The 144,179-nt window shown below is 37.4% G+C and overlaps 1 protein-coding gene across 3 annotated transcripts; it reads left to right on the top strand.

Moving 5' to 3' along the window:
- Positions 1 to 47,323: 47,323 nt before the first annotated feature.
- Positions 47,324 to 123,756, top strand: LNPK (lunapark, ER junction formation factor). Of its 3 annotated transcripts, XM_086718937.1 has the most exons (14): positions 47,786 to 47,917; positions 54,778 to 54,866; positions 56,439 to 56,480; positions 57,501 to 57,688; positions 69,274 to 69,332; positions 77,842 to 77,882; positions 85,287 to 85,370; positions 85,452 to 85,503; positions 100,864 to 101,076; positions 111,770 to 111,875; positions 113,170 to 113,240; positions 114,387 to 114,557; positions 116,120 to 116,202; positions 122,736 to 122,877. In XM_086718937.1, the coding sequence occupies exons 2-14, from the start codon at positions 54,840 to 54,842 to the stop codon at positions 122,742 to 122,744; spliced, it is 1,146 nt and encodes a 381-aa protein (XP_086575063.1). In that variant the 5' UTR covers positions 47,786 to 47,917; positions 54,778 to 54,839; the 3' UTR covers positions 122,745 to 122,877. The 3 variants fall into 3 exon arrangements, with proteins under 3 accessions (XP_086575062.1, XP_086575063.1, XP_025790739.1); XM_086718936.1 differs by lacking the exons at positions 47,786 to 47,917; positions 116,120 to 116,202 and adding an exon at positions 47,324 to 47,580 and having other exon boundaries at positions 122,736 to 123,756; XM_025934954.2 differs by lacking the exon at positions 116,120 to 116,202 and having other exon boundaries at positions 122,736 to 123,756.
- The last annotated feature ends 20,423 nt before the right edge of the window (positions 123,757 to 144,179 follow it).

The raw sequence follows: 144,179 nt of genomic DNA, 5'->3' as shown, positions 1-144,179 counted from the left end.
AAGTCTGTGATTCCCTTTTTTTTCTAAACTCAAATAGCGCACATTCAGTCTTTAAGAATTGGTTGAAAGTTTAGCGGTTTTCTTCTTCTTTTTTTTTTTTTTAAATTTTTTTAACGTTTATTTATTTTTGAGACAGAGAGAGACAGAGCATGAACGGGGGAGGGGCAGAGAGAGAGGGAGACGCAGAATCAGAAGCAGGCTCCAGGCTCTGAGCCATCAGCCCAGAGCCCGACGCGGGGCTCGAACTCACGGACCGCGAGATCGTGACCTGAGCTGAAGTCGGACGCTTAACCGACTGAGCCACCCAGGCGCCCCTTAGCGGTTTTCTTCTTACCTACCTTAATGGTGGCCATTCCTTACTGCCATGCTGTAACAAAGGTAAAAATTCATGTGTTCGCTTTTTTCTTGGAGGGGTTTGCCACTCTTTGGAATTTAATTCACTTAGTTGCCTTGTGTGCTCAGGTTTCTAATGGATTCAAGAAATACGATTTTGTAGATTTTCTGTTTTTCTCGTTCTTAGGATGGGAACAATGTTCTCTTTTTTTTTTTCCAATTTTTTAAAAACGTTTATTTATTTTTGAGACAGAGAGAGACAGAGCATGAACAGGGGAGGGGCAGAGAGAGAGGGAGACACAGAATCTGAAACAGGCTCCAGGCTCTGAGCTGTCAGCACAGAGCCCGATGCGGGGCTCGAACTCACGGACCGTGAGATCATGACCTGAGCCGAAGTCGGACACTTAACCGACCAAGCCACCCAGGCGCCCCTGGAATGATGTTCTCTTGAAGCTTTCTAGATCCTAAGCAGACGTGGAACTCTGGGGGTACCTGGCTGGCTCAGTCGGTAGAGCACACACCTCTTGATCTTGGGGTTGTAAGTTCGAGCCCCACAACTGGTGTAGAGATTACTGAAAAATAAAATCTTAAGGGGTGCCTGGGTGGCTCAGTCAGTTAAGTGTCCGACTTAGCTCAGGTTGTGACCTCACAATTCATGAGTTCGAGCACCACATCTGGCTTCACGCTGGCAGTGTGGAGCCTGCGTGGGATTCTCTCTCTCTCTCTCTCTCTGCTCCTCTCTCTCTCTCTCTCCCAAAATATATAAAGAAGAGGCCCCTGGGTGACTCAGTCATTTGAGCATCCAACTTCGGCTCAGGTCATGATCTCATGGTTTGTGAGTTCGAGCCCCACATCTGCCTTGCTGCTGTCAGTGCAGAGCTTGCTTCAGATCCTCTGTCTCCCTCTCTCCCTCTGCCCCTCCTCCACTCATGCTCTCTCTCTATCAATAATAAATAAACATTAAAAATTTTTGAAAATAAATAAATAAACTATTGGGGTGCTTGGAGAGCTCAGTTGGTTAAATGTCCAACTCTTGGTTTCAGCTCAGGTCATGATCTCAAAGTTCATGAGATCAAGCCCCATGTCCTGCTCCACGCTGACAGCACGGAGCCTGCTTGGGATTCTCTCTCCCTGTCTCTCTGCCCCTCCCCTATGCACACTCTCACTCTCCAAATAAACCTAAAAATAAATAAACTCTTTAAAAAAGGATTTTTAGGGGCGCCTGGGTGGCTCAGTCGGTTAAGCGTCCGACTTCGGCTCAGGTCACCATCTCGCGGTCCGTGAGTTCGAGCCCCGCGTTGGGCACTGGGCTGATGGCTCAGAGCCTGGAGCCTGCTTCCGATTCTGTGTCTCCCTCTCTCTCTGCCCCTCCCCTGTTCATGCTCTGTCTCTCTCTGTCCCAAAAATAAATAAACGTTAAAAAAAAATTAAAAAAAAAAAGGATTTTTAAAAAATCTCAGAGATTGAGGGCTCAGTTCCAGATTATTGCCATAGAGGGAATATTGCAATAAAGTGAGTCAAATGAATTTTTGTGTTTCCTAATGCATATAAAACTTACACATTTTACACTATACTGTAGTCTAGTAAGTATGAAATAGCATTATGTCTAAAAAATAATGTACGTACCTTAATTAAAAATATTTTGTTGCTAAAAATACCATCACTTGAACTTTTAGTGAATTGTAATCTTTTTGCTGGTGGTGGAGGGTCTTGTCTCAATGCCCCATGCAGGGTTTGATCTCACAAACCGCGAGATCATGATCTGAGCTGAGATCAAGGTGCTGGTTGCTGAAGGTTGGGGCGGCTGTGGCACTTAGAAAAAGAAAACAATGAAGTTTCCTCCATTGATTGACTCTTTCTTTTGTGAATGATTTCTCTGTAGCATGTGATGCTGCTTGATAGCATTTTGCCTGCAGTGGAATTTCTTTCAAAATTCGAGTCAATCCTCTCAAACCCTGCTGCTGCTTTATCAACTAAGTTTATATAATATTCCAAATCCTTTGTTGTCATTTCCACGATCTTTATGGCATCTTCACCCGGAGTAGCTTCCATCTCAAGAAACCGCTTTCTTTTCTCATCCATAAGAGCAATTCCTCATCTGTTTAAGTTTTATCATGAGATTGCAACAATTCTGTCACATCTTTAGGCTCCACTTATTCCTTTTTTTAAAGATTTTGTTTTTTTTGTTTTTAAAAAAAAATTTTTTTTTAACGTTTTATTTATTTTTGAGACAGAGAGAGACAGAGCATGAACGGGGGAGGGGCAGAGAGAGAGGGAGACACAGAATCGGAAGCAGGCTCCAGGCTCCGAGCCATCAGCCCAGAGCCCCACGCGGGGCTTGAACTCACGGACCGTGAGATTGTGACCTGAGCTGAAGTCGGCCGCTTAACTGACTGAGCCACCCAGGCGCCCCTAAAGATTTTGTTTTTAAGTAATCTCTACACCCGGTGTGGGGTTCGAACCTATAACCCCAAGAACAAGAATTGCATGCTCTACCACCTGAGCTAGTCAGGTTCCCCCACGTTCCACTTCTAATACTAGTTTTCTTGTTATTTCGACCACATCTGCAGCTACTTTCGTCACTGAAGTCTTGAACCCCTTAAAGTCGTTCACGAAGGCTGGAATTACTTCTTCCAAACTCTTGTTAATGTTAATATTTTGACCTCCTCCCATGAATCACGAGTGTTCTAATGGCATGTAGAATGATAAATCCTTTCCACAAGGTTTTCAATTTACTTTGCCCAGATTCATCAGAGGAATCACTATCTACGGCAGCTGTAACCTATAAAATGTATATCTTAAATAATAAGACTTGAAAGTCAAAATTACTCCTTGATCCCTGGGCTGCAGAAAGGATGCTGTGTTAGCAGGCATGGAAACAACATTAATCCCATTGTACGTCTCCATCAGAGCTCTTGGGCGACCAGGTGCATTGCCCATGTGCAGTCATATTTTGAAGGGAATCTTTTTTTCTGAGCACTAGGTCTGAACAGTGGGCTGAAAATGATCAGTAAGCCATGTTGTAAACAGATGTGCTGTCATCCATAGGCTTTGTTGTTCCATTAGGCACAGGCAGAGTTGGTTGAGCATAATTCTTAAGGGCTCTGGGATTTTTGGAATGGTCAGTGAGCATTGGCTTCAACGTAAAGTCACCAGCTACCTTAGGCCCTAACAAAGAGTCAGCCTGCCCTTTGAGGCTTTGAAACCAGGCCTTGACTTCTCCTCTGTAGCTATGAAAGTCTTAGATGGCCTTTTCTTCCAATCTAAGGCTGTTTCATCTACACTGAGAATCTCTTGGTTAGTGTAGCCACCTTCATTCATGATCTTAGCTAGATCTTCTGGATAACTTTTTGCTATAGCTTTCACATCAGCATCACTGCTTCTCCTTGTACTTTTATGTTACAAAGGCAGCTTCTTTCCTCAAAGCTCATGAACCCACCTCTGTTAGCTTCCAACTTTTCTTCTGCAGCTTCCTCCCCTCTCTCGGCCTTCACAGAATGGAAGAGCATTAGGGCCTTGCTCTGGATTGGGCTTTGGCTTAAAGGAATGTCATGGCTGGTTCGATCTTCCATCCAGACCACTAAAACCTTCTCCATATCAGCAATAAGGCTGTTTCACTTTATCATTCGTGTGTTCACCGTGCACTTTTAACTTCCTTCAAGGACTTTTCCTTTGCATCCACAACTTGGCGAACAGTTGTGGCACAAGAGGCTTAGCTTTCAGCCTAGGTCAGCTTTTGACATGCCTTCATCACTAAGCTTAATAATGTCTAGCTTTTTATTTATTTAGAGAAAGAGCAAGCACACAAGTGGGGGAGGGGCAGAGATTATAAGAAATAAATAAATAAGTAAATACATAAATAACTATATTACAGACATTTTCAAGAAGGAGAGACAGAATCCCAAGCAGGTTCTCCAGTGTCAGCACGGAGCCCAACACAGGGCTCAAACCCATGAACCACGAGATCATGACTTTGAGCCTAAATCAAGAGTCTGATTAGCCACCCAGGTGGCTCTCTAGCTTTTGATTTAAAGTGAGAGATGTATGATTTGTCCTTTCATTTGAACACTTGGAAACCACTGTAGGGTTATTAATTGGCTTAATTTCAATATTGTTTTGTCCCAGGGAATAGGAAGGCTTGAGGAGAGGGAGAGAGAGTGGGGAATGGTTGGTCAGTGGAACAGTCAAATACACCAAACTTTTATTGATTTGGTTCACTGCCTTGTATGGGTGTGGTTCGTGGCACCCCAAAACAATTGCACTACTCACATCAAGGATCCCTGATCACAGATCACCATAATAAATATAATAATAATGGAAAAGTTTGAAATATCGCTAGAACTACCAAAATGTGACACATTTTGTGAGCAAATGCTTGTGACACAAAGTGAGCAAATGCTCTTGGAAAAATGGCACCAATAGACTTGCTGAATGCAGGGTTGCCACAAAACTTCAATTTGTAAAAAACCACAAATTCGTGAAGGGCAAAAAAGTAAAGCATAATAAAATGAGATATGCCTGTATTTTATTTTATTTTATTTTATTTTATTTTATTTTATTTATTAAAAAAATTTTTTTTTCAATGTTTATTTATTTTTGGGACAGAGAGAGACAGAGCATGAACGGGGGAGGGGCAGAGAGAGAGGGAGACACAGAATTGGAAACAGGCTCCAGGCTCGAACTCCCGGACCGCAAGATTGTGACCTGGCTGAAGTTGGACGCTTAACCGACTGCGCCACCCAGGCGCCCCGAGATATGCCTGTATTTTAAAAACTCCTTGTGGGGCACCCGGCTGGCTCAGTCAGTAGAGCGTGCAACTCTTGATCTCAGGGTTGTAAATTTGAACTCCACATTGGGTGTAGACATCACTTAAAAATAAAAAAATACATAAATAACTATATTACAGACATTTTCAAAAATTCAAAAGTATCTCTTCATGGTCTAGTGTGAGCTTTTTTATTTGGGACGGGATCCTAAGAGATTCAGTGGGGTCAAAGGTTATGCATATTTTACATTTTGACAGAAAATGTCAAACTGTCATTCAAAAAAATCTGTAACAGTTACATTCCCATCAAACACTGCATGAGTAGTACCAAAAATCTTAACCTAACTTGAAGATTTGAGGCATTTACTTTAAAGAAAGTGACAAAGCTATAAAGTGTCCAGTTTGATCCACTGAAAGACATTCTCACTGTAAAAGTCAATTGGCCCATTCAAAAGAGCATTTCATAGGAAGAAGTAAACATTGGTCTTTAGTTCTTTTAGTCCAGTATTTATAGCTGAAGCTGTTTCTATTCAAATGCAATTCACCAAAATTTAGTGCTTAACCACATGAACAACACTTCTCATTTCTATTAGCTTCCTATCCTTGTACATCAGTGACTTTCTTTCTTTCTTTCTTTCGATTCAAAGGAAGCAAATTTATTTTAAATAGGATGCACATATATAGATCAGTGTCTTCCAAGCATAGACTCCTTTTAAAGAGCATCAGTGACTTTAGTAATGGCTCTGATGATTTCTGTCATTAGCAAAGAATGTGCTTAACTCTTGGCATTAAAGTAAATGTGGCTACATGACATTCTATAGCTTCCGGTTAAAACAAAACAAAACAAAACAAAACAAAGCAAAGCAAGAAAGAAAAACATCAAACAGATTTGCTTAAATTCCCATATTTCTGATTATTCTAAATTCTATTCAATATTTATATTTAGATTTTGCCATATGTATGTGTATTCTATGTACTCAGAGGATTAAAAATTAGATATGGTTCCTTTTTCTAAGAACTTCCATGCATACAAAATATGTTTTAGAGGAATCTTTCCATCTATTCATCCATCCATCCATCCATTCATCCACTTATTCATTCAGTAAAAATTTGTCTCTAGTGTCCACTCTGTTGTAGTATTGCATTCAGAACTCAAAGTTGAATAAAAGATGGTCTCTGTATTCAATGAAGGACAATCCTGCAGGAGAAACAGATAATGCTCACGAGGGGGTTAGAGCAAGCTTTCCAAGAAAGGTGGCATTATAGATGTCTGAAGGATATGTAGGATTTCAATAGGTTGTGTAGGAGAAGGTTCACTCCAGGTCAAGTGAATATGAAATACGCTGGGCAAAGGCAAGCAGGTGCAAAAGTGCACTGGAGAATAGGTTGGAGGGGGAGGTTGAGCGATACAGCAGATGCTGAAATTCAATTTAGAAAAACATTAGCTAGGATCAGTAAGGAGAAAGGGTATCGTTATGGGTAAAAATGGTTAGAGAAGATTTTGTGGAGAAGGAGGAGGCACTTAAATACAACTTTGAAGGATGAGGAGGATTTGATAGGCAGATTGTAGGTGTGAAAAAGTACTAGAGGCAGAGAGAACAGTACAAGCATAGATTTGTGTCCTTAGGGGGCAAAGGAATGGATCTATGTTGGAAATAAGAAGTGTTTAACATTGTATCACCTGCTTTCCTGCATTAGGGTTTTCACGTAGGCTATTTTCTCTTCTTTCTATCTCTTCTTTCTATCTTCTTTGCCTGTAACAGAATGCTTTTGTAGTCATTAACAAAAAACCCAAGTTAGGTGGACCAGGGGTTTAGTCCTTAATTCACAGTCCCATCAGGGCTTCATTTCACTGTGATTATCTGGGTTCTTCTCTCTCCTATATGTTGGCTTTATTTTCAAGCTGGCTTTTGTCCTCGTAGAGAGATGGCTGCCACTAGCAGGGAGGCTTTCCCTGATCTCCCTGACTAAATTAGAGCCTTCCTGTTCTAGCTCAAAGTACCCTACAATTTTCCTTCACAACACTTATCACCTTTAAATTATACACTTACTTGTTCTTGGTCTCTCCACTAAACTCTCAGCCATGTGAGAGCAGGGACCGTGAGTATTTCTCCACACAGGTCCCTAGATGGCACATAACAGGCATTCTGTGAAAATGTGTGAAATGAATGAATGGATTCATCTCAACTGCTATTCAATAAGGAGAAATCTTACTTTGATCAGTTTCAAAATTACTCTTGTGCCTGGGGAGAGGGAACATAAAAGTGAATACTAAGCTCAGAGCTGTGGTAACAATGTGACCCAAAACTGATAAGTCCGGTGCACAACAGAGTAGCTACTCCAGGAATTACATGGATTAAAAGACTCACTGTTATTTTAAATGACACTGTCAAATGCTAGTTTTGCATAAAAAGTCTTGCCATTTGTAAAAATATGCATTCCCACTTTTTTTTAATATTACCAAGGTTATATCTCACAGCAGAGCAAAATTTAAAAAATGCACTTAAACACAGACCAGGACGATCTTGCTTTTCTTATAATAAATTATCTGCATCAGAAACGCACAATCATGGAACCGAAGCTATAAAGAGGTTTTTATATGGGCTAAAGAAATGATTATAAGCCAGTAGAACTGTTGTCATTCAAAATACACATTTTGACTCCTGGTTGTTTCAAAATTTATTTTCGTATTAATTTTGGCACAGTTTTCAAATAGAGGGATTTAAGAAGAATCAAGTTTATCACTTTGAAATATTTATGTCATGAAATGTGGGTATAGTCTATCTCATCAACCTAAGCATTCTGGTTAAAGATGTTCAGAAAATCCACCTGTAGAGCATTCATTAAATTTGGTCAAATTATTTGGACAGCCTTAATGTAATTACTTTCTGTGCTTTTGGTGGGAAAAAAAGTCTCATTGTCTTGTTGTCGGATTGGCTCTGAAGTGTTTTAGTGAGTATACTAACTGGTTATTGATTTCATCACTTTTTAAAAAAAAAGATTTTATGTGGAAGTAATCTCTACACCCACCATGGGGCTCGAACTTACAACCCCAAGATCAAGAGTCGCGTGTTCCACTGACAGAGCCAGCCAGGTGCCCCTGATTTTATTACTTTTTAAAATAAACATATTTTTGCATTGTTGTGCAGAAACAACCAAAGTATCATATGTTTAGGTTCCTGCTAGAATATGTGAAGAACTATATTTAATTTTATTTCATAGTCTTTTATCCAGTTTTAAGTTACTTGAATTTACAGAGCCTGAAATTTTCAGTTCAGTATACTGCTACGGAAATTAAAGATTTAAGGAATATTTGTTCCATAGGGAATCTGAAATCAGCATTTGGCAGGATGGATGTGGGCTAATCTATTTAGTGTAATAACTTCACTTTATTAAGCAATCTCTGAGGGTAAGCGTTCATTTGGGAAAATAAATCATTGATTCAAACGACACTATCTTTCTGCCTTTCACCCATTGTTTGCCCTTACTATTTTCTATATTATAAATAGTACTGATTAAAAGTTATGAAGAATCTCATTATATGAAAAAAAAAGAATCTCATTATATGAAGAAATAAAGACAATACGTACAATTTAAGAAATAGAAATCTCGGGCCCTTACTTTATAACAAGGCATGTTTTCTGGATTGTTCGAGACACAGGTAAAGCACGAGATGGGTTTTTGCATGGCTTAAAGATCTGTTGGCACTTTTTAGTGGGTCATCGTTATGTTTCAGTCTTCTTCTGTTCTGCTTATGAAAACTTTATAGACGTGTTTGAAATCATTACACCCTGCACAAAACCAAAACAAGAAATTGTCTTTTCATTAAAATGTTGCATTTTTAGAGAGGCCCCTGGCCGTTTCCCAAATCTAGGTTGGGTTATTAATATCCCATTAAGAGAGCCAGCTTAGCCCAGTGAGCTAAAAACGGACATCAGGACATCTGTGTCCTACTGTTATTTAAACGATAACTTTGGATAACTGCCCAAGATTTTTGTGCCCCAGTTCTCCATCCATAAAATGCTTTGCAGTAGGTGTTCAGTGTTAGTTAAGTGAATGAATGAACTAGAAGTAACCAACACTGACATGGTGCTCACCACATGCTGGGGACTTTACATGCAATGTGACACCGAAGCTGTATGAAGTAGATGCTGTTATGAACTCTATAGAGGAGAAGGTGAAGCTTAATTAACTTGCCCCAAATCATACAGCTAGCAATGTGTGAAATTTGAACCCAGGCCACTTCAACTCCATGTTCTTAACATGCTGTGGCTCTACAAGGAGAAAGTCAACTAAAAGCAACTAACGACGCTCCGGCTGTCCTTTGCCTGGTGAACTTGTGTCTGTACTTTGTCGGGTTAGCACCATGTGACGAAGGAATTCAGCAGGGCTGGAATCTTTCATCGCGTGGCGTCAGCAATTCTGGGTGCAGGAGAACTCTTTTACCTTTTGTGTCTTGAAGATTGCATAACTGAGGTCCTTCTAAACAAAAGAGACGGAGTAACTGACGTCAAAATATATACTGCCCTTTGACCCCCTTGGGGGTGAGTCAGGGGCGTAGAGCTAAGTATTACTGCCATCTCTTTCAGAAATCTAAACATAACGTCCTCAAAAAGAAATTTGATATCCGGTAGAACAAGTGGCCAGTAGATGCCTTAGACCCAGATGGCAGTGGTTGGGGGTCTGGAAGAAGAGGCCCCACCACAGTTTATAAAAGCCACAGAGTATCCTAATTAATATTTAGAAAGTGTATACGGGGACATTGAGGTTGAGTTTATACGACTCTGAAAACCTTCATTTCATTTTGAAAACAGCCAGGGCCACATAGTGACCTGACTATGCGACGTTTGAGATGAGATTCTATGTTCTTCCCCGTGGTTTAGAAATACATTCCATATTTTGGAAACGTATTGGAATCTGATTTATGTAGTGAACAAATTCTAGGGCATAAACTGAATATTGTATAAAGCTGACGTTAAGTGAGAGCGACTCTAGTTACATTGTGGGTGTCGGGGGTGTGCCGAGGCAGAGCTAACCCTGTGTGTCTTAAACAAAATTGGAGACGCTGCCTCACATGTGAAAGGTCAAGGGGAACTCACAACCCAGATCGGGTGCAAGCGACCGATATCATAACCAAACAGCTTTATGCCTCCCCTTATATATTTAAAAAACATCTTTCGAAAAATGCAGTTTGGCTGAGAGGAGGAGAATGGAGAGTCTACCCTAGTCAACAAGGAGGAGTGAATAGGCATAGAGCAAAGGAGGGCACTGTGAAAAAAAAAAAAAACACCAAAAGAAATGAGATTTCTGAGTGTTTTCTTAACCAGAATCACTTATCTAAAAGAGATTAATGCTTCACAAACTCTCAAAAGTACTTATCAAAACACAGAAGACATTTTAAGTGCTCCCTCTGCCAAAAAACCCCAACCCCAAACACCTCCCCCCTCCCACCACCACACCCCTCCCGCCCCAGACTATTAAGCCTGTGATACAAGCCAGTAGGCAGCAAAATACTCCGTTAATTTTGGAAGCCTACCATATGTCATTGTAACACAACAGAATGCTGTTTTAATGGCCCTCTTAACATACCCTGTGGTGTCTGAGTATTGGATGACACAGTATCTTTCTGGTTTAATTGTGCATTTCCTTGCTTCCTTTGATTTCTGTCTGTCAAAACAGAAATGTTTTAATTTTGGTGCATATAAATATAAAAAAGTTTAATAGTTAATAACGGAACAATATAGTGTGCTCGAAGCATTTTAAAAACTCAAAGCAAAGCACACATAAAACATTTTTAAAATTTTCAGTAGGAACCTCTAAAAACAGTTTTCTGTGTTAATAATTTACCTTCCAAATTAGATTCAGGGAGAGACACTTTAAGGTGGTTTTTCAATCCATGTACAATGCATAATTATTAAAATGGATGTAAAAAAACGGAGGTAACTAGCTCTGAAGAAATTATGTAAAAAAACCCAGTAAATAGTATTAAATTGTTAACTTATAAAACTGAGTACCATACATGTTCAATGTGCATTTATGATATCTCAGCACGATTACTTGCTTTTACTTCAAGTATTTTTCCTTGTAGAAAATACCTTAAGAGTTGCATTTTAATCATTTGAAATACATTTATATGCATTCAAGATATTACGTTTTTGGAAACAAAATCTATTAGAAACACCTGAATGTTTGATAACACATCACTGTAATTATTTGGAAAAACAATAACAAAGGGAGAAAATTGCTCAGTATACTCTAAGGCAATATTAATAATAATGCAGTCAAGAGTGGGGACAAAGGACAAACATCTTACTCATAACGCTGCAGAGGTAAAAATCAGCTTTCCTTCTCTCCACGCGTCCTCTTATATCCGTGTTAAACTTAAAGGAAACTCCTCTTTTTAAAGAATTGAAGGATAATGAAATACCTATTATGATTAATGTAATACTCTGGGTAAGAAAACAATTGCCACACGTATAGAACTCTCAGTTGTGGGGCATACATTTCAAGGAAATAGAATATAATAAGATGACTTTAATAGGAAGACTAAGTCAAACGATTGTATTGCTTTGTGCTTCAGAAGGCACTCGCGTCTTGCAGAGGCGTAGGGCCCTCTATGGAAGCATGAGTAATCACTGCCTGTGACTACAAAGAATTCTAGTTATTTGGGTCCCGCCAGATAGGAGCTCACCGTGTGTGCTGCGATTCTCCTTTGACTTTATATAAATAGCACCCTAAGTGAAATGGTTTTCATAGCTTTTCTTCATGGTCTTTTTGCAGTCCAATAGACTTTCATGCTAGAGATTTTCTTCAAAACTAAAAGTCACAAAAGACTTGCAGTAACTTACGTTCTATTTGTTAATTTACTTCTGATTTAATATACTACATTATTAACTAATATTATAAAATGCAATATATAACATAATAATATATACTATATTATTAAGGCAGATGTAAATTCTATCTATCCATCATCTATCGTTCATATATTAGGTAAAATCAACGTAAAATTACATTTATATTCTGCACGACTGCATAGATCCCCCAACTTAAGAACAAAGTTTAATTGGGAGATCAGTGAGGGGAGCATATCCTTTTGAAATTTAAAACTTTGGTAACTATGTACATGTCTTACTATTCTAAAAATACGAAAACAAAATAATTAACATTTTACAAGGGCGAAATGGGGGCAATGCCATTCTATTATTTTACCACAGGTAAGATGGCTCATTTTTAAAAGTATCTTGCAGAGTCAGAATGATAATTTTACTCAATTCTCTCTCCTTGCCTTTTTATGGTAATACTATTTGACTTGCAGCTATTACAGTGTGGCTATGTCTAAAAAAATACTAGAGTCATAAAAATCATCCACCTTATAAGAACATTATGACTACGCTTAGAGAATCCTGCAAAAGTCCTTCAATGTTTTGGAAAAACCTGTATCATGTAAGAAAAAGCATTATTATGTTGAGTTTAGGAAAATGTACTTACGAGCCTAGTTTCACAGCGGTTCCTGTAAGGAAGCTGACATTTCGCACATTAGAACATGTAGAAAACAGGTGCATGGTTGCAGGGGACTTCATTTTCCCAACTGACCTAATAAGACCACATGTATCCACTTATGTGTTACTCATGGGAAGACACAGGACATGTATATTATTGTTGATTTTAACTCAGGAGAGTTTAGGACAAAAGCTAGAACCCAATAGTCTGGTGTTTCTGTGGAATTATGAAGGCAAATAATACTAAATACTCGATTTTTGTGCCAGAAGTTGAGATTTGGAAACTGATAACGTGTCATCAGTGCTTTGAATCGACCACCTGGTAGCCTAAGTAATAGAAGCCACGTCGTTCTCATTTGGTTACATATCCAAATTTTTTAGTGGTTTTTAATAAAAGTATTTTATATACCCCGCTGGGGTAACTTTTTAAAGTAACTCCCTATCCTCCTAGAGCCTTTCTTGCTTCCAAATGTTTACTCGAGTATATATCATAGCAATAGTTCATTTTTATTGGGTGCTTACCACGTGCAAAACCTTTTATATGAGTTATCCCAATTAAACCTCACCCAAATCCTTCTAATGTAGGCATTATTATTATTTGTGCTTTACCAATAATGAAACTGAGGCTCAGAGAAGTTGAGAAACTTGTCCAGGAATCTGTTCATAAATGTCAGATATGGGATTTATTTAGGTCTGTCTGACTGTAAAACCTGACCTCTCTTTACTACACCATCACCAGACTCAAGACCTTAAATTCATAATCAGTTACTTAGGCAGTATTTTGTTAAAAACACGTACACTTATTCAAGAATAAACATTTCTAAACGCTTGGACAAACTGTCCTTAATTCTTCGCATCAACTAATGTGCCACCTACTTCTTTTGAGGATTAGTTTTGTTCCTGTACATGAAGAATGCAGTTTTATTATCTATCATTCTTTTTCTTTTTTACAGATTGGATTCTAATTTGTACCGTGGTGTTCCAGGTATTTCAAAGTGACGAACATCATAAAGTCTTTTACGTTTCTAGCTTCTGCTGATTTTTGTGGAAGTCATTGTCTTTCTATCATCACAGAAGAGCCCCAATTTTATTTTTATACCTCTCTGTGGGCAAAGAACTGACTGTCAGGAAATGCTTCCATTTAGAAGATACCACTCATTTAAAAAAAATTGAAATCTGAGTTTGTTTTCATAATAAGTGATCAGCAATGCAGAGAAACTGCTTCTGATGAAGAAAGTAAATAAAGACAATAAAACACCAGCTAAGGTTTATGGCCATCATAATTTGCCTTATTTTACATGCCCTGGGCATGTCCCCTTATAATTTCTACTGAATTGTGTTGCACCCATCTGCTGTTTTGTCGCTATTCTATGGTTTCGTGCGTTCCTCTTTCGTCATTCACCTACTTTATAATTTCACCAGAACAGGACCCCATCTTCTAGTTTTTTGGTTTTGTTTTGCTTTTTAGATATGACCTTGAAGATCTCAGTGCTATGAATCAATCAGCACTCAATAAATGCCTACTGAAAGAAAGCTGAAATAATCATTTCTGTGTGACGGGAACAATTAACACCATTAACTAAGAAATAAGCGCGCCTTATTTATTTATGTATTTATTTATAAAAATTTTATTTTTAAGTAATCTCTACATCCCACGTGGGGCTCAAACTCACAACCCCAAGACCAAGAGTTGCATGCTCTACTGACTGAGCCAGCCAGGTGCCCTGAGCTTTATTTACTTTTGAGTCAGAGTAACAAGATGGAATTAAATACCTTTTTATAATTCTACAGTCAGAGTGTACTTTAAAGTATGTGCCTCTTCGAGAGCTAGCACCAAAGGATTAAGCTCTCAACAAACTTCGTTTTTCATGGAAAAATCACAAGGAAGAAAAATGTGCATTAAATTTTATAAAGGCAAAGCCTTAGGCTGTGGGTGGTGAGTATCTCACGGCTCTCAGTTGCAGGCTTTTTAAAATGGAAATGGAAAGAGCATAGAAACCTTATTGTCTTTTGGCCCAAGAGCATCACACTTTTCCTGAGAAGCTGCTGGGATTTTGGTTTGCCGGCATGTTACCCAGGCTACTAGTCCTTCATTAGGAATCCAAGAACATTGGTTTTGCTACGTAGTTTGTCTCTCTGTATTAAATTTATTTGTAATTATTTGCCAAGTATTATGGACGCATAATAGTTATTTGGATCTGGACAATCTGGATAAACCTTTCCCATGAAAGGAAACTAGAGCATAGAAAGAGTGGTGCACCCAGAGTTTTTTCTACTTACACCTGATGTTTTCCCTTCTTGAGCATGGTTTTGGGGTACAAGGCAGACACCAGCCACAGCTAGCAATAGAACTTACCTCTGAAGACCTCCGAGAAGATTCGTGGGTTCTCTTGGTACATGTCTGATGTATAATTTAGGCATTTTTGTTTGTTTGTTCGTTTTGGCCAATGATTGAAGTAAGGTCTCACGGGAAGGACCCAGGATATTCCTGACTCCATAGCTTGTTCCCTCCCCCCCTCCCCCCCCAACAAAGTGCTTGCTGAATTTCTCGAAGCCGGGACGGCAATCAGACCCATAAAAATGAAGTTCATTAATGAAAACTAATTGAAAATTAATTCACCACGACTCCGGGGACGAGCTCGCATTTAGAATGTTGTGTTGTTAGCGAGTGAGTCTCTGATCATCAGAGCATGGCAAAATACTTCAGAATGACACATAGGTTAATGAGGTGGTGAAGCATCAAGAAGAACAAAGTCTTGTAATGTTAAAATAGCCGCCACACTTAAAACGGTGCCTTGCCCCTCCCTCCTCACTTCCCTTTCTGCCTCGTTCTGCCTTCTCGCTTCACTGTCACTAGACAGAGCACATGCCACGTTGTTATTCCTTCCCCCCGGCAAATCTTTCCTAGGGAAGAAATTCCGCAATGATCTCCAAGTTTGGATTACTAAATATGAATTTTGCAAATGTCGACTTATCTAGTCTCTAAAACGTAGAGTCCATTTCCTCATTTTTAAAATGTTTGCTATGAAAAATATCAAACGTATACCAAAGAGAGAATGCCATAATGAAACCCTCCCCCCCCCCCCCCCCCCCGCAACTTCAACAGTTATCTACCAGAAACCTGTTTTCCACCATGTTTTAGTAAACTTGAGAGAGCAAACATTGAGACAGAGTATTTTCTTGCTCACGGAAGAGATGTTGTGTCTCAACGGGCTTGCTTTTCTTCTTTCTTTCTCATTCATTCAAAACACGTTTATTAAAGGTATTGTATGTACCAGGTGGAACTAAGAGATATGGGACATTTATTTAAAATGAAGTTCACCTGTATCTTTAAAGATTCCACCTCTATCTCTTCTGAGGGATCATCTAGGAATCCTCTTGAAGCATCTTTACAGGCAGGTAGCTTCTAATTTTATGTGTATATTTATGGATTTTTCTTTTTTAGGTCTCAGCTATCATTGACATTTTACTGCGTCCTTTGGTCACTTCAAGTGGGATTGTTCTCCACAAAAACACTTATTTTCATTTTGCTCTTAGCACAATTCATAGTTATGCTGGTATTAAAAGTATTGGGAAAGTGGTATGTGAGGGGCACCTGGCTGGCTCAGTGGTAGAGCGTGCAGCTCTTGACCTTGGGGTTGTGAGTTCGATCCCCTACGTTTAAGTAGAGATTACTTGAAAAAATAAAAGAAAATCTTTTTTAGGAAGCGGTAGGTGAAAGAATCTGATGAATCACTGCCTTTCCTCTCTATAGTATTATTATTTTTGACAGTGAGAAATTAAGGGAAGAATTTCAGAGAGAAATTTTTTTTGTCCATTTGGTTGTTACCAGGATCAATTCGTATTTCTTTTATCATCAGTCCTTTTAGCAAATCTCATCTCTCAACTTGCCTAAAGTTTATTATTCGAGTATTATAGCTTCAATCTCAATCCAAAGAAGATAATAAATACAATCTCTTTGTTATATCTTATAGAAAGTTTTTAAGAAAGCTCTTCAAAACTATCGAACTATTCTGGAAATCTTTAGTACATTCTTTCAAGGTGTGGAATTTAAACCTGCCTTCACCGTAAAGCAAGGCTCTCTTAAGATCCCTTCTTTTTTTCACACGCTCCTATGTCTGTGAGTTTAATATCTCACTTCTCACAAGTCATTTCAGAACAATTCTGCGTTAGTATCTTCTTCAAAAAAATTTTTTTAAAGACATTTCCTTCCATATCACGTTATTCTGATTTGCCAGCCAAACTATTTAGGTTATATTTATGGTATGGCTGTACTGGTGTGTTTTGAAATAGGAAATTTTAAAACGGAAAAAAGGAAACCTGACAGAGTAAAAAGTTAGACAGCCTATGAAAACGCCAAGCGCTGCCCCAGGTGGCGTAAGAGATTGGTGTTGGGCTGTAACTGTGATTTTATTTCTTTGATTGCTAAGAAGAGTTCTCATGTAACTCAGTTTCTAAAAGAAGATTTGATGTGATACTCAACCCCCAAGCCTTATTAGTACCCAGTGGGGTTATGGAGACATGCAAAAGACACATGAATTATCTTACTTTTGAGTATGTCTATTAAATTGATCTGATCTGTTCGGTCAGATCTTTTCCTCCTCTGACTGTATTTCTTCCGCATCGACAGTTATTGATTTGAAGAAATATGACGTAGTCCTTTCTTGCCCCGCTCTGGGCTATACAAGTAAACTATGCTTTGTAAGAGGCAGCGCGATGATAACACGGTGACGGGGATTGGGGAACAGGAAAGAAAACGGACTTTAGTTGAAGAGATGCATTAAGAGAGAGGAGCCCAAGATTGGATGCAAGAAACGGCACATAAAGTTGTCTTCTCTTTCACAAAAATGCGAGCTTCTACGCAGCACAAGCACCAAATGAAACATTTGTACACGTTTCTTGAAATTCTGCACCCGTCTTTATTTTCAAGAGGTCATACCCATTATCTGTGTGTCAAGTTTCTTGGCAGTGACCAATGAGGGGAAGTTAGGATATGAGCAAAGGATTTGAATAGCAGTATCAAAGATGATATGGCTGTTGTCCTTTATTAACAACCAGTCAGTTAAGTATCTCTAATTTTCCTTAGATAACGAACAATGGAACTGATAGCTGAAATTGGATCTTGTAAAATTTTTTTAATTGTAAAAAAAAACAAAACAAAAAACACACCAAACCAAAACAACAACGAAAGAAAGAATCTTTGCCTTAATTTGAGTTTGAGCATTTCAAAGCTGGTATTTGCAAACTCAGAAAAAAGAGCCTTTCATTAATCCATGATTTTGGAAACAGTTACTCTAGCCCACAACCACATACAAATACAAAAATCCTAATGGGACTATTTTCTTACTAAGCCTGTAACAGTTTACATTCACCTAATGGCCTGGGGTTATGAGCAAACTACTCAATTAGAGAATTTAGGCTGGTTGCCCACATATTTTAGAGCAAATTATCCTTTCACAAATGCAGAACCCCCTATATAAAACGCCTAACCAGTATTTCCTGTAAAAAAATACTATTCCCTAAATTCCCACCTTGAACCTACTAAGAATTTCTCTTTTTGCTAGGGCAAAGATTTTATGGAAATATTTGTTTTTATATCACATACCTTACTGTTGGTCTTCCTGTGGGCTTGTGTTTTGACCTTAAAGCAGCTGAGAAATTATAATCAAGACACTTCTAAATAAGATATTTCTTTTCTGAGTACTTTTGCTAAGTACTTAAGCTAAGAACCTTAAGTTGGAAGGCATAGAGTCCTGCCAATTCTTTGATAACAGATCTTCTGCTTGGGGGGTTAAATGAATTTCATGGTTATCCTTAACACTTACTATTTCTTCTTAGGCCTCTTTCATTTAAAAGGGGGTCGGTGCTTCCAATCTATAAACACCCATTAAAAGTTCTCCACCCTTTTATACTTGGCTGCTGGTCTTAATTGTCTGCAGATGGGTGGGTCACTGCATTTTTATTTCAAAGGTAGAGATTTGCAAAATGTAAACGAGCCTATTAAAAGTTCTAAATCAGAACTCTCAACATCCATTAAAGGGATCCGTGTGTAAATGGCGATAGAACTCAATCTGAACGTGTCTTTTTGCAACAAACATTTTCACCCACATGGAAACGAAATCGTCTATCACCGCCAATACCTTGCACATGTACTCGATGTAAAACGCTGCGTTGTCAGAGAGGTATTCAAAAATTTCATGCAAAACTTGGAACTGAGGAAAATACGTGTTTGCAAAACATTATTTTTTGTCATGATAGTTGTCAGAGAAGAGATGCCACATAACTTACCCTACAGTATCCAACCTATACTGGGTTGAAAAGAAACAAAAGCATTTTGTTTTTTACATTTTACACAACCGAATTCAAATTCAGCACAATACGGACCTGTAGTACTAACAAACATATTCGAACGTATTTAATATAAAATCTTAAAACGTGACTATTTTTGGCTCACCTACTAACTCATTATCTTCTATCCTGATAAAATTCCTTTTTAGAAAACAAACCTCAGTTCGCAGTGTTGCTTGTGACTGAGAACTGAAACCCGAGACGGTTGCTCTTGGCACTGTGGTGTTCTGGCTTATCTTGCCCAAGGGACTGACAGTTTATCTCAGATTCTACAGTTTCTTCCATCCTTCTTTCACTAGCATTTCCCCTCGGTCTTGCTTTTCATTAGCCCACCCTGATGGCTGGCCACTTCTAATCTATAAATTAAACAGAAGGAAAACACAAAAGCGTGCTTTCTTTTATCTCTGGAAATCAAACGCACCACAAACTCAATTTAGCTTGATTTCTCCGGGTCTAAAATAAAATGTCCCGAGTAGCACCCAACGTTTGCTAGAATATCTGCACTTAAAAACCAGCCTTAGATATGCTTCGTCTTGTGATGTAGAGTGGCAGTGGAATTGCTCTGGAATAGTTTAGTCACTTGGGCTCTGCTCTCCGTAATCTGTACCCAGTAGTCAAATCCAGGTTCAGCATCTGACAACTATATTTCCTTCATCCTTTCTCTAAATGCGAGGGACAATTTAATTTTAGGGGAATGGCGTTTTCCCTAAACTCCAGTTTTAATATGCTGATTATAGTGACAATATTTAAAAGTCGGTCCAGTCTTTGAGATTGCATTCTCTTTTTTTACTTAATTTTTCTGTGTGACAGAAGGGAAGCAGAGGTTGGGTATCTAAATAGAAACAAACACAGAAAAACCCAATTTAAGCTACTCTCTTTTAGCTTGCAAAAATACATTTACAAGCTCTCAACAAAATTTTACTTTTAAAAGCCATTTTAATATTTGTTATCTTTTTCTGAGTAAAATAAGCTGATGCTTTTACATGTGGATCTTATTATGTGAAAAGCTGTCTAAGCCTGCTATTGAACATAATCATATGAATTACGAACTGTGACTTTATTTCTTTTATAATCTTTGTAGTTCTTGCCATTACTTTTACATGCCTATGTCTGGCATTATGTAGCTTTGAAACTATGCCAAAAATATTTATTGTCGTATATCTGGCATTCTCATACTCTGTGGCCGAGTTTGGTTTCCAAGCTGGGCAAAACTTATTAGCAGATACAGTTCTTGGCGTTTGTTTGAAAAAAAAAAAAATCATATGTAATTTTAGTACCCTCCTGAAATACAACCTTTTGCACTCTTTGAAACATGTATGGAGTTGGCATTCCAATGCTTGAACTATCTCTTTTTCCAACTATGAGTAATTTTTCTGTTATGAAAACTATATAAAATAGAGCAAAACAATAACAACAAGAGAAACAGAAAAGAATGAATTTAACTGAAAACCAGAACCGTTGGAAAAAATCATATGGATGGTCTGTGTAAAATATTTCTGTAGCATGCGAATCCCAGGGAATGGGGGCTGGGTCCCCATGATAGAATGCAGTGTTGGTACTTCGTGGTTACATGAGCTAATAAGAATGATGAAAAGCAAAATATGTATGAATACGTCTTTTACTAAGCTCTTTGCAGCTTGACTAGTAAATTCTTTAAAGAAGTGTTATGAGGATATTCAGTTCCTGCACTTGTTTAACGTGCTTAGCCTCGCACAGTGCTCTTCGTGTAGTTCATTCTCAATATATTTTTTGTGTAGAGTGAGCCATTAGCGTTATTAAAGATGTTTTTAAGGTATTATTAAGATGTTAAAGGATATTTCTAAAAGAAGGTAAAACCATGACTCGCACAAATCTAAAATGTTCATTTTAGAGACCAAATATTTTATTTAATGCATTAATTAGGGAAACAGTAGAATGTTACAAAGAGAATTCAAAGAACTACATACGTGTGGGAATATGGGAAGTTAAAATACATTTACAAATAGATGCCAAACTGATCTATACAGAGAGCAATAATCAATTGCCTTCTACTGGAGGTAATTTGTCTGCCTTTCTATGGACAAAAATCATTTGTATTATCTATTTTCTTTAATTTACAGAGTAATAAATAATAATACTTGCACCATGCATTTTAAATGGCGAAGATGCTATGATTGAAATGTAATATAAATTATTCTGTGTTAATATGTTCATTAATCTTTTTCAGTCAAAAATTTTTTGAGTGCCTATTATGTAGCATTGTATTTGATGCTGAGGATATAAAGGTAATCCAAAACTGCCCTCAGAGGTCTATCGTTCAGTGTGAGAGACAGACATTGATCAAATAAGCACAATAATGAATTTACAATTGTAACTGATCAGAACTACAAAGCTGACTGAGACAAGTCTACGGGACTCCTGGAGGGTAAAATTCATAGAATGGTAATCTCAATGTAAGTTATTTTTACTTTAAGTAGCATCGACATTTCCTGATTTTTGTGTTTATCAAAGGTGATACTTTATTTTTTTTATTTATTTATTTTTTTTTAATTTTTTTTTTCAACGTTTATTTATTTTTGGGACAGAGAAAGACAGAGCATGAACGGGGGAGGGTCAGAGAGAGAGGGAGACACAGAATCGGAAACAGGCTCCAGGCTCTGAGCCATCAGCCCAGAGCCTGACGCGGGGCTCGAACTCACGGACCGCGAGATCGTGACCTGGCTGAAGTCGGACGCTTAACCGACTGCGCCACCCAGGCGCCCCTCAAAGGTGATACTTTAAATTAGAAACCTATTTTTAAAAACTGCTGAGTCAACTACAATTTCTTACAAAGCTAGTAATTCTGCAATACATAAATAAGTCTAATATTGACATACTTTGATATTATTTTTTAATGTTTATTTATTTATTTTTAATGTTTGTATTTATTTTTGAGACAGAGAGAGACAGAGCATGAGCAGGGGAGGGGCAGAGAGAGAGAGGGAGACACAGAATCCGAAGCAGGCTCCAGGCTCTGAGCTGTCAGCGCAGAGCCCGACGCAGGGCTCGAACTCATGGACCATGAGATCATGACCTGAGCCAAAGTTGGATGCTCAACCGACTGAGCCACCCAGGCCCCCCTAATGTTTATTTTTTGAGAGAGAGTGAGAAGGGGGGCAGAAAGAGAGGGGGACAGAAGATCTGAAGTGGGCTCTGTACTGACACTCGAATCCACGAACCATGAGATCATGATCTGAGCCAAAGTCAGACATTTAACCGACTGAGCCACCCAGGCACTCTGCCAATTGTTCCTTCTAAAGTCCTCTCTTCAGTTCCCCCAGTATGCTTGTCCAAAACAGTTATTTGTGATATATCTAGCCCACAGAAAGATGTCACTCTTCAGTGTTTTAGTTAACCATCCTGTGTTCTGAAATGCTGTTTCTGTTGGTTTCCCCAGGGCTGAGTATCGCTGAGCACATTTGTTGTCCATTGACTCTATTCACTTAAATGTACTCCCTTTATGTTCAAAGATCCAATTAGAAGATCGCTCTTACGAAGCTTACTGTGGCAATATAGAGTTAAGATACAAAAGCATTCACTTTTTTTTTTAAGCTTATTTATTTTGAGAAAGAGAGAGAGAGAGAGAGAGATGAGGGCAGGGGAGGGGCAGAGAGAGATCGTGGGAGGGAATCCCAAGTAGGCTCCCCCCTGTCAACACGGAGCCCTAAGTGGGGCTCGATTGCACCAAATGTGAGATCATGACCTGAGCCAAAATCAAGAGCGGGCTGCTTAACAGACTGAACCACCCAGGCACCTCCAAATGCATTCATTTTGTGAACAGGCTGTAGATATCCCCATCACAAAAGCTAAATTTATATATGTGAATGTGACCCTAGCAAAACAAGAAAAATACACACTTTAGTTTGTTTTTCCGTAGTAGTAGGGATAGGTACGATCTAAACCATTCATAGTTGTCCAAATACTCCTTTTGATCTTACATTTGAAGCTACTAAAAATGATCCAGCACCTTTAATTTTTTTTTCAACGTTTATTTTATTTTTGGGACAGAGAGAGACAGAGCATGAACGGGGGAGGGGCAGAGAGAGAGGGAGACACAGAATGGGAAGCAGGCTCCAGGCTCCGAGCCATCAGCCCAGAGCCCGACGCGGGGCTCGAACTCACGGACCGCGAGATCGTGACCTGGCTGAAGTCAGGCGCTTAACCGACTGCGCCACCCAGGCGCCCCAATCCAGCACCTTTAAACCTTCACCTTGTGTCTTTTATCAGGTTTCCTAGAAGCAGGCCATCAGATGAGGGTTCATATGCAAGTGACTTATTACGAAAGTACTCCTGGGGGAACCAAGTAAGGGGATGTGGAAAGCAGGACAGGGAAGAGAACACAGCCAAGCAAGAATGAATGTCAGTCCAACTCACAGGGTAGCTTTACTTGTGCCTGCGTGGGCGCTCTGGAATGAAGCCATGCCTCAGAATTGTCTTGACCAGAGGGTAAAGGAGAGGGTCTTTCATACTCCTGCACCTATCAGTCCCTCTTGGGTGAAGCTGGGTGGGGGGAAGTAAATTCCTAGGCACTTTCCAGTGTTGGTACAGTGAGATCCAGTTTCCCCAGGGCATCTTCCAAAAAGTAGCCCATTCTTCGCTGTTCGAAGCAGAAACACACAAAGAGGTAAAAAGGGATCTGCAGATATTGGGAAGAAACGTTGATAGTGTTTGCAACACTCTATCTGGTCCCCTAAAATCTATTCTCTTCTATGGAAGAGAATATGGAAGCCCATAGAAGGCTACCTACAAGGTACATTAGGCTACATTTCCCAGCCTTCTTTGTCAAGTGTGGCCCTGCAGCTGTGTTCTCTTCAATAAACAGTGTGAGTGATGTGTGCCGCTTCTGAGCCGAGGTTAGCTCCACCCATATTGTCCTTCTCCTCCCTGCTGCCTGGAACTCAGAGTGACTCAGCTTATACTATAAAGATAATGACAGTGACCTAAGGTCTGATGATGGAAGATGGTAGAAGGACTGGGGTCTCTGAATGACTTCACGGAGCCGAAGTTGTTGGTGACCCAAAGCAGTCATACTGGACTGCTAGGTAAGAAGCAAACCTCTTCCGGGGCACCTGGGTGGCTCAGTCGGTTAAGCGTCTGACTTCAGCTCAGGTCACGATCTCGCGGTCCGCGAGTTCCAGCCCCGTGTCGGGCTCTGTGCTGACAGCTCAAAACCTGGAGCCTGCTTCTGATTCTGTGTCTCCCTCTCTCTCTGCCCCTCCCCTGTGCATGCTCTGTCTCTCTCTGTCTCAAAAATAAATAAACGTTAAAAAAAAAAAGAAGTAAACCTCTTTTTCTAAAATTTTTTTTTTTCAATGTTTATTTATTTTTGGGACAGAGAGAGACAGAGCATGAACGGGGGAGGGTCAGAGAGAGAGGGAGACACAGAATCGGAAACAGGCTCCAGGCTCTGAGCCATCAGCCCAGAGCCCGACGCGGGGCTCGAACTCACAGACCGCGAGATCGTGACCTGGCTGAAGTCGGACGCTTAACCGACTGCGCCACCCAGGCGCCCCAATAAACCTCTTTTTCAAACCACTTAGCTATTGTTGGGTCGCTAGCACAGCAGTCTGATCTTTCTCTAATTACTAGAGGAGACTTTTTTCTTATCAAAATGTTATATTATAGATCCATTTTCAATTACTCTTGATTTCTTCTATGAGAGTACATATTATAAGAGAGAAGGAGATTTGCCTATCTTTTTCTTGCTGGCAAAAAATACTCAAAAAATAGTTACCTAGTGAATAAGTAAAAGTGTAGTTATTTTGTCCTACAATAATTAAAATTTATAAACACACATCACAATTAAGGAGCTTATTATAATACTAAGTTAGGAGTGATGAAGAACAAATGGGAAGAGTTTAATGAAACATAATCCAAATGATTGATGAGCTAAAATGTTGCCATTCAAATGGATAGAAAATAAATTATATAATTTAAAGACAAGGCTGAAGGGCACCTAGGTAAGTGTCTTTTCACACAGAAAAGGTGATTATGTAGAGGTCACTGACCAACTGTTTTCCATGTCTGCAGAGGGAAAACTAGCAGAAAAGAGCTTAAACTGACTTGACAGAAATAGTGATTAAACATTAGAAAAGGCTCCAGAGTAATATTGTGGAATCTCTGTCCCTGGTGAATTTTAAGGACAAACCATCTGTCTTAGACGTTTCAGGCAGAGCCTTGCAGGAAGAGAGAGGTCTGGATTAAATGACTCCTTGATCTGGCTCCCTTTCAATTCCAGAAGTCTGTGCCACTATACAGGGCATCAGAGGATCTGACAGTGACATCTTTCACTCCAGTGACCAGCGGATTGATTAATAGGCATCCCCTATCTATAACTTGAGAGAGTTATTTCTCTGGGTGAGGCTTATGGGGTGGGTGGGAAATAGGGAGAAGACAGACTAATTTTCCAAAGTAATGATATTTAAGAACTCTAGATAGAACTCTAAGATACTAATTTCCGTATGATCAATACAAACTGGGAGAGTCCCGAGATTTTTGACACATTTCAAGCGCTAGGTATTATTGAGTAAAAATCACTTTTATAGCAATGATGGAAAGATAATTTAATGTTGACTTTGAAATGACACAGAACAGAGAGAAACAATTGATATCCATTTACAATATTTATTTATTTATTTATTTATTTATTTATTTATTTATTTATGTTTATTTAGTTTTGACAGAGAGAGAGAGAGAGAGAGAGAGAGACAGAGCATGAACGGGGGAGGGTCAGAGACAGGGGGAGACACAGAATCAGAATCAGACTCCAGGCTCTGAGCTGTCAGCACAGAGCCCGACGCGGGGCTGGAACTCACGAACTGTAGATCGTGACCTGAGCCGAAGTTGGATGCTTAACCAACTGAGCCACCCAGGCGCCCCTACAGTATTTATTTACTTTGGTATCAGAACACTAGCAACAATGTAAACATGCTATTTATGAACGCTGCCTTAAACTTATACTGTATTTGGGGTGCCTGGCTGGCTCAGTTGGTAGAGCATGTGACTCTTGATCGCAGGCTTGCGAGTTTGAGCCCCATGTTGGGTGTAGAGATTACTTAAAAATAAACACTTTTTTCTTTAATGCTTTTTTTTTTTTTTTTTAATTTTTTTTTTCAACGTTTATTTATTTTTGGGACAGACAGAGACAGAGCATGAGCGGGGGAGGGGCAGAGAGAGAGGGAGACACAGAATCGGAAACAGGCTCCAGGCTCTGAGCCATCAGCCCAGAGCCTGACGCGGGGCTCGAACTCACGGACCGCGAGATCGTGACCTGGCTGAAGTTGGACGCTTAACCGACTGCGCCACCCAGGCGCCCCAATGCTTATTTATTTTTGAGAGGGAGAGAGAGGTGGAAGGAGAGGCAGAGAGAGGGGGGAAACAGAGAATCTGAAGAGGACGCTGCGTTGACAGCAGAGAGCCCAATGCTGGACTCGAACTCATGACCATGAGATCATGACCTGAGCTGAAGTTGGATACTTAACCGGCTGAGCCACCCAGGTGCCCCTTAAAAATAAAATCTTAAAAAAAAATTTATACCGTATTTATAGTACTTATCAATAATCATATAAGAAAGTCCCTAACGATAAGCTTTCATTAGGAAATATTTTCTTAGTCTTCGGAGTTTGTTTATTCATTATTGGATAATATGGCAGCTATTGTTGTATTGTTTTATTTTTATGTATTTATTTATTTTTTATTAATATGAAATCTATTGTCAAGTTGGTTTCCATACAACACCCAGTGCTCATCCCAACAGATGCCCTCCTCAGTACCCATCACCCACTGGCAGCTATTGTTTTAAAGAAAAAACATTTTTTTCATTAAGGTATATATGTTTTGCATTTTGACACTGAGTTATAAAAAACAATTAAAATTAAGGATTTATATATTATGGGGATTTCCAACCTTACTAATAGAAAATTTTAGTGAAAATTTCCATGTTTGCTGTAAATTCAAACATAAACTTTTGAATTCTTGCAGAAAAGGTAGAAAAACCCTGCTTTTATATTCTAAGATGTTGTAGTGATTTATTATTTATTTGTTTGCTTATATATCTATTTATTTATTAAGTTAGTTAAATGGTAGACAGTATAAAGTTACAACCCAAAGGGAGGGGTTTTTTTCACTGAGGGGGGGAAATCTAATCAAATTTAGAAGGAAACATTGACTACTCTTTATGTAATGAATCTTTTTAAAAAAATATTTACTTATTTATTTATTTTTGAGACAGAGAGAGAGAGAGAGAGAGAGAGAGAGCAAGCCGAGGAGGAATAGAGAGAGAGGGAGACACAGAATCCAAAGCAGGCTCCAGGCTCTGAGCTGTCAGCACAGAGCCTGACGCGGGGCTTGAACTCACAAACTACAAGATCATGACCTGAGCCAAAGTCAGACACTGAACCGATTGAGCCACCCAGGTGCCCCCATGTAGTTAATCTTGAAAGTAAATGTTGTTCTTGAACACATGAAGTGATGTTCACCCTCCCTCATAATTAGAAAAATGTAAAAATACAATGAGATACCATTTTTTCAAACCTACCATACTGTCAAAAATAAAAATGTGATCATACATTGCTTTGTCTAGAGTGAGGAAAGAAGCACATTTCTGGTGGAAATGTCATTCAGTACAATCTCCATGGAGAGTAATGGGAAATATCTATTGAAAATTATAGTTGCACATATCCTTTAACCCAAAGGTTCCACCTCTAGAAATTCTTTTTTTTGCAGATGTATATCGACACACAAAGAAATGGCACATGCACAAGGTTAGAGACTGCTATGTTGTTTATAATTGTACAAGGTCAGAAACAACCTCAATGTCCATTAATAGAAGATTATTTGAAGAACGCTACGTCCTTGCAATTGAACGCAGCCACTAACACCGCTGAGAATTAATTCTTAAGACACATGCAGAATAGCATATAGAATGAACTACTCTTTGTGCCAGAAAAGAAGAGAAAGAAATGTATCCATACATTCACAAAATATATCTGAAAAGCTACCCAAGAACTGCTAACCGTGGTTGCCTCCGGGGAGAGGAACTATAAGTCCTGAGGCCAGGGTGAGAGAGAGACTTTTCTATAGTCTTTTTGTAACATTTGAATTTTGTATCATATACATGTATTACCCATTCAAAAATAAACAAAATAGGGGTCTTGCTGACTCGGTCGGAGAAGCATGTGACTCTTGATCTCAGGGTCATGAGTTTGAGCTCCATATCAGGTGCAGAGATTACTTAAGTTAATAAAACTTTAAAAAAACAAAGTTAGGGTGCCTGGGTGGCGTCGGACTTTTGATTTCGGCTCAGGTCATGATTTCACAGTTCATGACTGCAGAGACTGTCTGGGATTCTCTCTCTCCCTCTCTCTCTGCCCCTCCCTCGCTTGTGCATACACTCCTCTCTCTGAAAAGAAATAAATAAACATTAAAAAAATAAACAAGGGGCACCTGGGTGGCTCAGTCGGTTAAGCGTTGGACTTCAGCTCAGGTCGTGATCTCATGGCTTGTGAGTTCAAGGCCCGTGTCGGGCTCTGTGCTGACAGCTCAGAGCCTGGAGCCTGGTCCAGATTCTGTTTCTCCCTCTCTTTCTGCCCCTCCCCCACTCACACTCTGTCTCTCTCTCTCCCTCAAGAATAAACATTAAACAAAATAAACAAAATAGTTTGAAAAGAAATATTGTGAATAGTACAACAACCCGTTTATTCTTAAAAATTTTTTTTTAATGTTTATTTATTTTTGAGACAGAGAGAGACAGAGCATGAGCGGAGGAGGGGCAGAGAGAGGACAGAGGAGGGGCAGAGAGACACAGAATCCAAAGCAGGCTCCAGGCTCTGAGCTGTCGGCAGAGAGCCCGACGCGGGGCTCGAACTCACTAGCTGTGAGATCACGACCTGAGCTGAAGTCGGACGCTCAACTGACTGAGCCACCCAGGTGCCCCACAACTCATTTATTCTTAGTTTGAGGGTTTATTTACATTTAATACACAATTATTTTCAATATCAAAAAGGTAGCATTAAGCCAATTTCAAAATTTTGTAGACTGCTCACACTTTCTGTGTGGGTTAAAACTGTGGATTATAATTCACATTTAAATTATGAAAATACACCCCAATATTTAAAAATATGCTCTATGTAAGTAAAGAGCAGGTGTTATCATTCTTTTCTCCTTCACCCTTAAAGTATGAGGTCCTTGAACCCAGAGACCCTGTACCCGTTCACCCTGAAGGTTAAATTGGGAAAAACTACTTCTTTAAAAAACAATTCTAATTATAAAATTAATATGTGTTATACATATTTCAAATCTGGTAGTTGTTTTCAAATTGACGTTGGGCTACTGCCAATTTATATCTCCACTAACATGGGCGCCTGGGTGGCTTGGTCGGTTAAGCATCTGACTTCGGCTCAGGTCAGGATCTTACAGTTCATGAGTTCAAGCCCCGCGTCGGGCTCTGTGCTGACAGCTCAGAGCCTGGAGCCTGCTTCAGATTCTGTGTCTCCCTCTCTCTCTCTCTCTCTGCCCCTCCCCTGTTCATGCTCTGTCTCTCTCTGTCTCAAAAATAAATAAACGTTAAAAAAAATTAAAAAAAAATATCTCCACTAACAGTGTATGAGAGTATACATTACAGATCACATCTCAAGTAGAATATTTTAAGTATTTTACTTCACTGGCTCAGAGACATAGTCCTAAATAGATTTGGCTAAATAATTTGGATGGAAAATATGAACAATGCACCGCTATATAAGTAGAATTCCTAAAGGAAGCCTAAGGTCTCTGAAGTACTCTGAAATGAGCCATTTGGCAAAGGTTGAGAGTGACATTTAAATAGCTTCAGTGTATGAAAAAAACGGAGTGGCTCATTCTAGAATGATGCTTTATCTCAACAGAAAAAATTTTTATTTTATTTTAGAGAGAGAGAGAGAGAATGGTCAAGGGAGGGGCAGAGAGAGACACAGAGAGAGAGAGAGAGAGAGAGAGAGAGAGAGAGAATCTTAAGCAGTCCTCATGCTAAGAGCTGAGTCTGCCTTGGTCCTCTATCTCATAATCCTTGGGATCATGACCTGAGCAGAATTCAAGTGTTGGACGCTTAACTGACTGAGCCACCCAGGCGCCCTATCCATAGAAATTATTAAAAGATTTCCAAAACAGTAAGTTACTTTCAATAGTACAAAGAATATTTCTTTTATTTTTAAGAAAAATATTTACTTATTTTTGAGACAGAGTGAGCATTCTGTATATTTTTTGCATTCCAATGTATTATAAGGCATCTTAGCCTTGCTGGCATATCTATTGCTGACAAAGTCTTGTGGTTTAGGAGACTAGGCATGCAAACTTACCACTAACACGGTGATACGGTCAGAGCACACAAGTGTTCCAGTGACAAAACTCCCTGCACATACTCATAAGAAACCAGTGTATGGAATAGGAGCGACTCAGTTACACATTTTCCTGGTTATCACCATATAGTAGCAAATTAAAAAATACAGGTGAGTTGCTCCTCCTTGTCTTAACTTCAGGTTTTTTGGAACAAGATATTTTTAGAATTACTCTTCTAAATTCAAAGGTATCTGGAAGAAAATATCCTTTTGCAAGCCAAAGATTTAAACTGGAGATTCACAAAAGCCTCAAGACATCAAAAACTGCCTTATTACATCAGGATTGTCACCAAAGCTGTCAAAATTGTGAAGAAAAGGGCAGTCACGAGAGCCAAGAAAATACAGGTTTTTAAAATTACAGAAAAAAGAGACAGAGATTGAGAGAATGAGGACCCTGCAAAAGAGGAAATGAAAAAGCCGAAGAAATAGAAAATAGTAAAGCAAATACAATTTGTGTAGTCAGCGAAGGTTGGCAGCAGCTTTAGGTTGATGATTTCATGGACTTTATTTATTTATTGGTTAATATTTTGGAAGAGGTTTTTGTTTTTGTTTTTGTTTTAAAGTTTTTATTTAAATTCCAGTCAGTTAGGGGCGCCTGGGTGGCTCAGTCGGTTAAGTGTCTGACTTCAGCTCAGGTCATGACCTCACCTCCGTGAGTTCGAGCCCTGCGTCAGGCTCTGTGCTGACAGTGCAGAGCCTGGAGCCTGTTTCAGATTCTGTGTCTCCCTCTCTTTCTCTGACCCTCCCGCATTCATGCTCTGTCTCTCTCTGTCTCAAAAATAAATAAACGTTAAAAAAAAACTTAAAAAAAAGAAATAAATAAATTCCAGTCAGTTAACATACAGTATGATATTAGTTTCAGGGGTACAATATAGTGATTCAACCCTTCCATACGATACCTGGTACTCAATACAACTGGACTCCTTAGTCTCCCTAACTTATGTCACCTACCCCCCCACCCACCTCCCTTCTGGTACCTTCAGTTTGTTCTCTCCAGTTAAGGGTATGTTTTAGGAGGGCACCTGTTGGGACGAGCACTGGGTGTTGTATGGAAACCAATTTGACACTAAATTTCATATTTAAAAAAAACCAAGAGTTTCTTGGTTTGTCTCTTTCTTCTTGTCTCTTTGCTTGTCTGTTTTGTTTCTTAAATTTCACATATGAGTGAAATCATATGGTATTTGTCTTTCTCTGACTTATTCTGCTTAGCATAATACTGTCTAGCTGCACCCACGTTGTTGTAAATGGCAAGATTGCATTCTTTTATATGGTTGAGTAATATTCCGTTGTATATATAAACCACAGCTTCTTTATCCAGTCATCAGTCGATGGACACTTGGGCTGTTTCCATAGTTTGGCTATTGTAGATATGCTGCTATGAACATTGGGGTGCATGTATCCCTTTGAATTAGTATTTTTGTGTCCTTTGGATAAATACCTTGTAGTGCAATGGCTGGATCATAGGGTATTTCATTTTTTAAAAAACTTTTTGAGGAAACTCCTTACTGTTTTCCAGCGAATAGGAAATTTTTCCAAAAAAGACATACACATGGCCAACAGACACATGAAAGATGTCAGCATCAGTCATCATTAAGGAAATACAAATCAAAACTACAATGAGATATCACCTCACGCCTGTCAGAATGGCTAAAATCAACAATATAAGAAACAACAGGTGTTGGCAAGAATGTGGAGAAAGGGGAACCCTCCTGCACTGTTGGTGGGAATGCAAACTGGGGCAGCCACTCTGGGAAACAGTACGGAAGTTGCTCAAAATGCTAAAAAGAGAACTACCCTATGATTCATCGACTTTAACAAGGATTGTGGTCTTTCATTATGGCCTGTAACAAAAAAAGTAATAATGACATTCAGTACTTAAAGACTTTTTTTCCCTTCACAATTGTGATTCTAATAATATTTAAAAGATTTTATTAGGGGCGCCTGGGTGGCTCAGTCGGTTGAGCGTCCGACTTCAGCTCAGGTCACAATCTCGCGGTCCGTGAGTTCGAGCCCTGCGTCGGGCTCTGGGCTGATGGCTCGGAGCCTGGAGCCTGCTTCCGATTCTGTGTCTCCCTCTCTCTCTGCGCCTCCCCCGTTCATGCTCTGTCTCTCTCTGTCTCAAAAATAAATAAATGTTAAAAAAAGAGATTTTATTAATGTTTATTTTTGAGGGGGGGGCAGAGGGAGGGAGACAGAGAATCCGAAACAGACTCCACACTGTCAGCGCAAAGCCTGACACGGGGCTCGAGCCCACAAACTGTGAGATCATGACCTGGGCCAGAGTCAGACGTTCCATCTGACTAAGCCACCCAGGCCCCCTGATTTTAACAATATTTATATAGAATCAAAGAGAACATAAAATGTGTAAAAGAGATGTTTCTCAAAAGGATGTTTAAAAATATTTTAAATAGTCATACGCTTAGGAGTTTAGTCTAAGGCAGAAAAAGGTCATAGATACTGTTGTGTTTATAAATTATTTGCAACGGTAATTGAATCCAGACTTGACATACACTGGGTGGGTGTTCAGAGTTAACGAATACATTGAAAGCCCCCAAAAGGTGTGATCATTCTATGCAACGTACGACAACTAGAAATAATAGGAAAATACATGCATAATGAAAGCCTTAACACATAAACCAGACACCAAACCCTGCTCCGTGGCTGCGGATTCTATGCTAGATGGTGTCCAATGCTCATCAGTTGGCCATTATTGTTCTCTCCTGCTGTGATCGAAAACTCTATGTAGAGCTTTAAACATCTTGACGAACTCGAAAACAGCCCGTGGCTTTATTCAACAATGGAAAGTAACTTTTGGACAATAGTAACCTGTGGTTGAAAACACTCATGCAGCCTTGTCCAGCAACATGGCTGCCAGGAAAGGTGAGGAAAAGGGCTCTTAGCACTCTTTAAAGATATTAATAAGTGTGCAGGATGCACACCATGTGCAGCTCATTCCTTTAACCTGGTAAGAGAAAAACCTGCCTCCACGGTTGTTAACCACGTTGGCATTTACGACTTATTTTCCTTTCAGGTTCCTCTCATAAACGGAGTATTTTACCTACATATATCAACTTGACTTAAAAAAAAGTCTAAGTATACTATAATGAGTTAACCATTATAAAGCCGTTTGAGCCTGGCAACATGGGCCAAAGACATTTTGTGTACTCTAAAACAATATTTTGCTTTTTTTTTTTTTTTAATTTTTTTTTTCAACGTTTATTTATTTTTTTTGGGACAGAGAGAGACAGAGCATGAACGGGGGAGGGGCAGAGAGAGAGGGAGACACAGAATCGGAAACAGGCTCCAGGCTCCCAGCCATCAGCCCAGAGCCCGACGCGGGGCTCGAACCCACGGACCGCGAGATCGTGACCTGGCTGAAGTCGGACGCTTAACCGACTGCGCCACCCAGGCGCCCCAATTTTGCTTTTTTAAAAAAGTGTTTATTTATTTATTTTGCGAGAGAGAGAGAGAGAGTGTGAGGGGTAGAGAGAGGGAGAGAGAGAAATCCCAAGCGGGCTCCTTGCTGTCAGTGCAGATCATGAACTAAGCCGAAATCAAGAGTAGGGTGCTTAACCGACTGAGTCACCCAGGTGCCCCTAAAACATATTTTTCAAAGACCTGGAAGTAAAATCTCAACACGAAAAAAGCAAAAATCTTACATAAAAAGTTGATAGAAATAAAATAATTTCAACTATATAATTCAGTAGGACAGTTTGAAATGTTTCCGTGAGACATTTAAGAAATTGTCATCATCGGGGCGCCTGGGTGGCTCAGTCGGGGTTAAGCGTCCGACTTCAGCTCAGGTCACGATCTCACGGTCCGTGAGTTTGAGCCCCGCGTCGGCTCTGGGCTGATGGCTCAGAGCCTGGAGCCTGCTTTGGATTCTGTGTCTCCCTCTCTCTCTGCCCCTCCCCCGTTCATGCTCTGTCTCTGTCTCAAAAATAAATAAACATTAAAAAAAATTAAAAAAAAAAAAGAAATTGTCATCACCATATTTGATTTACATGAAGGGGACCATCTTTCGTCATCTTTAAATCTATTCATAAAGAACTGAGAAAATTTCGTATAAAAAATTAATGGAAGATAAAAACAAAAGGAGAAAAAGGTATGAAACTAATCAATAGAAATTATTCTAACAAATAACAAAAAAAGATTTCAAATCATCACCAAAAGCAGGAATTCACTAGAAGGAGGAGATTGATTTCAAATGGAAGTACTGAATAGGCTCTAGGATTGTCTGATAATTCATTTCTAATGAGAGGAGGGAACCATAAGAACACATTGAAAAAGGATTTAAAGTTCTTGGTCATTTGACATAAAATGATTACTCTGAAAAAAGTAACATAAACTCATAATATGCCATTGAAACAAGGACATCAATAGTAATAGTAACAACTGTCAGTGATTAAAACGATATTTCAAATTAATTAGTGTACAAGGAAACTTGAAAGTCCCAGACATCGTATAGCACATATTAAGAAAACCAACAACCTGATAGCACTTTCTCCACGTTTGACAACCGTTCTAAAAATTTACATGATATTAACACAAAGCTGAAATATTCCCATGAACTGTCAACAATGCAAAAAAAAAGTTTAAAAAAAAAGTTTGATAATTTTGAAAGATAGAAAGTGCATATGCAAGTGAGGAAGGGGCAGAGAGAAAGAGGGAGAGAATCCCAAGTAGGCTCCTTGCTGTCAGCGAAAACCCTGATGTGGGGCTTGATCTCATGAACTATGAGATCATGACCTGAGCCGAAAACAAGAGTCAGACGCTTAACGGACTGCCACCCAGGCGCCCCGCAAAAAACTTGTTCATCAACCAGAAGCCTGAATTATATTTGTATTTTTTAATAGAAAATGATATTACAAAATGACTGTCACATGGAGAGGCAATTAAAAAGTATGCAGGAGAACTTCTGATGTGGCCAAGGGAGAGAATGCCTGTGTTTCTGATGATTACAACTAAAATCTTTCTAGACAACATAAACAATGCAACTATCTGAGGACTTTGAAAAGTAAAGGAAAACAGATTGGGGAAGGAAGTAAAAACCGGAGGAAGTGAGCTGTAGGGGGGTTATTTTCCCATTTTTCCCCCCTCTTTTTGCTCATGTTCTCAAGCCAAGGGTGAGCCCTTGGCAGAGCTGGGGCATCCATACTGCAGACAGCTAAACTCAGAGAAATCCTTCCTGTCCAAAAGACCAGGAAAGGGGATCCCCGTGGGCCAGAGAAAATGGGAGTAATACTTTTTTCTTTCACATCCTCGGTTTTTTGGTGTTTGTGACTTACCGAGAGCTGGCCTATGATGGAGCTAAAGCAGTAGGTTTTTTTGTTCAGAGTCTTTTTGTTCAGAGGAGTTGAGAAAAGGGACCTGAGGGTAAGAGAAGGTAGAAAGAACTCCTTTTAAAAAGTCTTTGTGTGTTGGGGGGGGGGCAGGGGGAGGTGCCTGGGTGGCTCAATCGGTTAAGTGTCCGACTCTTGGTTTCTGTTCAGGTCACTGTCTCATAGTTCCGTGAATTCAAGCCCCACATGGGGCTCTGCACGGATGGTGCAGAGCCTGATTGGGATTCTCTCTCTCTCTCTCTCTCTGCCTCCCTTCCCCCCCCCTCAATAAACAAACACACTTAAAAAAAAAATCTTTCTTTTTGTCCTCTCTGCTTTGCCCCAATGGGCACCTCCAATTGTAAGAACTGCAGCAGCATGGGCATGTAGGAATTCAAGAGGAATCTCATCTTTCTTGACAGAGGATCAATAGAAGGGACCCCTGTGGGCTGGAGAGTGTGGGGAAAGTCTTGGAAGTGAGAGACTTGGAGAAGATGATCCCCAAAATCTGTGATAAACCAGCATAAAGCCAACCTCACTAGTGTGCTGGTGAGCTGCTTTTACGATATTTCCGACAGTAATTATGTGGGTTTTCCCTCACACCAACCAACTGTCCCTCTCTCTGGACATCCACCGGGTGTTCTACAATTCAGTTCAATTCAATTCTCACACTACCTACCCGGAGTTAGTGTCAGGCTCCACAGATATAAGGGCTCAGTCCGACAAGGCTGCCATCGCTTCAGATGTCAGTCACCAGTGTTGGGTCTCCAGGTTACCCACTCTTCCGTCTGACTTAGCTACACATCAGGGGTTTCCACAACCCATTTTCCTCAGGTTCAGTAATTTGCTCAAACAGCTCACAGAACTAAGGAAAACAGCTTACTTACTGTTACTAGTTTATTCTAAAGGCTACAACTCAGGAACAGCCAAAGAGGAGAGATGCACAGGGCAAATTATGGGGGAAACGGGATGGCACAGAGCTGCCCTTTTTAAGTGTATGGTTCAGTGACATTAAGTGTTTTAATGATGTCACACAACCTTCATCACTGTCCATTTGCAAAACTTAAAAGAAATAATTCTAGATAGAAACTCTATAGCATTAAACACTAACTCCTCCTTTCCCCCTCCTACCAGCCCATGGTTACCAGTGTTCTACATTCTGTCTCCATGAATTTACCTGTGCTAGGTACATCATATAAATGGAATCATCCATTGTTTCTTCTTTTTTGTCTGCCTTATCTCACCGAGCATGGTTTCAAGGTTGACCTACGCCGTAGCACGTATCAGAATTCAATTCCTTTTTAAGGCTGAATAATACTCCATCCCACGTATGCGCCACATGTTTCTTAATCCATTCGACTGTTGATTAGCACTTGGGTTGTTTCCACTTTTTGGCTACTGAGAAGAGTGCTGCCATGGACATGGGATACAAGTATCTCTCTGAGTCTCTGCTTTCATTCTAATGGGTATATGTCTAGGAGTAGGGATAATGTGTTTGTAACCTGGAGTGATAATAGCCATCCTACTAGGTGTGAGGTGGTAACCCATTGTGTTTTCATTTGCATTTCCTTAATGACTAGTGGTTGTTGAGCATCTTTTTATGCTTTCTTGGACATTTGTATACCTTTTTTGGAGAAATAACTATTTATGACCTTAGACCCTTCTTTGAGTTATGGTTTTTGTCTTTTGTTCTTGAGTTTAGAAGTTCTTTACGTTTTCTATATATTAGACCCTTAAAAGATGCATGAGGTACAAATACTTTCTCCCATTCTATTAGTTGTTTTTTCACTTCTGTGATATTGTACTCTGACATACAAAAGTTTTATCTTTGGACCGTAGGTTTTCTTCTGAGAGTTTCATAGTTTTAATCCTTAAGTTCTTTGATCCATTCTGAGTTAATTTTTGAATTGTGGTGAAAAGTGAGGATCCAAAGAAGGCAATTCTTTAACCTGATAGAGATTTACAAAATACTTACACTTAATATTATACTAAAACTGAAAGAATGTTTTTCCCTAAGGTTGAGAACAAGACAAGGATATTCGATTTTACTATTCCTATTCAATATTGTACCGGAGGTTCTATATAGTGCAAGAAGTCAAGAGAAACAAAAGAAAAAAGATACAGATCAGAAAGGAAGAAATAAAACTTTCTCTTTTAGACTATATGATTTTCTACATGGAAAATCCCAAGGATTTTTAAAAATCTCCTAGCGCTAATAAATCATTTTAGAAAAGTCACAGGACAAAAAGTCAATATAAAAATAAGTTTTATTTCTGCATATTACCAACTAATATTTGGAAATTAAATTTTAAAACACAGTATCATTTATAATAGTACCCAAAACATGAAATAAGTCTCACAAAAATATGCAGGATCCGTATTCTAAAAATTATAAAATAATGATGAAAGAAATCAAAGATCTAACTAAATGGAAATAAATACTGTGCCCATCAATTGGAAGATTCAATATTGTCAATATGTCAATTTTCCACACACTGATCTAAGCATTCAATGTAATCCTAATAAAAATCCCATAAGACTTTTTTTAAAAGAAATTGATGGGCTTATTTAAAATTTCATATAGAACTAGGATAGCTGAAACAATTTTAATTTTTTAATTTTAATTTTTTAAAAGCTTATTTTGAGATAGAGAAAGAGCATGCATGAGCAGGGAGGGGCAGAGAGAGAAAGGAAAAGAGAACCCCAAGCAGGCTCCGAACTGTCAGGGCAGAACCCGACCCGATTCCATGAACTGTGAGATCATGACCTGAGTGGAAATCAAGAGTCAGATACTTAACCGACTGAGCCACCCAGGCACCTAGTTTCACATTTATATGCAAAGAAAATTAAGAAAATGAACCTCACCTCATACTTTACACCTTATCCAAAATTAACTTACGATGGATCATTGACCTAAAACCAAAACCTAAAGCATAAAATGTGTAGATGAAAACTTAGGAGAAAATCTTTGTGATCTTGGGTTAAAGATTTCTTAGATCTGATACCAAAGACATAACCCAAAAAAGAAAAAAATTCTCATCAAAATTACGAGCTTTTGCTCTTTGAAAGACAGTTAGGAGAATGAATAGACAAGTCACAGACTAGAAGAAATATTTGAAAATCACGTATCTGAAAAGGAACAATATCCAGAATATACAAAGAATATTTAAAACTCAAGAAAAAGACAATGCCATTAAAAATGGATAATTTTTAAAAACAGATAATTCCTTGAGTATGACCTTTTTGGGGAATAAAGAGAAGTCTGTCCAGGTGCTCTCCCCACAAAGGCAACTCCTGGAAACGATGTGGGTCCTGAGCACACTGCATAGGACTTTGGTCCTTATCTTGTAGGAAAATATTGGTTCTGATTTCAGTGTTGCTATAGCATTGGAACTTTCCTAGAGTATATGCATACATAAGGAAAACTAGTGCTTTTGAACATATCTTCAGAAGTGAAGTAAGTTCCTTTTATACTATAACCCCAAAATATCAAACTTTTAAGTTGTTCACAATTCAAGCTGCATTCCGATCTGCATGGAATTTTGTTTGTATATTCTATCTGTTATAGATGGGATAATATTGTTTGATTGAGGTTTGGTTTAACATCTACTGTTTGGGAAAATCAGGTCTTAAGTTTTTAAAAAAATGAGTCGTATAGTTTGGATTTCCAGCTATCTAATTTCAGAGGTTTGTCAAGGAAATGAATCCTACATTCTTTCTCATGTATTGGTCCGTGTCTCACAGCAGCAAATCTTTTTCTCCATCTCTATCTTCATTTTTTCCTCTTTCCTCATTTCTTAGAACGTTCTTTTTCATTCCTCTCATCTCTTCTTCCTTCTTCCTTCAAGCTTCTGCAATATCCTCCCCCCCTCCGAAATCCCTGGCATTTTCTAATTCTCTCTTTTTATAAGACGTTTTTTTCTCTACCTGGTCTTCCACTGGCGATGACTTTGTAAATCACCATGACTTAATCTTTTTCCCGTTAGCTACTGCCTACACATGTTTTACTAAGCTCCTCAGGGCAGAAAATTTGTCTGCCAATATTTTATGCTTTGTAAAATGCCATGCACTCTTATGACTCCTGCTAACAATAAATCTCAGTATAAATTAGTTGAATTTACATCTTCTTTGTTTTATGTGTAAGCTTTATGTGCTTAAGAGTGAAGACTCAAGTTTCACCAGCTACTTGATCTGTCGTGTGTATCATTACTTTTTAGGTAGCGTTAGAATGCCGCCTTTTGGAATTACTGGGCACCAAGACAAGCATTTATTTTAACCTGCTTAGTTTACATGTATTTTGGTCCAGAAAAAGCAAAAATCTTTTTTCCATTGTAAGAAAATGTTCCCCTCTTTTTCGATAACTCGACTGAAATCACGTAGAGTTGTCGACATGCCCGGATGCCTTGTGTTCTAGTTGTACATCTGGTCTTTCAGGACAAATGGTCTCTGGAGTTACTAGGAGTGACAATTGGAATCTTTACTATTAGACTTATTAGGTGTCGATATCAAAATATATTGATATTTTCAGAGTTATTTCACACCAGTCTAGACTTTATTTCCTCACTTTTTAAAAAATTTTTTTTAACGTTTATTTATTTATGAGACAGAGAGAGACAGAGCATGAATGGGGGAGGGGCAGAGAGAGGGAGACACAGAACCCGAAACAGGCTCCAGGCTCCAAGCTGTCAGCACAGAGCCCCATGCGGGGCTCGAACTCACGGACCGCGAAATCGCGACCTGAGCCGAAGTCGGCTGCACAACCGACGGAGCCACCCAGGCGCCCCTATTTCCTCACTTTTTTATTGGAGCAGGGGAACCACACTTAGCACACAGTTGCTTTAGGAGAGTGTGATGAACGAGTCTAATTCTGAAGCGAGCGGAGGTTGGAGGAGCTGCGTGGCTCCTTCTGTTGTACCCCAAGCTCTTGGCCTTAGTGCTGTGCTTTCCCTGATTTTTTGTCCTCCTCCTTCCAAATACTATTTATCTTGTCTTCCAAGCCCACCTTCAGGAGGTAGCTGAGTAGCTTCCAGGACCACCTCTCTCTTGGGCATTTTTTAGTTTGGATTCTTTTTTTTTTTTCAACGTTTATTTATTTTTTTTGGGACAGAGAGAGACAGAGCATGAACGGGGGAGGGGCAGAGAGAGAGGGAGACACAGAATCGGAAACAGGCTCCAGGCTCTGAGCCATCAGCCCAGAGCCTGACGCGGGGCTCGAACTGCCGGACCGCGAGATCATGACCTGAGCCGAAGTCGGACGCTCAACCGACTGAGCCACCCAGGCGCCCCTGTTTCCTCATTTCTTAAACAAAATAGGAGAGTCTCCCAGATCTTAAACAAAACATTAGCACATCAAATCCAGCAATATATAAAAAGGAAAACAGACCAATGGAACAGAATATGAAGGTCAGATACAAATCCACACATACATGACTACTTACTTGGTTTATGACCAGGATAGTACTGCAGGGTAGGATGGGGAGGACCACCTGACAATAAGCGGTGCTGGTTTAATTTTCCACATTGAGGTGGGGGTAGGGGTATGAGGATGTATAGGTGTCTCCCTTTCTCCATTAATAAAAAAGTTAATTTCAGGTATGCTTAGAACTAAATTTGAAAAGGAAAACAATACAATTTTAGAAGACAACATAAGAGACTATCTTCATGACCTTTGGGTAGGAAAAGATCTCTTAAACAGGATACAGACACCACTCACTACTCAGGAAAAGAGTGATAAATGACTCCATTAAGAATTTTTCATCAGGGGCGCCTGGGTGGCTCAGTCGGTTAAGCGTCTGACTTCGGCTCAGGTCATGATCTCACGGTTCGTGAGTTCGAGCCCCGCGTCGGGCTCTGTGCTGACAGCTCAGAGCCTGAAGCCTGCTTCGGATTCTGTGTCTCCTTCTCTCTCTGCCCCTCCCCTGCTCATGCTCTGTCTCTCTCTGTCTCTCAATAATAAATAAACGTTAAAAAATAAAAAAAAAGAATTTTTCATCAAAAGACATTATTAAGAGAGTAAAAAGGTGGGGCACCTGGGTGGCTCAGTCGGTTAAGCTTCTGACTTCAGCTCAGGTCATGATTTCACAGTTCGTGGGTTCAAGCCCCGTGTCAGGCTCTGTGCTGACAGCTCAGAGCCTGGAGCCTGCTTTGGATTCTGTGTCTCTGCCCCTCCTCTGATCACTCTCTGTCTCTCAAAAAAAAAAAAAAAAAAAAAAAATTAAAAACAAAAGAGAGTGAAAAGGCAAGCCAGAATGGAAAAAAATATTTGTAGCACATGTAGTCAACCAAAGACTTGTTTCCACATTATATAGTCAATTAATAGCAATCAATAAGGAAAAGATAACCCAGTAGAAAAATGGGAAAATATGTGAGCAATGAGCCAATGCTTTTATGAAAAGATGATATTCTTCACTAAAGTAAGGGACATATGAAACAGTACCACAATAAGTTCATATTACACATCCATTGGATTGGCAATAATTAAAATGTTGGACAATTCAAGTGTTGCTGACGATGTGGAGCAGAAGAAATGTTTACACGGTATTGTTGGTTATAGAAATTGGAACAATTTATTTAGCATGGTCTTGAAAAGCTGAAAATGAACATGCCCAGGAATTCTATACCAAGGTAAAGACTCTATAGAAATCTGTGGTTATGTACTCCGGGGTAAACACATGCATATGCACACACACACACACACACACACACACACACACACACACAAACACACACACCAGCATTGTTTATAATAGCCCAAATCTGGAAATAGCCTACATCCATCAACAGTAGAGTAGATAAATTATATTTCCATGCAATATGGTCCCTTACAGCAATGAAAATGAATGAGTTACAGACACGTCCACATGGGTGAACCTTAAAGACATAACCTTGATCAAAACAATTTCAGACATGAAAAAACTTACTCTATGGTTCAATTTACATAGAGTTCGAAAACCGGCATAAGCTATATTTTTAAGAATGAGTAATTAGGCAGAAAAAATATGAATAAAAGCCTGAAAGTGAATATGCTAACAACAATGATAGTGGTTATCTCTAGGACTTTGGGGGTTATAAGGGAAGAGGCACATTGGGGCCTTTTGGGGTATTGGTAATGTTCTACTTTTTGACCCAGTGGGGTCACATGAGTGTTTGGGTTTTAGTCTTTAAGCAGTACACTTCTTTTTTTTATTAAATTTTCTGTGTGTTTGCTATAGTTCCCATGACAAAAAATAATTCCAATCTTTTTTACCCCACACTTCCTGATTCTTCCTCTAGTTAGAAGAATCTACAGTGCCTCATAGAGACTTGGAGTTGTTACAGCAAGACTACAAAGAGAACAAACAATTTAGTCTTTAAAAACAAAAACACTTCTTAGGGTGCCCGGGTGGCTCAGTCGGTTAAGCATCTGACTCTTGGTTTTGGCTCAGGTCATGATCTCATGGTTTCGTGAGTTTGAGCCTTGCATCAGGCTCCTCGCCGATAGTGTGGAGTCTGCTTGGGATTCTCTGTCTCTCTGTCTCTCTCTCTCTCTCTGCCCCTCCCCCACTCATGCTGTCTCTGTCTCTCTCAAAATGAATAAACTTAAAAAACAAAAAAACAAAAACACTTCCAAAATAGGTTCTTGAGAATAAAAAAAAGCCTTGCCAAGAGCGAAACATAGCATTTGACCCTATTTCCCTTCCAGTCCTGGCCAGATTAGCTTAACAAACAAAAACAACAACAACAAAACCACAGACCCCTGAATTGGGAAGAGTATATGCAGCATAACCCTGAAGAAGATTGGGGTGGGGGCCAAGACCGGGAAAGGTTTGATGGGAGTGGGGGGAAAAGAGAGCATCAGGGTTGACTAAGCACCATTTTGGGAGACAAGGCAGGAGGCCTGGGCTAGGGGCAGGAAAGCTATTATCACAGCAGTCTGCAAGGGTTGCCTGCTGCCTCGTATGCATCATTCAGCAAAGGACACCAGCTTTCCTCTGTACTGCCTGGTGGAGAGCCTAGGACGCCTCTGTCAGAGACACAGGGCGAAATCTTAGACCACCTGGTGGGGTAGTATCTCCCTCCCTCCGTTCCTCTCCTCCCTCCTCCCCTTAGGGATCTTAGTCTGCAAGGCCTAAGAGTCTATTTTTAATAAGTACCTCGGGTAGCTCTTATGCAGGTGGCCTGTGGCACGGGCATACCATTTCTCAGAGAAACTCTTTGATAAGAAGAATCACCAGAGGCACTTGTTAAAAATCCCAATTTCTGGGCTCCATACCAGACATGTGGAATCAGAATCTCCAGGGAAGGGGCCTGAGAATTTGTTTTTTTAACCAAGGTCCAGGTGATTCATAGGGAATTCTGGGAAACATCTTTAAAGACTTCTACGTTTTATTTTGTTTTCTGTAGTATATTTAAAAACAAAACATTTATTTATAATAAGGAAGTGGTATTTTTTTTTTTTTGCATTGTGAAAAAAAATAAGTACCTTATGGAGAGAGATTACAATCTCTAATTTTTTTTTTCCCTCTCTTCCTTTAGCCCAGACTTCTCAGTGCTGCAGGATAATAGATCTATTTACACGACAGCTCTCCTTGAAATCACAAAAACGTCTTAAACTCAACATGTTCAAACTGAAATCACCATCTACCCCCCAAACCCAACTGCCTTCCAATGTTCACCATATCTCACTGGGGATCGTTACTATCCACCCACTGGGCCTACCAGAGATCCCATCATGTCAGACTCCTTCCTTTCTTTCAATCCCCAGTCCACCCCACCGTATATACATCCATCACCAAAGTCTCCCATTTTACTTCCTAAATTGTTCCATTTTCCCCGTCTGTCTCCATCTCCTTGTTTCCATCCCAATCCGGTTGTACCACCACCAACAGTAACTACCACCCGTGGATCCTAATTGTCCATATCCCCACATTGCAGCTGGAATGATCTTTTTCAAAATACAGACCTGATCAGGTTAAATCCCCTCTCTGCTTCTCAAGAAAAGGATGAAGGTTCTCAGTATGGCCAACAAGGTCCTGCTTAGTCTGGTCTCCAGTTTCATACTGTAGCACTCTCTTCCTGCAATCTATGTGCTAGCCACATTGATCTGTCCCTCAGGCTTGCAATGTTTCCCCTCTGACAAAGGTTTTTACGCATGATGTTCCTTGTTTTCTTTTCTCCTTTTCTCAGTATCTCATCCTTCAGATCTCCACTCCAGTGTGACTTCCTCAAGGCAGCCTTCCCTAACCTTTCTGACCAGTTCAATGAGTGACTCTATCGTAAGCCCTCCTGGTACTCATCCCTTGCAACTTTCATTTAGTTCTTGAATGAAATGTGGTTTACTTATTTGTTGAATTAGGCCTTTTAGCATTCTTTTGCCTAGAGTAGTTTGTTTCCTTGCTCATCTTCTCTAGTGTTTTTTTGATTTCACTTCCTTAGACTCTATTACTAGACTCTATTCACTACCTAGACTCTAGGACTATTTTAGGATTAGTAAGGAATAATTCTTTAATATTTGGACTTCGCTAAAGCACCACCTTCATTGGCTTTCCTGTTTCCCCTCTGGCTGCTGTTGCTTTATCATTTTCCAACTCTTGAACATTTGTCATGATCATAGCACTTATTTACCCTATATTGTATTTTTTTGCTTATTTTTGTGAAGGTTTCTCTCGCTAGTATCAATTGCTTCAGGGCAGCTATTTTATTTCTGTATCCTTACACATGGTCTTGTCCCTAATAAATATTTGGCGTGACCCTGATATAGTGCATGTTGATTTCTCTGCTTCTAGTATCTTCCCTTGCTGTGCCTGACAAACCTTCATCACATAATATAAAGGAGGCAGTGGTATAATGCTAGCTTCAACGGTATATTTCTATTCAATTTCCTCATTTGAAAATGATATTTACCTTACAAAGTTGTTCAATTAAAAGAGTTAAGGATTCAATACATCCCTCCCTCCCCTTGCCAGGTCAAGCCTCTCCTCTTCTAGGGCAATTACCTATGGAATTTTGTCTCAGGATTAGATTTGGGATCTCTGGCAACCATCTAGTTCTGGTCTCCCCTCCCCCTTTACAACAGACTTTGATGGCCCAATTAAAACTAGAGAACAAACCATTAGCAAGTGGAGAACATTTCTTCCCTGTTATCTTAGGAAAATATATTCCTGAGGTGAGGAGATATATTTGTGTAACTGCATAGGCCTTCAAAAAATATACTTTGAAATAGCATAGGATGAAAATCGAAATGGTTTAATTTCCATATCAAAATAAATGAAATGTTTCATTTTCTTCTAGGTTTGTAAAGTGCCTGACCCATAGTACACAAGAAGTAAACTTGGGTTCCCTTCCCTTCATCCTTTCAAGCTTAATAAGCTGTAAGTTAGGACAAGCGATTCCACAGTGAATTATCTGGTAGCTTCCAGTGTAAGATTTTATTCTTACCAACTAGATCCTATGTTCAGTTTGTTACTTTACCTTATTTGTTTGCATTGTCAAAGTTTAAATATAGCACAAACAATTAGTCTTTAAAAATCACGGAAACATTATTATTATTATTATTTACGGAAACATTATTTAATATAATTTATTGTCAAATTGGCTTCCTTACAACACCCACTGCTCATCCCAACAAGTGCCCTCCTCAATGCCCATCACCCATTTTCCCCTCCCCCCCATCCCGCCTCAGTTTGTTCTCAGTATTTAAGAGTCTCTTGTGGCTTGCCTCCCTCTCTCTCTGTAACTATATTCCCCCCCCCCCCCCCCCCCCCCCCCCCCCCCGCCATGGTCTTCTGTTAAGTTTCTCAAGATCCACATGAGTGAAAACATATGGTATCTTTCTCTGCCTGACTTATTTCACTTAGCATAATACCCTCCAGTTCCAACCATGTTGCTGCAAAAGGCAGGATTTCATTCTTTCTCATTGCCAAGTAGTATTCCATTGTACATGTAAACCACATCTTTATCCATTCATCAGTTGATGGACATTTAGGCTCTTTCCATAATTTGGCTATTGTTGAAAGAGCTGCTATAAACATTGGGGTACAAGTGCCCCTATGCATCAGCACTCCTGTATCCCTTGGGTAAATTCCTAGCAGTGCTCTTGCTGGGTCATAGGGTAGTTCTATTTTTAATTTTTTGAGGATCCTCCACACTGATTTCCAGAGCGGCTGCACCAGTTTGCATTCCCACCACCAGTGAAAGAGGGTTCCCCTTTGGAAACATTGTTTTCAAAAGCCTATGTAACTAAAAATAAAAAAAAAAAAAATCCCACTAAAATGTTTGCACAAAGGGTTAAAACATGTCACGGAGGTAAAACACTGACCAAGGCTTTGGCTTGCTTTTCTACCCTTCTCCATCGTTATCTTGTGTGGTTCAAGTATCTTTCCTTATTGGGACTTGCCATTTCCAGTTGACTAGGAAATTGCTCTTTAGCCAGTGTTTCAAATCTGAGGTGAATGCAGCCTGGGTGGTTTATTCGTGGGCCCACGTATCACGACCTGTGAAGGGAGTAACCTGGAGGTAAGAGTTTTGAAATAGAAAACTCAGCTTCTGCCATACATGGGTTTGAAATCAACATCATGTGGCATTTGCAGCTCACCACACACGGGTGAGGTAAGCGTCCTGTCATCAAATGACCCTTTTTGACGTCCATGGGTGATAAGAGCCCCAAGCACTCCTGGAGTCTAGGCTGAATTTTCCCCACTGGCTTGGGAACTGGCCTCTTCTCAGCACTCGCACTGCTGCCGGCTGGATGACAGCTGATCTGGGACTCCTCAAGGCGGAGTCCTTTCCAGACACAGCCGTCTCCACCCTCAACCGCACTCGTCTCCCTCGCGGCCGGTCTAGGACCACCAGGACCAATTTCGGGGTTCTCCTTCTCCAGTGAGACTCGGCAGAACAGGCTTCAAGAGAATCGGGGGCAGAGGACGAGTAAGAAGTAACCGCTATTGGTAAGACTCATAATAAATGGCAGTATACCCCTGAGACACGACGAGGAGCACCCCGCTTAGCCGCGGAAGCGACAGGGACAGGAGGCCCCCGGCCAACGGCCGGACTGGCCCGCCCCAACTGTCCGCTCTGGTCACAGTCACGTGACCGGGGAGCGGCGCGCGCCGGCCGCGGCGCCGATTGGCCGGCGGCGGAAGCGCGGGGTTTGATGGGAAGGAGTTGGCCGGGCCCATCGCTCTGTCAGTGGCGGCTGCTGCCTGCTCGGGAGGCAGGCTGCGCGGTGGCCGCCGAAGCTGGCAGACGTGGACACAGGCGCCGGGCTTTGCCCGCTTCTTGCAGGTAGAACGCTTAAAATGAAGGCAACTGGGGGTGGCGGGCTCGGCAAAGGGGAAGCGCGCCGAGCTTTTCCCTGGGAGATACGCTCCCGGTTCCCCCGCTTGCGTCTCCCAGGCGCCCCCGCCTCATGCCAAGTGGCCTAAGAGCTCTGCGGCGGCGGCTAGTCAAACTCCCGCCGGGCTGCGCGCTAACCAACATCGCCTCCTGCTCCTCTTGATTTCCCAGCCAAGTGGCAGGGCTGACTCTGGAGTGCTAGAGACCCCTTCCCCCCACCTATCCCCGCGAAGGGGAGGCGGTTTACCCGCCTTGTTCTCAGATTCCGGTGTGGGTGTCTGGGTTGAGCTGAGCATCGGCTCTTTGGCCCGCCTCTGTCGAGACGAAGGGTCCGAAGGTTCTACCCTAAGCTAAGCTGTCGCCTTGAGTGTTCTCTGTCTCGTTTTTTTTTCCCTGAGTTGTGCGGAGGCGCCACGAATTGGACAGATTGGGAGGGACCGAAAACTGTCAGTGTCATGCTGCTCGGCCCAGCCATGTGGGCGTGGATTGTGTGCTGCTTAGAGAAGCCTCTCTACAACCGTTGTCCTTATTTGAGGGACGGTGGGCGGTGTAAGGCTGGAGGGCAGGGAGAGGTTGCGTAGGTGTCTTGGGCGCAGCGGGAGGAGAAGAGCAAATCTAAACTACATCCATAGTTTATTTCTTGGGGTGCCTGGTTGGGCGGAGGCTGCGACTCTTGATCTCGAGGTTATGGGTTTGGGCCCCGCATTGAGTGTGGGGATTACTTAAAAATAAACTGTTTAAAGAAAATAGTTTAATTTTTTTAATAGTGGGTACGGGTATTGAGAGTTGTGATTGGTGAACTCAGTTTTGCTGATGGTGCCCTCACAGTAATAAAACTGGTGACTCATTGAATTTTCCATGTTCTGCTTTTTTCCCAGTTGGCTTCTGGTTTGTGTCAATTGTTTTCTCCTTTTTCTCTGGCTTGGGTGTCACCGTTGACAGAAATGACCCTGTTCACAGCAGTGTGTGTGCATCTGAGTGAGCTTGGCTTCAGGCATATGTTCAAACTGGCAGGGAATGCTAATCTCTTGTTCTCAGCAGCCCTCATAGTTCCATTTTAGGAGGAAGTTGATTTTGAACACGTTTTTAAAAACAAGAATGGTGCCTTTAAAATTAGAATTTTAAGTTTCTCTGTCATCTACTAAGATCAGTCCAACACTGTTAATAAAGTTACATGGTGATTATATATTAACTTGAGAGAGAATGTAAGAAAAGAAGTCCTATGACTGTCAAACAGGTATGATTTAATATCAGAAACCTTTCCATATTAAATATAGTCACTTCTTGGAAGTTAGTTCAAAATGAACATCAACTTACCATGAACACCAGAATTAATCAACGTGTAGTAAAGTTACTTTTAGAGGTGTACCTCTTTTCAGTAATTTTATTTTTGAGCAATAAATGTGGTGGTTTGGTATATTTCAGAATTGCCTTTAGCTAGGATATTGGAAAGTTAGAGTTCTAGAACAAATCACTCTTTTTTTTTTTAATTTTTTTATTTTTTTTAATTTTTTTTTCAACGTTTTTATTTATTTTTTTGGGACAGAGAGAGACAGAGCATGAACGGGGGAGGGGCAGAGAGAGAGGGAGACACAGAATCGGAAACAGGCTCCAGGCTCTGAGTCATCAGCCCAGAGCCCGACGCGGGGCTTGAACTCCCAAACCGCAAGATCGTGACCTGGCTGAAGTCGGACGCTTAACCGACTGCGCCACCCAGGCGCCCCGAGAACAAATCACTCTTAAGCTTAAACTGAATAGTACAAATAGAGGTACTGTTGATGGTGACTGAATAGTTTCCACTTAGGTTTGGAAGTTGATAAATATAAAAGTTAACTTGCTTTGCTGTTAAAGGCCTGCAAGATTATTTTAATGGAAGAACCTGCAGGATATGTTGTTTTATTTTTTTAATGTTAAAGTAAATGGGAGCAAAACATTTTCAGTTAAAATACAAACTGTAACTTATTTTTCCCATTTTAAAATTATGAAAACAGATACTTTATGAGTTTAGAAAGAAAGGTGTTTGTATGAGGAGTATTGCTTTCTGATAATAGTAATAATAGTGGCTACAGTTTATTATGTGCACACTAGTTGGACACTGTGTCAGGTGATACATAATTTCATTTAATTCATACAATAATTCTGTAAAGTGTAGATAGCTTCACCACTCTACAGATGTGGAAACTGAGGTTTAGAGAGTTTAATTTACCTAAGATCACATTGCTAGTATGTGGTTGAGCCATATTTTGAATCCAGATCTTTTTTACTCCTTTATTTTTTTCATTTTATTTAAAAAATTTTTTTGAAATGCTTATTTATTTTTAGGAGAGAGAATGCCAGTGGGGAGAGGCAGAGAGAGGGGGACATAGGATCTCAAGAAGGCTCGATGCTGACAGCAGCAAGCCCAATGCGGGACTCTAACTTACAAACTAAGAGATCATGACCTGAGCCAAAGTTGGTCACTCAATCAACTGAGCCACCCAGGCACCCTTCCATTATTTAAAATAATTAATTAATTATTTTTGGGGGGAGGGGGAGAGGAGCAGAGAGAGAGGGAGAGGGAGAGGGACAGGGAGAGGGAGAGAGAGAATCCTAAGCAGGCTTCATGTTCAGCGCAGAGCCCTAGCAGGGGTCGATTCTGTGACCCTGGGATCATGATCTGAGCTGAAATTATGAGTTAGATGCTCAATTTACTGAGCCACGCCCCTACTCCATTATTTTAATATGACTTGAAGTAAGCTGAGAATTTAAGAATGACATGACCCAGGATTTTAAATTCTGACCCCCAAACCTAAGTGTGAATATCAGTTAACATTGAACATTCAAAACATTGAAATAATATGGTGGGCATAATTACTTACTGAAAAACACATTAGATGCATCCAGCTCTTAAGGTCATGTCAGGTTCCACTGTGATATCAGAGTGGAAAGAGACCGTGCACATTTATGGAAGAGTTCTTGGGGACAAGCCACTTGAGATTGAGCCATCTGTCCACTCAAGGGCAAACATTGATTTATGCTTCTGAAAGAAATGGTAGTTATTTGCTTCCCATGTATTTTCCATTTGTTGGAAGAGATGGATTAGGAAATAGCAATGACCACAGCAGTAAAAACAATTTATATTGAGGAATTATTTATGTGTTAGACACTGCTGTAAATGCTTTAGAATGCATTGTGTCATTCAAGCCGTTCAACATTAAAAAAATTTTTTTTAATGTTTATTTTTGAGAGAGAGCGCGTGTGTGCACGCACAAGTTGGGGAGGGGCAGAGAGAGAGGGGGAGACACAGAATTCGAAGCAGGCTCCATGTTCTGAGCTGTCAGCACAGAGCCGGATGTGGTGCTTGAACCCACAAACCGTGAGATTATGACCTGAGCTGAGCCAAAGTTGGTCGCTTAACCGGCTGAGCCACCCAGGTGCCCCAAGCCTTTCAACATTTAAAGAGGGTCCTTAACTCTCCCTCTTTTCCAGATGAAGATACTGAGTAACTGAGACATTAAATAGCTTATTTGCCCAAGGTTTCATAGTAAGTAATGGGCTACAGGAATTGGAGTATGGCAAGGAGGGAAAAAGAGTTGGAAAACAGAAGAGGTATGAAACGAAAGCTATAAAGAGTTGATTTACTTAATTTTGTTATGCTTTCATATCTGATGGAAAGTACTCCATTAGTTGTGTATTATAGCAAATCATTTTTTTTTATTTTAAATTTTTTATGTTTTTATTTTATTTTTGAGAGGGAGACAGAGTGTGAGCAGGGGGAGGGGCAGAGAGAGAGACAGAATCTGAAGCAGGATCCAGCCTCTGAGCTGTCAGCACAGAGCCTGATGCAGGGCTTGAACTCACAGACTATGAGATTATGTGAGCTGAACTGAAGTCCCACGCTTAACCAGCTGAGCCACCAAGGTGCCCCATAGTAAATCAGCTTCTTAAACAATACTGGAATTTGATAGGAAAATTGCTGGAACAATGAGGGTTGACTCATTCTTTGATTATGACCCTGAAAGCAGGGATATGACATTTAATGACTATTTACCATAATGTTGTTTTCGAGGACAAATTCTAAAGCAGAATACTCTGCTTCAGAAATCTCATAGTTTAGGGGCGCCTGGGTGGCGCAGTCGGTTAAGCGTCCGACTTCAGCCAGGTCACGATCTCGCGGTCCGTGAGTTCGAGCCCCGCGTCGGGCTCTGGGCTGATGGCTCAGAGCCTGGAGCCTGTTTCCGATTCTGTGTCTCCCTCTCTCTCTGCCCCTCCCCCGTTCGTGCTCTGTCTCTCTCTGTCCCAAAAAAAATAAATAAACGTTGAAAAAAAAATTAAAAAAAAAGAAATCTCATAGTTTATTTCATTAACACCATAACAGTTCTCCAAGCAAATAATTGATATTAATTGCAACATTATGCACATATTTCATATTATGCTTACTTAAAAAGTGATATTCAGTAAAAAAGTAAAAGCAGTGCTTGCAGACTCCTAGTATCAGTTCTGCCCCTAACTAGAGCTAGCTGCCAAAATGATCTGGCAAATCATTTAGCTTCTCTTCCATGCAGATTTAAACATTCAGATTTAATCAGATGTGGGCTACAATGATCCACTGTACCAACACTGTCTCTTGTGTTTATAACTTACTTTCCACTTCAGTAGCTCTGTTTACCAGCTATTTGAGAATGTCAGAGGTGCTTTCATATATTTTATGTATAAATATTCCAATCTAATTTATATAAAGCAGACTTTATTTCTGATTTCGTGTTACTGGGAATAACTAGTTTCTTCATAAAAAGCCAAAACTAAAATGCTGTGTCTGGCTCTGCTACTTAGTATTTTTGGGACCAAATTACTTTACTTCCCTAGCCTCAGTTTCCAACATTTGTAAAATGGGATGATAGTAGTATCTAAATAATAAAAGTCATGTAAGGCGTTTGTTTTAGGGTTTCCTAGAGAAATAGCAGTACTTACCAAATATTTAATTGGTATCTTTATTGTTGTCATTACTTTCTTTTTCAATGTTATTTTAAAGAATTATTTATTTTTAAGTAAACCCTACCCCCAACATGGGGCTCAAACTCATGACCCCAAGATCAGGAGTCCCATGCTCTACCAACTGAGCCAGCAGACACCCCTGATTACTTTTAAGTATTAAAAATCCTGACTTGTGATGGCTACAAACTTAACTTGGAGGCATATAATTGTTAGAAACCAAAACGTGTAGACCAGTTGTGTGCAAAACTCTGTGCTTGACAGCATACAATTAATTCCCGAATAGTAGAGAATTACTATATACTTTGAAAATACCAAGTTAAGTGGCTCATGTAAATCCACCCCCACCCCATCACCTTTCTTAGTATTTTTAGCATCTTCAGAAGATTTTGAGATCTATTTAATGTTTTAACTGAGAAATTTATACTTTTATTCATTAAAGTTCCAGGATTTCCTAAAACTGCACTTTAGAAATTTGAATACTTAGTTAATATTGAAGGATTAATAATATTTAGGTTGCAACTTAAATGTGGCGGATAACATTCATTATATTTATAAACACCAGAAAATTTCAGGACAGATTATTGGTATATCTGGTACTAGAAATCGCTTTGTAAGTGAAAGTATTTCATAATTAGGCTCTTTGTTACTTCTCTACCCAAGAAAGTCCAAGATGGGTATGCCTTGTGCTAATTCCAGCCTATAAATAGTGTCGCAGAGTGAGTGTATTTACTTGGTACTGGTATTATTTTGTGATTACATTAATGGTTTTAAAAAATGTAAGAATTATGGCCTAACTTTTTTTGTGTGTGGAAATGAAGTAGTTTTATACATTGGCAGTATATAACTACACCTGGTAAAAGTGTGTAAATTTGAAAGTATGTTTTTACTCTTTCAACTTAAAAAGAGTAAAAACTTATATAATTATTGACTGGTAAATTGATTTAGAACCTAAGATTGCTGATACATTTTTATCCATATGGTAATATTATAATACATTTGAGAATACTAGAAAAATGACTGAAATAAAGACATTAGATATACACTAACTGACATGAAGGTCAACTGACTTGAGGGACTTAGACCCAGTTTCAGAGAGAAATGTTTATTTGGGTGTTGGAACAGTAGTGAACAGACCAGAAGTCTGAAGATAGAGTGGTTTTGAATCATGTGTCTTCTGAGCTATTGGGAAAATTGCTGAATGTCTTTTCACTTAATTTTCTTATCTGTAAAATGGTAGTAAGGAAGGCTATCCTGTGAAAAGTGGTGGTATAGTAAGTCTAGTTTACAGAAAATAAAATTAAAGCTCCAGAAGCAATAAATGATTTGCTCAAGGTCACAGGTAGTTCTGTAATCCTTATTTTCTTATTCAAAATCCAGTTGGCTTTCTGTTATTACTTGTAAAATAATGTTATGCTAAACATTCTAAAATGCTAATTCCAAATAACTAGTTTAGTTGGTAGATAGCTGAATGATAGAGATTTTGTATTTAAGCGTGTGGAATGAAAGTAGTTTAATAAAACTTTTCTTACAACATTAGGGGATCTACTGTAAACAACAGCAAATTGCAAAGTAGTATGAATATACGCTGCTAAAATGTCGTGCCATTTAAAAGGCTTTTCAGCTTATTTTTACTTTTAAGTATGTCCTGATTTGGAAGAAGGGATTTCTTGAAGGGTAGACTATCCCAAGGTTCTCTAAATTAAAATTCCACATAAGTGGAGTTCAGAGAAATTAGTATTGTATGTTATTTTTTGGCAGTATTGCAACATCTATATTTTATAGTGGGTATGCTGTGTGTTTAACCTAAAAATTTTAAATACTTGCTTTTTTTCTAGCTGTGAATTCCTTTGGACAATTGATGATATTTATCATTGTGCCCAGTTTCTAAAAATAAAAGATGGGTGGATTATTTTCTCGATGGAAGGTAAGTTATTTTTCTTTATGGCCAGTTCTTAGTCTAATATAAAGTGTCACATAAACCTATTTGTAAAAGTCTCCTTTGTAGTATAGACTTGAATAAAGCTTGATATTGTCCCTAATTCTATTTAATTTTCTTCCTTTTCTTATGAATTAGAAGAATTATAATTCTTATGAATTATATTTGGACTTTAATAGTTCTGCTTGCCATGTAGGTATGTAATGCCTCTGTTTAAAATAATTGTTTCACTTTGACTTATGAATTATTTTTGTTTATTCATTCATGTGAAAATAGCTATCTTTTCTAGCTTTTTTTCCCTTATATTGCCTACATTTCAATCTTATTTGAAAAATAGTTGAAACTATTATTATTGTTGAAATGGTTGAAATTATAGTTGTATGCTATACAATACCTGATTTTACAGGCTATCTCTTTTTGCTTAAAGCTTGTCATAAATATTTGCTGAAGTTATACTAGATATACTTTTAGGAATTAGAGGCTTAAAACAAAATTTGAAATGTAATTTGATGTTATTGGTTAAGGCTTTAGAGGAAGTATCTCCAATTTAGTACTATAAAATATAAAATATATTAATATATGCTCTTTTCTAATATGAGAGGAGATAATGTAATCTCAGACAAACTACTTTGCTTATTTTTAATTCCTTTTTAGTATAATAATGGAGCCTAGAAATGCTTGGTATACTAGTTTTTGGACTGTTACTGGAACTGCTTTGTTTTGGTATTCCATGGACTCCTTGCTCTTTCCTTTAAAACTCTGTTACAGTTCTGCTTGAGGATCAAATTTGCCTATTTTTTCTTTGTCTTTGTTAGGTTGAATCATATGAAATTACCAATATTCAACAGTTTTGACTTACATAAAAAGCAATTTCATGTGGTTCAACCTAATGTTAACAACTCTTATGGGAACTGCAATGAATTGATATTCATTATCCTCCTATATTATTGAGTACATAATTGGTAAATGCTTTCACAAGTGTTGTATGAGGCATTTTGGCTGGTTTTTATTCGGGGTGTATAAAAAATATTTTTAACAAACAAGCTCTGCTATAATGAAGTATTCTTAGGTGCCTTTTTAAAATCTAATCTTCAGAAACGTAGGAATTCAGAATGAAGGTAGCCTATTGATTTTGACTTCCAGAGTCCTAAATGAACTTTTAGCAATAGTAAATCAGACCATCTTTAATCTTGAGTTTTTTAATGTAGGAGTTCTTTTGAATAATCATGTCTAAGAAAATTTTTCTTGGAGGAGAATTTCTTTTTCTCTGTAAAAGTGTGTTCTGGGATTAAGACTGGTAAAAAATGAACTGTCAGAGTTGAAAGTACTCAGGCTAAAAAGTCAAGTAGGAAAATGCTTGTTTCTTTAATCTTACGTAGTTCTCTTTATAATTTTTATTTAAATCTAAATGTTACTTATAAATAAATAGGAGTATACATTGTTTAACAATATTTGAAAAAGCTTAATTTTGAATTAAAATGTTCTTTTGTGATTTTATAAATCAAAATGTATCTAAGTTTGCAATAACAAGTTTTAATGTCTCATCTGTTTTTATAACAGACAAAACCGTCAACTGTAGAAGTTCTGGAAAATATAGATAAGGTATGTTTTTTAGCTCTGGGGTGTTTTAACTCATTTTAGGTATTACATAAATATTATTATAGTATATGTGTAGTATTTTGGAGACTGGATCTGGTTTGGGAATTAGAGATGGTATAGAGTAAGCCTGAAGACTTTAATGTTACATTATTTCAAAAAAATTCAGAGTGAATCAGTGACTTAAGAAGCCTGTGTCAATAGAACCTGTTAGAATGGAATTAGATGCATAGCATGGCATAAATCAATGTTACAGATAGGGTAAAGTAGATTATAAGATGGTCTGCAACAATTTTTATCAGTATACAAACTTCACAGCTTTTTTTACTTTCTGTTATCAAAAATGGTTATTCCTTAGGAATATTAAGAGTGATGAATAGATTGAAAGAATCTAGTATGGGTCACTGTTTTAATTTTTATTAATTCCTTTTTTTTTTTTAATTTCATTTATTTATTTTGAGAGAGACAGAGACAGCCCAGGTGGGCGAAGGGCAGAGAGAGAGGGAGACAGAGAATCCCAAGCAGGCTCCACACTGTCATCACGGAGCCTGACATGGAGCTTGAACTCACGAAACTGTGAGATCATGACTTGAGCCGAAACCAAGAGTCGGATGCTTAACCAGCTGAGCCACCCAGGCACCCCAGTTTTTATTCATTCTTTCTTTATATAGCTAGATTTTTTTAGACCTTATAAAAGGAGAATTATTACTTGTTTAGTTAAATAAATACTATTTATTGATGTCAATTTCATGCTTTATCTTTGCTAATTTGGTAGGTTAAAAACAGTATCTTAATTTTGCATTTAAGAGTAACTTGTCAGAATAGGCATTTCATATTTTTAGTCTCATTTAAAATTTTCTTTTTCATATGTTCTATTTAAAAATATTAAGGTATTATATTTCATTGACTTTTAAGAATTATTTCTTTATAAACTCTCTATACTGTTGAAATTTTTTGTTAACAATTTGATTTCTTTATGAAATTTGAGATTCGCTTCAATAATATAGAATAATTCTCTCTTAACAGGAAATTCAAGCATTGGAAGAATTTAGGGAAAAAAATCAGAGATTACAAAAATTATGGGTTGGAAGATTAATTCTCTACTCTTCAATTCTCTATCTGTTTACATGTTTAATTGTATACTTGTGGTATCTTCCGGATGAATTTACAGCAAGACTTGCCATGACACTTCCGTTTTTTGCTTTCCCATTGATGTAAGTAAATTGTTCTTTTAGTTGACTTTTCCTCTTTTTGACCAGATGGTTTAAATATATTAAGTCTCTCTTTAGTATGAAATAATAATGTCTCAGTTTGAGTAAATTTGTTTGGTTGTTTTTCATTTTGAAAAGTATTTCTTTAAAAAAGTAAACCAACTGTTTAAAACCTTAATTTACAATTCAGCATATCTGAGGAATCTAACTCAGTGACGTTAGTAATAATGACTCTAGGTGGGAATCTTTTGTGATTCTCTAATAGATGATCATGCTTCCTTAGGGTCATAGGGCATAGAGTGGACATCTCAGATTGTGGGTAGTGGTAAGTGAGGGAGGGTTTGTAAAATAAAAAGAACAACTGACCCAGTAATTCCGAATATATTCCATTCATCCTATCTCTCTTCCCCTGTCTTAGTCACTGCTATAAAGCTATTGACCCTTATTATAGAAATATTTTATAATATAGGCCTTTACTGAAAGTGTGTAATGATTGAATTTTGAGACAATTGAATGAAAAATTGGTACCAATTCTTGGTATTTATGGGTACCAATTTTGTAGGTATTAGATTATAATGGTGTATGGTATACAAAAATACAAAATCTTTGACTATAGATTTTAGACTGCATATATCAATTAGTAAGTGTGATGAATATCCTAAAGAGAAGTGTCACATGCTATGGAAACACTTAACAGAGACCCTAACCCAGTCTGGGATGGAGATGGGGGTCAGGGAAGAACCTTTGTATTCATTTTCTATTGTTGCCACCAGTTTAGCAGCTTAGAGCAACACCCATCTATTGTATCATAGTTTGTGTAGATCCAGGTGGCTTGACTGGGTTCTCTGCTTAGAGTCTTGCAGGCCTAAATCAAACTAATCAATCAGCTGGACCGGGATCTTATTTGGAGTCTCTGTGGGGAGAATCTTCAAGGTCTAGTCAGGTCGTTTGCTGACCTGTGCTGTATCTCTCTGACTTCCAATTCTGCCCTCAACTCAGAGAAAGCTTTGTCTTTAAGGGTTTAACTGATTATATTAGACCCACCAGGATAATCCAGGATAATCTCCCTTGCTTAAAATCTGAGTAATACTTAATTATATTTGCAAAGTCCCTTCACAGCAGTACCTAGATTACTGTTTGATTGTATAACTGGAGGATGGAAATCTTGGGGAGGGAGAGAGATAGTTTTAGAACTCTGCTTACCATAGCCTCCCTGAAAAGTGATCTTTGAGTTTGAGATGCAGAGAATGATTATGTGTATTAAGGGTGGTGTGACAAGGGAGTGGATAGTCTGTTAGGGAGAAGGAACAGCATATATAAAGGCCCTGAGGTGGATAGACCGTGGAAGGTTTAAAAAATTGAAAGAAGGCCAAAGACTGGATTATAGGGAAAGTCTGGATAGTTAGGCAAGGGATATTTCTTAAGGGCTTCATAGGCCCTGATAATGACTTTAGGGCTTAATCTAGGAGTGATAGGAAGTCATTGAAGATTTTTAAGAAGGGATATGGATAAGGGAAGATCTTTATAGGAAGAGAACAGAAAATACAAAGGCTGTGTAATGGAAGAGAGCATGACTTATTTGAGGGTCTGTGATGGAGAGAGTGATAGGAAGTATGCTTGCAGAATCAGATAGGTTCTGGATCATGGGAGGGTCCTGGTGCTAGGAATTTGAATTTCATTTTGGGTGAAATGGGAAGCTTGTAAAGGTTTTAGTGGAAGAATCGCATGATGAGATTTAAGTTAAGAGGCTCATGTGTACTGCCTGTGGAGATTGAGTAGAGGAGGACAAGGATAGAAACAGATCAGCTAGGGTGCTGTTATAGGAGTTTAATCTAAAAATCCATCTGGATTGGGACATCCCAGTGGCAGTGGAGATGAATAGATGACTTAGCAGTGTTTCAGAAGTAAAACTGAGACAACTTGATGGGAGGAAATGGAAGGTAATGGAAAAGGAGGAGTCGGTGATATTTAGGTTTTTTGGTGGGTGTAGGATCTCTTTCTTTGGGACTGCTGTAGTAAAAAAAAATTTGTTTAGTCTGTAGTGCAGGACATAATTTCAAATTGGAACTCCGAGAGATCATAAAATTTTAGCTTTTATATGTAGATAAAAGAATAAAAAATTGAGTGCATGCATATTATGAAATAACATCTCTGCCATTTTCTTTATTTTCTTTCTCTTTTGAAATCTTTTGGAATGCTTCTTATCCCAGGTATAGTAGTGGATTTTATAATGCTGAGCCCCCTTCCCTCGTTCCTTTCTAGTTTTTCATTAAAAGAGGGGAGAAAAGAAATTTAGAAAGGGAATAGATGTGATGTTTACTTGATTGAAACATCTTTAAAAAACTTTAAAAAACTCACTTGAGGGCCACCTGGGTGGCTTAGTCTGTTGAGTGTCTGACTCTTGATGTCTCACAGTTGGTGAGTTCTTGCCCTGAATGGGGCTCTGTACTGATATTGTGGAGCCTGATTGGGATTCTTTTTCCCTCCCTCCCTCTCTCTCTCTCTCTTTCTCTCTCTCTCTGTCTCTGTCTCTCCCTCTCCCTCCCTCCCTCCCTCTCTTTCTCCCTCCCCCCCCTTGCATATGTACATGGGCTCTCTTTCTCTCTCTCTCTCTCAAAACTATATAAATAAACTTAACCCCCCCCCAAACCCACTTCACTTGACATCCATTACTATATAAAAATAGGTTTTTTTTTTTTAATTATGAAAGATTTGTATCTAGTTGCAAAAGAATGACAGGGAACTTTACTGTGCTAATTCTAATGGCTGTTCACAAATTGTGATCTACTGGATCTGCTACTATGCTGCAGAAGACTTTTTTTTTTTTTTTTTTTGGCAAATAAATCATATACTAATTGTTCATAAAAGTAGAAAAACTTAATTTCTTTAAAAATGTTTATTTCTTCAGTTTGATCTTTCTACTCTTTTGAGTATGAGGCTTTATTGTCCTTACTGTGTCCTTCTGCCTGTTCTGCATCACCTGCATCTAGTATTTCTTGGTTTGTTAAGCTTCAGAGCCATTTCTCACTTTGTCTCATTCACATTTGTGACCTGGTTCTCAACTGCTGCAGCTTCTGTTTCACTGAGCTCTTCACTCTTGGAAGCATAGACCAGTTATCAAACAAAGAATAGAATTGTCCTTCTGATTGATGGCAATCAAAAAAGCATGAAATAAAATACAACAACGTGAAAGTGGATGCTGTGGTATAAAGAAAGAAGACTTAGCACAGGACATTTTCTTTCATGTGAGCTATTGCCTGAGCTTATTCCTGGACCGTTTTCCTTTGGAAACAAAAGTTTTGAGGTCTGGACCAGGGTTTACCTAAAGAAATGGAGGCAGAATTAGTAATAAAATGTATTGTTTTACTTATCACAGTGTACACTGATTATAAAGCTTAGCAATCTACCTGATATTGCAAAAAGTGACTCACTTCTGCGTTCCAAATTTCCCAAATGCTTTTACTGGACAGAGCGGTCATGGATTCAGGAATGAGCATATATTGCATAATCATAACCACCTTAAAGTTATCTTTTATGATAGAATGTCAATACTCTGTATAAGATGCTTTGATGTTTTATTATATCTTCTTTTCAGGATGTAATAGGGAGGAGCTTGGGATGATTCCCAACCTATTATTTTTCTGCCTTTCAGATTCAATAGTATATTTATATCCCTAATCTTTTCAACTATTACTGAAACAAATTATAATCTAAATGCTGAATTTGTTTCATTGGAGTCATTATGGCTATCGTCCAATATGAGGGAAGGTTTAGATTGCAGTTTAAATTTTATATTTCTTGCATATGCTGGCAGATATGCATTACCCTGGGAATTGGTTCATTTTCTAAGAGTGAACAGCCATTAAACTTTGTCTCTATCCTTAACTAACTCTACAGGCAGTCTTAGACTTTTACTCCTAGATACCTTATTCTTCCAGATTATAACTTTCTAGAAATTTCATTATAAGATCATTTCAGAGGCTTATTAGCATAAAACTTGACCTTCCCAGAGGATTTAGCTATATTTTCTTCCTCCCTCCCTCCACCCTCCCTCCCTCTTTCTTTTCTTTTCCTTTCTTCTTTCTTTCTTTCTTTCTTTCTTTCTTTCTTTCTTCCTTCCTTCCTTCCTTCCTTCCTTCCTTCCTTCCTTCCTTTCTTTCTTTTCTTGGAGAGTGTGCACCTGCATGAGTTGGGAAGTGGGGGGGAGGGTGGGGGAGAGAGAAAGAATTTCAAGCAGGCTCTTCTGCTCAACATGGAGCCCAACGTAGAGCTTGATCCCACAACCCTGGGATCATGACCTGAGCTGAAATCAAGAGTTGGACACTCAAGGAAAAAAAAAAAAAGTTGGATGCTCAATTGACTGAGCCACCCAGGAGCCCCAGCTATATTTTCCTTCTGTTTTTGTTTGTTTGTTTTTAATTCCTCTTAAAATGGAGCTATGGGGGGAAAAGTTAAGCAAAGGACCTGAAGAAGGTGGTCTTGTCCCTATTTTTTATGTTTTTTTTTTTTCCTACTTAAATCTAAAGTCATTTGAGGATAGGACTTTGATCTTATACAGTTTTTAACACCTTCTTCTCACTCCCCCTCCTCTCTCACCCCCTCCTCCCAACTCTGATAAAAGATACTTCCTCAATCCAGCAGGAGGGTTGGCAAGCATAATTTGTAGCCTTAAAAAAAATTTTTTTTTTAACGTTTATTCATTTTTGAGAGAGAGAGACAGTGTGAGTGGGGGAGGGGCAGAGAGAGAGAGAGAAGGAGACACAGAATCCAAAGCAGGCTCTAGGCTCTGAGCTGTCAGCACATAGCCAGATGTGGGGCTCCAACTCATGAACCCTGAGATCATGACCTGAGCTGAAGTCGTCCCAACTGAGCCACCCTGGTGCTCCATAATTTGTAGCCTTTTGAGGAAAGTTTAACATTTCTTTCATGGTGATCTTATGAGAATACAAAGTATCTCTATACTTTGGAATCAACTATAGTTGGCTCTTAAAGGAGAAGGTTTCTGTGAACATCTGTTGATATTTACTCAAGGATAATCTTTACTAGGAGGTTTTGGTAGGTAAGAAATCATTTTGCAAGCATCCCTTTTGCAATTGATAGATATTTGAATATTGATAGTTATTCACTTGGTAGATTTTTGTATTTAAAGAATTATGTACAGAGACATAATTAAGAGATCTTACTCTTTAATGGGAAGATTTAGTATTGTTATGAGATCAGTTCTCCCTAAATTAATCTAAAAATGTGTGATCACATTAAAAATACCAACAGTACTTTTTAAAAAAAAAATTTTTTTTTAACGTTTATTTATTTTTGAGACAGAGAGAGAGAGAGCATGAACGGGGGAGGGTCAGAGAGAGGGAGACACAGAATCTGAAACAGGCTCCAGGCTCTGAGCTGTCAGCACAGAGCCCGACGCGGGGCTCGAACTCACGGACCGCGAGATAATGACCTGAGGCAAAGTCGGCCACTCAACCGACTGAGCCACCCAGGCGCCCCACCAACAGTACTTTAAAGGTCTTGGCACACTCATTCCATACTTTTGAATGGAAAAATAAACACATAGAATAGTCCTGATAATTCTAAAAAAGGAGAGGAATGAGAAGCAGAGGTCTACCAGGCATCAGATGTATTATAAAACTTCATTGATTAAAGGTTTGCTATAGTGTATAAATAAATAGTATATACATTAATTAAAAGTTTTTACTTATTTTTAAAGTTTTTTTTATTATTTATTTATTTTTATTTTAGAGAGCACTAGCAGGGGAGAGGGGCAGAGTGAGAGAGAGAGAGAAAGTGTGCAAGCAGGTCCCATGCATCCTTTACCCAGACTTCCCCAGTGGTAACATCTTGTATGAGTACAGTAAAATATCACAACCAGGAAACTGACATTGATTCAATTCACAGAGCCTATCAGATTTTGCCAGTTTTACATGCACTCTTTTGTGTGTGTTTTACATTTCTATGTAGTTTTATCATGTGTAGCTTCATGTCCCTGCCCCACAATTCAGGTCCAGAATGGTTCTAAAACCACAAAGCTGGGAGCACTTGGCTGGCTCAGTTGGTGGAGCATGTGGCTGTTGATCTCAGGGTTGTGAGTTTGAGCCCCATGTTGGGTGTAGAGATTACTTAAATAAATAAATTGAAAAAAAAAAACAAGACCATGAGGCTCTTTTTTGCTACCCCTTTGTAGTCATACCAACTCTCCTCTACCTGCCTCCTTCTTAATCCTTGCCACCCACTAATCTTTTATATCTCTATAATTTTGTTATTTCAAGAATTATAAAATGAGATCATGTAGCATATAACCTTTTGAAACTGGCCTTTTTCTTTTTTATCTAGCATATTCTTGAGATCCATTCAAGATGTTAAGTGTATCAATGGTTTCTTTTTTATTGTTGAGTTGTATTCCATGGTAATGACATACCACGGTTGTTTATCCATACACTTGTTGAGGGACATTTGGGTAGCTTCCAGTTTTTGGCTATTACAAATAAAGCTTCTATGAACATTTGTATATAGGCATTAGAACATAAATTTTCATTTCTTTGGGGTATATGTCCAAGAGTGTAATTTCTGGGGCATATGGTAAATACATGTTTAGTTTTATAAGAAACTGATAAATGTTTTTTCAGAGGAGATGTACCATTTTACATTTCCACTGGTTACATATAAATGATCTAGTTTTGGGTGATAGGCATTGAGGAGGGAACTTGTTGGGATGAGCACTAGGTGTTGTATGTAAGCCAATTGGACAATAAATTATATTAAAAAATGATCTAGTTTCTCTGCATCTTTGCCAGCATTTCATATTTCACTATTTTCTATTCTGATCATTCTGATGGGTATGTAGTGATATTTCATTGTGGTTTTAATTCACATTTCACCAATGGCTAATGATGTCAAACTTCTTTTCATGTGTTTACTTGCCATTTATATCTCCTTTTCTGTGAAATATTTGTTCATGTCTTCTATTTTTCTGATTGGATTATTAGTCTTTTTGCTGTTGAGTTCTGAGAATTCTTTAATTTTTTTTTAATGTTTATTCATTTTTGAGGAACAGAGAGAGAGAGAGAGCGCGCGCGCAAGCAAGCACGTGCATGGGGGAGGGGCATAGAAAGAAAAGGAGACACAGGAGCCAAAGCAGGCCCTAGGCTCTGAGCTGTCAGCACAGAGCTGGATGCGGGGCTCGAACCGGGCTCATGAACCGCGAGATCTTGACCTGAGTTGAAGTCCGACGCCTAACTGACTGAGCCACCCAGGCACCCCGAGAATTCTTTATATGTTGTAGATATAAGTTATTTGTTGGACATATGGTTTGCAAATATTTTTTCCCAGTCTGTAGTTTGTCTTTTTGTTCTCTTAATAGGGTTTTTGCAGAGTAAAATTTATTAATTTTTCTTTTTATGGGTTGTGCTTTTGTTATCAAGAACCCTTCCCTGGCTATAGATTCTGAAGATTTTCTTATTTATTTTTTTTCTATGTTTTTTTTCTTCTAACATTTCACATTTAAGTTCATAAGTCATTTTGAGTTAATTTTTATATGAGGTGTGAGGTTCATGTTGAGATTCTTTTCTTCTTTCTTTCATTTTGCACATGGGTACTCAGTTGCTCTAGCCCCTTTTTGTTGGAAAGGAATTGCATCATATTTAACACTATGAAATGATCTTTTTCTAGTTTAAGCCTTTTTGGGGGGGGTCTTGAATTCAACCTTGTGGGGTATTAAGATACAACTCTTGTATTGTTTGTATTTGCCTAGTATACTTTTGCTCTTTGTTTTATTATCTTCAGCTTTCAAAAACTCTTAATTTTAGATTTTAGTTTATGTTATGGAGTTGGGTTTTGTTTTTATGCTCCAGTCTGAAAGTCTTTTGCTCTGGTGAGTTTAGCTCATTTACATTTATTAAGAGGAAAGATGTTGGCCTAGGTTTTGAAACATAACTTTGTATTTTGCTTTTGTGTTTTTTTTTTAACTTAAAAATAAATTTCTAACTATGTGGTATGTTTATTTTTGCCCAGTTATTTGTAGAAGGTTGTATGAGTATGGGGGCATGTCCTCCTACATTCCAGGCTATCTAGAATTTTCCTTACGATCCAGGATTTAATGTGCGAATTTGCTCAGCTTTTATTTTTCCCAGCCAATAGGGTTAGGCAACTGTATATTTTTTCCTAATACAAAACTTCTTTTCTACCCTGCTGCCATAGAAACAAAGTTCTTTGTAAACAGGGCACTTCTAATTTTTTTTTTTTTTAACATTTATTCATTTTTGAGAGACACAGTGTGAGCAGTGGAGGGACAGAGAGAGAGGAAGACACAGAATCTGAAGCAGGCTCCAGGCTCTGAGCTGTCAGCACAGAGCCCAACACAGGGCTCGAACTGACAGACTGCAAGGTCATGACCTGAGCCAAAATCAAGAATCAGAGGCTTAACTGTAAACAGGGCATTTCTGAATGATTTCTCTTTAAGCTCTCTGCCTTCTCTGTTTCACTGCTGGAGCCAGATATAGAGTTTCTGCCTATGTAGCATGCATTTCTTACTCTCTTTCTTTCTTTCTTTCTTTCTTTCTTTCTTTCTTTCTTTCTTTCTTTCTTTCTTTCTGTTTTGTAGAGAGTGTGTAAGTGGGGAGGGGCAGAGAGAGAGGGGGAGAGAGAATCCCAACTGAGCCACCCAGGCGCTTCTATCTTATTCTTGTTATAAACATGGGGTTTAGGCTTTTCCACTTTGAGAAGTTTGTCTTGCTCCCTCTTTGTGAGATAAGCAGTTTTCCTTCTCAGCTTGCACTCTTAATCTTCATGATCTCCATGGCTTTTGGGAGTTGGATTTAGCTATATCTTAATTTTTTTTTTTTAAAGAAAATTTTTTTTAACGTTTATTTATTTTTGAGACAGAGAGAGACAGAGCATGAATGGGGGAGGGCCAGAGAGAGGGAGACACAGAATCTGAAACAGGCTCCAGGCTCTGAGCTGTCAGCACAGAGCCTGACACAGGACTCGAACTCATGGACCGTGAGATCATGACCTGAGCTGAAGTTGGCTGCCCAACTGACTGAGCCACCCAGGCGCCCCATCTATATCTTAATTTTACCAGAACAAGAATTTGTGTGTTTTCTTTAAAATTTTTTAAATGTTTGTTTATTTTTGAAGGAAAGAGAGACAGTGAGCAGGGGAGAGGCAGAGAGAGAGGGAGACTCAGAATCCAAAATGCGTTCCAGGCTCTGAGCTGTCAGCACAGAGCCGGACATGGGGCTTGAACCCACAAACCGCGAGATCATGACCTGAGATAAAGCTGGACACTTAACCGACTGAGCCACCCATGCGCCCCAAGAATTTGTCTTTTATTCTCCTTGTTGTTTGGAGTATTTCTAAGGAGGGAAGAGGGAAAGGGAAATTATGCCACTATTCTCTAAGTAGGAGTCAGTAGTAATCTTTAGTATCATCACGAAATATGTTGCTTTGTTTTCATAAGTTGTATCTAATTATTAGGAGAGCAAAAACCTTTATTGTTTTATAGATTTTTGAAGTACCTTATTGTTTTTCCTAAATTTCATTTTAAAAATACAAAAGAATTTCATTTAATTTAGCTTTAAAGGTAAACTATGTGTTCTACCTTTTCAAGTCTTGAAGGAAATGTATTGTTTGATAGTTCATTTTCTCCAGCAATAGTTCTGATAAAAACGAAAAGGAGAATCTATTGTCCACAAAGGGGGATTACTGAATTTTATTTTGAGGTAAAGAAATACATTTCAATTCTCACCGTTTTTACACTTTGAAAATTATGTACGCTTTTTCAAAATACCTATTTAAGAAAATTTACTGATTTCTTACAGAATTCTGTCACTATCTCTGCCATTCCTTGTCCTGTGTTCTGTTTTCCTATCCTTTTTTTTTTTTTCCTATATCATCTCTCTGCTGGCACTGTTTCAGTGGGTTTGTAATGGAGAAATAGTATGAGAGTTTTCTGTTGTAGGATCCTTGAAGATTGTAAAGAGTACGTTTAACTTCTCCTCTTCCTTCCCTTCCCTTCCCTTCTCCTTTCCCTTCTCCTCTCCCTTCATTTTTATGATATAGACAACTACCCAAGTACGAAAAAAAAGACGCCGAGCATTGTCAATAATGTCTTTTTTCGTACTTACGTAGTTGTCTGTATCATAAAGATGAACCAGCACAATATAAAAAGCATGTATTGGTTATCTATTGTAGTGATAAATTTTCTTAGAACTTAGTAGCCTAAAACTACAAATGTTTATTATCTCTCACAGTTCCTGAGGGGTAGGGATGTGGGAGCAGATTACTTGGGTGGTTCTAGCTCGGGGTCTTTATTCATGTATAAATTGCAGTTAAGCTGTTGGCTGGAGCTGCAGTTACCTCAAGGCTTAACTAAGGCTGGAAAATTTACTTCTAAGCTCAACACACGTAGTTGTTGGCAGGCCTCATCTCTTTGCTGGCTATTTGCCACAGACCTCTATTTTTTGCCACATGGGCCTTTCCGTAGAGTTCCCTGAATTTCCTCATATCATACCAGCTGGCTTCTCTTAGAGCAAGTAATCCAAGAGAGAGAAAGATGGGGAGTGGAAGAGGAGGCCTAACGTGGAAGCTGCAGTCCTTTATAACCTAATCTTGAAGTGACATACTGTCACTTCCACCATATTCTATTATAGTTACACAGAACAACACCGGTAAGAGAGGACTACATAAAGGTGTGGCTACCAGGAGACAGGGTTCACTGGTGACTTACCTTGTAGGCGAACTCCCAGGAATAGCAATGATCTATTTCAGAGTGAAGAGGTCACGTAAATCCAGATACAATGTATTTTTTTTTATGAAATTGTAAATAATGTCTATATGCTTATTCTGCCATGTTCTATGGAGAAAGAGGTATTTTGCTATATTTACATTGAATTTAAGAGATGATCTTAGCAAGTTTGTGATTAGTATCATTCTTTGATTCCCTTTTAATATCATCTGAGGTCTTACTCTAATGTAAGTCCTAAAGAATTCTCCTCATAAAATCTTTGAAAGGAGGTGTCTAGCCAAGTTTACTTATCAAATATTTATTTGAAGGTAAGTTTTCTTTTTCTTTCAGATAGCTTATTCTGTTTACTAGAGAAGATCCTTCCTATGTGAAATAATAGAGGAGGAGTAACAACTTACATTTGTACAGTGTGCTGGAGTTGTAAAACGTGCTTTTCCCTCAGTACCTGGGAATGGACAAATTTTGGGGGTTGATACTTACTTAAGAAGAAGAAATCTATAATTTGTTTTCTTTTGGGGACTTCATAAACCTCTTTGAGAATGATGAACACAATGGTCTCTCCAGAGGGATGCACTTATGCACACAAAGGTAATTTCACAATTTTGGGGCATCCTCAGAAGGTGCATGGATTTTAGATTGAGAACTCCTTCTTTGAAAGCAGAGGTAGACCTTTGATGGTCTCTGAAAGAAAGGAGTACTTTCTGATTTTCAAAATAGAAAGGGAAGCAATATACTGAACTCTAATTGGAAATGTGTATTTCTTTTCATTTTATAAGGCTTTTAATTTACTTATCCTAATGATGGGTTTTCTTTCTGAATTTTGCTTCCTTCTTAGCATCTGGAGCATAAGAACAGTACTTATTTTCTTCTTTTCCAAGAGAACAGAAAGAAATAGTAAGTTTAATTTCTATATTTTTATAAATACATTACAAAAAAACTCTATCTTCTAGTGCATTGGTTTCTAATTGAATGGCAGGTTGTGAAATGTATATTGAAATGACAATGTGGTAAATATTGAAGAGTTGTTTACTATCAAGCATTTTGTATGATCAACGTTGTTCTGTTTTTTTCATTTGTGTTATTTTTGTCTTCTTCATTTAGAATATTTTTTACGCAAATAATTTTTCTTTAAATCAAGAGAAATTATTACTTGTTAATTTTTATACAAAACTTTTGTTGCATCATTCTCTTTAAAAAATTTTTTTTATTATTATTATGTTTACGTATTTTGGGAGAGAGAGAGAGACAGAGTGTGAGTGGGGGAGGGACAGAGAGAGAGGGGGACACAGAATCCAAAGCAAGGCTCCAGGCTCTGAGCTGTCAGCACAGAGCACGACGCGGGGCTCCAACCTATGAGTGTGAGATCATGATCAGATTCGAAGTTGGACACTCAACCGACTGAGCCACCCAGGCGCCCCTGCACCATTCTCTTTAACCTCACAGCTCCTAGGCTTTTGTTTTTATGGAAACATGCAACTTACGGTAATATCTCCTTCTGTAATCTGTCTGTGTACAGATTTTAAAGATTTTCCGGTCTTAAAATATGAGTTATAAACAAAGATAGGCAAATTTTGTTATAAATGAACTTTATATGTGACTTCTTTTTTCTTGTTTTAACTTTTAATTTTGGGAAATTTCATATGCATAATTACCTATACAAAAGTAGGGTGAATTGGGGCGCCTGGGTGGCGCAGTCGGTTAAGCGTCCGACTTCAGCCAGGTCACGATCTCGCGGTCCGTGAGTTCGAGCCCCGCGTCGGGCTCTGGGCTGATGGCTCAGAGCCTGGAGCCTGTTTCCGATTCTGTGTCTCCCTCTCTCTCTGCCCCTCCCCCGTTCATGCTCTGTCTCTCTCTGTCCCAAAAATAAATAAACGTTGAAAAAAAAATTTAAAAAAAAAAAAAAAAAAAAAAAAAAAAAAAAAAAAAAAAAGTAGGGTGAATAATAAGTTCTCATATACCTGTCACACAACGTTAACAATCACCAATTGATGGTCAGTCTTGTGTCATTTTTACCTCCACCCAGTTTTCTACCTACTGTATTATTTTGAAGTAGATCCCAGTTATATCTATCCATAATAGGCTTTAAAAATACATTATGTAATATATTATCATTCAGGAACATAATATTATATCTAAAAAAATTTTAATATCATAAAATATTAAATATGTTTTGTTTGACTCAAGATCCAAAGAAGATTCATACATATATATGGCCCTCCTCACTTATGACTTCTCTTCAGCCCAGTTTAGGTTCTCTGGTCTAGTCTAGTGACCCTTCCTTGCAGATACCCTTGACTCCTTTGTCCCTCTTTCCCATCCTACTTGTCTGGCAAAAACTGCACCTTGTTTAAATACAATAATATGCTTAATCTATGACTGGCAGAAACTTCTATATGCTTAATCTATCCCTGCATCAGAAAAGCTAAACTTATTTAAATCTGTATTCAGTACTGCTACACAGTCCTATTTTATAGTTCCCTAGAAAATTCACTTTTTTCTCTTTGAGGGCATTTTTTGAGATTGTATTTCTCTTCAAATCACTAATACCTGCCTCTCTGCAAAAAAACAAAAATCAAATCAAAATAAAGCCAACCAATCAACCAACCAAATAAAAATTCAAAATCTACAAACAAACAAAATCCCACATAATCCACCTGGCCACTCTCACGTGATAGTCTCACTTTATGGAGAAAATAGATGTAAACAGAGGAGAGCTGCCTCTACTACCAAATGTATCAAGTTGGCTTCATCTGTTTCTCCTTCAGTTATGTTGTCATCCTTCAGTGGTAGTCTGGAAGACTGAGTGTGATCCCATTTATGGTTAAGCCCTCCATTTATGTTTTGGGTTCTAGATGCTCTGGCCATCTCGAGAACTTTGCGCTTGCCGTTATCTCTTCCTGCAGTTATCCTCTTGTGCATTATCTGTTGCTGTTGGATTGTCTTTATTGGTGTATCATCCTGCCTCCATACGGTCAGCTGGAGGGGAAAACCCTATCCTGACCCCATACTCCCTTTAATCTACCGTGCATTCCTCTCTCTCCTTCAAAGTCTTAATCGTCTCTACCTCCACAATTATCTTGAATCTGACCACTTCTAACCTGCTTTACCACTACTACTGTCCTAATTCAGGTCATTATTATCTCCTACTTGTACTATTGCAATGGCTTTCTCACTAATCTCTTTTTGAGGTACAGATCAGTTCTCTTGTCTTAAAATTCTCTGATGGCTGCCAGAGTAAATCTGAATTCTTTACCCCTACTTTCTGGCTTATGCCCATTTCTCTAACTTCATCTCTCTCCACTCTTTTTTTTTTTTTTCACTTTTGCTCCAGCCATCTTTTTGTCTTAACAGACAAGTTTTAGTTCTCTGAATATCAGTTTCCTAATTTGTAAAATGGAAGCATGTATTAACAACATCATTAACATGAAATAAATTTGTTTTGGCAAGCTATTGTGAGTATTAAGAGAAACTATATGCCAAAGCATATGAAAATTGCAAAGTGTTATATACATGTGGACTGATGACACTGGTTATTCTTTTCCATTCCTTATTCTTTATTTTTCTTGCCTTTTGAATTATTTTTGTCTGACTTAAGTGGGAACAGCAGCTATCCTTGTCTAATTTCTGATTTTCAGTGGAAGAGCTTTTAATTTTTACCATTATAGATGATATTTGCTGTGGTTTTAAAAAATATTGATACTTTTTATCATATTAAGGAAATTAAGGTTATGGTGTTGTTTCCAGTGATATTTAGTAATATAGTAGATGCCAGGAGGACAAGAAGAAGTCTAAAACAAATATGTTCTCTGACTTCATGGAACTAACAAACTAGTGAAAAATATAAGAAAACTTATTTTAAAAGAGTGGTTAGAAACTCTTCTCTAAGGAAATTAAATATGTGAATATTTTATCTTACAAATAGGCACACCAGGACATGGTTATTATATAAAGGGGTTGGTTTAAAAATTTATTTCATGGATCCTTTTATTTAAAAAGAGTTACTGTGGGCACCTGGGTGGCTCAGTCAGTTGAGCAGCCAACTTTGGCTCAGGTCATGATCTCACAGTTCGTGAGTTTGAGCCCCACATTGGGCTCTGTGCTGACAGCTCAGAGCCTGGAGCCTGCTTTGGATTCTGTGTCTCCCTCTCTCTGCCCCTCCCCCACTCATGCTCTGTCTCTGTCTCTCAAAAATAAATAAAGATTAAAAAAATAAATAGAATTACTGTACATTTGAATAGGTATTACATGTACATTTAAAATAGACTTCATAAAAGATTGTCTTGCAATCCTGCACATATTTTTTTTTAGCATAAAGTCAGTTATAATATTTATTTTTTTAAGCCTGAAGCTATTGATTGTGTTTTTGCCTTTTACTCTCTTTAGTTTTATTTCCTTTGTTATATACCTAGTATAGAATAAGTGTTGGCAAACCATAGCCTGTGGGTCAAGTCCTGCTTACCACCTGTACAGGTCATGATCTAAGAATGATTTTAGCAGTTTTAAATCATTGAAAAATTCAAAAGAATAATATGTAGTGATATTACATTTATATGAAATCCAAATTTGTTTTTATTAAAGCAAAATGCTGTCCATTCATTTCCATGTTGTCTGTAGCTGCTTTCATTCAGAGTTAAGTAGTTGTGACAGAGTGTATGTGGTACTCAGTACTTCAGACTGTTACAGGATGTACAACAAATCACACTGACACAGTTATAACTCGACATTTCAAGTGCCATATGTATTGTGACAGTTTTCTTTTTATTAAATTATCAATGCATACTCATCATATAAAAACAGTAAGAGAAGATTGGACTTTGAATGTTGCATTTTTAGGGCATAGTGGACTGTGGATTATTTTGTTATCAAACTGCAAAGCATTGTGTTTATTACTCAATGACATTATAACTGTGCTAAAAGAATGCAAATATACATTGACATTACCATACTGATTACTCATTATATTCCCAATTCAGAGAAAAGCAATGGTCAGAAAAATTGGAACATTTAAAATGGAATATATCATCAGAGCTGAATTTCTTCATAAAAATAAAAAGTGAAAATGAAGCTTCAACCAAATAAGTTTCTGAGTGGCTTATTAGTGAAGCAGAGAAAGTCATTTACCAATGGTGAATTAATGAAATTGTGTTTGATTGCAGCAGCTGAAGAAATGTGTTCATAGAAAGTATACTTTTTTAATTAGTAAGTAGCCTTTTGACAAGAACAATCGCTTGAAGAATTGAGAATATCGGAAGCAAGATAGTTAATTTAAAAACATGGCAAATGATTTCAAGTGATCTTCCAGTCGGCTCTGATACTGCTCAGTTGTAGTTTATTTGAGGAGTCAGTACTGAGGTTGAAGTAACTGAATTAACTTCTGGGAAAAGTCTGTGTGAAACAACTTCAGGACAGAATATTTTTAAAGTTAAAAAACTACCAATTCAGTAGGACCTGAAGTGGAATCTGCCAAGATGTATTATAATATTGGTGGTAAAATATTTCCAAAGACGACATACAGATGGCCCGCAGACAAATGAAAAGGTGCTCAACATCAGGGAAACACAAATCAAAACCACAATGAGCTATCACTTCACACCAGTCAGAATGACTAGTATCAAAAGGATAAGAAACAAGTTTTGGCAAGGACGTGGAGAAAAAGGAACCCTTGTGCACTGTTGGTGGGAATGAAAATTGGTACAACTACTGTGGAGAATAGTATGGAGGTTCTTCACAAAATTAAAAACAGAAATACCGTATGATCTAATAATTTCATTATTATTCTTTCTTTCTTCCTTTCTTCCTTTCTTTCTTTCTTTCTTTCTTTCTTTCTTTCTTTCTTTCTTTCCCTTCCTTCCTTCCTTCCTTCCTTCCTTCCTTCCTTCCTTCCTTCCTTCCTTCCTTCCTTTCTTTCATTATTATTTATTATTATTTCAATAATTTCATTATTTACCCAGAGAAAATGAAGACCCTAACTTAAAAAAGTATACGTACTCCTATGTTTATCTGTTTATTGCAAGATTATTTACAATAGCTACAGAAGCAACCTAAGTGTTCATCAATAGACAAATGGATAAGGAAAATGTGGGGTGTGTGTGTGTGTGTGTGTTTGTGTGTGTGTGTAGATCTACAATGGAATATTACATAGCCATAAAAAGGCCATTTGAGACAACATGGATGGACTTAGAGGGTATTATGCTAAGTGCTAAGTGAAACAAGTCAGACCGAGAAGGACAAAAAACATGATTCCACTCATAAATGGAATCTAAAAAATATGAATAAACAAAAAGCAGAATCAGACCTATAAATAGAGAGAACAAATTGATGGTTGCCAGAGGAGAAGGGGGTGGGGGATTGAGAAAAAATGGGTGAAGATGGGAGGGAAATATAGGCCTCTAGTTATGGAATGAGTAGGTCATGGTATTAAAAGGCACAGCATACAATCAATGATACTGTAATAGCGATATAATGGGACAGATGATAGCTATACTTGTGGTGAATAGCCTAACATATAAACTTGTCAAATCACTAAGTTGTACACCTGAAACTAATGTAACATTGTGTGTCAACTATACTAAAAAATATGTGTGAAGCAGAAAAAAGGGTTATTTGGATTAATTTACAAAACTTGTGAAACTGTAAGGTGTTTAAATTCTATGGTTATTCCTCATGTTAGGCAATGGCAGATACTTTGCAGAGCATAGTTGAACCTATCATGTGTTATTAAATTAGTAGTGTCAATGGGGAACTTTATTCTCATGAACTTAAATATTGTCAGTTTTATGCACTTTAATCACAAATAGAAGCTGAATATCTTAACCTGCCCAGCCCCACAGCACTTTGATGGCTCAGCAATGGTAGTTTTATGGTGGTATTTTGAGCTTAGGGCCTACACTGAAATATTTCTGCATGAGAAGAACCATTTTCAACCACTGTGATGGAATGCTGACTGATTTGGAAAATTAGCTTTTGCTGCAGAGTTGATAATGGTTCTTAATGAATTAAACCTAAGATTGCAAGACAAAACAGTCCTTATATGCAAAACCTATACTGATGTAAAACAGGTATCATTGTAATGACAAAAAGTAATTTAAAAAAAAAAGGCTATGACAAGTTAAAACAAGAAGCAAGATCTTCATTCTCACAGAAATTTGCAGCAGATATGTTATCTGATCTCGAACTATAGTTCCAGCAGTATTTTCCATACCCCACTCAAGTAGAAAGGAAATTTCCATATTTCCTTTCCATTTAACTGTGCAGTTGAGGGGCTTCCACTTATCTTCAATTGGAAGTGATTCATTTCCAATGTTATGACAAGATAAGGTAAATATCAATAGAAGAATTAAAGAATTCTACACTGTTTGAAATCCCTTCCAAACAGTGAATATGCTCAATTAAATCATGAGCTTGTGGTTTGATTTCAATATTTAGCAGTACCTATCTGTTTGAAAAAACATTTTGAAAAATCAAGTATGTAAAATTTCATCACAAATCAACTTTAACATATTAACATTTGCAGTCAGTTTTGATAGGGAACACTGACTTCTTTTTTTCTTTTCAATTTTTGTTTAAATTCTAGTTACTGAACACACAGTGCAATATTGGTTTCTGGAATAGAATTCAGTGATTCATTACTCACATATAACACCCAGTGCTCATCACAAGTACCCTCCTTTTTTTTTCCCCCCATAGAATTTATTGTCAAGTTGGCTAATATACAGTGTATACAGTGTGCTCTTGGTTTTGGAGTTAGATTCCCGTGATTCACCGCTTACATACAACACCCAGTGCTCATCCCAACAAGTGCCCTCCTCAATGCCCATCACCCATTTCCCCCTCTCCCTTCTCCCCCAGCCCCCATCATCTCTCAGTTTGTTCTCTGTATTTAAGTCTCTTATGGTTTGCCTGTTTGTAACTATTTTTTCCCCCCTTCCTTTCCCCCATGGTCTTCTGTTAAGTTTCTCAAGATTCACATATGAGTGAAAACATGATATCTGTCTTTCTCTGACTGACTTACTTCACTTAACATAATACCTTCCAGTTCCACCCATGTTGCTGCAAATGGCAGGGTTTCATTCTTATTGCCAAGTAGTATTCCATTGTACGTATAAATCACATCTTCTTTATTCATTTATCAGTTGATGGACATTTAGGCTATTTTCATAATTTGGCTATTACAACAAGTGCCCTCATAATACCCATCACCCATCTAGCTCATCCCCCACTCTCTTCTTTCCATCAACCGTCAGTTTGTTCTCTTTGAGTCTCTTATGGTTTGTTTCCCTCTCTACCTTTTCTCCCCCACTCATATGTTCATCTGTTTTGTTTAGGGAACACTAATTTTGAACCTCAATTAAGTGAAATGTTATCTCCCCACCCAAAAGAAAATAATTCAGTTTTTTTCATTGATAGACCTATGTTACCAAAAAATTAAACTCAATTATTATTGTATTTGAATTTTACCAATAAGGATTTGTGGATGTTTGTTTTTTCTTATGCCTTAAATGTGCTGACTCAATTTTGCCTTTTGGCCCATAATGCCTAAAATATTTCTGTCTAGTCCTTTGTAGAAAAGGTTTGCTGTCTTCTGGATTAAGGGATAAATATTTGGCTTGGTCTTAACTAACTGTAGATGACTATTCTCTTTAAAGATGTTAACAGACTTCTTTTTCCCCTTTAGTAATAGTAAGTCTGCTAGCATATTAAAAACTAAAATATTTTGGAGAAATTGTAGTAAAATCTTTTTATAAGTTTGTATTTGAATTTTTACATAAATAATATACTTTGATTTGGGTATTCAGATGCTTGCTACCCCAGAACTTCGATGAAGAAATAATAATTTTATTATAAATTTAATTAAAAATTAAGAATATTTATTTAGGGGCGCCTGGGTGGCGCAGTCGGTTAAGTGTCCGACTTCAGCCAGGTCACGATCTCGCGGTCCGTGAGTTCGAGCCCCGCGTCGGGCTCTGGGCTGATGGCTCGGAGCCTGGAGCCTGTTTCAGATTCTGTGTCTCCCTCTCTCTCTGCCCCTCCCCCGTTCATGCTCTGTCTCTCTCTGTCCCAAAAAAATAAATAAAACGTTGAAAAAAAAAATTTAAAAAAAAAAAAAAAAAAAAAGAATATTTATTTAAATTCTATTTGGTAAAATGTTTAAATCTTTTTAAGTTTTGAAAGGTGTTTTATTCTATGTAAAGTTGATTTTTCTCTGATTGTAAATATATAGGCAAAAATATGAAATATGTATGTGTAAAAATTGAGATAATCTTTATCTGTACACATCAGTGAGAAATCCTAAAATGAGAAAGTATTCTTGTGGTTGCTTAATATATATCATTTGGCGTGCTATTTTAAGATATCTAAGTATCGTAATATCTGACTTAGCTTTGATTTAAATCTTGTTTTCTAGATGAAGCATTGGATGATTTAAAATCCCAGAAGAAAAAAATAGTAAGTTATTTAAAATTAATTTATATAAAACAAATACATTAAGAATTGAATAAGTAATGTTTATCGGTTATAAGTAATGACTCTCCAAGTAACAAGTATGCTTTTAGATAGCATTTTAATGCTGAAGCTAAATTATGTATAATTTTACTAGTTAATAATGATTGACAGGAAAAAGTAGTTACATGGACCTTTTTGGTTCTGAGAATCTATGTCAGTTGGAAGCTGAAAAGCAAGTAAATGAATCATATTGGAGGATTAATTGAGGCAGAAGGGTAAAAAGGTAGGTGTCCAGTTTGATTATTAGAGCCAAAAAAGGTTAGTTCTAGGTTTTTTGGACAGTTCTCAGGTATTCTGGCTGAAGAAAGGGGGAAGGAAAGAATTGTTTTTTCGTTTTCTATCAGCAGCTCTGATCACATGGGTATCTCTTGTGGGGCCAGTTAGATGTGTCCTTCAGACATTTGGAAAGGGGGCTAAGCATAAGAGATGAAGGACCCTAGATATTTAGACGTTGATATATCATAGTCTCTAATAAGTGAATTGAACTTGGTGTTTGACTTGAATTTATATATACTTTTTTGTATAATTATTTTTGAAGTATGAAAATGATAATTGATAGCAATAGCATGTTATGTAGAAACTTATTTAATGAAATTTAATCAAATGCAAATGATCAATGTATTTTAGAGTAACATGTAATAAGTAACAATTATGTGTGAAACTAATAAAAATTATGAAGGTTAAGATTAATGTCAAAAATTATTCTGTGAAGGTGCCTGGCTGACTTGGTTGGTAGAGCATGTGACTTTTGATTTTGGGGTCGTGAGTTCAAACCCCATGTTGGGCTTAGAGCTTACCTAAAAAAATTTTTTTCTGTGAATTGGTAATAAAAGACACTGGTCTTGAGGGTTTTAAGTACTTGAAAAATAAAGGACCTTTAATTCTGAAAGGATTTCTTGTTTGAGCTGCTTCAGTGTTCTTTGAGTTATTTGTCAACATTGCATTGGCATTTTTAATGGTCCTGAAACATAGAAATATTGCCATTATATCTTATTGTATTTCTTGCGTTTCACGCATTATGGAACAGCCAGAAATTCAAAATGAGGAAATACTCATGTTTCTCAGTAATATACAAGTTGTGATATGATTGATTCGGTTTGCTGATGTGATAAAAAGAAGAGCTGATAGAGTTGACCAGAGCCAAACCCCACTTGTACCAAAATGGAGAAATTCTGATGAAAGTAGAAAGTACAAGGAAGAATACAAAAGAAAAAAAAAAATAGAAAATAAAAAAAAAATTTTAAGTGATGAAGAGCCGACCCAGTGTCATTGGTATCACATGACCAGAAAGCAGAAACTTGGGGTAATCTTGGAGTAACAGCAGACTTGGAAAACTCTGTGAAAAGGCAAGCCAAGCTATTTGTTTCTTCTTTAATAGCCCTTGAAGGAATCACAACACAAATATACTTTACCTAGGTCTGACACTTGGGAAATTCAGTTCAGGGTTCAACCTATATATATCTATATATATTTTTTAATGTCTATATGGTTCAAGAGGCATCAATATTGCAGAATAGTTCAGTATGTCTTGTTTCTTGCAGTATGATTAAAGAAAAATAAGTTGGCTGCTCCAACTCATTAATTAGGGAACACAATTTGTATTGATTTGACTGTTGTTTGTTATAATACTGTTGTTACTGGGAACTAGTCCCTGGCCTTTATTACTCAAGCCCTTAACAGAGCTGCTTTGCTTGAGTTGCATTACATTTTGTTTAGAACAATAGGTGTTAAGGGTGAGTTGGTAAGGAGCACAGTGCTTGCTCATGATTGTGCTGGTAATGAGAGGAAAAAGAAGGATACTACTTTTTTTTCAACGTTTATTTATTTTGAGAGACAGATTGAGTGTGCGCAAGCCTGCGCATGCATGCACAGGGAGGGGGCAGAGAGAGAGGGAGAGAGAATCCCAAGCAGGCTCTGCACTATCAGCGTGGAGCCTGACATGGGGCTTGATTTCACAAACTGTGAGATCATGACCTAAATCGAAATCGAGAGGATGCTTAACCAGCTGGGCTACCCAGGTGCCCCTGAAGGGATACTACTTTTGAACAAAAGCTAACTGTAATAAAAACTGATCTTCTTCATTGATGTTTAAGTTTAAACTATACATTTATAGCTTTAAAAATACTTTTATTATTGAAATGCCTGTAGAAAAGTAACTTTTATCAGTGTAAAATTATCCAACCCTGTCTCTCCTCTTTTAATAACAAAATGAATATAAACTGTATTTACTACTTGACATTTTATTAAAGGTGGTTTTCTTAGGGATGCATCTCTTTATTCTGAATAGATTTGTAATATAATTTATAAATTTGTATGTGTAATTTGTAACAATGAACATGAATTATCAATTGATTAAAAAGTTAAATTATTTAGGAAAATTAGTATCTTGACAGTTTTAAATCTAAGAATTTAATGTAAGTATTTACTTATTAAAATAAAGCTAGGAATTAATCTTTAATTATCTAAAAAACTCCCCAGTCTAGATACGTACATTTTGCTACTCAAAAGAAAAAAAATATATAGCTTTAAAAAAAATTTATTGTTTAGTAGATAATCCCTCTGCATCCAAGAGCATCCCATCAAAACAGTTCAGAATCAAAATCCATCAAACACAAGTGTTGAAATTTAAGTGGCTTCATGAAAATGGTGTACTTTTTCAAGAACAGTATTTCTATGTGGTAATTCCTTTCTGGAATTCTCAGGAAATTTATGTTTTTCTAAATCCTGACATGCTGAGCTATAGGTTAATGTGGACATTTCTGGAAACAGGACAGGAGCATGTAGTAGAGAAGTACTATAACCTAATTAATCAGTCTTGCTTTTGTGGCCATATTATGTTTTATGGGTCCTGTCTCTTGTTAATGTTGAGTTATTCTTGCAAATAGGTAATAATAAGCTTATACACGTAATATATTGTATATATAATCCTGTGAATGACATTCCATGAAATAAATTTTAGAAGCAAGATAAGTCCTTAAATTGGCACGTTTGGCATGTGATTCCGTATAGGGCTGTTGACCTCACTAGAAGTTTCAAATGTTATATTTTTATATTACCAGATAATATTTGCTGCCATTTTTCAGTGTTTGAATATTCACTCTATACTTTGTAAATACTAAGAAATGCAGAGAGAAAAGATGTGACTGTTGTTGTGGAATACTCCTATATGAAATCAGAATATGATTTAAAATCTGAACTAGTAAAAACAATATTGATTTCAGCAGAATAACCAAAATCAGGGTAAGCAGACAGTATTTTCTTCATTGGAAAAAGATGAATTTAAACAATGCAACATGTACCCTAGTGCTCTGAATTGAAGATACTTTGGGGTACACTCTTAATAATTTGACCAAAGTCAGTGTAAAATGAAAGGAAATTTGCTGCATCTAGAATATTTGCCATGAAGCAAAGATAAAAAATATTAGGTAGAGGTATTGATTTTTTGTGTGTTTTAAAATTTTATTTCATGAATGATATTATTTTATTTTTTCACCTATTTATTTATTTATATGATTTATTGTCAAATTGGTTTCCATACAACACCCAGTGCTCATCCTAACAGGTGCCCTTCTCAATGCCCATCACCCACTTTCCTCTCTCCCCCACCCTCCATCCACCCTCAGTTTGTTCTCAGTATTTCAGAGTTTCTTATGGTTTGCCTCCTTCACTTTCTGTAACTCCTCCCCCTCCCCCCCGCCATGGTCTTCTGTTAGGTTTCTCAGGATCCACATATGAGTGAAAACATATGGTATCTGTCTTGCTCTGCCTGACTTATTTCACTTAGCGTAATACTCTCCAGTTCCATCCACGTTGCTACAAATGGCCGGATTTCATTCTTTCATGAAGGATATTTTAAAATTTAAGTATTTGTAGGATTACCTTTTAAAATTAAAAATTTTTCTGACATTTGTGGTAATGTTTTCTTTTTAGTGTTGTCTATGATGAAACGTGTATATCAAGTAGAAGTAATTTTTGCATGTTATTGAAATATATAATAATATCATTGATTCATAATAAATTATTTTTTTAAATAAAAGGTCTGAAACCTTTGGTATAATGTATCACAGAAAAGCAATTATATAATTTATTAGTACTTAAAATATAAAAAATATTATGAAAAATATAGGGTAATTTATATTTTAGGGAATTCTGAGAATCTGATTTTTCATTCTTGCATCTTGGGATTAATATGTTGGGTATTAGAAAACACTGTTTTCAGACCCATTCTGATTTATTGGGATATCACTAAAGATTATGTGTTATTGTAATTGAGTACTGTTGTAGACTTTCTCCTACATTATTGTAGTTATCTTTTTTTTTTTTTTTTCCAACGTTTATTTATTTTTGGGACAGAGAGAGACAGAGCATGAACGGGGGAGGGGCAGAGAGAGAGGGAGACACAGAATCGGAAACAGGCTCCAGGCTCTGAGCCATCAGCCCAGAGCCCGACGCGGGGCTCGAACTCACGGACCGCGAGATCGTGACCTGGCTGAAGTCGGACGCTTAACCGACTGCGCCACCCAGGCGCCCCATTGTAGTTATCTTTAAAAATATTTTTGAGAGAGAGAGCTAGAGTGAGAGAATGGGGGAGGGGCAGAGAGAGAGAAAGAGAGAGAGAGAGAGAATCCCAAGCCCAACATAGGGCTTGACCCCATGAACCGTGAGATCATGACCTGAGCCAAAACCAAGAGTCAGACGCTTAACTGACTGGAATTCTGAGAATCTAATGTTTCATTCCTGCATGTTGGGATTAATATGTTGGGTATTTGAAAACACTGTTTTCAGACCCATTCTGATTAATTGGGATATCACTAAAGATTATGTATTATTGTAATTGAGTACTGTTGTAGACTTTCTCCTACATTATTGTAATTACCTTCAAAAATATTTTTGAGAGAGAGAGCTAGAATGAGAGAATGGGGGAGGGGCAGAGAGAGAGAGAGAGAGAGAGAGAGAGAGAGAGAGAATCCCAAGCCCAACATAGGGCTTGACCCCATGAACTGTGAGATCATGACCTGAGGCAAAACCAAGAGTCAGACGCTTAACTGACTGAGCCACCCAGGTGCCCCTAAAGTGCCTAATAGTAGTATGAAGAAAGTATTAATGTATCTGCTTTACAAAAAGAGAAACTGAGGCCAGAAGACTTGCTCAAAGTCTTTCTGGGTAATTAAGAATGGATATGTGCTTTAACCCTTATTTTTTTCGGACTTCAGAGTTTCAGGCTTATGTTTTTTTCACTGATCAGAATGTCTGTGTTTAAAATAAGTTGAATTCACTTAAAATGTTATATGGATACATGTGTTAATTAAGATATTATGTGAGAGAGGCTCCTGGGTGGCTTAGTCGGTTGAGCTTCCGACTTCGGCTCAGGTCATGATCTTGCGGTTTGTGGGTTCAAGCCCCGCGTTGGGCCCTGTGCTGACAGCTCAGAGCCTGGAGCCTGCTTTAGATTCTGTGTCTCCCTCTCTCTCTGTCTGCTCCCCCCCCCCCCCACTCTGACTGTCTCTCCTTCAAAATAAATAAACATTAAAAAAAATGTGAAAAATTTTTGTTAAAAGTGCAAAAGAGAACGGATTTATGTCTTTTAGTGCTTTAAAAAATGATTTTATTGAAGGTACTTTACATGAACATGGACATAAACATGAATACTGGCTGAATGATCAGCAGGAATTGCAATCATTTGGTGAAGTGTCATTTTGGTTTTGAGTTTTGTGTGTTGTTTCAAAGATCATGGTTGTATCTAATCTTCTTTTTAAGCCTAGAAATCATCTTAGTCTAGAACTGTGCTATCCAGATCAGTAGCCAGAGCTACATGTATCTTTTAAATGTACATTGTTTAAAATGTAATAAAACTACAATTCCATTCCTCATTTGCACAAGCAACGTTTTAAGTGCTCATTTGTCACATATGGCTTAGTGGTTACTGTATTGTGAAGATGTAAACCGTTTTCATCATCACGTAAAGTTCTATTGCCACAACATTATTAGTCTAAGACATCAAAAATTAATTTGTAGAGATCAGGGACTTAGTTCATTGATATTCCATGTGGATTCCATGTAGATTATGTTGATTTGGGGGCGTATAATATCTTTCTATCTCAATTCCTACTTTTTCCTCAACTCTCAGGTGATACTGCAAACCTTTCCTTTACATCAGAAAATTAAACTTACTTGTTTTGAGAATTTATCATAATTTTGAAATAATTTGGAAAATTTTTAGTTTCACTGAACCAAGGTTAATAAATCATTCATGTAAGCATTTTGCTTCTTAAATGTTGAATTGAGTTTTTAATGAGGAATCCATTAACAACTGTTGGCAGCATTTTTTTTAACTTGGTAAATGTGCTCTTGTGTTGAATTCTAAAATAAATGACCTTTGAAATAAATATGACATTTACTGAAATCTAAGTGGCTATAGTGGTCACTGAAAAGGAAAAGAAAACGTCCTATTCCAGTTTTTGCAAAAGCATTTTCTACTACACATTAGCTATTTGTCATAATATGACTGTCTTGTACTAAAATTAAACTTTCTTGATATTGGGCCATAACTGCTAAAATGACACTTTACTACTTATTGCTTTTTAAATTAAACCCTGTATTAAGCCATAGGGTGACTTGAATGTATTGTAAATAAAATGCTATAATAATGAACTGTTTTAATTACAGTCCCTAGTGTGAGTATAGAACTCAGTAAAGTTTTTATTTAAATTCTTACTATGTTTTTTTCCCTCTCAAGTTGTTTGGATCTAAGTAAAAAAGGAGGAGCTTCAGCTTTTAAAGTCATTTGAGCAAATTCCATGGCTGTTCTCCCAGTTAGTGAGTTTCACTGCATTTGCAGCAAGCTAATTGCTTCTGCTAATAAATAATCTAAAATCGATGCTGACAGCAGTTAATTGGCACAGAGATTTTATTTTGTAAAGCTCTTGGCTAACGACCTTCTTTAAATTAATAGCATTAAGTGCTATGAGGAAATAAATCTGAGGAATTGCCTGTCATTTGCTTGTCATGTCTAATAACTTCCAATAATGATGGCTGATAGATTTTTGCACATTCCATTATTGAAGTTGGTGCATGTAATTATTCTCCTCATTATATGTAAACAATTAGCAGTATTTGGTATTTCCTTCCAGTAAAGCTGTTAAATACAAGTAACATATTAGAGGTTAGAAGCCATTTTAAAATCTGGATTTTAATTATTTGAATGTAGGAAGTCTTTCATGCTATTTGGATATATTATGTGCTGTTTATTTTAAGCATTGTACTTGAACATTTTTAGAATAGGACGTTTAAAAATAAGTAGTGTATATGTTTTAAAGTGTGACAATTTATGGAAATTTTTGTTTGTAGCTTGAAGAAGTCATGGAAAAAGAAACTTATAAAACGGCTAAATTAATTCTTGAAAGGTTTGACCCAGACTCAAAGAAAGCAAAGGTAAGGCTGTTATATCACTGCTATTTTATTATAAATAGCGCATTGTATAGGTCACTGTAATAACATAACTGTAATTGACAGGAGTTTGAGCCGCCATCTGCTGGAGCAGCTGTAACTGCAAGACCTGGACAAGGTAAATAACTTTGTAGAAACTGCTGCTGCTGTTGGAAAGATCCATATTTATCCAAGTGAGTTCAAAAGTGTGATAGAGGTGTGTAAAAACTTGTGTAGAATGCTTTTATGTTGATTTATACTTGGTAGTGTGGGTTATGACTTGGAGTGGATGGCAATAAGTTTACTTCATTTTTATTTTACAGAAATATGTTGATAAATAAGTAAAGATTTATCTTTTGAGATTAAATATATAATTGATTTTAAGCTTTTGAAATTTAAATAATTCCATCAATATTTTGTTAAGTTTTTTTCCCCCTTTCTTATAAGAATCTCTTAGGGGCGCCTGGGTGGCTCAGTCAGTTAGACATTGGACTCTTGATTTCGGCTCTCGTCGTGATCTCAAGGTTTGTGAGATCGATCCCTATGTTGGGCTCTGTGCTGACAGTAGGGAGCTTGCTTGGGATTCTGTTTCTCTCTCTTTCTCTGCCTGTCCCCTGTGCGTGCACTCTCTCTCACTCTCTCTGTCTCAAATAAATATATATATATATAAAAAGAATCTCTTAGAATGCCTTATGAAAATTCTTATATTTTTATGATTTATTTTTGAGAAATTTAATGAACATTTTTGTCAAGCTTGAAGTTTCTTCTAAAAACTTTTATTTAGAAAGATAATAAAATAATTTAGAAAGTTTGAATTTCTAATAATTAAGAAAAAATAGAATTACTGCTATGTAAAACATAAACTCTTTCAAAAGTTGTGTTGTCAGATTATTAGCGAAACCATCACTACTATTGTATTAAATATTACATAAAATTTAAAAAGTTACTATTTTAAGTGGCTACATAAAGTAATTCTAAGATTGGCATGTGAAAAGATATTTTTGAGTTTGTATTGGCTTTCCTCTTTGTTCTTTTTTCTAGAATATCATAGTTTGTAAGGCTTTTGTTACAATACAGAATATATCATTTTTAAAAATTTAACTTTTGGGGTGCCTGAGTGGTTCAGTTGATTAAGTGTCCGACTTCGGTTCAGGTCATGGTATCACGGTTCGTGGGTTTGAACCCCGCGTCAGGCTCTGTGCTGACAGTTCAGAGCCTGGAGTCTGGAACCTGCTTTGGATTCTGTGTCTCCTCTCTGCTCCTCCCCTGCTTGTGCTCTGTCTCTCTCTCTCTCAAAAATAAATAAACATTAAAAAAAACATTTTTTTTTTAAATTTTTTTTTTTTCAACGTTTATTTATTTTTGGGACAGAGAGAGACAGAGCATGAACGGGGCAGGGGCAGAGAGAGAGGGAGACACAGAATCGGAAACAGGCTCCAGGCTCCGAGCCATCAGCCCGGAGCCCGACGCAGGGCTCGAACTCCCGGACCGCGAGATCGTGACCTGGCTGAAGTCGGACGCTTAACCGACTGCGCCACCCAGGCGCCCCGAAAAAAAAAAAAATTTTTTTTTTTAAATTTAACTTTTATTCTTATAAATCATCAGAATTGTAGCCTGGTTTATAAAGTTAAGGATGACTTTTAGAACTTTCAGAAGTCAATTCCTAATAAATGTCCACAGAGACCATTGGTACTAAATAAGCCATAATACTTCTAGGTTTTCTTTTTCTTTTTCTTTTTTTTTTCTTTAGTTTTTTTTTAAATGTTTATTTTTGAGAGAGAGAGAGAATGAGCAGGGGAGGGCCAGAGAGAAGGAGACACAGAACTGGAAGTGGGCTCCAGGCTCCGCCTCTGCTGTCAACACAGAGTCTGCCATGGGGCTTGAACTCATGAAATGTGAGATCATGACCTGAGCCAAAGTCAGAGGCTTAACTGACTGAGCCACCCAGGTGCCCCAGTTTTAGGTTTTCTGATTGGCAGGGCTATATGGGAAGAATCCCACCCTCTCCCATTTTCTATAAGTAGGATTTTGGTTTATAGAAATAGAAGCCTGATATTTTGATGAATATAATAAGTTTACATATGATTAAAATAAATTAGTCATAGATACTTGCACTGAAACTCCTGCCTTCATAATACGTTTACATTTTTCTACAACTTACACTTGTTTTTAGTAATTTTAAATGTTTCTTAAAATGTTTTTATTTATTTTTGAGAGAGAGACAGAGTCTAAGCAGGGGAGGGCCAGAGAGATAGGGAGACACAGAATCCGAAACAGGCTCCAGGCTCTGAGCTGGCAGCACAGAGCCCAGTGTGGGGCTCGAACTCACAAACCATGAGGTCATGACCTGAGCTGAAGTCAGACGCTTAACTGACTGAGCCACCCAGGTACCCCCTTTCTAGTAATTTTAAAAAGAGTGTTTGGTCTATAGACCAGGTTTCTATAATTTTTACAGTATTTTGTATAACTGGTACTAACGTTTCAAAACTACTTCTTAAATAACCTTAGGAAATTTTTAAAATGTGATATTTTGCAGAAAGCTGATGCTGTTACTTAAAAAAAAATCTGCTCTTTTCTCTCATTAAAAAAAAGAGGTATGAACCCTTTACTGACATTTTTAAGTATTTAATAATATTTAGGCAACATAATTTCCTTGAAGAATTTAAATTTATTTTTCCTTAGAAGCCTTTGAAACTCAAATACATTTTTTCCTTTTGATGTCATATTGTAGTCATAGAAAAACCATTGCTGGTCTCTGCTGTGGATTCCTGTGGTACTGCTTTTGGATATCCTTTTAGCCTTTTAGGGAGAATTAACCACTAGTTATAAGATAAATGAATTGTTTGTTTGTTTCTTTCTTTATTTAAAAAAATTTTTTTAACATTTATTCATTAAAAAAAATTTTTTTTAAGTTTATTTATTTTTGACAGAGACAGAGTGCGAGCATGAGCTGGGGAGGTGCAAAGAGAGAGAGGGAGACACAGAATCCGAAGCAGGCTCCAGGCTCCAAGCTGTCAGCACAGAGCCTGACACGGGGCTTGAACTCGTGCACTGTGACATCATGACGTGGGCCAAAGTTGGACACTTAACCAACTGAGCCACCCAGGTGCCCCAAACGCTTATTCGTTTTTGAGAGACAGAGAGAGACAGATCATGAGCGGGGAAGGGGCAGAGAAAGGGAGACACAGAATCCGAAGCACGCTCGAGGCTCTGAGCTGTCAGCACAGAGCCCGACGCGGGGTTCGAACTCACAAACTGCCAAGATCATGACCTGAGCTGAAGTCGGTTGCTCAACCGACTGAGCCAGCCAGGTGCCCCATAAATGAATTGTTTATTTAAAAGAACATGTTAAATAATTCTTATGTGCAAATACCATGAGGAGTACAGAGATGAATATAATATGGTTTTCAACCTTAAGAAGAGTATAAGCTTTTTTTTTTTTTTCTCTTAAAAGTATTTCTTCTGGAGGGTCCTATTGTAGTATTACTAGTTCTTCATCTGAAGTAATTAATTGCTGTTTGGAGTTTTTTCCTTATTGAAAAAAATTCTAAACTATATCTCAACTTCATTCTACTTTTTGAGAATTATAATTGAGTTTTGTTGTTTAATCCTTTCAAATCTCTTTTAGGTTTCTATTATTGTGTAGGTGACTTAGTCATACATTTTATTTATGTTTAAGTTCTCTGTTCCTGTGATTTAGTCAAATATTTATGTCTTTGCTTTTACCATTGTTCATTCGTTTGTTCTTTCCTTCCTTCTCCTCCTTCTCTCCCTCTTTTTCCTTCCTTTCCTTTCTTTTACCTGTTTCTGAACTGAAATAGGTAGGGGAAAAATATATATGTGCATATATATATATGTGCAAAAATATATATGAATATATATGTGCATAAATGGTGCTTGAATAGATTTGCTCCCAAATCAAATTGAATTGTGCTGTTCTTATTTGAATCTAACTCTCTTGCATGATTGCTGAACCAGAACTGTGATTCACGTGTAGTAGATATATTTCTTTTATTTCTTATTACTTAGTATTAATAATATATATTATACTGAGATTGATTATAAAATTTGAGAATAGTATTCTTTGGTTTTCTTAGGTTTAGCATTAAAAGGAATGTAATATTTACTGGAAACAATACTAACCTGACCTTCACCTTCTTTTTAATAAAGTTAATGTTTTAGAATATTTTTTGATTTACAGAAAAATTACCAAGCTAGTACAAAGAATTCCCATATACCTTTGTACCAAGTTTTCCCTGTTAACATCTTACATTAGCATAGTACATTTGTTAAAGGTAATGAGCCAATATTGATTCACTATTAAAAGTCCACATAGCTTATTCAGATTTCCTTAGTTTTTTATTTATTATTTATTTATTTATTTATTTATTTATTTATTTATTTATTTTTAATGTTCTTTTTATGTTTCAGGATCTCATCCAGGATATACCACATTGCATTTAGTTGACTTGTCTTCTTAGACTTTTTTGGCTGTGCTCGTTTCTCAGACTTGTTTTTCATGACCTTGACAGTATTAGTCTTGACCCTTTTTTATAAGGAATTTTTATCAGTGGGTGCTTAATATTAGAAAATCAGGGTAATCATTTGATATGAAGAAATAAATTAACATAAAAGGTAGATCTATGTGTATATATACATATTTACATTTAATAGAATGATAATGGTACTTAGAATCTTAGCATTCGTTCTAGTTCTGTAGAAATCATAGACTGAGAGATGGGAAGACTTTGTTCTTAGTAGATTAAAAAGTAGTAAAGTTTGGAATTAATGAAAAATGATATTTGCAAGTATAATTTTCTGAATAGATTCTATAGGATAAAGAAATCTAGATATTTGGGGTTGGTAAGAAATTTGTGTGCTATTGGGAATGGCCTATAAGACATGGAATAATTGATGATGGAGAGAGTGGGGACAATTGGTAGAGAGTCCGTAAGGAGGCAAGAAGGAATGGGATTTAGTGTACAAGTGCAGGAGTTGGCTTTCGATACGAGCGTGCATAGTTCATCAATAATAAGGGAAGACAGAGAACATGGGCAGATACAAGTAGGTAGTGAGAATTGTCTTCTGATTGTATCTATTTTCTTAATGAGAGTGAGAATGGGGGAGACATTGTTGGGGCCCTGAAGAGAATATATAAAATAGGTCTCTAGGAGACTAAGAGAGTAAATGGATTAGGAAAATGTAGGAATGCCAGGGGACACTAAAGTCCACTTAAAGTTAACAGTCACGAATTTAAAGCATGGTTGTGCGTGTTTTCCTGTTGTTTAGCTGTATGGGTAGAGGCATGGAGTAGGAAGAGAGTTGGTTTTAACCAGGGTTGGGGTTTTGACTAATAGATTAAATAAAGTGATAAAGGGGCAGGGTGGTGAAATTGTTTGCAAGGGAGTGATTATGACAATATATTGTAGAATCTAAGATGATCATGAGGGAAGTAAAGACATGAGAGGCGGGTGATGGACATCAAAGGTATTGGTAGTAGTGATACAGGGGTCTGAACTACAAGATCTCTTTTGTATGGCTCTTGACCTTAGAATTGGTTTTACATTTTTAAAGTGTTCTAAAAAATAAGAAAGAAGAATAAGAATATCCAACTGAAGCTGTATGTGGTCCACAAAGCCTAAGATATTTACTATGTAACCCTTTACAAAAGTTGGCTGACCCCTTTAATAACTAATGGGTTATAGATCTCCCCTTGGAGTTGAAAGAATAATTGAGAAATTAAGCTGGAAGGGTAACTGTGCTTTCAGAGTGGGATGCTTGAACTTGAAAATGGTGCAGTTACCTTTAATGGCAAAGTTCTAAGATTAAGTTATGACCATAAATTCTTAACAGACTTTCTTATATTTGTTTCAAAAGGAAGTCACCTATACATTCTTTTTTACCTTTGTACATAACCCTGCATCTCTACTAATGACATTAACAAAAGAAAAGTCAATTGTATTCTGCCACAGCTAAATTTGAAATCAATAAGTATTGCAGAAAAATTTAATGGCTCTAGCAAATGGATTATAACTTCTTAAGTAGGTTTTTAGAATTTACTCACTTGTGTTACGTGGCATATGTGGAAGATTAAAGTAGAAATCACTGTTTTTGATCTTGATAGCAAAGGGAACAATACTTCATATTTTACTGTTTTTTGAGGTGTATGTTTGATTAAAAAATCTGGAAAACACTTGTAAAATAGTAAATTTACTTTTTGGGATGTTCTTAAGTGTCATATCTATACTGTTTTAGTTATCTATTTTTTTAATGTTCATTTATTTATTTTAAGAGAGAGAGAGAGAGAGTGGGGGAGGTTCAGAGAGAGAGAGAGAGAGAGAATCATAAGCAGGCTGCATGCTGTCAGCACAGAGCCCGATAGAGGGCTCGGTCTCACGAACCGTGAGATCATGACCTGAGCCAAAATCAAGAGTCTGACACTTAACCGACTGAACCACCCAGGCGCCCCATACAGCTATCTATTGAATAACAAACCACCCCAAAACTTAGTGGCTTACAACAACATTCATTTGTTTTGCTCATGAATTTTCAGTGTTGGCAAGGTTTGACAGAGACTGAGCATCTCTGCCTCACATCTTTTGGATCTACCTGATTGGGCCTGGAAGATCCACTACCAGCATGGCTTACTCACATGGCTGACAAGTTGGTGCTGGCTGTTAGTTCCTCTCCGCATGGAGTTCTCTCATGGGGTCACTTGGGCTTGCTCCAACATGGTGGCTGGATTCTAAGAGCAAGCAGCCCAAGAGACAGAAAGTAGTCCTGAAAACTGGCGCATTTATATTCTCTTGGTCAAACAGGAACAGGTTCAAGGGAGGGGACATAGACGTCCTCCATCCCCCATTTGATGGCAGGCAAACCAAAGCATCCTGGGCTTGTATTTTAAAACTGCCACTTGTGCCTTAATACAGGTAACAAAGGCATTTATGTCTCCATCCATTTTTCAGTGTTCGTCTTAAATGCCCCATTCCCATGAACCCTTCCTTCATCCCATCACCGAGTTTAATCTCCCCATTCTTGGGCCCTCTATGGCACTTTGTTGGTTCCTTTTTTATGGCACTTACCTGCTGTTTCATGATTTTTTGTGATCTTTGCTTGCCACCTCTGTGTGCAACTCTGCATTCCATTCAGTGGTGCTTTACTCAGAGTGGTTGCTTAATAAACGTGCTGAGTTGAAGGAAATAAAAGAAAACTTTTTCTTAGAATTAACAAATTGTGTTTAAATGTTGTAAAATAATAATTTACCAAATGGGATGTTGGTGAGCTGCCAGGTGCAGGTTGTTTAAAGTTGAAAGAGGTAGGAGACTAAGTAGAAATAAACCATCAAGGTGATGAAAAAAGTAAATGTTGAGATAAAGAATTATAAAGCAAAACATTTTTTTTTAATGTTTATATATTTTGGGGGAGAGAGAGCGAGCATGACCATGAGTGGGAGAGGGGCAGAGAGAGAGGGAGAGAGAATCCCAAGCAGGCTCCACGCTGTCAGCACAGAGCCCCAAGCAGGGCTTGAACCCATGAACCATGAGATCATGACCTGAGCCAAAATCAAGAGTTGGATGCCCAACTGACTGAGCTTCCCAGGTGTCGCCAAACATCCTCTTTTCAACTGAAGTACAATTGACATACAACATTATATTAGTTTTAAGTGTACAACATAGTGATTTGACAATTGTGTACATTAGCTTTCCAAGCTAAGTGTAGCTACTGTCTGTCACCATACAAAGTTCTTGCAATATTGTGGACTGTATTCCCTATGGTGTACTTTTCATCCCAGTGGCTTACTTGTTTTATAATTGTAAATTTGTATCCCTTAAGCACCTTCACCTATTTTGCCCATCCCTCTATCCTCCCCTCCTCTCTGGCAACCACCAGTTTGTTGTCTGTATTTATGAGTCTATTTTTTATTTTGTTTGTTCATTTTATTTATTTATTTTAATTTAGTTTTTATTTTAGTGCAAGTGGGAGACAGAGGGGGAGAGAGAGAGAGAGAGAGAGAGAGAGAGAGAGAATCTTAAGCAGGCTCCCCTGAGCCAAGATCAAGAGTTGGATTCTCAACTGACTGAGCCACCCAGGCATCCCTGTTTATTTTTTTTAGATTTCACATTATAAGTGAAATTACATGGTTCTTGTCTTTTTTTCTGTCTGACTTATTTCACTTAGCTTTATACCCTGTAGGTCCATCCATGTTGTTGCTAATGACAAGTTCTCACCCCTTTTTATGGCTGAATAATATTCCATTATATGTATAGATGTGTGTGTGTGTGTGTGTGTGTAAATGGCACATCTTGATCCATTCATCTGTTGATGGACACTTAGGTTGCTTCCATATCTTGTTTATTGTAAATAATGATGCATTGAACATAAGGGTGTATTTAACTTTTCAAATTAGTGTTTTTGTTTTTCTCTGGTAAGTACTCAGAAGTGGAAGTTGTATGGTATTTCTACTTTTAAATTTTTAATTTTTAAGGAAGCTCCATACTGTTTTTCATAGTGATTGCATCAATTTACATTCCTACCAATATTGTAGAAAGGTTCCCTTTCTTCCACATCCTTGCCAACACCTGTTATTTCTTGTCTTTTTGGTACTAGCCATTCTGACTAGTATGTGGTGATATCTCACAGAGGCATTGATATTCATATCCCTGATGATTAGTGATGTTGAGTTTCTTTTCATGTGTCTGTTGGCCATCTTTGTGTCTTTGGAAAAACATCTAGTCATGTTCTCTGCCTGTTTTTAAATTGGATTATTTGTTTATAAAATAATATAAGAAAATATATTATTAATTTAAAAAGCAGAACAACACAAATAGTAAACTACAGGCTGGCAAGTGGCATATGTGATTAGCATATTTTCTGCTTGAAGTTGGCTTTTTTTGTATGGTCTCCTGAAGTTAGGCTGAAATTCTCAATGAAGCAGGCAACACAAATTCAGCTGATTAACAATCTTAATTCTATCTGCAATCTTAATTCCTCTTTCATGTGACATAACATTTATAGGTTCTGAGGATGAGAATGTGCATATGTGTGGGAGGCCATTTTTCTGCCTACTATACCATCTAAGTTGGATAACAGGCAGTTGGAAATTTAATCTTGAAATGCAAGTGGAAAGTAAATTTATTTCACAGATGTTTATTAAGCTCACACTCTGTGCTAATTACTTACCAAATCCTGGGGCTACTAAGATGCAGTTCCTGTCTAGGAGCTCTTGGTTCAAAAGGGTGCGCTCATGTAAATAATCTTAACGTATTAAGGACCACAATGAAGGTGGTAGGTACAAATCACAATGCATTATGAATTTTAGTAACAATGTGCCTTGAGAACACACTGGGATAGGACTGTTCAGGTCTACTTCACATGCAAAGATAAGAAGAGGGAAACAATGGGGTACCTTAAGAGACTGCAAATAGTGCTGTATGCCCCAAAAAGGGAGGTAGTGTTTATGTGAGGGAAGGATGATCATGAAGCATTTTGTATGCAACATTCTGGAGTTTGGGACTTTATTGTATATGTGACATGGAAAGCCACTGGAGGCTTTGCATTTTAGAAAGAACCCTTTTTTTTTTTTTTTTTGTAATATGGAGAATGGATTTGGAGAGAACAAGGTTGAAGACATGGAGATGGATTAGGATATAATCTATTATAGGTAAGAGATAAAGGCCTACAGGATATAAAGTTGTGGCAAAGGAGTTGAAAAAGAAGAGATTTAAGAGATAATTAAGATTTAAGATTAGATTGACAAGATTTTATGACAATTAGATTTGGAAAGTGGGGAGTGGGAAGAGGGGTCCAGATATCACCTAGGTTTTTGGCAACTGGTTAGATGTTTTAAGCAAGATAAGCATAAGACTTGGAGTAGTACGTTTGTGTAGAAGATAATGGATTTGCCTTTGGATTTGTTGAGTCAAGTGACATCTAAGTGGTATGGTTTACAGGTAATTGATTATTTCATATGAAGCTCAGGAAGAAGGTTAAGGTTATAGGTACAGATTAGGAACGATTGGGACGTATAGATGATAGTTATTCAAACCATGGGATTGAGTGAAATTGCCCAGGGAGAGAAAACAGAGTAAGAAGGCCTATGGCAGAACTCCAGGGAATATTAACATTTAAGGGTAGATGGCAAAAGGAGGAGCCCAGGAAAAAGAAGGAATGATTAAAGTTAAAAGCAGAACTAAACTGGCATCTAGAAAGTTGAAGTGTAGTTAGGGATGCATCTGCTGTCATAGTCTGCAAAGGGTCAGGTGAGTAGAAGACAAGTGAGGCCATTGAATCTGATAAGTTATAACAGAGTTGAGGGCATTGTTGTAATAAACACTGGGATTTGTATCCTGCCTCCATCTCTTATTTTACTGTGAGAATTTGCAAGTTGCTTAGCTTTTGAGCTTTAGTTTCTTCTTTTGAAAACTAAGGGTAAGAATTATCTCAAAGAGTTGGTTTAAATATTAGATGAAATTAGTAAACTCACATTAATCACCTAGTGTAGTTCCTAGTAGATAATAGGGATTCCTTAAAGAGTAGCTGTTAACAGTAATGGTGTAGGTTTGTTGGTAACCAAAGCAATGGTGTCTTCAGTGGTAAGTGGTAAGTGATATTGTAGCTAAGAAAGACAAAAAACAGATTGTGTTGGGTTGAGAAGTGAAATGTTGGGCAAGTTTTTCTTCCCTCCCGAAAGCTTTGCCTCTATGGGAAGGAAGAGGTTATGGAGTAATTTTGTTGTTAAAAGGCATCCACCTATTGAGAAAACAATCTAAGTGGAGAAATAGGGCAGAGGCTGAGTTTAAAGTAGCTTAGCATGAGTAGGATATGTAGAAGATGGTACAGTGAATATAGAGTTCAGAAAATTTTGAAAGTAAAAGAGATGTCAGATCCATGGTCTTTATTATTTTGATTTTTTATTTATTTTTATTTTTTTATTTAAAAAAAAATTTTTTTTTTTTCAACATTTATTTATTTTTGGGACAGAGAGAGACAGAGCATGAACGGGGGAGGGGCAGAGAGAGAGGGAGACACAGAATCGGAAACAGGCTCCAGGCTCTGAGCCATCAGCCCAGAGCCCGACGCGGGGCTTGAACTCACGGACCGCGAGATCGTGACCTGGCTGAAGTCGGACGCTTAACCGACTGTGCCACCCAGGCGCCCCATATTATTTTGATTTTTTAAAGGAATCATATAAATTTAAACATTAGAGACCAGAATTTATATACATTTAACAATGGAAATTCTCCTGAAGATATATCCCTTATGTCTCACAGAACTACATTTAGTAATCACTTATAAAGAGCCTTATTCACCCCCAATTTAAAAATCTCCACATTTACATATGTGAATCATTCAAAAGCTTTTTCTTGACACTTTTTCTTATGAGGCTTAGAACTGGACACAGTGTTCAGAAAACCTTTGACCAGTGCTAGGGAAAATATGAGGATCATCTTTGTAGTTTTGCCAACACTCTTTAAAGAAATTTGAAACCCAGAGTAGATAAAAGACTTTTTATCTACATAAGGAACTGGTGGTATCACTAGGATGAAAATCCAGGTCTCCTAACTATAATATGGTATTCTTCCTATTCCAGCTTAATACCGAAATGAAGACAAAACCCTCTACCTGTAAAGAATCAGTATTTAAAAATCTGATAAATCAAGAGAATTATTTGATTTCTAGAACTTTTATCTCAAGAATTATCGATAATATGCTAGAGTTATAGATTTAAGTTTTTGCATAAGTTGTGAATTTACACATTTAAGTCCGTTCACAAATAACTTTAGGAAAACACTTAATTTGTACATTAATGTCTACATTTTATTTTTATTATGGCTTTAGAAGTTGTAGGTTGCTTAGTTTTTGATTTATTGTAATCTCTGGAAAGTTTAGATGAATACTACTAATAGTTATTGTTTATTAAGTACTTATTAAGTACTTGTGCTTTGGTTAAGCCCTTTGTGTTGCTTGTCTCATTTAATCTTTACAACAACCATAAGAAGTTAAGTATTCCTATTATGAGGAAGCTGAACTGAAAGTTGTCATCAACTTGGAAAAGGTTGCATGCACATCTAATAAACAGGGTAGAGCTGAAACTTAAATCCACACAGCTTGATCCCGGTGTCTGGTTTTTGTGTTTTTTTTTGTTTGTTTGTTTTTGTTTTTTTTTTTTAGTTTCAAGTTTTTATTTAAATTCCACTTAGTTAACATACAGTGTAATATTAGTTTCAGGTATAGGATTTAGTGATTCATCACTTATATATAATACCTAATGCTCATCACAAGTGCCCTCCTTAATATTTATCACCCATTTAACCCATTCCCCTGCCCTCCTCCCCTCCAGCAACCCTCAGTATGTTCTCTATAGATAAGGGTCTGTGTTATTGCTTGCCTCTCTCTTTTTTTCACCCCATCTTCATCTGTTTGTTTTTTAAATTCCATATGTGAGTGAAATCATATGGTATTTGTCTTTCTCTGACTTATTTCTGGCAGTCTATGTTTTTTAACAACTCTCTTGTTTTTTCATTATTTTAAAATTTGTTTATTGTAATGTACTGGTTTTTAATCTCATTCAGATTCTATTTGTTTCATTGGGAATTTAAAAATATAGACATGTACTCATTCTTGTTGAATGTGATTTTTATTGAATCAGTGACTGATCACAGATAAGGATGTTGAAACATCTTGTAGTGAAGACTTGAATTTATGAAACACTCTTTATGATACTTTGCCAGAATGATGTGAAATGGTTGGTAAATATTTTGGGGGGATGGTATTTTACATTTAAATGCAGGAAATGTTGAATATAACAATATAATACTTAGTTGAATACCATAAACATTTTAGAGAAATTATAATACAAAGCATTTGTGAATGGCAGGTGACTAAAAGTAGATAAATCTTAGACGTTTTAAATTGAGACTACCAGAATATTTCATAACACCTTACCAACTATAGATTGGATGTTGTACTACTAGGTACTTTCGCCTATTGATATTCTAATTCTTTGTTACTTGCTTTTCCTTTGAAAACAATGACACTATGTTTTCTCCCTTTCCTGACTCTCTTATATCATTTTTCTCCCTTTTCTGCCTAAATTTAGATTTAGAAATTATTAAGCCATGGAATGGCTTTCATGGAATGCTACACATGGTCTCTTTCATGGAATGCTACACATGGTGTCCTTTGTTAACTAGCTAGTTACAGACCTCATCTTTCAGTCCTACATGGCTGATGTTAAAAGGGTACTTTAGTTAAGTGCTCCAGGGTAGATGCGCATTCAGAGGAAGCAGTTTCAAATCTTAATAGCTACTTTTAATATAGTCTAATACATGTTAAACTTTTATTTATCTGGAAGGAAAATGTCTTTTTTTGAGTTATGGTTTACCTGAAAATTGGCTGAAAAATGATTTGCAGTACCTGATACCTTGTTTTTTAAAATCAATTCAAATGACCAAATCTTAATATAATTTCACTGATCTTAGTACCTTTTGTGTGTGTGTGTGTGTTTTTTTGTTTTTTTTTTTTTAAGTAGACTCTATACCCAACCTGGGGCTTGAACTCATGACCCTGAGATCAAGCGTTGCATGCTCTACTGACTGAGCATGCATGAGTAAAAGATAATTAGGTAACCAGCTAATTTGCAAGAGATATTAGGATACAATTAGTCCAGGTAAAATCTGAAAATTTCTAAACTGCATGGAAAATCACCAAATACAAAGACAGTTCCATTTCTATAATGATGATCTGCTTGTAATTTATTATTTCAGTGGCTAGGTTAGAGACTAAATTAAGAGCCAGAAGAAAATTAGTTGGTCTCAGTAATAACACCCTAACTGGTCATTTGAAAATACTTTGTGTGAAAACACTGTCATCTGAAATATTATGGATGTATTCAGTAAATGTGAGCTATCAATACAGACATTATCTTATTTAATCCTTATTACAGTTCTATGAGTTAATATTATTATCCTGAATTTACAGATGAAGAAAAGAGGTTTAGTGAAGTTATCCCATCTAAGGTCTTGTAAAGCTGTAGGATTCTAACCAGACTTTTCTGATTACAGGGCCCAGGTTCTTAGCTGGTAGACTAGATTGTAGTAAACTGAAATCTGATGCTAGAGCTATACTTTTAGTGGCAGTGAACTTTTAATGAAAATCTTTAACTGCCAAACAGAGTCCAAACTTAAAATATTTTGCTTCTGGAAGTATGCATTTTTACCAGTCATGCCAATTGGAACTTAACTTCTTTAGTTTCAGCCTACTGTTTAAGGATTTGTGATAATTTAAGGTGATATGTAGAATTAAAAAGCGATAAGCACTTCTTTACTTGAGATCTTACCATTGACATTCAAGTAAGATATGGTGGGAAGGGGAAATGATAGAAGTGAAATGTTATGGAGTAGGGAATTATGAAACTTTCTGTAAAGGGCCAGATAGTAAATATAGTAAATGGCTCTGACAGTCATATGATCTCTTCTCAGCTCTTCTAAAGCAGCTATAGGCAATATGTAAACAAAAAAGAGTGTTGTCATGTTTTAATAAAACTATAAAAAGGGGCAGGAGCCTGGATATGGCACATTTACCAACCCCTAATACAGAAAATCTTGTAATTTCTGCAACTAAAAGATGAGATTTATTTAGATTTATTTGTGATGATACTGTTTATGCAGAGTGGAAGTTTTCCTTTATTGAATGTATTGACAAAAAAAATTACCAAAAGGATGTTAATAATATAAGGAGAGTGGGAATGGTACCTAATAGTAAAGAATACTTTTTCAGCATTTCTGTAACTACTTAGATTAAGTACCTCATAAATTATTTGATGATTCTAGAATATACTTCATTCATTCGTTTCTTAGTTATCTTTTTTCTTATCTTGAAAAAAATCTGCCATTTTCATTAGAGTTTTCACTAATTTTTTTTTTTTTTAATTTTTTTTTTCAACGTTTATTTATTTTTGGGACAGAGAGAGACAGAGCATGAACGGGGGAGGGGCAGAGAGAGAGGGAGACACAGAATCGGAAACAGGCTCCAGGCTCTGAGCCATCAGCCCAGGGCCTGATGCGGGGCTCGAACCCATGGACCGTGAGATCGTGACCTGGCTGAAGTCGGACGCTTAACCGACTGCGCCACCCAGGCGCCCCGAGTTTTCACTAATTTTAATAAACTTTCTTTCCTTCATCATAAATTAGGATTACTGTAAAAAGACATGACACATAATTGGGGATGGTTTTATTTTCAATGAATTTATTTTGAAAAGTGATACCTGTGATAGATTGAGGCTTTTTGTGTAAACATATACAGTTGGAAGTATAGGATCAGAAATGGAGTACTCTGTTATAGTCAGTTTTCAATGTACATTTTATAGATTTCTTATTATAAGAAGTCTCGACCCTAGAGATGCTTTCTGGTGCCACAAAACTTCATTAAACGTGTCATTTGTGGTATTGGCTAATACAGATATTAAATTGAAAATACACTTTTTAATTCTTATTCTCAGAGATTCGTCAGCGAACTGCAGCTCAGAGAAACCTTTCTCCAACACCAGCAAGCTCTAGCCAGGGCCCTTCTCCACAAGTTCCAGTATCTCCTGGACCACCAAAGGACAGTTCAGCCCCTGGTGGACCCCCAGAAAGAACTGTTACTCCAGCCCTATCATCAAATGTGTTACCAAGACGTCTTGGATCCCCTGCTACTTCAGTGCCTGGAATGGGTAAACAGAGCACTTAATGTTATTTACAGTTTATATTGTTTTCTCTGGTTACCAATAAAACGGGCCATTTTCAGGCAGTATGGAAATGGCATTTCATTTGGAAATAGCAGAGCAGTTATCTGATTAAGCAGGAGTTCCATATTCAATTAGCCATAACTCTTTACAGCTGGCACCTTGTGATACTGAAACCTATTTCTTGAGCTCATTTAACTGTTATGGCTTCTTTGTTTAAATGGCAATAAAACTTTGTAGTATTCTGTAGTCAACAGTATAGCATATCTTTTTATATTCAGATTTAGAATGGCTCCAGATTTATATAAAATGGGGATAGAAGAGAACACTTTTGGAATATATTCATGTTTTTTGCTGAACTCTTCACATACATTTTTAAGCATGACAACATATTCCAGGAAGACTATTTCTGCATTGTAGTCTACAGTACTATTATTGTTACTATGGGCTGGTAGATTTTTCTTTTATTAAGCCAAAGAACCTTAGTATTTTCTGACAGATACTTGAGCATAAAGTTCTATTAAATTAACATACTGCCTTTACTATTTCATTTCTTTGGATTTTCTTTGTTCAGTGTGGTAGAGCTCTAGGGGAATACCCCATTTTTGAAGTGTAATAGATTATATTACCCTGATTATTATTTCTTTTGGAATGTGATGGTACATGGAAATCTACTGCTTCAGGAGATTACATTATTTTATATAAATTTCCGTGTCAGATTCTTGAATATGGTAGTAAATGATTTATCTTGTCTTTATTTATTTATTAAAGTTTATTTATTTTGAGAGAGAGAGAGAGAGAGAGAGAGTGCATACACACACGGGGCAGAGAGAGGGAGGGAGAGGATCTCAAGCAGTCTCCATGCTGTCAGCACAGAGCTGGATTTGGGGCTCAGTCTAAACCGTGAGATCATGACCTGAGCTGAAATCAGGAGTTGGACGTTTAACTGAGTGAGCTACCCAGGGCCCCTATTTATCTTATTTTAGGATATTTAATTCTAATTTAGATGATTTTGTTATTTCATGAGTAACTACTAACCTATAATTTATAATGATTTTGAGGCTAGTGAGTAGTTGATATCAAGTATACAGGGCACTTATATAATAAAAGCAATCTAAATGTTGCTATGACAGTAGAGTTTTTTCCTGCTTTGCGTTAAAAAAAAAAAAAGCATAAGATTTTAGAAAACTGTTAATTTATAAACAAATTAAGAAAGCTGGCTGCAAATGAAATGTATATAAGTCATAACTTTAGTTACTGAAAAAATACTTTCAAATTTGACATATAATGATGCCACTTAAGGCAGCCATGTATTTTGTGAAATTTAGAAAAATTAAGTTGATTGAAAATTATTTATCTTTCTGTTATTATCTGATTGATTTGAAATACACAAGATTTGTAAAGTTCTTAGTTACTGAAAAGTTATGAAAGAACTTTTTCTTGTCTGAGAATGCATGAATTATATACATTTGTGTATCTAATTAGTTTTAAGGAAATAAGTGTATTTATTTATTTTGAGAGAGAGAGAGAGAGAGAGAGGGAGAAACCTGTATAAAGTAATAAAAACTGTATTGCATGTATAAGAATAGGGTTATAGAGGGGAAATGGCCTAAATTTCACGATCATGTAAATAAAGCATATTTTACTAATGTTCTTGATTTGTTTTCCATGTAGAAGAGTATTTAAGTTGTACATTGCCAAAAATATGAATGAGTTAAATGATTTCTTATAGAGAAGATTAATAATTCATTTTTTCATTATGCCATATTTGTGGAAGAGAATCAATCTAATGTGTATTACCACAGGGCTCCCATATGTTTGAAAATTAATAACCAGCAGGTACTTGATAATTTGCCAGGCTGTGTAAAAATGACCAGTATTCCTACAATGATTGCTTTTGATGTTTGTATTAATTACCGTTATCCATAACAGCATAAATGTGAAGATGTGTTATTTTAAAAGTCATCAGTATGCACAGCATTTAAGATATTTCTTATGAAATCTGTTGTTTTATGTATCCAGATTCCTTTATGGACATTTTCATTTTAAACATGTAGAAGTAAAATATTCCAGCAAAAGGTAATTTGACTTGAAGGCTTTCAAGATATAATTTGGCATACTTATTCTAGTTGAAAACTTGATAATGAGTGTGCATTATCTAAGTGTTTGCATCCAGGTTTACTTTTTGATGATAACAATTGAATGTTAATACAAGTAAACTAATATCTGATGAAATCTGAAAAAATGTTCTTGATTTGTTATATTAAGAACTTATTCTACAACTTAAATTTCACTTGTTAATTGCTACAATTTTGACATCATTTGCCCTTTTTTAGATGGCAACAGCCTTTAGGTTTGTGGTGATTTACGAAGCAAATCTCTTTTATTATCCTTTAAAACATTAATATAGTATTGTTACTCTTAAGCTTTGGTTTTTATCAGAATCATTTTGAAAACCTTGTATCCTTGTATTGCAAGGCTTATTCCAGCAACGTCTCATTTTGTTGCAAAGTCTTCTGTGAGGTCTTCATGTAAACCTTCATTGCTGCCCATCTTATTTTTGTGTTCATCCTGCCTTGCTTTACAAAGGCAAACATCACTTATTTTATTCTCTCACTTTCTTCTTAGTGCTGCCTTCTGTGTTGTCTCTCAGTTCAGAGTATCTCCTACAAACAGTTCTCTTTCAGCTTTCAAAGTTTGTGGAGTTACAGTTCATAGCTCTTCATTTTTGTTGTTGATGTGTTTATGTGATGTAAATCACTAATTAAAACTAGGTTATTGGGGCGCCTAGGTGGCTTAGTTGGTTGAGCATCCGACTCTTGATTTTGGCTCAGGTCATGATCCCAGTGTCGTGGGATTGAGCTCCACATCAGGCTGTGTGCTGAGCATGGAGCCTACTTAAGATTCTCTCCCTGCATCTGTACCCTGCTTGCGTGTGCTCTCTCTCAAATAAAAATAAAAATAACGAAAAAGCCCCCCCCAAAACTAGGTTATTCTTTTACTCTCTATTCTCCATTTGTCTCTTCTGATATTGCCTAGTTTATTACATGAACACAGTATGTCTCTCTTTGTTTAGATCTTCAGTTTTTCTCAGCAATGATTTGTAGTGTTTAGTATGTAGGTTTTGTATGTTTTTTTGGTTAAATGTATATGTAATTGTTTCCAACTTTTGATCCTAATGTAAATGGCTTTGTTTTGGTATCTCTAGTTGTTCATTGCTAATATATATATACGTACGTATATATATATACACGTATATATATATATATATGTATATATATATACACGTATATATATATATATACGTATATATATAAATGCAATTAATTTTTGTATTTTGGTCTTGTATCCTGTAATCTTGTTAAACTTATTAGTTTTATTAGTTTTTAAATAGATTCTATAGTATTTTCTACATAGACTCTTACATTGTCTGTGAATAACGGTAATTTCTACTTCTTTTCTAATCTGGATTCCTTTTGTTTCTTACTCTTACCTTATTGCACTAGCTAGAACCTTTAGTACAATATTAAGTAGAAGTGTCAAAAGCAGGGGCGCCTGGCTGGTACAGTTGGTGGAGTGTGTGACTCTTGATCTTGAGGTTGTGAGTTCAAGCCCCATGTTGGGTATAGAGATTGCTTAAAATATTAAAAAAAAAAAAAAAAAAAGAAATTGCGAAAGCAGACATTCTTGCCTTATTGCTGATCTTAGGAGGAAAGAAGTTACTATTTCACCAGTCAGCATGATGTTAACTGTAGGGTTTTTTCTGTTGTTGTTATTGTTTTGTTATATATGGATAACTTTCATCAGGTTGAGGAAGTACCCTTCTATTTCTAGGTAGCTGAAGGCTTTTATCAATAATGGATAATGGATTTTATCTTTTTTTTTTTCTGCATCTCTTGAGATGCTAATAATGGGGTTTTAGTTTATTTAATGTCTGTTCATACAGTGAAATACATTGATTTTTAAACATTAGACTATCTTGCTTCCCTGGGATAAATCCGACTTAGTCATGGTGTTTTATTTTTTATATATAGTGTTGGGTTTGATTTGCTTAAAGTTTGTTAAAAATGTTTGCATTAATTTTCCTTAGGGATATTGGTCAACAGTATTTTTTTTTTCTAATAATGTCTTTGTCTGATTTTGCTATCAAAAGTATGAGAAAGTATTCTCTCATCTTCAATTTCACAGACAATTTTGTGGAGAGTTTATATTATTTTTTCCTCAAATGTTTGGTAGAATTGACAGGTTGAAGCATCTGACTCCAGTGTTTTCTTTGTGGAAGGGTTTTTTGTTTTTGTTTTCAAACTAAAAATTCAGTTGAAAAAAAATCTACAGACTAATATCCTTTAGGAACATATATGTAAAAGTTCTTAATAAAATTTTAGCATGCTGAATAGTTACCGGTTTCTTGTTGAGTAAGCTGTGGTAGTTTGGTGGTCTTTCAAAGGATTTGTCTATTTCACTTAACTTTTGAATTTATTGGGATAAAGCTATTCATTATACTCTTATTATCCTTTTGATATCTTTATAATTTAGATTTATGCCATTTCTTTCATTCCTGATGATAGTATTTTTTATCTTACCTTTTTTTTTTTTTCTCTGATTAGTCTGGCTTGAGGTTTATCAGTTTTGATCTTCTCAAAACAACCAGATTTTCTCAATTATTTTTATATTTTCTATTTTATTATTTACTCTTTATTCCTTTATTCTGTTTATCTTGGGTTTCATTTGCTCTTCTCTTTTAGTTTTTTAAGGCGGAAGCTGAGTTCATGAATTTTAGATTTACCCTCTTTCATAGATGTTTAGTGTTATAAATTATCCTCTAAGTACTGCTTTAGCTGCATATCATAAATTTGATATGTTGTTTTTTCATTTTCATTCAATTCAAAATTCCATTTTGATTTTTCTTTGAACCCTCGGTTATTTAAATGTATGTTATTTAGAGATTTGTTATTTGGAGATTTCCTTGATGTCTTTCTGTTGGTGATTTGAAATTTAATTCTATTGTGTTCAGAAAACATACTTTGTATTTGAATCTTCTTAAGTGTACTGAAACTTGTTTTATGTCTCAGAATATCATCTGTCTTGGTAAATGTTTTATATTCACTTGAATACATATTCTGTTTCTGTTGAATAGAGTGGCTATAAATGTCAGGTCAAGTTGGTAGCAGATAGTGGTGTTCAAGTCTTTTATGTCATTACCGATTTCTGTGTTTATTCTGTCAGTTATTGAGAGAAAGCTGTTGCAATCTCCAACCGCATTATTTTGTGTGTATAAATAAGTAAATACTATTATATATATATATATACACACATTATATATATTGTGTATATATGTTGTATATACTGTTATACATATATTTTATATGTTATTGTGTATATATATTATATATACTATTATGTATATGTATATAGATTACATATATACCAAATATATACTTGTCTATTTCTTTTTGTACTTCTGTTAGTTTTTGCTTCATGTGTTTTGAAGCGCATTATGATGCATATGTATGTTTAGGATTATTGTGTTCTCTTTATAAATTGACTCCTTTGTCATTATAAATTACCCTTTTTTATCCCTGATAATGATATTAATACAGCTACTCCAGATTTCTTTTGATTAGTGTTAGGAAATTTATATATATTGTTTCTGTTATTTATTTTTAAACTATTTGTGTCTTTGTATTTTATTAAAAAAATTTTTTTTAATGTTTATTTATTTTTGAGAGAGACAGAGACAGAATGAGAGTGGGTTAGGGGCAGAGAGAGAGGGAGACACAGAATCTGAAGCATGTTCCAGGCTCTGAGCTGTCAGCACAGAACCCGACGCGGGGCTCGAACTTATGAACTGAACTGTGAGATCCTGAGCCAAAGTCGGACACTCAACCGACTGAGCCACCCAGGCACTCCAATGTTTATTTATTTTTGAAGGAGAGAGAGACAGAGTGTGAGCAGGGGAGGGGCAGAGAGAGAGGGAGACACAGAATCTGAAGCAGGCTCCAGGTTCTGAGCTGCCAGCACAGAGCCCGACGCGGGCTTGAACTCACAAACTGTGAGATCATGACCTGAGCCGAAGTCGGACGCTTAACCGACTGAGCCACCCAGGCACCCCTTTTTCACATTATTTTAGTGGGTGTTTTGGGGTTTACATATATCTTATATGTATATACTTTAACTTACAGTTCACCTTCAAGTGATATAATACCAGTTCACAAGTAATTTGAGATTCTAACAACATTATACTTAGGTTTCTCCTTTCCTGGACTTTGTGCTATTATTGCCATACATTTTACTTCTAGATATGTTGTAAACCACACACACAAAAAGTTATTTTTCCTTTAAGCTATCAATTATATTTTAAAGGGATTTAAATAATGAAAGTTTTGTATATTTACCCGCATGGTAACCATTTTAGTTATTTTTCTTTCCTTTGTATAGATCCCACTTTCTGTCTGACGTCATTTTCCTTCTGCCTGAGGACTTCTTTTAACATGTTTACAGTGCAGTTCTGCAAATGATGAATTCTTTCAGTTTTGTATGTTTGAAAAAGTTTTAATTTTGCCTTCATTTTTAAAAGATGTTTTTGCTAATACGGAATTCTAATTGATAGTTTTTGTTTAAAAATATTGTTTTACTATCTTTTGGTTTGCTTATTTTCTGATGAGAAATCTGTCATTCTTATCTCTGTTTCTCTGTATGTAATGCACCTTTTTATGACAGTGTTTAAGATTTTCTCATTTTTAAAAAAAAAATTTTTTTTTTCAACGTTTATTTATTTTTTTGGGGACAGAGAAAGACAGAGCATGAACAGGGGAGGGGCAGAGAGAGAGGGAGACACAGAATCGGAAACAGGCTCCAGGCTCTGAGCCATCAGCCCAGAGCCTGACGTGGGGCTCGAACTCACGGACCGCGAGATCGTGACCTGGCTGAAGTCGGACGCTTAACCGACTGCGCCACCCAGGCACCCCAAAGGTTTTCTCCTTATTACTGGTCTTAAGCAATTTGATGATCTGTGCCTTTGTGCAAAATTATTTCTTGTGCTTAGGGTTTGTTAATATTCTTGGATTTGTGGGTTTATAGCTTTCATCAAATTTGGAAAAATTTTTTTTTTTTTGCAGTACTGTTTTCTCTGTCCTTTCTTATGGACTCCAATTATATGCATATTATGCAGCTTGCTGATGATTTACTTAAAAAAAATTATAGGCTTTTCTTTGTGTTTCATTTTGTATGGTTTCTATTGCTATATCTTCAAATTTACTTTTTCTTTTCCCTGTAATGTCCAAAGTGCTATTTATCCCATCAGCAGATTTTCATCCTAGACATTATAGTTTTCATCTGTAGAAGTTCAGTTTAGGTCTTTTAAATTTTTCCATTTCTTTACTAACACATTGAATCTTTCCTGTAGATTCTCAAGCATATAGAATAGAATCATAATAACCATATATTTGTCTACTGAGGCGCCTGAGTGGCTCAGTCAGTTAAGCGTCCAACTTCAGCTCAGGTCATGATCTCACGGAGCCCTGTGTCGGGCTCTGTGCTGACAGCTCAGGGTCAGGACCCTGCTTCGAACTCTGTGTCTCCCTCTCTGTCTCTGCCCCTCCCCCGCTCATGCTCTGTCTGTCTCTGAAAAATAAATACATGTAAAAAAAACCAACAAAATACAAAGCTTTAAAATAATGTGTATTTGTCTACTAATTCTATAAACTGTCATTTCTAGGTCATTTTTGGTTATTTTTCTCATTATGGGTTGTATTTTCCTGCTTATTTGCATGTCTAATACTTTTTTAATGCTTTTTTTTAACTTAATTAAATTTATGGGTCAATGCCCATCCCCCATTTTTCCCTCTCCCCCATCAACCCTCAGTTTGTTCTCTGTATTTAAGCGTTTCTTATGGTTTGCCTCCCTCCCTCTCTGTAACTGTTTTTTTTCCCCCCTTCCCTTCCCCCATGGTCTTCTGTTAAGTTTCTCAAGATCCACCTGTGAGTGAAAACATATGCTATCTGTCTTTCTCTGACTGACTTATTTCACTTAGCATGGTACCTTTCAGTTCCATCCACGTTGCCACAGATGGCAGGATTTCATTCTTTCTCATTGTCAAGTAGTATTCCATTGTATATATAAACCATATCTTTATCCATTCATCAGTTGATGGACTTTTAGGCTCTTTCCATAATTTGGCTATTGTTGAAAGTGCTGCTGTAAACATTGGGGTACAAGTGCCCCTGTGCATCAGCACTCCTGTATCCCTTGGTAATCCTAGCAATGCTATTGCTGGGTCATAGGGTAGTTCTATTTTTAATTTTTTGAGGAACCTCCACACTTTTCCGGAGAAGCTGCACCAGTTTGCATTCCCACCACCAGTGCAAGAGGGTTCCTGTTTCTCCACATCCTGGCCAGCATCTGTAGTCTCCTGATATGTTCATTTTAGCCACTCTGACTGGTGCGAGGTGGTATCTCAGGGTGGCTTTGATCTGTATTTCCCTGATGATGAGTGACGTTGAGCATCTTTTCATGTGTCTATTGGCTATCTGGATGTCTTCTTTGGAAAAGTGTCTATTCATGTCTTTTGCCCATTTCTTCACTGGATTATTTGTTTTTCAGGTGTGGAGTTTGGTGAGTTCTTTATAGATTTTGGATACTAGCCCTTTATCCAGTATGTCATTTGCAAATATCTTTTCCCATTTCGTTGGTTGCCTTTTAGTTTTGTTGATTGTTTCCTTTGCGGTGCAGAAGCTTTTTATCTTGATGAGGTCCCAATAGTTCATTTTTGCTTTGAATTCCCTTGCCTTTGGAGATGTGTTGAGTAAGAAATTGCTCTGGCTGAGGTCAAAGAGGTTTTTTCCTGTTTTCTCCTCTAGGGTTTTGATGGTTTTCTGTCTCACATTCAGGCCTTTCATCCATTTTAAGTTTATTTTTGTGTATGGTGTAAGAAAGTGGTCTAGTTTTCATTCTTCTGCATGTTGCTGTCCAGTTCTCCCAGCACCATTTGCTAAAGAGACTATCTTTTTTACCACTGGATACTCTTTCCTGCTTTGTCAAAGATTAGTTGGCCATACATTTGTGGGTCCAATTCTGGGTTCTCTGTTCTATTCATTGGTCTATGTGTCTGTTTTTGTGCCAATACCATGCTGTCTTGATGATTACAGCTTTGTAGTAGAGGCTAAAGTCAGGGATTGTGATGCCTCCTGCGTGGTTTTCTTCTTCAGTATTACTTTGGCTATTTGGAGTCTTTTGTGGTTCCATACAAATTTTAGGATTGTTTGTTCTAACTTCAAGAAGAATGCCGGCGCAATTTTGATTGGAATTGCATTGAATGTGTAGATTGCTTTGGGTAGTATTGACATTTAACAATATTTATTTTAATCCATGGGCATGGAATGTTTTTCCATTTCTTTGTGTCTTCTTCAATTTCCTTCATAATCTCTCTATAGTTTTCAGCATACAGATCTTTTACATCTTTGGTTAGGTTTATTCCTAGGTATTTTATGGTTCTTGGTTAATGCTTAGTTTTTGAGAGAGACAGTGTGTGAGTGGGGGAGAGGGAGAAACAGAATCCGGAGCAGGCCCCAGTCTCTGAGTTGTCAGCACAGAGCCCGCCATAGGGCTGAACTCACAAACCATGAGATCATGACCTGTGCCTAAGTCAGACGCTTAACCCACTGAGTCACCCAGGTGCCCCATCATGTCTAATAATTTTTAATCTGATATCAGGCATTGTAAGTTTTATGTTATTGAACACTGGATGTTTTTATGTCTCTATACAAAGGTCCTCTGAATGCTTACCCAGTGACCTGTGAGTTATGAAGGTTTCCACTCTGGTTGGTGAGAACGTGCTATACTTTGGGCCCATGTGAACACTATTACCTTTAATATTTGGGGGCAATTCTTTCTCTGTCCTCAGTTTCATCATACACGTGTACCAATCAGTACTCTGTTGAATAGTCTCGGGGATCCTCTGTAGATCTTTGGTGTTCTTGCTCTGTGCATTTTCTTCTCTCTAGTACTCTTCCTGTAAACCCAAGCTGCCTTGGTCTTCCTAGAGTTCCAGCTTTATCTTCTCAAACTTAGGGAGACTGATACATTTCAGCTGGATTTACCCTCCTTGAGCTGTTGCCTAGAGATTTTCTCCAGGCAACAAGCTGGGGCAATTGTAGGTTCATCTTACTTGCTTTTGGTCTCTCAGGAATCTTTATCCTACCTTGCCTGATTTTTAATGTCCTTACAACTGTTTCATAATATATTTTGCATAGTATTTTAGTTGTTTTAGGTGGAAGGTAAATCTGACCCCTGTTTTACTCTATTATTGCCCCAAATGGAAGTCTCCTAATTTGTTATTACATAAGATTTTAAGAATCTGGGCATTTTAAAAATTAGTTTGTACAGAGACCAATGTAGCTTCATTTCTTAATAGATTATGTTGACGGTTTTGATATAGAACATAATTTAACATATTTTGTAGTATATATTTTTAATGAAAACCTGAATGCTCTGAAGAGATTTATAAGAATTGCTATTATTTTTGTTAAAATCTTTCAAAAGTTCTGACAAGCATGGATAGTACTTGGTAAGTTAATTAAAATTTAAATGTATTTTATACATATAAATAAATATATGAGTAATATTTAAATATGTATCATGTAAAAATAACTATATAAATAAATTTTATTGTTCCTTTACTAGGTCTTCATCCTCCAGGTCCACCTTTAGCAAGACCCATTCTCCCCCGAGAGCGAGGTGCTCTGGATAGAATTGTTGAATATTTAGTTGGTGATGGTCCACAGAACAGGTAATGTTTGTTAGGGTGGTAGGTAAATGAAAATGAAGAAGTTTATTGGTCAAAAGGGTGTGTGTGTGTGTGTGTGTGTGTGTGCGCGTGCATGCACACTAGACATTCTATGGTTTTGTGACTCCTGTTTCCTGATTTTAGAACATAATAGAATATTTTATGCCCCTGTAAAAGAGAACATACTCAGTTGTTTTTCAGTAAGAGTTTTGATAAAATGCAAAAAAATATATAGAGAGAACAAAAACTGTTGTGACCCTACTATAAGATTATTTTTAGAGAAATTAAATCATTTGTTTGAAACTTTTAAACTTGAAGAGCACACAAATAGTGAAAACTTGGTAGTTTGTAAGAAATGGGGTTTTATAGATATCAGTATGGGAGTCGGTGATGGTAATGATTTTAATGGCAACGAGGACAATTTAGATATGTTTGACGCTATGGTTTTCAAAATAGTTTTCCAATTATTATCTTATTTGATTTTTACAATAAGTCTAGGAAGATAGGGGTGATGTGAGCAGAGCAACTGTCATAATATAGACTTTTAAAAAATACTTTAGGATAGTAGACTAGAATATTTGACAAGGTTATTGGTTAATATTATTTCAATAAAAGGACTAGAATTTAATGTTAATGTAATAATTGTATATTATTCAAAACAGACAAGTTGTTGTTTGGTCGGGCCAAGTGTTAAGTGCATACACAGAGAACAGAGAATGTATAAATAGGAAATGAGGAAGATGTATAACTAGGATAGACACAGCAATCGTGATGTTTGGAAGTTAACCTTTGGACTGGACTAAACAGATTCATTTCTTTACTACAGACTTCTCAGAAGTTTTATTTTTATTTTATTTTATTTTATTTTATTTTATTTTATTTTATTTTATTTTATTTATTTTTCAGAAGTTTTAATAACATTCATTGTGAATCACTAAGGGGTTCCATCTTTTCCAATCTAATCTGACCATGGATTTTGGGTCTGTTAGCCTCAGAAATATATGTTAGGAAGTACTGAAATTTAAGTGTTCTGTTATTGAATATGTTTGTTACCTTAGTAAGGATATATTCATTTGACTGTTGCTTAGTTTGTTTTTCGTTTTGTGTATAAATTATATTTTAGAAAGGTTGAAATTTTGGCTGTTATGGTTAAAGGGTATTGTTTATTGTTTACTAAGTAACATTTAGTCTGTTATGGCATATTTAGCTGTGTAAAATATTAGTTAGCTGTGATGGCTATTTTCATGGGCTTTGTCTGCATTTGTAACTGATCTGTTCATTTTTCCTTTTGGTGTAGGTATGCCCTTATATGTCAGCAGTGTTTTTCTCATAATGGAATGGCTTTGAAAGAAGAATTTGAATACATTGGTAAGAATTATTGGGCGTTTAGATTAAAATATTTTACTCTTAAATATTTCATCCTATGCCAAGTCCCATGTAATGTCACTTTGTTTTAGGTGCTCTGTTTGTATTGTTCAGGCATATTGTCCTTATTTTAGAACACAGAGCAAAGCAGGAACAACAATGCAGGTTTTTTCCTCATATAGCGTACAACTTCTAGGTCTTTTCAAACTTCATTGTGCATCAGAATCACCTGAAGAGCTTTTAAAAATACAATGCCCAAGACCCACCAACTAAGAGTCTGTTTTAATTGATTTGGGGTGGGTCCAGGCTTTTTTTTTTAAGCTCCTCAGAGGATTCTCATGTGCAGCCACTATTAAAAATTATTGTGCTAAATTACTTATGTTTCTTAAATATGACATACTATAGTTTCTTGGGCACGTGAGCAATGTTCTGGATTTTAAAATCCCTAATGATTATAGTGACTAGAAATGTAATTTCTGTAATACATTTGGATCATTATTAATATTGTTTTGCTATTAGATAACCTGCTGTGTAACTTACCATCTTTTCTGATTTATTTATTTACTTATTATTTATTTATTATTTTTTAAAATACAATTTATTGTCAAGTTAGCTAACATACAGTGTACATAGTGTGCTCTTGGCTTCGGGAGTAGATTCCCATGACTCATTGCTTACATACAACACTCAGTGCTCATCCCGACAAGTGTTCTTTTCAATGCCCATTACGTATTCCTCAACCCCCCCATCCACCCTCAGTTTGTTCTCTGTATTTAAGAGTCTCTTATGATTTGCCTCCCTCTCTGGTTGAAACTACTTTTTTCTCCTTCCCTTCTCCCATGGTCTTCTGTTAAGTTTCTCAAATTCCTCATATGACTGAAAACATATATCTGTCTTTCTCTGACTTTTCTGTTTTAAAATTAATATTCTAATTCTAATAATAATTAGAAATTATGCTTTAAAATTAGCTTTTGTTAGAGCACCTGGCATTATTATTAAAACTAGATGTAGTTTCACAAGGGATAAATAACTTTTGAAGGGTTCTTTGACTATTTGCAAAAGTAATCTTGAGAATGATCTGATTAGTCCTTGAATTTTTATTTTTTTTGGTTTGTGGTTTTGTTTATTTTTTAAAAAAATTCTCTGCAGCTTTTCGATGTGCCTACTGTTTTTTCTTGAATCCTGCAAGAAAAACTAGACCTCAGGCTCCAAGACTTCCAGAGTTTAGTTTTGAGAAGAGGCAGGCAGTGGAAAGCTCAAGTTCAGTTGGTCCCTTGCCCTCAGGAAGTGTGATTTCGTCAGAGAACCAGACCAGTGAAGGTATGAATATGTTAATTAAAAAGTTTTATCTTTTAATAATGTTTGTTATTTAACATTAAAAGCATAATGCTTTTAGATAAGAATGGATTAATTTATCAGATATTGCAGCATGCATATATCAGCTATTGCTCTGATACTCAGCCCTCCTGTGTGATTGGTATGATGTGTTTCAGTTTTAAAATGTAGGTTACCCTGTGTTAAGCAGCATCCACCCACAGCTGGGTAAACATTGTTTATGGAGTGACATCTAGGAACTGTTGGGAGATTTGACTAGTGATACTTTCATGGAATCATTTTTTCAATTTATTTAAGTGAAGCATGTTATAAGAATTATGCAACTACTTGTAAGGGTAAAATTCTGCTATAATTTGTAGTTAACATTGATAAAATAGATTTGTGCCTACCATTGGAATTGGTAAGGTTACCAGAAGCAAGAAACTTTGGAACTGGAAAGTCGTCCTTGGCATTCTTTGGATAAGTATGTTGATAGGACTGGTGTTTCTTTGAAACAATTTATTGAGGTGCACAAGATTTAACATTGCTACTGTATGCCTTTGATGTAAAACAACCTTTTGCAAAAGAGAAACAGAATTTATCAGAATTCATTGGTTTTTAGGATTCATCTTTAATTCTGTTTTAGGACTTCTTGTGGAAGTTTCATAAGCAAATGGAAAAGATGAGGTGGAAGATCTGACTATTAATTGCCAACTGTTTCTTGTTAATATTAGGTGGGGAGCTATTTGTTAAGCAGCTCCTAGTCATGGAGATGCTAAAATTATGGCACAGGCCATGATATTTTGGTGCTATGCCTGATGTAGAAAAAAATCCATATTAGAAGTTTAGTTCACATAGTGTATTTAGCAGTCTGTATTCATCCTTTTAATTTCTAGGAATTCTCATTTATAGATATTTGATTTCTTCTTTATACAAACACTGAGTAGTGAAAAAACTGCTTTAACTGAGAACAATAAAGCAGTGAATTTTCAGATATCAGAAGGTTAATATAAAAATTTGAGTATCTTTTTTTTTTTTTTTTTAACTTTGAAGAGTGAACCTAAAATACGTGTGTTGATTTGGACTTGGCTTTTGGCTTACTAACATGCATCAGAATGAATTTGAACACAGATAGCCATGACAAGAAGTGTGTATACTTTCAACACTGAATCAATACATTCACTTTCTCCAAGTCTGCAGTATCAACTCCAAACATATCACATTTTTTCTTTTGCTTAAGTCATGCTCTGAAGCAGATTATTGCATGCAAATCACCTGCCTTGCTATTGCAGCCTCTTGGAACTGAAAACTAAGGAATTTCATACTGAAGATGCCTAGAGGAAAATTTGAAGTCCTTTCCATAAATAAGTAACCTTGCTTATGAAAGCTAAAGTGAATATTTGAAAGCCAATAGTTGGGACACACACACACACACAAAGAAACAAAAGGAAAAACAGCCAACAAAATAAAAATCTTGATGAGTCCCATGCTTTATATCTTCTCCCAGGGTTGAGATGGATAGTTAGCAAACAACACCCAGCTATACCTTTCCTTCTCATCAAATCTAGGAGGAGCAATACCCCAGATGTCTCATTTTCTATCTGAAATCTCCAGAACGAAGTCTAACTGGCTCAGACTCAGCCCTAATAAGGTAATGTTTATAGGTGAAGACAAAACTTGAGGCAAGGTCTGACAGCTGTGTAGTGCTGGAAACTGAAGCAACAATTCCATTTGGTTGAGATGATCTTTGGAGGAGTAACTTTTTCATACTTCTCTTTGGATTCATTGAAGTGGCTATGAGAATTTTTTACTTCTTTGGCTTTCCAGAAGATTGAAACTTTTCTCCAAGATTCTGTCTCAGCACTGTGATACACAGTTATCATTTCCAAGCTGCAGTTCTTTAGTAGACGACTAGGAAGTATTCTGATGAAAGATGAAGCTGCATTTGTTGTGAATGCTGGCGGCATACCCTTAAGTCTAAATTGAACAGTAAGGCCATATCATCTCAATCGTCTACTTTTGGTGCCAAGAGCCAGTATAATGGAGGGCTTATATGTCTGATTTCCACATTCTTGATGTAAAAACTTGAGGTCCAAAAGAAAAAAAAAATCTTTCCTGCTTTTATTTTCATATTTTTTAAAAGTAGTGAAGTAGCTCCTTAGTAATTATAGAAACTGCAGAGATTAGGTGATTGAATTCACAGATGGAACTAAAAGGTAACTTTTTTCCATCTGGATTTTTCTTTCAACAAATATTCTATAACCATTTATATGAATAATCTTGAATCATTAGAAGCAGCCTTTTTTTTTTTTTTTCAATCTATGATATAAGACTTTGAAATTAAGTTTTGTCTTGATTCTGCTACTGGAAGATTTTGCATTTAGGATGAGACACAAGGTTTTTGAAAAATTTTTGGATCACTCTTTAGAACAACATATGAAATGTTGGAAAGTTTTCATCAAAGAAGGAGACCTGGAAGAAATTTCTCCCGTTAATTACTCATTTGGATTCCTGGAATTTTTTTTCTAGAATTGTGTGTCCAGATGCTTTGGTAATAGAATATTGAAGAAACACAAGAAATTAGGACGATGGATTTTCTTTTTATCTAGGAGCATACTAGATGTGGTATGCCAAAGTAATGAAGTACTTTTAGGTTACTGGGTTTCTTTTATGGCTAAATGAGTGGTGCAATAATACCTGAATCTCCGCTAATCCACATTAAAGTGGTTTATCAGTTTTGCTTTGTTAAAATGTGCTTTCCAGAATACTTGATATGTAGCATTCTTTTTTGTTAACTATGATAATAATTAGAAAAAGAGATTTCTGTATTGTTAGTGTACCAGTACAGTGATTTTAGGTTAGCATGTTTGAAAAATGTTAATGTTGTTCTAATTGCTCAGTTGTATTTGTCTAGCTCATATGTAATTATTTTAATAAAAAATAGCTTTTACTTAATTGGAAATAACTTGCTAATAATAAAACTCATGGCCTTTAATCAATATTATCAAAAATAGTAAAATTAATTTAAGGTGAAATTTATTTTGGTAATTGATTTCTGCTTTTTTCTTTTAAGCAATATACTGTTACTGTTAGGTATGTTAAACTAGAGAAAATTTTATTTTTAGTGTTGTTCGTTGTGAGGCTCTAGGAAATTGAACTATTTGATAATGTAAACTTTGTTGAATTCTGTGTATTTATCAGATCCAAAAAGCTTGTACCTTTGTTGATATTTAATTATGTACAACTTCCTCAAGGTGTATATTTGCCTATAGGATGTTTTTGCATGTTTGTTTTATTTATTTTTTATTTTTCAAAAAAAATTTTTTTTTCAACGTTTATTTATTTTTGGGACAGAGAGAGACAGAGCATGAACGGGGGAGGGGCAGAGAGAGAGGGAGACACAGAGGAGACACAGAATCGGAAACAGGCTCCAGGCTCTGAGCCATCAGCCCAGAGCCTGACGCGGGGCTCGAACTCACGGACCGCGAGATCGTGACCTGGCTGAAGTCGGACGCTTAACCGACTGCGCCACCCAGGCGCCCCTGCATGTTTGTTTTAGACACAGAGATCTTTTTTTTTTTTTTTAAATTTTTTTTTTTTTTCAACGTTTATTTATTTTTGGGACAGAGAGAGACAGAGCATGAACGGGGGAGGGGCAGAGAGAGAGGGAGACACAGAATTGGAAACAGGCTCCAGGCTCTGAGCCGTCAGCCCAGAGCCCGACGCGGGGCTCGAACTCACGGACCGCGAGATCATGACCTGGCTGAAGTCGGACGCTCAACCGACTGCGCCACCCAGGCGCCCCTAGACACAGAGATCTTATGCCCTTCTGATTCTCTTTTCTAAAACGCTTTCACCTAATAGTTTTACATTGTTGCCTAATAATGACATTTCTTACTCATCTAATGGATTTTTTTTTTTTACCAATGCTAAATAACAGTACTATTGTTAAACAATATTCTATTGCTCATTATGAGTTATTTTCTCATAGGTGGTTTTTATTTAATTGAATTTTATTCATTGAACTATTGGGTTAAGTTTTGAGATGAGACGAGATTTATGTCTTTGTTCCTTAATATAAGTTGACCCTTTTCCTCAAGGCAGAAAAATCTTGTAAAAACTGCTTTGCTTAAAACCTATGAGTTAGTTCAAAGACAAACTGTTCATTCTATTTGAACAAATTCTCCTTTGGGTAAGTTTTACACATATAGTGGGTACTGATGTGTGGGCAAGGCAAAAGTTTGATGCATTAGCAAGACAAATTTTTGTTATTGTAAAAGGAATAAAAAGTAAGAATCTAAATGAATCCACTAAAATATGAAGGGTTTTCAAAGGCATAAACTAAATAGAATCGTGGGTTTTTTTCCCCTGTGGAAATTATATATTTCTAAAGGAAATACATGAATTTGTTTTGCTAGACTATTCTTTAGTTTTCTTAGAAAATTACTCTTTCAAGAGCTAGAATAAAAACCTAAAAGTAAGGTGATGTTCTTACATGTTTTTGCATGTGCATGGTTTATAGATGAGGCACTGGTATTTGTTATACAGTTATACTCAGTTTTATGAGTTTGAGTTATCTAGCTGAGTTGAGGCTTTGCCCAAACCAACTGGAAGCCAATTGTTACAATTTGGTAGAGAAAGCTTCTCTCTCAAAGATACTGAGGTGAGAGTGGGGCAGGGGGTAGGAATGGGGGAAGGAACAAATTCCATGGGTCATTTTTGTTTTATGATTGTGATATGTTGGTTTCTTAACACTATGCTTGCCAAAACTGATTTTTAAAATTGTCTTACATAGGTCATTCAGGTAACTTTGTTTTAATTTTGGTGTTAAATTGGTTTTGCACAGGGGAGAAGAGGCCTGTTTAATTAGTGTAAACACAAAGGCTGGTTTCTGTTTTAGTATTTTCTGCCCAGATGTTGACATCTTTTGTAATGTATTTTTTACCACCAAGCTGTTTTAAACTACAACTTTGCAGAAAAAATTTGCTGTTTTTATTAGAATAGGCAAATGATATTCTCCCATAGAAATAAAGTAAATTTAGAATACATTTAATGATCTTATTATAAAGCCCTGTGGTTTAGTTATTAAACACGTAATTCTCTGTTAATCTTGTACACCTAATTCACTTAAATCTTATTTGGATGACTTTTCACAAAATGGCATTGGCACCTAAAAATCAAATATTTATGTCATTTAGACTTAGGTCTGCGATATAGGCATCATGACACATACTGGTTTTTCTGTAGTATTACTAGTCTTAAAATGACTTTTCCGCAAATTAACCTGGGAGAGGAGAAGTAGTCATTAATAGCTTTTTGATTATTTTCAAGCCCTACCCATAATTTCACCAATTTTTAGTATTCTGTGTATTCTTTGCAAATGATACAGTATTGACAAGCAAACTTTGTGTATGATGTCATTTTCTTTTTTTTTAATTAAAAAATTTTTTTCTTTAATATTTATTTATTTTTGAGAGACAGAGAGACACAGAGTGTGAGCAGGGGAGGGGTAGAGGGAGTGGGAGACACAGAATCTGAAGCAGGCTCCAGGCTCTGAGTTGTCAGCACAGAGCCCGACACGGGGCTTGAACTCACAAACTGTGAGATCATCACCTGAGCTGAAGTCGGTTGCTTAACTGACTGAGCCACCCAGGCGCCCCGATGTCATTTTCTAATTATGATAGCCCATGGTATTTCTTAGAATTTATCTTAATAGACATTTACAAATTTAAGTATTGTAGTACTTCTTTTTGTGTTATCTGCTTTAAGACCCCAGAATTTTTAAATTAAATTGGATTTGACCAATGATGTGTCTGCTTCTGAAAATAGTTACATGACAAAGCTTTAAGATGATAAACAATCAACTTGAGTACTTCTGTTTAAGTTCAGTACTGAGGCAGTTGGTCAGACAGTGTGACAAATTACATGGGCCTCTATTCACTTAAACACATTTATTGGTGAGTCCCGGATTCTGAGCTTTTTCTTTTCATTTTGTGTGGCTTTATTGTTTTGTTTTGTGGTTTTTTTTCCAGAAGCCTTTCTAAAATATAACAAATGGTAAAGTTCTTGGCAAGTAAGAACTCTCAATGGCCAGAGAGTTGTGGAAAACCGTGACTCTTAGAATTCTACCCTGGATAAATTCTGAGAGGGTAGAATTACAAATGGTTGGCAACTCCTGAAGTTTTCCACTGAAGAACTTGCTTGCCCTTGTGGCAGAAATGCTCTGTACATGTTTAGAGAGTTTCATATGTACTTTCTGCTTTTCCTTTATGCACTGGAACATTCATATAACAAAACTCAAACAATCTACTGCCTTTCTACCTTGAGTTTTGGAAGATTCCAAGTGGTACAGCAATGTCATTTTCAGTTCCTTTTAAGATGAGAATAGCATTTTTGTGACAGTTGACATAAATAGGATTTGTGAACATTACTCACTACTTTTGGGGATCATGTGAATTTTCATACAGTAAAACCTCATTAACTTGGATGTTCCCAACTGTGGAATTTTGGCCTTTCATTCTATATATGAAAGAGGGAAGGAGGTTATAACTAATTCTGTAAACTATAGTCCAAGATATGTTTAAAGACATAATTACTTTATGTGAATTACTATATATGTAATTACATAATTACTATATATGTGAAATATAGATAATTTGTATTTATTAAAACTGATAATGGTAAACCATGACTTTGTAAGACCTCCACATTTCTGTGTGCATACAGCACATAATTTCTTTGCAAAACTATTAACTAATTTTATTTATTTAGCAAGACTCTGACCTGTACTGTAAAGGAACTAAACTTGAACTTTTTACTAACGTAAACTGGTTTTTCCTCCGATTTTTTGAATTAATAACATTTGTAGTGTATCGTTAGGGATCTTGTATGAGCATAATAAAATCTGCTTATTTGTTTAGCTGATGTGATTTAACGATATTTCTCCTAGCAAGGATATTTGTTACTATCTATTACAAAAACAAAAGCTAGATTTTTATTTTTGACTTGGAAAATAAGAGGCCCAAAGCTTTCTGCTTCTGACATCTTCCCCTCCCCACTGGCATTTAATTTTTTAAACTTTAAAGAATTAAAGGGACTTTATTGAATAAAATAATAATAATTATTATTAGGGATTTGAGTTTAATGAAACTCAAAAGAGAGTTTAAAGGGAGTAAATTTTCAGGTAGGAACCAAGACCCTCCCTTAGCTTCTACTCTGGCGACAGGGGCCAAAGACCCTTCCCTTCTCTTAGTATTCTAGGTATATAGCATATTCTGACCCAGAGGTTTAAATCCTGAGAACTTGTCTTGCAGAGGGTTGAAGGGAGACTTTTCATGGGAGAAGGTAGATCCAGATCACCCTAGTCTTTGGATAATAGAGATGCAAATCAGTGTGGGGAATAGCACAGCCTACACACACACACACACACACACACACACACACACACACACATTTATTGTTTACAGGGTTGCCTGGGTGCCAGGGACATAGTTCTTTCAGGAAACATGATCTGGGAGTTAATACATTGGCCTCATTTGCTGTACTGTTTTCTTATGGCACATAAATCTGTTGGAACTTAGTTTGCTTTATTTGGACATTTAACTTTCTTTTTTTTTTTTTTTTTTTTTTTTTTTTTTAAATTTTTTTTTTTTTCAACGTTTATTTATTTTTGGGATAGAGAGAGACAGAGCATGAACGGGGGAGGGGCAGAGAGAGAGGGAGACACACAGAATCGGAAGCAGGCTCCAGGCTCCGGGCCATCAGCCCAGAGCCCGACGCGGGGCTCGAACTCACGGACCGCGAGATCGTGACCTGGCTGAAGTCGGACGCTTAACCGACTGCGCCACCCAGGCGCCCCTGGACATTTAACTTTCAAATACATCTTTAGGAAATTTCCTGAATATTGTGAAAGTTGCTAAATTTTAGGAAAATATAGGGCTTTGGGTAAAAGTGTGTTTATGCATTTGTTTTCCCCAAATTGTTTTTTTTCATCCTTCATTCATACCAACTCATATATGGGTATGCTACAAGGAGTTAAGTACATATTTTAAAAGATTTTAAGGATAATGTTGGACCATTCTTCTGTTTCTTAGTTCATGTATGTGTGTGCTTATCTTTTGTTTATCTTATTTAGCAGTTTTAACATTTGGATATGCCTAAAATCTTGACTCTTTATCTTTTCAGAATCTTTAGAAGAACAAGATGTTCTTGATAACAGTACAGAGCAGACAGATGAGAAAATATCAGATACAGAGCAGACAAACCAAGGGATTGAAAAAATTTCTGGCACAGAGGACCCGGAGGAGAGACAAGAGACCGAGAATGAGGAGACCTCGGTGAATGAAGCCAAATCAACAGTTCCCAGAGTGGATTCTATTCCGAATCCTGAACTCAGTGGAGAATCTTTGATGGCAGTGTAGTAAATGCTTCCACGTGCCTTCCACTGGACATTTGTAGACTTGTTGATGTCAGTTATTGCTTTTTAGGTGCTGCTTTCTTTTTTTCCCCTCTAAGGATGTGCTTGATATCATTTGAATTCAGATTACTTAGCTATTTCAATATGTCAGAATTTTAGCTACTGGGTATTAAATTAAAGGCAAGGGATATCAGTAAAGGAAGATCCTTTGGAGTGTACAAAGACCCACACTGTTTAGCCAGCTTTTAGATGTTTTCTTCCATTCTAAAAGTAAACAAACATAGCATTCTTGTTTTCTCTATGTGTGACCTGTAAATAATACCCATTTTGACATAGGAAGAACTTTGGTTATGAGTAAGTTCTAATAGTGTTCGTTTTAAGGAATGAAACCCAATTAAGATTTTAAATAATTCATTATCAAAAATGGATAAAATTTTAATTCTTGAGATATTTTCCAGGAGGGGAAATGTCTATTTAGGCATTTACATTAAGTGGTATGAAAGTTACAAATAACTATATAGGCATTGGTACGAATTCTCAGTAAGAATGCAACTGAACAGTCAAGTGCAGTGTTTCTTTTTGATGTTTCTTATTTTGCAGCTGGGCCAAAGGCACATGATGTATATAATTAGCTTATGTTTACATATTAACATATAGGAAATATCTCTGCACTTGACTGTACTTGAATTCTGAGCATTATTTATACTTGTAAAATAATGGTGATATTATAAGTGAATTTTGTGCTCTTGTGTGTGTATTGTTAAGGAAAATAAAGATGATCTGGCAGCAGTTTCTTTTTGTTAAATATCTAGACTTCTTCAGACAGTGTCTTGGTAGATGACTTGGCTATCTGAAAAATCTTAGTAAGGGGAGCTCACAATAAAATTAATCCATAGACTCTCCTGAGAGCAAATTTTGATGCTTCTGTTCAGACCAATTGCCTTTCAAACTCAGAGAAATAGTGACATGTAGACGTTCTAATCAGAGATTAGAGTTTCCTGATTCGGGAAAACCTTAAGCCATTTGTAATTTTTAATTTTGAGAGACAAAGAAGTACTGTGAGAATAGGTAGTTACTAGTAGTTCATTGGGTTTAATATATGTATTAACTGGCAAAACATTAGACCCAGAATGGTAATTCTCATACCTTGCATACAATGTGGTTGGTTATCTTATTTTCCTTTTATCTTTCTTCTCCATTATTCAAAAAATTGAAATCAAGTTATGCCAAAGGGAAGCATATACAGGAATGGTACATATGGGAAATATTTCTAAATTGTATGTAGTTTATTAAAAATTTAATAAAATAATATTTGTTATTAAAAATTCATATTTATGATTTAGTATCTTATATATGATAGGTATTTTAATGAACCCAATCTGTTAATAGTCTGAGGCATTATGGCACAGGGACCAGAGTTTTTGAGATTACAAAACGCTTTAAATTTCAGCTCTGCAGTCTTGGGCAAGTAACTCAACCTCTCTGAGACTGGTTTTTCAACTGTAAAATGGGAAGTATGATACCTACTTGTCGGAGTATAGGGAAGGTGAGAAATAATTTGTATAATAGGCCAATTATTCATAGATAATTAAGCAGATGGTAGCATTTTATATTATTGATATCCTTGTGAAATATGAAGGGCTATAAATTCTTCCTCTTGCAAATAAGGAAATGAAAAAATAATGTGAACATAGAATTCAGCTGCTCAGAATCAAGCCAGTATTCTCTGCATCAGCTTTTCTCTATCTTATACATGTATAGAAACACATAGATTAAGGAAATAGGAACCTGAAGCTGTGGAATATCATCTCTGAATGTAATTTTTTTTTGGGGGGAGGGAGTGAATCCATCAGATTTTGTACGTTATGGGCTCATAAATATTTTAGTAACATCTTGTTGAGTCGTCTTGTTTTAAAACATTCAAATTCTGATATACATTGCTTGAAAATGAGTATTTCAGAGAAATATAACTTAATGATAGAATCAAGCAAATATTATGAGAAATAACTTTGCAAGAAATGTGGAAGAAGGTTAAAAGGGGATTAGTAAAATTAATGCAATGGGTAACATGCTTACCCATTGTATAGTGATTGTATAGTACGCTTGAAAACAGAAAAGGTTATTCTGATATTGTAATAAGTAGTTAATGGTTCGTGAGAGTGGTAAAATGTTCTGATTCTTAAGACTACTATAAGAAACTACTATTGAGGCTAGGAAAAACAAACTATTGAGTGCCATTAGCTAGAGTGAGCTTCCCTACTAAGAAATGCTCAACAGATATTTTCTAAACTCTTCTCACTGTGTCCTCAGCATGATCTACAAACGTGGTCTGGCTGCTACCCCTCCATGCCTCTTCCACCATTTGCTACAGCTTCACGGGCCCTTCCAATTCTGTGACCACGCTAAGCCCGTTCCTGCATTAGGTCTCCGCTTAAATGGTCTCTTCTCAGAGAGGTATGCTCTTACATCCCTGGTCTAAAGCTGGCCTCTGCCTGTTGCTCTCTGTCATATCACTTAATCTCTACTATTGGACACTTTCAATATTTTATTTGTTTACCGGTTTACAGTCTGCCTTCGCAACATAAAATCTGTGTGTGCAAGCCTCTTTTTTTGTCTTACTCACCGCTGTATCTCCAGGTCTAACACAGTGCTTGACACATATTTATTATGTGAATGAATAACTTGTTGCTAAATCCAGTGAAAACTCTCAGTCCTTAACTTATTTCACTGTTTGACAGTATTGACATTGCTGAGCATTCCCCTTGGTTTGAAACACTTTCTTTTTTTCTTTTGGCTTTTGACCTCTCACACTCTGGCCCCTTTCTCTCAGCGTCCTTTCTCTTTCCCTGTGCGCCCATTAAATACTGGTGTTCCATAGCTTCTACCTAGTGCCACATTTTTTCACTCTGCATATTCTGTCCCTGGAGGATGTCATCAACCCCATGGATTTAATTAACACCTGTCTCTCTGATTCTCAAATCTCCAGCCTTGATCTGTTTGCTTCACTTCAGAGAGATATATTCACCTGCCTTCTTAATGTCTCTTACAATCAGTATATCAAAAAACGAACACCATTTTCTCCTTCAGACCTTCAAAACTTTCAAACATTATGTGTTTGAACTGCAGTGCCCATTCAGCCCTTTCCCCCTTCTTCTTATATCTTCACTGTCAGTTTCTGTCTCCAAAACATCTTCGAGTTATTTTCTCATTTTTCCATCCCATTAACATTACGTCAATAAATGATAATAAAACATTTGCATTCTTCCTCTGTGCCAGGCAACATGCTAACTGTTGTATGTATCTTATTTTATTTGTTCTTTGGCATAACCCTGTGAGGATTTTTATTTCTGGATTATAGATGAGAAACCTGAGCTGTAGAGAGAGTAAGCAACTTGGGCAATGGAAAAATCTGGGATTTGAATGTAGGCAGATTACTTCAGAAGTCTTGCTCTTAATTACTGTTGTGCTGCCTTCTAATTCAGGCTTCCATTATCTCCAAACTGTCTCTTCACTAGTTTCTATCTTCAGTCTTGCCCACTTGCTATTTATGATGTGCACTATAGCCCGAATGAATTTTCAGAATTGGAAAAGGAATCCTGCTACCATTGCTTAAACTGTTCCATGATTCCTCCTTGTTCTTGGGATGAGGTTCAAACTTACTGATTGGGCCAACAGAGCCTGTGTAATTTTGCTTCTAGAACACAACTATTGCTATTGTTTTCTGGTCTCCCCGCTCCCCTCCCCGTCCCACTTTTAATGTAGCTGTCCTAATGTTTTCTGTGGTTTGCATATGCAAAGTTTTTTTTATAATCCCCTAGCTTCCTCTTCCCGTGCTTGGGATATCTCCCCACTCACACAGACATGGGGTCACTCAATAAATAGTTGCCAAATTCCATCAAAATACTAATAGAACCCACATTTGGAAATTTTGCTAGTTGTTAACCTATGCCTTTTATTGCTGAAATTTGTCTTTTGCATTTTATTCATTAGATACACAATGTTATGGAGAACATGACTGAGTCAGGAGACTTACAGCTTTGAGTGTATATGTGTTTTTGTGTGTGAGACAGAGAGAAAGGGAGAGATATTCTAATTATATAATGATTGTCCTTAAGTATTATATGCTGAGTGTGTCAGAAAAGCTAAATGATTTAATGTCACAGGAGTAGCTAGCATCTAAACCAAGCTGGAACTCAGATCTCAGCTCTTAATGCAGGATACTTTATACTGAACCATCCATTTCACACTGCCAATCAATAATAGTGTTAGAGTTTAAGATTACTTTAAAAATGTAACCTGTTTTCTTATTTTTTTCTAATATTACTTTGCAAAATTATAATACTACCTGTTAGATCGTGTGCAAATCAGTCAAAGGGTCAAAGAATGGGGGTAATTTACAGAATTGTGACTGGCTATTTTGAAACAATCATGGAGAACAGAGCTGCTTTAGAAAATCGGAAGAAAATAATGTGGTAAGTTATTCTACGGTATAACTTCAATTCATTGTAAAAATTGTAGAGATTTAGATATAGTTTATGGACTCCAAAATAACTATTAATATATATAAAGATGATCATGAATTGATGATCTGCTAAATCTTAGTTTGTAATTTGACTTCTTTCGAAGTGTTTTTTTTTTTTTTTATGTTTGTTTATTTTGAGAGAGAGAGTGCGTGGGTATGTGTGAGTGAACGGGGGAGGGGCAGAGAGAATCCCAAGCAGGCTCCATGCTCAGCATGGTGAGCTTGGAGCCTGACACAGGGCTCAGCCTCACGACTGTGAGATCATGACCTGAGCCAAAATCAAGAGTCAGACACTCAAGCTCTCAACCGATTGAGCTACCCAAGCACTCCTGTTTCAAACTTATTGAAGATCTAAATTTGTCAACTCCACCTACCTGATAAGTAAATGTATTCAGGCTCTGAATTTAGAAAAACTTATAAACAGAGCAAAGTACGTTTATTAGAATACAAACATAAGAGTAAAAATTAAAAAGAATAAAAACCTTACTAAATTTTATTGCTCCATAAACTATTAATTTGTCTCAACCTAATTTCTTTCCTCCTCAGAAGTGAATCTACATTTTCTACTTTGATACTATTTAAAAATGTTTTTTTAAAAATTGTTGGGGTGCCTGGGTGGCTCAGTCGGTTAAGCGCCCGACTTCGGCTCAGGTCATGATCTCGCGGTCCATGAGTTCGAGCCCCACGTCGGGCTCTGTGCTGACAGCTCAGAGCCTGGAGCCTATTTCAGATTCTGTGTCTCCCTCTCTCTGACCCTCCCCCGTTCACGCTCTGTCTCTCTCTGTCTCAAAAATAAATAAACATTAAAAAATTTTTTTTTAAAAATTGTTGAATTTATTGGATAGTAGGTATCCCCCCCAAGTGCCCTTTAGTTTGCCTTTGTGTGAAACTTAGCTTCCACTTAATTTTCCATTCTTTGTCCAGAGGTCCTGCTATGTGGTTTAATTTATACTACTTGTAGACTTTAGGAGAAGAAAACACTATCCGCTTATATAATTCTATATTATTTGATGTTTTTTACAACCTAGATTTTCTGCTTCATTTTTCTCTAGGTTTTTTTTTTTTTTTTTTAATATTTATACCTTCCTTTTTTCTTTGGCAGCAAAAATGGTAGAAGTTGGAAGAGCTCTGAGAAGATTAAAATGTATTCTCAAAAATCTCCCTCATAAATTAGTTTTTTTAAGTTCTTATTCCAGGATTATATGGGAACAGGCCAAATTTTCAGCTGCCAAAGACTTTTACCAGATCCCTGGCATTTGATTTAGGAAAACTAGGGAAAATAATTTATTTTTGTGAAAATAAATATTTTTATCTTAGTCTGATTTTGAAGGGTGAAGAAAGTGGGGACTTAACATTTTTTGAATACCTGCTCCTGGTGAGGCCCTGGGTGCTAGATACTTTCACATACATCTCTTACAACCATGTGAGGAGGTGAAATCTTATCAAGCAGGAATTAAATTAATTCCCCAAGACCTCTTAGTTTATGGATGTTGTAAATGGAATCAGAACCTAGGATTTTTTTTTTAACCCTTTTTTTAAAAGTTTATTTTGAAAGAAAGAGTATGAGGGGGAGGACGGGTAGGGAGAGAGGACGGGGAAAGAATCCCAAGCAGGCCGTCCACTGTCAGTGTAGAGCCGGACACAGGGCTCGAACCCATGAACGGTGAGATCATGACCTGAGCCACCCAGGCGCCCCAGAACCTAGGATCCTTAAGTCCTTGTCCTAGTCACTATCTGTGAGGCTTCTCTTTTGCTGGGTGAAAGAATAGATTACTGTTCTTTTGGATTTCTCATATTTTTGTGATGATTCAAGTATTGCTTCTTCAGGACAGTCTTCTCAGCTGAACACTTGTCTCTCTACTCACACACCCTCCCCTTGAAATTCCTTCATAACATTGTCTCCTACGCCAGACTGTGAACTCCTTGAAGGCAGGCCCATATCTGTTTTTACTTGTCAATATATTCCTAGTGGCTGGCATGTAAAAGACACGATAAGTTAGCTGTTGAATGGGTCGTATGCACACCCAGGTGCGTGCAAGTGCACACACACAGTAGGAAATAACTGCTGTAGTCTTCGTGCAGATTTTATAGTGTGGGCAATTCTGTAAATCTCAACTTTGAATTATTGAGTAGGGAGAGGGCCAGATAATTCGATCCTCACAACTGAGGTGAATTTCAATAGTCTCCTTTGTCTTTTTTGTTTTTGTTTTTGTTTTTGATTCATCCATCCATATTGCCGTAGGAGCTTTCTAAAACACAAGTTTAAAAACCTATTCTAAGATTCCTTTGTATACGGCTGACTCCTTAGGCGGCCTGGGAGGATACCCTAGTCCAGCTTTCTCTCCCACTGCTCTCCCTTATGCTCTGACCACAGATGAGTGTTGTTGGTGCTTCTGAGAGATGCTCTGCACTGAGCTTACATGATGCTATTCTTGTTAAGCTCTCACTTCTTTTAGCCCCCCGTTTATAATCTTCTGAGTGACCTCTTTCTCAGCTTTCCTAAGCAGTTACTTTTTGTTCTCATTGTACCTTATACATTCGTATGTAACTTACAGTCTCCTGACCTCTTGTTATACTGTCTGCCTCCCTCATTTGATTGTGAACGCTGAGGACAGGCTGTGTCCCCCCGATTTGTGTTTTCTCACTCGCGCTCTCCTCAAACAACACAACACAAAACAAAACTAAAACCTGGTGTGGTGCCTGCTCCCCGTATGTTTAGAGAGTCGATTCATATAAATAAGTGAGAGACCTGACCGGGTCAGCCCCAGTGGCTGGTGTGCTCCTTCTATTTTGAAACCCCTATAAATAAAGTAATTGTGGCTAGAAAGTGAGAAGCACTAGCTCAAGATCGGAGGATATGGAAACTGTGAGCACACTGAGGGTGGGGAGGGTTCGTTTGTTTTTATATTCTTAGTGCCCAACATAGATGCTCAGTAACTGAATGAACCGAACTGGAAATAACCAGTGTGCTAGTTGGTGGGATTACAGTGTGGAAGCTGTTCCCTAATTCACGTGAATCCAATGTTTGGGCAAGGTTTCTAAATTGTATATAAAATAACGTGGTTTAACCCCCATTCTCGATGATCTCTACGTTCCCCACCCTATGATCTCATATTTAACTTCAAATGGGGTATTTTTTTTGTTTTTCTGTTTATTTTTATTATCTCATTTCTGACCCATTTAATGTTATGACTGATGTTAATTTAGGAACTTTCTGGATTAAGTAGGTGCTTTTTTGATACCGTATCTGGTGGAGTCTGGATAGACACACTCACAAAATACAATTTAGGAATATTTCCTCTTTCATTATATAGGTCATTGGAATTGAGACCTTAAAGCTGAGTGCTTGCCTCAAAAAAAAAAAAAAAAACATTAAAAGGTATTGTATACTGCACATGGCAAGTATTAATTACAACTTGCACTCATATGATATATTTTGTGAATTATAGTCGGCTAAGTTATTTATTTTTCTAAAAATAAAATAGGCTATTTGTGCCTTATTGTCTCTAGCAAGAATTCTAAAGCCTTTGCCTACCTTTCAAGAGTTGACACATTTTATTAAATTATAGTGGCTTGCTTTTTAAAAAATATTTTTTCCTAGGAACCAAAAGGACTCAAAGTTTGGAATGAACTTGTATTCTTGATTATGACTGTTCACACAACCAAATAATACACGAAGTTTTAGAATAGGATGCTGTGAGTTTTATAAACTGAGTACAGGCTGAAATAAAATTGATATGCTTGAAACATGTTTTGGGTGGATGTTGTGGATTCTTTTCAGCACTTTTTTTTTTTCTTTTAGTTTTTGAAGACCTGGACTCTGGGTTTGTATGATCTTTCTTCTTTTCAGTAGGCAATCTCCTGTAGTTGGGCTTGATGAAATTAAATAGTATTTTATGTATTGAAAGACAACCACAATCATTACTAAAGTGTGGGGATTTTCTCTTTCCTGCTGCTCTCCACCTCTCCCTACCCTTCCACACACACCAACCACCAAAGGGGAGAGCATCAGGTTTTAGTAGATTTGGGTATGAGTGACTTATCCACCCAGCAAATGGTTGTAAGCAATAGTTCAATGCAAGCGTGAATATCCAGCACTCCTTTCAGGGTAGGATGGCACAAAACTACTAAACTGTCTGTTGGGACAGTCGTGCTATGTATTAGGAGCTGGAAGAGGAGAAGTGGGGAGCAGATGATTTGTCTTAATAAAGAAGCTGAATTTAGGGCTGCTGTGTTCCAGATGAGTAACAAGAGGTATGGCAGTCGCTACTTCTGTTTTTAACAGTGCCTCCAATAGACATGTAAACAATTCACTTTGTTCATTATAGGTTTTATTGTCTCTAAAGAGTGATTTATGTCCTTATTTCTGCATTATCGCCCACAAGGTACTGCCCTCCGTCAGAGGGCCTGTACCATCTAATTTTTTAGACCTTTGTCTTCATTAGTACAGCAATTTTAGCTTGTGATCATTGTACTAGACCTCATTGATAAGCTAAGACAGTGTGGGATTCATAGTGCTGACATCTAACCTTGCCACTGGCTTCTTGACCCTTCTGCTTCCGAAACACGGGTTCATTTAAAAAAAAAAAAAAAAACCGAGGTAGAACTCCATCTATTTTTCACACGCATTGTGGGCAGTTTAAAGGTTGGTCAGAATCAAATACTGTGCTTTCAAATTTGATAATGTATGAGTACAGAAGGATGACCTTTGATACATAGTCATACATCAACATGACATGAGCAGTAAATGCTGCAATTACCTTTAGTACATTGAAATGGTGCTTTAGTTTTCATCTTTAGAGCCATTATTGCAAAAGCAAAACAAAACGCATTGGAGTTTTTATTATGAATTTTGTAGAATTAAGTACCTTTAGAAATAGTCCTAATTTATGCACTTATTTTCCACATGACTTTGGTTTTTATATGATGCAGTAGTTCGCTACCAGAGGATGTTAATTGCTGACCTGATGATTTTAGGCAGATTGTTGTAAAGCTATTTTGTGTTTTATGAGTAGGTTATTTTTCAAAAGGATTAAATGCTGTTTCTTTACAAAAGCGTTTTACCACGTGTGTTTTCAAATGTATTAAAGTATGTTCCCAGTGGTCATCTAAAGGAGTATTTAGTGATGACCTTTATGTTGCAGCAACACACAGCTGTAGAGAGTGTCTGCCGTTCTCTATGGGATTGTTGCTCCAGTGTGATGATTTATACATTCATTTCTCCTTTAATGAGTGCCTTCTACGTGCCAGGCGCAGGAGATGGAAAATGAATGACGCATGGCCCCTGCTCTCAGGGAGTTCCCAGTCTAGCGGATGAGTTTAGGCTAACAGCTCAGTTCTCTCCTGAGAAGTCCCAAGATGGGCAAGCAGTAAGCTGACTTAGTGAGTGCTGAGTGAAATGTATGCTGGACTTAAAAAAAGGCAGGAGACCGGGTTCACATTTTGATTCTGCCACTTTCCCACAGTCTGACCTTGGAGATGTTACATAACCTCTCTGAACCTTAGTTTCTGTGGCTATCAAAAAATAATATGTAGTGCACAGAGCTGCTGTGAGAAGTAGAGAATAGGAAATTCTAGGCCAAGTGTGGCCCAGAACAGAAACCCTCTTTTTCTACTTCCTACCCTTCTTCTGCCTCCACCTACACTTCTCAATTAGCCAGTTCACTATTTCTCTACACTTTTTTTTTTCCTGGTTCAGAGGTGGATAACAGGGTCCAAGGACCTCCAGAAATTTCCTACACAATTTTGTGTATGTGCATGCACATCTTTCCAGGGAGAGAATACATAGCCCTTAGGTCATTTTCAAAGTTGGACCATGAGTCAATAGAGGAGGCATGCTCTTCTAGGGGAACAGCCATCAAAGATATTACTTAACATTACTGTAATATTTGGATTAATGATGTAAAAAAATCAATTGAATCTCAAGTACCTTTCTCTGGGCATTAAAGAATCCTTTAAATGATCCCTGTGGCCAGCAGCTGTATGCCAGGTGCAAAGCAGCAATGCCACGCTGGTGGCAAAATTAATATAAAAACGGAACTCTAGTTCAGTGTATAGGTCTTATATCTATATGCTTTCCAACTGCTAATAGCTTTATCGATGGTCTCTTTTAGACATGCAAATTGCTTAAAATTTGCCAAGCTAGCAAAGTTGAATTTTGAAAATGAGATGCGGTATTATAAGGGATCACAGGTATCTTACTGGATTTTGATATTATAAATATTATAGTTCCACCCCCTAGATTGTTCTTTAATTGTCCCTGCACCCCCGAATCTCCTCATGCAATACTGTCATGAAGTTAGGGTTGTTGTTTTTTTTCCACCGATGCCTGCTTATTTTTTTCTCTCGGTTTTTAGTATAAGAAATGTAAAGCACAATGGTAAGAGAGAAATTTAAAAAGCTCTTTACTACATTCTATTGTTGTAACCCACTGGTTTTCTTCCTTAGGTTTCCTTTTAGTCTTTAGTCCTTTTAGCTTGTATGTTTTACAGATTGATATGTACACAGTTGTATTTTTTCAATGTTTATTTACTTTTGAGACACACACACACACACACACACACACACACACACACACACAGAGTGCGATGGGAAGGGTCAGAGAGAGGGGGGGACACAGAATCTGAAGCAGGCTTCAGGCTCCGGGCTGTCAGCACAGAGCCCGGCTTCAGCACAGAGCTGGATGCGGAGCTCAAACCCATGAACCGTGAGATCATGACCTGAGCCAAAGTCAGACGCTTAACCAACTGAGCCACCCACGTGCCCCTGTACACAGTTGTATTCTTAAACCAAACAGAGTGAGGTGCACTGTGTGGGGTCCCACTTGCCTCTTGCATCTTCCTGCACATGGGCTGTTGTCAGCCTTGTGAGTCAATTACTGTCCATTCCAAAACACCTCAAGCCATGGACATCTGATACATGAGAAGAGGCTTGCACCCTCAACTTTTTACAGGCCACAGAGCAGCTGTTAAGGGATAATAAGTTTTTCCCCTTGTACTCAGGCAAACACAGACTGAGGGCTTGGGTGCCTGGTCTTACTCCTCCATGTAATATCTCCTCTTGCATTTCTCCTTCATAGAGTTTAAGTTTGTACATTTGCTTTGTGGATCTAAACATACTGCATTGTAAAATGAGGTTCATCACAGAATTATTTTTAATAGTGAAAAAATAGGTGATCAAAATGTTCCAGAATGGGAGAGTGTTTAATGCGTTTAAATATTTTTGAAGTCTTCTTAATAATGTAACAAAATGTTCATGATTTGATATTGAGAGAAAAGTGGGTATACATTTGCACAGTCTTATAGTCTGGTCTTGTAAGCAAGGAGATATATATATATATATATATAGAGAGAGAGAGAGAGAGAGATCGAGAGAGAGAGAGAGAGAGGGAGAGACTGGAAAGAAATACAACACATTTTAACTACGTTTGTTTGGGTTGTAGTATATGGCTTACTTTTTTTTTTCTTTACCTTCTTTTTCCTGTATTTTCCAAATTGAATACCAAGAATGTGTATTACTTTCACCAATTCTAATTTTTCAAGTAAAAAAAAATTTAAAGATCTGGAATAATGATCTACAACAAATCACTGTGTTACAGAAAGATTTTTAAATTTAAGTTGACAATTCAGTTATTCCCAAGTTCAGAATATTTTCACATGGGCAACGTCATGGGAAAGAGTTGATTTTAGTTTAACTTCAGAAGGATGAGAAAAGAATGAGTTTATCTGAGCAGTATCTATATTTTTATAGAGACCTTGGTAACCTTGAAATAAAGGAGAAAGATGAATGCTTTATGAATGATACAGACTTAAACATGAAGGAATCTGAGAAGCTTGGATCATTTTCTTTTTTAGAACGAGCAGCTTAAATGAAGCGCTCTCAGCTTGTAGAGTGGTATGAAATCCCCCCCTTCATTAACATATTTTCTCTACACAGCTTTATGCTCACATTTCTCTACACAGCTTTATGCTCACATATATAGACATACACAGCTTATTAACTGCTTTAGTTAAGAGGAATGAATCAAAGGTTTTGTCTTCTAATAAGTAGTTGCTTTGTTATATGCAACGTGGCACCGTCATCTTTGATCTTCCCTTAAAATACTTCTTTGGGGGCGCCTGGGTGGCGCAGTCGGTTAAGCGTCCGACTTCAGCCAGGTCACGATCTCGCGGTCCGTGAGTTCGAGCCCCGCGTCGGGCTCTGGGCTGATGGCTCAGAGCCTGGAGCCTGTTTCCGATTCTGTGTCTCCCTCTCTCTCTGCCCCTCCCCCGTTCATGCTCTGTCTCTCTCTGTCCCAAAAATAAATAAACGTTTGAAAAAAAAAAAAAATTTAAAATACTTCTTTGGAAATCTCACAACTATCCAGACTGCTTTTTTGGATGTTCAAACACTTTCCTAAATCTGGGTTCTGATAAACATTAAGAAATAATCATAATGCAGTATACAGTAAGGCATCCCAGTAGAGTTTGGTCTACAATCACCTTGTGATAGCATTTATAGCAAAATTTGATTATAGCATCCCCAATTGAGAATTTCTGGTAGTCTGTGGTAGGGATAAGAATGGATTTCATGATTTAGAAGATGAGGTAGGTAAATTAACGCTATAGGTAAGATTTTGGAGAAACATCTACTTTGTGGGCACTTGTTTTACGTGTCTGTTTCTGTATAGCGGTGGACCTGGAACCCACTCTGATGTCCCAGATTCCTACTTAAGAACTGTAATTGACCAAATGCTTAATCTACACCCGAGCTGCTATGAGGCATCTTATATACACAGTGTCATTTGATCCTTAAAAGGATTCTTCAAAATAGATAATTTTCATCTCCGTCCTATAGATAAGCAAGCAGAAATTCAAAGCATGTGAGTAATTCACCTAAGGTCATGCACTTAGCAAGTGGCAAAGGCAGCCTTTGAAGCTAGGTTTATCTATACGTGATATGTGTTTCATTGTATCACACTATTTCCCATCTCAGCTATTGGTTAAAGTTGGCTTTTTACCATCCACCCTTCCTTTACCTTATATGCTTTAAAGTGATGGAAATATCCTGTAAAAATGTTCCATAATTTTGTCTAATATTCTGAAGAATATCTTCAAGTATCCCTTTTTAAAAATTTATTTACATTTGAGACAGAGAGAGAGAGAGAGCGAGAGCATGAGCTGGGGAGGGGCAGAGAAGGAGACACAGAAGTTGAAGCAGGCTCCAGGCTCTGAGCTGTCAGCACAGCACCCAATGTGGGGCTGGAACCCACGAGCTGTGAGGTCATGACCTGAGCCAAAGTCGGACGCTCAACCGACTGAAGAACCCAGGCGCCCCTTCAAGTATCCCTTTAAGGAAGACGGCCACTCCTTAGGTGGTCCTGATTTTGCAAAACACTTTTGGAGATGTTACTATGATTTTAGAAGCTGGAAAAGAATATTATAGTGCTTGCTGGCTTCTCCTCCCCTTTATAAGGGGTAGTGTGCATGCTTTCTGCTTTCGTCATTGACTATGTCTCTTCTGTGATGCCACGCAGAATTGAGTTGATTTGTGACAACAGAAATGATTATAAGTTGCTCTGTATATAAATTACATTTCTATTCTTGGTACTAAGTGAACTTTAAAATCAACATCTAGGGGCGCCTGGGTGGCGCAGTCGGTTAAGCGTCCGACTTCAGCCAGGTCACGATCTCGCGGTCCGTGAGTTCGAGCCCCGCGTCAGGCTCTGGGCTGATGGCTCAGAGCCTGGAGCCTGTTTCCAATTCTGTGTCTCCCTCTCTCTCTGCCCCTCCCCCGTTCATGCTCTGTCTCTCTCTGTCCCAAAATAAATAAATAAAAAAAAATAAATAAAATAAAAAAAAAATAAAATAAAATCAACATCTAAATTCTTTGATACTGTGTTGCTTAAAAGATTGTCTTTCCAGTGAGATTGTTACTGAGAGCACTCTAATTTTTTTTTTTTTTTTTGTCTACCAAAACGTTTTTCTGTCTGTGTTTCAATCTGTCAAATGCTGGTTTGGTTTATACAAAGGATGCAGACTTCTTCCTGGACTTCACATTCGCCGAGAGATTAATTGTTCTCTTAGGTACCTTCAACTGTCCACTTAGAACAGTGCTTGGCAAACAGTATGTGCTCCATGCATGTTTGTTAAATTGTTTCTTAGCAAAACATCGTGCCCCCGATACAGATGCTTATCTTTGAAATTTGGGACTCCTGAATGGGCGGAAGAAGCGTTAATTTTGGATTCCCTTGTACCTCCATGTCTTCCACGGAAGTCAGAGAGGGAAGGGTCTGGACTACTTGCCATCCACAGGTCCCATTCCCTTGGGCTTTACCTGGAGGTTCAGGCATCGACGACCAGCTGCCTTTCTCCACTTAACCTTTGGTTAGAGGCGCTGGCTCTAGAAAGGGCCCCACCCTAGTTGGCTGCCTTGTCTGGACCCTCTCCCCTTCCTCTGACATCCTTCCTGTGGAGTCACCCTGTGCTCGCCTAGCATCAGCACCTCCATACTTTGAATGCCCTGCTATTTATTGGATTTGGGGTATTAACCTTTACCTTGGTCTTCGATAGCTTTTCCATGGAGTTTTCTTTTTTAAAAAAATTTTTTTTTCAACGTATTTATTTATATTTGGGACAGAGAGAGACAGAGCATGAGCGGGGGAGGGGCAGAGAGAGAGGGAGACACAGAATCGGAAACAGGCTCCAGGCTCCGAGCCATCAGCCCAGAGCCTGACGCGGGGCTCGAACTCACGGACCGCGAGATCGTGACCTGGCTGAAGTCGGACGCTTAACCGACTGCGCCACCCAGGCGCCCCGTCCATGGAGTTTTCATGACTCTTGTTTATTATATGTAACTCACATGTTGTGGCGGGTCTATTCATAAAGAGCATGCCTTCTACAAGCTTCTACTAACACATTTTGCTGTCAAGCATTATTGCCAGTTGTTTGGTAAGGCAGGTAAGGAAATAGTTCAGGGTTATGAGCCCCAGGCCCTCCAAAGAGAGTGATGGGGAAGTGGGTCGTCCTGTTACCTTTAAACACTTCACAGTCTTTACCTCTCCTGACAGCTGGGACCATCGGTCTTCCCAGTGCATGGCATCTTTCCCAGCAGCCCAGGGAGTTCTAGTTTTCATGCTGTGTTCCACAGAACCCCAAGATTCCACAAGGGTCCTTCTGTGACTCTTCAAACATTTGTCTCAATTTTTAACATGAGTGTGTAGAAACTTTAAAGGGTGCATACATCAGTCTATTTTACAACCAGTGTTAATACCAGAGGCAACTAATTTGCGTTCTTTCTGATGGACTGATTTTATGAAATCATAATAATACATAAATGCTATGAATTGGAATTGGTAAATAAACTCATCTGTAACCTAGATACTGGCTGTCCCTGGAGGCAGCCTCTAGTCTCATTCATGTTCTGCGCTGTCCAGACAGGGGCCCTGCCCTCAGCTCTCAGCCCTTCCCGTCTCTCCTCTGGGTTATTGCAGCAGGCACCCTTCCGCTTTCCTCCCAATCCATTCCCAGCAGCAGCCAGAGCAAGCCTGCTCAAAATCCTGCCGATATTAACCCATCTTGTTTTGGTTCTCATTGTTGTTTCATTTGTGTCCTGCCCACCCCACCCCAGGTTTTTTAAGATGTAATTGACGTATAACTGTTGTGTAAGATTAAAGTAGACAACGTGTTCGTTTGATACGTTTACAGATTGTAAAATGAGTACCACCATAATATTAGCCACCACCTCCATCCCGCCACATCGTTACCATGTCTTTTTTGTGTGTGGTGAGAATGTTAAGATCTACTCTCTTAGCAGCATTCAAGTATATGGTACAGTATTACTAGCTGCTGATTGGTGATTAGTGTAATCACCATGCTGTATATTAGATCCCAAACTTGTTAATCTTAGAACCCAAAGTTTGTACCTCTTGACGAGTATCTCCCCCTTTCCCTCAACCCCCCCTCTACTCGCTGTAGTTTGTTTTTTAAGATTCCGTACGTAAGTGACTGTGTAAATACAGTATTTGTCTTTCTCTGAAATGTCACTTAGCATAATGCCCTCAAGCTTCATCCAGTTTGTTGCAAATGGCAGGATATCCTTGTTTCTCATTGCTAACATTCCATTGTGTATACATAATACCACATCACATCTTCTTCATCTAGTCATCTGTTGGTAGGCACTGAGGTTCATGGTTGAGATCATAGTTCCCCGTCTTATTTAGAGTAAAAGCCCAAATCATTGCAGTAGTCTACAAAGTCCTATACCATTCACCCTCAACCCCTGCTTGATGCTTCTGTTCCTATTGTCCAATCTCTCTTTGGCCTCACTGGCTCCCTTTGCATTCCTCCAACATGCCAGCTGTACCCCTGCCTCAGGGCCTTTTCTCTTACTGGTCTCTCTACCTAAACATATTTGCTCAGCTGCACCCACCACCCCCAGGTTTTACTGAAACACTGACTTGTCTTCCCTGACATGACAGCACCCTCCTTCAAATCCCCCCGCATTTTCCTTTCCCCCTTTTTCCCGCTCCACTAAAATTGTGTAAAATTTCTCTACTAACAGTAATGTTCAATAGCAATGTTATCACCATCTAACGATGCATATTTTGTGTCTTTGTTTATTGTACCCCTTCCTCCAGTAGAAAGTAACTCATGTTGCCGGCAATCTCTGAATATTTTGTTCCCCGCCGTTCTTAGGACACAACAGTTGGTAGATTGTCAGTAAATACTTGAATTCTCTAGAAATAATCCATGAGCCCCAGAACATTAATAAATAGGCTAGATTTTCCAGGGACTTTTGTGGGGGAGATGGACAACATGGCTTATGTCCAAGAGGAGATTCTTTCAATTACTCCTTTCCTGAGAATGGAGACCAAATTATTTGGACTTAAGAGAGCTGCTTTCCTAGTGCCTTGGATATCTGTGTCAACAGATCCTTTCTAGGTTAGTACAACACGTAATCAAGCAAACCATGAACTGATATTCATAGGAATATCAGAGTGAGATGCGCCATAACACAAAAGGGTTTCGGAGGAGAAAATGTTTATGAAAATTCGTTTTGATATTACCTTTAAGTGCAATGATGTATATAAGCCCAAATAAGTACCTTAATTTTTTTTTCATATTTTTCCTAAACTTCACCACCAACCACTTGCCCCCTCACGTCTACCACCGCCCCATTGATGAGGTAAAGCCAAACTTATTGTCCAAAGGTGGATTATGCAAGCCATTTGCTTTTTCCTTGTCCCTATTTTATTTGTAGACTTTTGGCCATTGCTGTATTGTTTCCCACCTGGAATGACAATATGTGAAGGTACGATTGAGGTGGTCAATGTTATCACTTACGGTAAAAAGCTGGGTGGGGAGAAAAGAAAAAGCATTGGCTAAAAGGAAATTTATGAGCCCATATGGATTGTACATCCATGAATTTCATTAGCACACATAACCGATAGCAAAACCAGTGCATTAGAAATGACATTCTTGGGGGTGCCTGGGTGGCTCAGCTGGTTGAGCGTCTGACTCTTGGTTTCCGCTGCGGTCATGATCTCACGGTTCATGAGTTCAAGCCCCACGCTGAGAGCATGGAGCCTGCTTGGGATTCTCTCTGCCCCTCCCCCACTCACTCTCTTTGTCTCTCTCTCTCAAAATAAACAAATAAACTTAAAAAAAATTAAAAAAAAAAAGAAATGACATTCTTTGCTATCCAGTTTGCTTTATTATAGCACACAGGCATTTCATTAACACACATAAGCAAGAGCAATACACATGTAGTAACAAACGAGTTTTCTTTACTAGCCTTTTTGCAAAGTTAGTGAGCGACGATTTTTAAGGCTGATCTACCGGTATATGGTATATGTAAATGTAAACACCTCTGTATGCAATGGCGACATCTTTAAGTAATTGAAAGCTCAGCAGGAAAGTTGTGTCCAGCCTCAAGACCACTCTCAGTTAAAAGGTTAATCCTTTTAACAGTTGAATAGGCTGCCCTCTCAGACATATCTCAGAGAAGAGAATTTATTATATGAGGTACAATCTCATTGGGTATGCGAGGTAAATAACCTCATTAAGAATGGAACGTGAAGGAGACACAGTACTATTCAAATAGGGCAAAAGGGGGCCAACTAGGTAAAACAAAAGGCAGTTATGGAAGTCAACCACTGCTTTTATTCTGTATTTCGTCTTTTGTGCTGAATAAAGCAGATTAAAAGGGCAAGCTGCTTAGCATTGAGAGGGGCCTAAAGGAAAGAGGGCTGGGTAAATTCTTTTGGGGAAAAGCAATAGAGTAGAACATAGCCTGTTGGTCATTGATTAATTGAAGAATCCCAGAGGGTAGAAAATGTTGACTACCGAGAGGGCTGTAAATAAAGAGATCCCTTCTGGATCTAAAAACTCTGATAGACCTTGGGCACTTGTTTCCCAGAGGCATGGATATCTTCTGATTGATGGCTTGATTAGCTCTCCTCTTGTTTGACTGAGCTTTCTTGTTATGCTGGAATGTCAAAATCATTACCTGTCTATGAAAAATCCCTCTTCCACTGGAGGTACTGGGCAGTGGTCTCCTGCCAGTTACAATCTCTGTTTATTGTCATCTACATCTCTATCATCTATAGTTGTTGTCGTTCACCTATCATCAAAAAAGTTAAATTGCCCTCGAGCCTCCAGAATTAAATATTCCTACACGGCAAGAGTGGACGGGTCTTGGAGGTTGTTTGCTTCAGGCTTCTGCCTTTAGATTGGTAAAGAAGTAATGGATATAGAACACTTTGATATCTTCTATTTTGTCAAACAAACAAACAAACAAACCCATGTCAACACTTGGGCAACACCTTTGCCAGTGGGGACTGTAGTATGTTTGTACGACATGAATTAACTCTTACGCAACTAGCTCTTAGGAGAGTGAGGTCAGTATAACTCAGAAGTCATGTTGGTCAGACCTGATTTTTCTCAGATCAGTTAATGTTTTGCATCATCCGACAGCAGCTGAATACAGCAAGCTGTGGAAGAACACAGAATATAGAACCTACAGCCAAACTAAAGAAAAAGACCATCCTGTGAACAGTCAGCTATGTGTCTTGTCTTGGAGATGCTTCGTGTGTGGTTCTTTCTGATCTTTTGGTATTTTGCTCTTGTCTCCACTAATCAGCAGCCCCAATCCCTCATTTTGTGTCTTCTTATGTAAGGTACCTTCTGTCTCTCTGTTGTTGTTTTTTAAATTGTGCTAAAATGTAATTTTTTTAAAGGTAAAAATTCCTGTGTTTACCATAGTATTTTCAAGTTACAAAGTTTACTTGACTTTTTTTTAACTGAGAATATTTTTATTAGGCTTATTCTTCTTTTTGTTGGTGTTTTTGTTACAACGTTGCTGAAGTTTCGAGTGGTCTGCTTTGAACTCTATTTCTCCTGTAAGTCCTGTGATTTTGCAGAATGCAAGTATTTTTTGGAACACATGTATCTCTTACAGCAGAAGAGCCTGTATTGCATTTTCTTAACGCATGTTATATGGCTATTATAACTGATCATCTTCAGGGTTTGTGTTAGGAAGCTAAACTCAGGTTGGAGCAGGGTTATCTATAAAGAGTCAGTAAGAGATTCCAAGATTAGCTAGGAAACTCGCTGAAATTTTTGCAGGCTCGTTAGTGTCAAAGTCCAGAAGTCTCCCAGCCTATCAATCTTACTGCAATGTTCTCATTCCTCAAGTCTCTCCTACCTTCAGTGAGTGAAGATATATAAAATGCTGTCCTAACTTACAATGGTAACTTCTCTGAACTTTCTTGAAACCACTAGAAACAATTTTTGGTGTCAAGCATATGGCTTACTCAACACACGATAAAGTCCCTTTCTAAACCTTTTTCGGTTACGTAAGAATTCTGAGTTTTCAGATGGGATATTTATTTTCTTCTCTCTACTCTGCCCCCCACCCACCACTTAGGACTCTTATTCTGTTCTCTGATGCTTCTGCTTATCGTCAGTTGGACACATCACATGGACTTGATCTTAAGGGTGCTATTTCAGTCCAATAAGCATGTATTAAACATGTACTATACACATAGGGAACTCTGCTAATGAGTTTCTGTTAACTCTCCCAGATCAGAAATTGATGTCTCACCAGAGAACTTCTAGGGGCTGTATCTCAACCCAAACAGCAACCAGACTGGAATAGGGACTCAAATATTCTCTAAGTGCCTCTTAAATCTCTTAAGGGACTAATCCCGATGTCTTGCTGGGTGACCTATTTGCTACGATATCTGCAAAGAAGCTGGGAGCCAGGAGGAGGAAAGTTGGAGGCCGATGGGCATTTATGCCTCAGAAGCAACCTTATTTTGTAGCAGGTTCCATCCATGGAATTATTTTAACGACGAGTATATGGGTGTGTACGTGCGTGTGTGTGTGTGTGTTCAAATTCGTCCACAAAAGACCTTGAAACCTGAAGTGTCTCAACAGCTAAATTTCTCCACGTCACAAGGCCATAAAGCTGGCCTGGAATAGTGAAATTCCCATGAAATTGAATTGATCCTCAAATTATTGCTTAAATGATAGGACAGTAGAAACTTAAGAGCATATTAATGCTAATGGGAATTGCTCAGCTAATGCTGTGTAAGACCAGTTGTGAACTGCACGAGACATGCTACAAAAGGGCCATTATGCTCATCTTTTCATAGATGCATGATTTGTTTTATTCTTAAAACATTTGAGGTTTAAAGTTTTTATACGAC

The sequence above is a fragment of the Puma concolor genome, chromosome C1 (assembly GCF_028749965.1).
Source record: "Puma concolor isolate L17-30 chromosome C1, mPumCon1.1.hap2, whole genome shotgun sequence".
In the NCBI taxonomy this organism is placed as follows: Eukaryota; Metazoa; Chordata; class Mammalia; order Carnivora; family Felidae; genus Puma; species Puma concolor.
This window is presented reverse-complemented; position numbering and strand designations above follow the sequence as displayed.

Excerpts from the sequence above, each read along its gene's own strand:
- LNPK (XM_086718936.1), top strand. The coding sequence starts at position 54,840 with ATGGGTGGATTATTTTCTCGATGGAAG. Across the intron at positions 56,481-57,500 it reads TTCTGGAAAATATAGATAAG|GAAATTCAAGCATTGGAAGA; the intron begins GTATGTTTTTTA and ends CTCTCTTAACAG. Across the intron at positions 77,883-85,286 it reads AATCCCAGAAGAAAAAAATA|CTTGAAGAAGTCATGGAAAA; the intron begins GTAAGTTATTTA and ends TTTTGTTTGTAG.